The sequence below is a fragment of the Hibiscus syriacus genome, unplaced genomic scaffold (assembly GCF_006381635.1).
Source record: "Hibiscus syriacus cultivar Baekdansim isolate YM2019G1 unplaced genomic scaffold, ASM638163v2 tig00111402_pilon, whole genome shotgun sequence".
Taxonomy (NCBI): Eukaryota; Viridiplantae; Streptophyta; class Magnoliopsida; order Malvales; family Malvaceae; genus Hibiscus; species Hibiscus syriacus.
Genome location: NW_024063082.1, coordinates 8,423,685 through 8,564,356, shown reverse-complemented (window position 1 = coordinate 8,564,356; position 140,672 = coordinate 8,423,685). Strand labels below are relative to the sequence as shown.

At 34.0% G+C, this 140,672-nt stretch overlaps 13 protein-coding genes across 21 annotated transcripts; 4 read left to right on the top strand and 9 right to left on the bottom strand.

The window, feature by feature from the left end:
• The first annotated feature begins 22,532 nt into the window (after positions 1–22,532).
• On the top strand, positions 22,533–43,055 carry LOC120162424. Of its 3 annotated transcripts, XM_039172578.1 has the most exons (9): positions 22,533–22,681; positions 22,797–24,181; positions 25,043–25,161; positions 25,349–25,972; positions 26,055–26,361; positions 26,803–26,968; positions 27,036–27,138; positions 27,250–27,376; positions 43,031–43,055. In XM_039172578.1, the coding sequence occupies exons 2-8, from the start codon at positions 23,021–23,023 to the stop codon at positions 27,365–27,367; spliced, it is 2,598 nt and encodes an 865-aa protein (XP_039028509.1). In that variant the 5' UTR covers positions 22,533–22,681; positions 22,797–23,020; the 3' UTR covers positions 27,368–27,376; positions 43,031–43,055. The 3 variants fall into 3 exon arrangements, with proteins under 3 accessions (XP_039028509.1, XP_039028510.1, XP_039028508.1); XM_039172579.1 differs by lacking the exon at positions 43,031–43,055 and having other exon boundaries at positions 27,048–27,138; positions 27,250–27,540; XM_039172577.1 differs by lacking the exon at positions 43,031–43,055 and having other exon boundaries at positions 22,534–22,681; positions 27,250–27,540.
• Positions 27,576–28,447, bottom strand: LOC120162428 (non-symbiotic hemoglobin 2). Its single transcript, XM_039172584.1, has 4 exons — positions 28,267–28,447; positions 28,074–28,188; positions 27,871–27,987; positions 27,576–27,802 (listed from the first exon to the last, which is right to left on the bottom strand). Exons 1-4 carry the CDS (start codon positions 28,359–28,361, stop codon positions 27,659–27,661), a joined length of 471 nt encoding a protein of 156 aa, XP_039028515.1. The 5' UTR covers positions 28,362–28,447; the 3' UTR covers positions 27,576–27,658.
• On the bottom strand, positions 40,284–40,843 carry LOC120162429 (cyclin-dependent protein kinase inhibitor SMR1-like). The gene has a single exon (XM_039172585.1). It carries the CDS (start codon positions 40,769–40,771, stop codon positions 40,430–40,432), a length of 342 nt encoding a protein of 113 aa, XP_039028516.1. The 5' UTR covers positions 40,772–40,843; the 3' UTR covers positions 40,284–40,429.
• LOC120162426 (SEC12-like protein 1) lies at positions 40,986–69,342 on the bottom strand. 2 transcript variants are annotated; one of them, XM_039172582.1, is made up of 12 exons: positions 69,136–69,342; positions 67,394–67,494; positions 65,044–65,176; positions 64,863–64,954; positions 64,456–64,555; positions 64,298–64,370; positions 64,090–64,210; positions 63,397–63,516; positions 62,853–62,929; positions 62,483–62,675; positions 43,425–43,445; positions 40,986–40,999 (listed from the first exon to the last, which is right to left on the bottom strand). In XM_039172582.1, coding segments are annotated over exons 1-11 (1,182 nt in total). In that variant the 5' UTR covers positions 69,307–69,342; the 3' UTR covers positions 40,986–40,999; positions 43,425–43,444. The 2 variants fall into 2 exon arrangements, with proteins under 2 accessions (XP_039028513.1, XP_039028514.1); XM_039172583.1 differs by lacking the exons at positions 40,986–40,999; positions 43,425–43,445 and having other exon boundaries at positions 62,482–62,675.
• Positions 57,550–61,417, bottom strand: LOC120162425. Of its 2 annotated transcripts, none has more exons than XM_039172580.1 (5): positions 61,338–61,417; positions 60,623–60,799; positions 58,744–59,650; positions 57,969–58,117; positions 57,550–57,854 (listed from the first exon to the last, which is right to left on the bottom strand). In XM_039172580.1, exons 2-5 carry the CDS (start codon positions 60,754–60,756, stop codon positions 57,746–57,748), a joined length of 1,299 nt encoding a protein of 432 aa, XP_039028511.1. In that variant the 5' UTR covers positions 60,757–60,799; positions 61,338–61,417; the 3' UTR covers positions 57,550–57,745. The 2 variants fall into 2 exon arrangements, with proteins under 2 accessions (XP_039028511.1, XP_039028512.1); XM_039172581.1 differs by having other exon boundaries at positions 57,768–57,890.
• A 3,239-nt stretch (positions 69,343–72,581) lies between the features above and the next one.
• On the top strand, positions 72,582–77,584 carry LOC120161640 (3-phosphoinositide-dependent protein kinase 1-like). Its single transcript, XM_039171857.1, has 11 exons — positions 72,582–72,918; positions 74,244–74,424; positions 74,596–74,648; positions 75,011–75,112; positions 75,184–75,292; positions 75,362–75,440; positions 75,624–75,789; positions 76,290–76,424; positions 76,538–76,704; positions 76,918–77,140; positions 77,327–77,584. Exons 1-11 carry the CDS (start codon positions 72,733–72,735, stop codon positions 77,408–77,410), a joined length of 1,485 nt encoding a protein of 494 aa, XP_039027788.1. The 5' UTR covers positions 72,582–72,732; the 3' UTR covers positions 77,411–77,584.
• A 1,072-nt stretch (positions 77,585–78,656) lies between these two features.
• Positions 78,657–91,022, bottom strand: LOC120162550 (phosphatidylinositol-3-phosphatase myotubularin-1-like). The gene is made up of 19 exons (XM_039172692.1): positions 90,705–91,022; positions 90,547–90,615; positions 90,212–90,286; positions 89,388–89,459; positions 88,634–88,703; positions 87,673–87,722; positions 86,343–86,632; positions 86,099–86,172; positions 85,940–86,000; positions 84,029–84,094; positions 83,552–83,651; positions 83,341–83,454; positions 82,730–82,899; positions 82,077–82,161; positions 81,181–81,393; positions 80,879–80,938; positions 80,677–80,741; positions 79,706–79,985; positions 78,657–79,584 (listed from the first exon to the last, which is right to left on the bottom strand). The coding sequence occupies exons 1-19, from the start codon at positions 90,813–90,815 to the stop codon at positions 79,054–79,056; spliced, it is 2,556 nt and encodes an 851-aa protein (XP_039028623.1). The 5' UTR covers positions 90,816–91,022; the 3' UTR covers positions 78,657–79,053.
• A 2,866-nt stretch (positions 91,023–93,888) lies between these two features.
• Positions 93,889–96,501, bottom strand: LOC120162100. Its single transcript, XM_039172278.1, has 2 exons — positions 96,359–96,501; positions 93,889–95,832 (listed from the first exon to the last, which is right to left on the bottom strand). Exon 2 carries the CDS (start codon positions 95,811–95,813, stop codon positions 94,011–94,013), a length of 1,803 nt encoding a protein of 600 aa, XP_039028209.1. The 5' UTR covers positions 95,814–95,832; positions 96,359–96,501; the 3' UTR covers positions 93,889–94,010.
• A 3,410-nt stretch (positions 96,502–99,911) lies between these two features.
• LOC120161887 (chromatin structure-remodeling complex protein BSH-like) lies at positions 99,912–103,017 on the bottom strand. 3 transcript variants are annotated; one of them, XM_039172097.1, is made up of 10 exons: positions 102,776–103,017; positions 102,579–102,667; positions 102,164–102,258; positions 101,956–102,021; positions 101,806–101,853; positions 101,570–101,653; positions 101,423–101,461; positions 101,245–101,327; positions 101,099–101,161; positions 99,912–100,160 (listed from the first exon to the last, which is right to left on the bottom strand). In XM_039172097.1, exons 1-10 carry the CDS (start codon positions 102,823–102,825, stop codon positions 100,061–100,063), a joined length of 717 nt encoding a protein of 238 aa, XP_039028028.1. In that variant the 5' UTR covers positions 102,826–103,017; the 3' UTR covers positions 99,912–100,060. The 3 variants fall into 3 exon arrangements, with proteins under 3 accessions (XP_039028028.1, XP_039028027.1, XP_039028029.1); XM_039172096.1 differs by having other exon boundaries at positions 101,956–102,027; positions 102,776–103,016; XM_039172098.1 differs by lacking the exons at positions 101,806–101,853; positions 101,956–102,021 and having other exon boundaries at positions 102,776–103,015.
• A 2,454-nt stretch (positions 103,018–105,471) lies between these two features.
• LOC120161860 (40S ribosomal protein S15a-1-like) lies at positions 105,472–108,551 on the bottom strand. 2 transcript variants are annotated; one of them, XM_039172070.1, is made up of 4 exons: positions 108,546–108,551; positions 106,589–106,742; positions 106,208–106,368; positions 105,472–105,754 (listed from the first exon to the last, which is right to left on the bottom strand). In XM_039172070.1, exons 2-4 carry the CDS (start codon positions 106,719–106,721, stop codon positions 105,656–105,658), a joined length of 393 nt encoding a protein of 130 aa, XP_039028001.1. In that variant the 5' UTR covers positions 106,722–106,742; positions 108,546–108,551; the 3' UTR covers positions 105,472–105,655. The 2 variants fall into 2 exon arrangements, with proteins under 2 accessions (XP_039028001.1, XP_039028000.1); XM_039172069.1 differs by lacking the exon at positions 108,546–108,551 and adding an exon at positions 107,141–107,250 and having other exon boundaries at positions 106,589–106,748.
• Positions 108,552–109,551: 1,000 nt separating this feature from the next.
• LOC120162378 (neutral/alkaline invertase 3, chloroplastic-like) lies at positions 109,552–114,410 on the top strand. The gene is given in 10 exon segments (XM_039172535.1): positions 109,552–109,674; positions 110,257–111,058; positions 112,093–112,258; positions 112,350–112,478; positions 112,481–112,560; positions 112,938–113,431; positions 113,514–113,562; positions 113,953–114,061; positions 114,064–114,123; positions 114,126–114,410. Coding segments are annotated over 9 exon segments (1,950 nt in total). The 5' UTR covers positions 109,552–109,674; positions 110,257–110,347; the 3' UTR covers positions 114,278–114,410.
• Positions 114,411–117,717: 3,307 nt separating this feature from the next.
• Positions 117,718–127,951, bottom strand: LOC120161600 (transcriptional activator DEMETER-like). Its single transcript, XM_039171823.1, is given in 20 exon segments — positions 117,718–117,898; positions 118,301–118,339; positions 118,439–118,553; positions 118,783–118,848; positions 118,944–119,083; positions 119,334–119,391; positions 119,475–119,511; positions 119,850–120,284; positions 121,115–121,197; positions 121,300–121,336; positions 121,410–121,478; positions 121,561–121,652; positions 121,743–121,827; positions 121,992–122,071; positions 122,185–123,544; positions 123,631–123,721; positions 124,052–124,408; positions 124,501–125,025; positions 125,028–126,560; positions 126,956–127,951. Coding segments are annotated over 20 exon segments (5,862 nt in total). The 5' UTR covers positions 127,500–127,951; the 3' UTR covers positions 117,718–117,782.
• Positions 127,952–137,554: 9,603 nt separating this feature from the next.
• LOC120161963 (3-hydroxy-3-methylglutaryl-coenzyme A reductase 1-like) lies at positions 137,555–140,292 on the top strand. Of its 2 annotated transcripts, XM_039172163.1 has the most exons (4): positions 137,555–138,560; positions 138,965–139,146; positions 139,363–139,993; positions 140,035–140,292. In XM_039172163.1, exons 1-3 carry the CDS (start codon positions 137,641–137,643, stop codon positions 139,950–139,952), a joined length of 1,692 nt encoding a protein of 563 aa, XP_039028094.1. In that variant the 5' UTR covers positions 137,555–137,640; the 3' UTR covers positions 139,953–139,993; positions 140,035–140,292. The 2 variants fall into 2 exon arrangements, with proteins under 2 accessions (XP_039028094.1, XP_039028093.1); XM_039172162.1 differs by having other exon boundaries at positions 139,363–140,292.
• Positions 140,293–140,672: the final 380 nt, after the last annotated feature.

The following is a 140,672-nucleotide window of genomic DNA, read 5'->3' as shown; positions in this document are numbered from 1 at the left end:
ATACGTGATGAAGAGTTCTGGCCATCTAAAGGTGATAACACGGTTCCTACGTGACGGGGACGGCTGGTTATCTCTAGGATAATGGTTTCAAAGAAAACCAACTCAAAGATTGGATTTTGATAAAAATTGTCTCAAGGGAGACGGAATTCATTTCAAGAGAAACGATCTCAAAGATATTTGCTTTATTTCAAGTGAAATAAACTCAAAGATAAGTTTTTCCAAAGCAACTGTCTTGAAAGAGACAAAATTCGTTTCAAATGAAACAACCCAAAGACGGCGTTTAAAGGGAATTGTCTCCACCGAGACAAAATTTGTTTTTTAAGGGAAACGTTCTCAAAGATCGGTGTTTCATGAGAAATTGGCTCAAATGAGACAAAATTCATTTCAAGAGAAACGATCTCAAAGATGTTTATTTTGTTTCAAGGGAAACAGATTCAAAGTTGGTAAATTTTATTTCCAAAGAAATAAACTCAAAGATTTTTCTCAAAGACTGTCTCGAGAGACACAAAATTTTGTTTCCAAAGAAAGAGATTCAATGATTTTTCAAAAGAAATTGTTTTAAGGGATAAAACATTGTTTCCAGAGAAACAAACTCAAAGATGATCTTGTTTTAAGAGAAAATGTTTCAAGAGAAAATGTTTCAAGTGAAACGACTCAAAAATGGTTTTATTTCAATTGAAACAAACTCAAAGATTTTGTATTTCTAGAGAAACTGCCTCAAGGGAGTCAACCTTTGTTTTAATAAAAACAATCTCAAAGATGGGTAGTTTTAAAATAAATGGTCTAAACGATCTCAAAGGTTGGTATTTTCAAAAGAAGTTGTCTCGAGAAATTTTTTTCAAAGGAAACAAACTCAAAGATTTTCTTCTCAAAAGAAATTGTCTTTAAGAGATAAAATTTTGTTTCAAAAGAAATAGACTCAAAGATGGATTACATCTTAAGTAAGACCAAATTTGTTTCAAATGAAACAATCTCAAAAGTTAGTTTTTAATTAGAAACTGTCTCAAGAGAGACAACATTTGTTTTTAAAGAAATAGACTCAAAGATGATTTTGTTAAGAGAAACAAACTCAAAGATTTTCAAAATGAACATATTCAAAGATTTACTTCAAGAGAAACGGTCTCAAGAGATACAAAATTCAATTTAAGAGAAACAGATTCAAAGATTTTTGTTTCAAAAGAAATTATCTTAAGAGAGACAAAATTTTGTTTCAAAAGAAACAAACTCAAAGATTTTTTTTTTTTTTTTTTTTTTTTGATGAGGAAACTATCTTAAGAGAGAAAGAATTTTGTTTCCAAAGAAACAAACTCAAAGATTTTTTCACAAAATTGTCTCAAGAGATACAAAACTTTGTTTCAGACTCAAAGATTTTTCACGAAATTGTCTCAAGAGAGACAAAACTTTGTTTCAAAATAAATAGACTCAAAGTTTTTTTCAAAAGAAACGACTCAAAGATATTTATTCAAAAGGAACCAACTCCAAGATTTTTATTCAAAAGGAACAAACTCAAAGATTTTTTTAAGAGAAACTGTCTCAAGAGACAAAAATCGTTTTAAAAGATTCAAATATTGTCGATTTTGTTTATATGGAAATAATCTCAAGGGTGTTTTCAAAAGTGTTTATTTTGTTTCAAATGAAACAATTTCAGGATTTGTTGAAAGGGAAAACTGTCTCGTACGAGACAAATCAGCTTTGAAAATCTTAAGTGATATTAATTTTGCTTTAAGTACAACAACCTTGAAATTTGTATTATGAGAGAAAATAATGTCTCAAGCGAGACGAAATTTGCTTTAAGATATAGTCTCAAATGAGACAAAATTTGTTTTTAGAGAAATTGTCTCAAGCGAGACAAAGTTTGTTTTTGAGAAAACGATCTCAAGTGAGATCAACTTTGTTTAATGTGAAACAAATTCGAAATTTGGATCTCAAAGGGAAAAGGTCTCAAGCGAGACAAAATTTGTTTTTGAGAAAACGATCTCAAGTGAGATCAACTTTGTTTAATGTGAAACAAATTCGAAATTTGGATCTCAAAGGGAAAAGGTCTCAAGCGAGACAAAATTTGTTTTGAAAGAAACAACAATCTAAGGTGAGATTAATTTTGTTTTTAGTGAATCAAATTTAAAATTTGTATCTCACAGGAAAAATGTCTCAAGCGAGACGCAATTTGTTTTAGAATTCTCAAAATTTGTGGAAAAATATCTCAAGCGAGACACAATTTGTTTTAAAGAGAAAGTTGTCTCAAGCGAGAGAAAATATAATTTTTGTTTTTAAGAAAACTATCTCTAGCGAGACGCCACTTTATTTATTATATTTATATTTTAAAAGAAAATAATCTCAATAGCTCAAAGTTTGTCTATTGATTCCTGCATGTTGAGGAAACGTTTTCAGAAGATCTGATTGTTGACTTCAGGAAACCAAATATGTGGATTGCATTGTTCTTTCAAGTTGAAAACATCTGGTTATTTCCGAGCTCTTATTTCCTGAAAAGATCAGAATGATGCATTTTTGACTAACTATCTTGGATGTTTATGATAGATGTCAATATGAAATTTATTTGATTTTTTTTTTTGAATTTTTCCTCAAGTGAGGAGAAAAATGTCTTTAATACACATGATGATAAATGTTTGATACAAATTTTATGTATCATGTATGTATGTGTATGTATGTATGTATGTATGTGTATACTTTTCTCGATCTAGAAGGAGAATGATCGCGAGAGCAGTCTTCACTCTATCATTGATTCAACTTGTCTGTATTTCCACCAATGTGTACTCTTTCAAACCTTGACCTGAGACCATTTGTTTATTCCATCAAATTTTGCCTTAAAATTTAGCTTCTCTTGCCCCAGCTTCGATCTTGAGCTTCAGATAGATATTTTTTTGAATTCCAAGATACGCCTCCAGAGAGATTATCTTGTTTGGAGATGTTTTTCTTCTTCTTTTATTTTCAAAAGTCTGAAAATATCAATAGTTTTGAAAAATGTTTAATCAAAAGTTTTGAAGATATTGCCCCTTTTAAGGTTTCACAATTGACAAATCATAAAACAAGAGTTCATTGGATATCAAAGAATTAATTACTCTTTTAATCCTTCAATAAATTATAGCTATTTGACAAGTGTCAAGATCAATGCTATCTTTGAGAGATGGTTAAGTAAGGAAGGATAAAAAAGTCTCAAGTGGTTAATTTTGGTCAAAAGTATAGTGTTCTCATTTATTTGATGTTCTCTGATCTGATGGAGTAGCTTCTGTACTCAGTTATTGGAAGTGTTCTCTGACTCCCAACTCTCATGTTCTCATTCATGTTGTGTGATGCCTCATCAAGGGATTTGAGCAATCGTCTCCTATGTAATAATCTTCATATTCGAGCCGCCCTTTCAGGTTTTCAACTCGAATCCTCCTTTGGTTTCAAGACGTTACTCAGAATTTTACGTCTTTAACCCCCCTTTGTTATTTTTCTCTATCATGCATTAAAGATTTTAGAAAATCTTTATAAGTAAAATATTAATCCTGATAGGCGGGATGAAATATGAGGATAGTCTCTTCCGCTTAGAAATCCATGTATGATTAGAAGGGACTTGTAAGGCACGTAATGTAGGTCATGGTTCAGGGTTATGAAAGAAAGGGATAAAAGGCCCAAACATGTGTTTTAAGGGTATTTGAACCAAGGATCAATTAATTCTGATGCCTTCGATCTTGTTTTGCTCAATTTGAATCTACTCGTATGAGTCCTTTGTCTTTTCTTGATGTTCTATGATCTTCTGGTGAACTAATTCTGGATCAATCTCATAGTTTGAAACTTGATGTGCCATTTGAGTTGAGAGACACTTTGTATGTGCTCTTTGTCCACTTTCTCTTCTTTTTTCTTTGTTTTGTTTCTTTCTCTTTGCTTTTCTTTGATTTTTGCTTTGATTTTTCTCTTTGCTCTTTGTTTTTCTTTGGTTTGATCTTTGCACTCTGCGTCTGGTTCACCTTTCGGTATCTCATTTGGATCAATTTTCTTCACTCAGATTTCCTTCACATTGCCCCCCAGTGTGGAGGGTGATCCTTGGTTAGGGTTGAATCAAAAGAAAATATCATTCAGGCTCAAGGGGATACAAGGGATATACTTTCTCCTTTTGTGAAGGGATAAAGAAAGAAAGCCGTTCATCATCTCATAGACAGAAGTCCTTGCAGAAGAGGTATCCCCAGGGGGATAAATTTTCAGGATTAAATTTTTTAAACGAAAACAGTAATTAATGCATGATAGAATTATTTTGAATGAATTCCATTTTTATCTCTTCGCTTCTTGCTCTCAACATGTCTCAATTGCTCATGCTCGTCTTCAGAAAATTGATGCGAGATGCCCCACACTGTGTCTTCTTTGTAGGAAGGTTTATGTTCAAGTGAACATCTTGTACTCAATGTCTGTAGGTTTTATTGGTAGAAAATGTTGGTTTTACGTCTAAGAAGACGATGGTGACTTTATTGGCTCAAAGAAAGGTATGGGTATGACTTTTGTGTCTCAAAAAAATAAATACAGTGTTTCAAGGTGGAAAGAATATTTCAAGGTCTCAAAGAGAGGGAATGTTTCAAGGTCGAAAAGAATATTTCAAGGTCTCAAAGAGATAGAATGTCAAAAATTGGTTATTTGGTAGTGACCAGGAATTATTTCGGGTAAAAAATCGAGAGACTTTATTTTGGGTTTAGACGGGATAAGATAGGTCCAATCTTGGCATATGTCAAAAATCTATAATTCTTGAAGAATTAAAAGAATATGTAATTCATTCGATATTCAAAGAACTAAAGATTAAAAATTGTTCAATTATTTAACCTTAGAATGTATCATCATTTCAGTCATTAAAGATTAAAAATATTTAAGCAAATATTGAAGAAAGAACAAAAACGAGTTCAAACAAAACAATCTCTATGGATGCAAGTGGTTGATGCAATGACTTCTCTGGCTTAGTATTAGGATACCCCTGAATAAAGCATATTATGGATTTTGTGCTTTAGTGTCTTGCAGTTGTCAGTGGTATGCCCCGAGCTCCCAACATGATAGCTGCATATGGCGTTAATATCATGGCCTTCAGGATATGGGGTCTCTCTTGGTTTGGATTGAACTGGAGTCACAATGTTCCTCTCAACTAGCATTGGGAGCAATTCTTTATATGTCCTTGGGAGTGGATTGATGCGACAGAATGCCTTATGAGGTTTGGTCCCCAGATTAGCTAGATAAGATCCTTCAATGTTACTATCATCTCTTTCCCCATTGTCGGAATGACTAGTGCCTCCTATCTGGCTATTTTTATTGCTCTTTCGATCATTTCTCCACACATGACGATGTTAGAGAAACTCTTGTTGGCAGCTCCTATCATGTACTCGATATATGGAGACTTCAACGTATCAATGAATAGAGTGATGAACTCTCTTTCAGTCATTGGTGGATGTACCTGAGATGCGACATCTCTCCATCGTTGAGCATATTGTCGGAAGTTTTCACCATTCTTCATCTCCATATTCTGTAGTGTTGTTCGATCAGGGTCCATATCGATCATGTGCTTGTATTGGCTCAGAAAAGCACTAGCCAAATCCCTCCAGGAGCGGACTTGAGAACGACTCAGTTGGTGGTACCACCTTGAAGCGGGTCCAATCAAACTGTCTTGAAAGCAGTGGATCAACATCTGATCATTGTTAGTGTATCCAGTCATTCTTCAAATAAACATCGTGAGGTGGGCATTGGGGCAACTGGTTCCCCTGTACTTTTCAAACTCGGGCATCTTGAATTTGGGCGGGAGCACCAAGTCGGGAACTAGTACTAGTTCTGTTTCATCCATCCCGTTGTGAGAGGTTTGTCCTCTCATTCCCTGAAATGTCTCTCTGCACCACTGTTTCAAATTCTCTGGGATCTCGTTCTTGGCTCTTCTCGTCGCTTGGTGACTAGGAATCCTGTTGGACGAGATAAGTGGTTGTGAATTAGCCTGTGCCTTCACACATTCAAGATCCACAGTGGTCTTTTGCATCTGCTCCATTTTAACCTCCCACTCAACTTGCATCTTTTGCAAACTCTCGTTCAACTCTTTCTTTAATTCCTCAAATTTTGCATCCATTCTCAGTACTGTGTGAATGCAATTGCACAGTTAGAAGTGCTTCCTCAAAGTTTCCAGCAAGGTACGATTAATGCATGTAAACCTGCTTAAATGAATGTTGTGCAAAATGAAATGATGCAAATGCAAATGCCTAAATGTTGATCCCAACGATGAATATCTTAGAATAATTTTCACCAGTGATGAAAGCCTTCACATCACAAGACAATCCACTTTACAGACATGCATTCGCTTAGATGCTGAGTCTGAAATAGATCGCTGCTTCGTCTCGGATCTTCGTCTTTGAAAACGATGCCCCTCAAGCGTTTCTGTAATATGACTCCGTTAATGCCCCGACGACGCGGAAGTCAGTGCGTCAATCCTTGATGACTAGAGATGAAATGATTGTAAATGAAAATCTACTACTGGAGTATTCTTTGGCTCAATTGATCATCATTTCAGTCTCGGATGCTGCACTATCTTCGAGCGAGTCTTATTCTTGTATTCTGGACTTCTTTTAGCCCTCAATGCATGTCTGTATATGCGACTACTTGACTGAAAACTTTCATCTCTTCTTGTGAAAATTTTCTCATGGATATCCCCTTGCGGATCAACACTTTTGCATTATGATGATGCAATGCAATGCAATGCAAATGACAAAATGACACAAACAAAAGAGAAGAAATAAGTTAGTATACACAAACAAAAGAGAAACATAAGTTAGTACATGTAAAATAATTGATACAAATAAAAATGTAATTCAGAGATGGATATAACACCTACCCCGTCATGATATCTACCCAAACATGCTTTCAACTAAATAACAATCCTACCCGGACATGCTATCTACCCAAAATGATCTATTTTCAAGAAATTGGTCCTAACTGCATGGTATCTAGTTCGCATGCTTTATTTGGAAATATATATATATATATATATTCTACAAATTTAAAAGGTTAAGGTTTAGAATCGTTCCTCCTTCGTGTACACCTATTTTGGGTACCTACTGACGGACATAGGTTCGGTATAACTATACCTAGGGTGATCGTTCTATGATTCACTATATGCATGGTTTCAGCTCTAACAGGAAAAGGAACTCGAATTGTCCTTGATGTCGGTGCCCCCTTGGGCTGCCAAACCCCTCGATCCTCACCCATTACAGGTTTCAAGCGGAACGAGTTCAATTCGAGGGGATTCACTGTCTTATACCCATGCGAGGAATAAATTCCTACGAAGGTATAAGGTATGTATCCCATGGGTTATTTGCTAAAACTCATACGAAGAATAAATTCTTACGAGAGTAAAGCATTCACCCTGACTAATTTGGATCGAAGCTCGTGTCTAGAGCTTATGTTATGCAGATGCGAGTGATGTGTGTGAGGAGGAACATACCTACCTTCGACCCAAATGGAAAACAAAACAAGGAAAAAAATGATAAAATCTTGACAAAGCTGAAAGCCCAAAATAAAATGTTAGTATGACAAAAACGAAGCAATTAAAAATTTCAATAAACGGATCATAAGTTAACTATGTACTCAAACTTATAATTTCCACTAAGACGACAATGTGTAAGCGACCTACAGCTTGACTCTCTAAAAAAAGGTCCCCAGCGGAGTCGCCAAGCTGTCATAACCATTTTTTTTATAAACAATTAAATATTATTTTAAAAACGATTATGACTTTTATTTTGAAAAATTGGGTATTTTGGATTAATTTGGATAAAATTGAATAGAGTCGCCATCAACCTTTGGGTTAGGTAGGTCGAATACCTAAAAACGTCTTTTAAAACAATTTTAAGAAAAAATCATTTTTTAAGACAAGATTCGGTCTGCGTTACCAAAGATTCATTTAAGTGGATTCGGGAGTCGGTTACGTGCGGGGAAGGGTAAACACCCCACAACGCCCAAAACTGGTACTGTGTCGCTTACACATCGTTGTAAATGGTGGAAATTATAAATCAAATATAAAGTTAAAATATGATCTATTTATCGAACGTTGATTAATTTGCTTCGAATTAAATAATTAGAGAAAATTCTTTAACTCGAAAAGAAATCTCGAAATTAGCAATCCTCCATCGGGAAAGCTAACTCGACTATTTCTCATCCATAAAGAATATTTCCCTCTTGATAAAATGTGAATCGAATATAAATAAAATTGACGTTTGCATACAACAAAATAAATTGATTAACTAAAAATGTGAATTGAATACAAATGCAAATTGACATTTACATAAAATAAAATAAATTACTATTTAAAAAAACACACATTGTATCATTTGCACAAATTAATTAGTGAAATATACTCGACTTGTTGCAAGTTCTTATGTCGTTAAAATGCCGTATCGAATCGCACCACTTCGACCAAGTGATACTTTCCACGCTCATTCTAAGCATACGTGTTCTTAAAAGTATTTGGACAATATTTAAATAGAGAAAAATGGAAATAAATAGAAATAGAAATATGTGAAATAAATATTTACAACAAATAAAATTAAACATGTTTAATTACATATGGTACAAATAAATACATAACATGAAAAATGTACATACATAGGGGATTAAAAGAATGTTACAACCCAAAATATAATGGTCAAAAAGTAAGTATTTAATAATTACAATGACTAACATGGTAATAACAAATTAAAGGGCTAAAACAGAAAAATAGAAAATTAAAAGACTAAATGGCAAAAACAGAAACGTAGGGACTAAAATAGTAATTAAACCGAATGCAAACTAGTGACTAAAATGAACAGATTTACAAATCTTAGAGTCAAATTTGAACATCAGCCAAAACATACAACATATAAAATCAGTGACTAAAATGAAACTAATACAAACATTGTGGCCAAAGTAAATATGAGTATAATAATATAACATGGGTTAAAATGTAAACATGCAAACATGGCAAACCATAATGCAAATAAAATAAAATAACTAAGCTTTATAGACAAGTGACTAAACTGTGTAAATTGAAACTACAGTATCGGAAACATAAAATAGAGAAACTAAATTAATCAATGGCTACAATAAAACAGAACAAAATCAGTGGTCAATTTTAGAATAAACAGAAACTTAAAGATTCAAACAGTAATTACACCAAATACCAAACAGTGACTAAAATATAAGAAACATAAATATCATGGCCAAATTCTAACATTCACAAGAAATAAACAACACATAACCAGTGACTAAATTGAAATAATTATAAATGCTATGGCCAACGTTCAACATTAATAATAATAATAAACAAGCAAGTACCAGACCAAAATACCAATGTTGAAACATTAAGGCTCAAAATAAAATAAATATAATTTTATTTAATGACTAAATCGTGAGGTTACAAAGCAGAAAGGACTAAAAGTGTAGTTACCCCATGCTTGCAAAACACGGGTACCCAGAACCCCTAAAACGGCGTCGTTTTGAACAGTGCCAAAACGGCACCGTTCTGGCCCGCGTACTTAAACCCAAAACGAGGCTTCAACCCTCATCTCCCTCATTTGCCTCTCTATTCAGCCAAAACAGAGAAGGGAGAGATTAGAAATCTCTCAACCCCTCCTCGCCGGGGAGGGGAAACACGGCGGAGCTCGCGGTGGCGAGCGGCGGCGCACGGCGGCGCCGGTGACCGGAGGGAGTCAAAGTGACCCCCAAAATGATCATCTCCTCTCCCTATACTAGAAAAAACGCCTTACTCGACCTAAAACCAACCCTAAATCCCTAGATCTAGGTAGTTACCTTCGAAGGAAACAAAAAACACGGTGACCTTCAAGCTTCCACGGCCTCAAACCACGGTGAGACACCTCTCTCTATTTTTATTTCATTTTTGTTGTAGTTTCGAATAGGTTTTGATTTTTTTTTTTCAAACCGATTCTCTCCCTCCCCCTTTACCACCCGAATGACCCCCCTTTTTATCTTGCTTTGCATGTTCATTTTTGCTTTGTTTGGTGAGATGATGAGGTCTAGGAAAATAGGATTTGATTAGATTTGCTTGGATTTTTTTTTTATTTTTAATTGATTTCTCTGCTATCTCACTGTTGAGGATCACTGTGGATGACGGATGGACGGCCCTTCAATCGCTGTGGATGTAGGCGGCCGGCGTCAGAGGCTGTCGGGGGGTGAGGCTCGGCTGGGAAGCTGAGGAGTCGAGGTCGGCGGCTAGATAGGGGATTAGGGTTTGAAACCCTAATTTGTTTTAGGGTTTGAAACCCTAATCCGATTTAGGGTTTGAAACCCTAATCCGATTTAGGGTTTGAAACCCTAAACTGATGGGTTGTTGGGCTCCGGGATTGGGCCAATTGGGCTTCGGGTTGCTGGGCCTCTGTTGGGCTTCGGGTTGTTGGGCCTCTGTTGGGCCTTGGTTGGGCCTTGTTGTATTGGGCTTTGGCCTGCAAAAAATTGTAATATGTAATTAATAAACATAATAATAATAAATAATAATAATAATAATAACGATAAAAAAACCCGGACAAAAACGGGTGTCTACAACATTTTCCCGATATCTTCGTAACTTTCAACTAAATTGGGATTTAAACCTACACAAGATCCAAGAGAAAGTAAAAACATAAAACAAAGAGAGAAGATATGAGAAAAGAAGCAAAAAGGAGAGGGACTCGTCGTCTTTAATTCATCATAGGATATTGCGAAGAATATCATAGTTTGGGTACGGACCCATTGGAAGGTCAACGCCGACGAAGTGAGTTTTTTTGGATTTGACTTTTAAGTGGAGTTTTGTAGGCTTTAAGGTCTTTGTTGTAAAGATCAAACTGTGTATTAGAAAGAGGACGAGGAAAGAATTATATTGGAACTCGAAAAATTATTAGATGGACCCGGTTCATCACATTATTTGTGGTCCCAGCCAATGAAATTCACCCATTTTATTTTTTTTCTGAGAATCTTCACCTATTTACTATATATAAATAAGGAGTAGATAATTAGTTGAAAGTTATTTTTAGATGAATAGATCTTATTACCAGCGATCGCAGATGACGTAATAAGTCGTTTCCATATAATAATCTCTCATATTGGAACTGTTGGTAAGGACAGTGCCACAAGCGTTTTGGTTCATTTTTGGGTACTTTGACTTGCAAAAAGAAATAAGAGAGCAAGAGCTTTATTTTGGTGCTTAAAAAACAATAGGATGAGTTCGACACGAAGGTCGACTGTAGTGATCGATGGCCGAAAACTAGATCGAAAAAGAAAAAAAGGAGTGAAAGAGAAAAGAAAAAAATATATCTTATATGGATTTAAAATGATGTCATTTTGATATAAATTTATTTTTTCTAAAACAATGATATTTTGGTATCATTTGCCATGACATAACGTCGCTAATTCTCTACCGCTAATGGTAGACTGAACAAACCAAGAATAACTAGAAAGTTCAATGATAAGATTGAAAATTTTCAAAGTTTAGCGACCAAAATAAGTGTAACAACTAAGATGAGTGATGATTTGTGTAGTTTACCCTTCCATCTATTACTATCTAAAACAAATTAGATCACCGTTGAACTCCAGCAGTGGTTTAGCGGCTAAGATTCACTCCATGTCTCGAGTTGAGTATCCAATATAAAAATAAAAAAAACTTAATCACCACCCATCTCTATTCATGAATACGATTTACACAATTTATAGGTGAATTCTACCCACAATGCATGATACTGACTAATATAATAAAATGGAATGTACAAAATAGTCCCTAAATCATACATAATACAGATGCTAACTATAAAATTGAAGCTTTTCCAATACGAAATAAGACCAAGAAGGAAGGCAAGATTTATTTGTGTATTTGATTTTAACTTATCATAATAAAGGTAACAGTCAGTAGATAAAGCTTCGTCATCTTATCTAAAGCTAGGAATGACTATTAATTAGCTCCCCTTTAAAGCGGAGAGTCCTCGATTGTTATCTACTAGTGAGTGTGGATTTAAAAGAATAAACATGGACATGTAGCTCTATTTCATAGGACGGGCCTTGCACATAACATTTTTTAATCTAAATTTGACCTACCAGATCGATTGTGGCATTAAACAACCTAATGTTCTTATAAACCGTGTTATGTTGATTGTTTAATATATCAAATAATATTTTTAATTTATAAATAAATTTTGTTACTAAATTTAAAAATGATAAATAGGATGATTTTATAATCTTGTCAGATTAAATGATAAATTTTTAAATCCTAAATTTCATTTTTTTTAGGAGTGTTTAATATGATCAATCAGATCACTCACTCATATTGTTTAACATTGATCATTAAGAAACAATGGGTCAGAGGATAATCAGATTGTCCATTTGTGTATGTGGTAAGTGATTAAGATCAGTAGGTAGGGCCATGGAAATCTAAGCAAATCTATGTTGTGTTCCCTCTTTTAATCAATAATTAAAAATGCCAAATAGAGCAAGACCAAAAAGAAAATATACCCAACTCTTTCACTTCATATTAGTGGGGAGTAGTATCACATATGTATGATTTTCTATTATAGATAAATTTATAAAATTTTAAAAGACTAATATATATTATGAATAAGAAATATATAAATTATATTAAAATTTATGATTTTCAGAGGACGTCTATCCGTCAATCGGTCCATCCATAGTAGTGATAATGGATAAGTCTCACTTTTGGATAAATTCTAGGGATGGGCATGGGTCGGGTTTTTGGTTCACCCAACCCGACCCGAGAACAAGGGAACCTCCACCCAAGACCCGACCCGACCAAAACAAGATTTCACCCGACCCGAACATGACCCGATATATAACTTAAAAACCCGACCAGACCCGAAATAATAAAAAAAATATTTTTATTAAATAAAAACAGTGACTTAATTAGAAAAAATATATATAGAGAGGGGTATTATTATAATTATCCCTAAATATATAATGTAAAATTATATATTTTTCGAGTCGGGTCGGGTTTTTGCCACCCTAAACCCGACCCGAATAACACACTTAAAAAAATCGACTCGAACTCGATTTTAAAAAAAATCCGACCCGGTCAGATCGGGTCGGAACCCGTCTAGTTCGGGTCCCATGCCCATCTCTAGTAAATTCATTTTCCAAACAAAACAGTCTATGGGGCTGAGATAAACCATGAAGAAAATGCCATTGACAAGGAGACGGCCAGTCTTATTCATGTAGGTTGCAAATGAGGCAACATTAGAAAGTATTAGACATTTTTGTACGTTTCCATGCAATTCTTCTACTGATTCATATAATTGATGTTCAAAATAATTGAATTGCTCGATTCGATCGGATTGAACAAAATCCCTAAAATCCAATACCTTATACTCTTAAGATATAAAAAAAATTGAAAAAGGAAAATTCGGGAAGATATATAGATGTATTAATTTGCATCCAAAACAATGAAAGTTTGGGAAAGAAGAGTCTGCCAGCTAAAATTTGCATCGAAGGCCTGGGGAAATTTAGGGACTTGGGATTTGCTTCTTGTCGCAGCTTCAAAAGAGAAAACAAATAATTCTATTCAAAATCCATCCAAAAGCAAAGAGCTAACCCTAAATCAAATCATTTATATAACTCCATTTGCAAACAAACAAAAATAGGAGAATTAAATGCAAAAGAACATAAACCACTAACACTTTTTGTTAACGGCATATTCCTTTTACTCGACAGTGGAAACTCCCAACTGATATACGCCGAGACTCGAATCGAATATAATATTTGAGGGACGATTATATGAATGGATTGAATTATTTGATTTAATGTTCGATTATGGTTCTAATATAATCTTGTGCATGACTACCATGAGTGGAAGCGCATAATTTTATGTTTTATGTTTGGGGTGCGAGTTTAGGAATTTATATTATAAATATAGGAAACACGAGATTATAAAAAATTTAATTGGTGTTAAATTAGATCATCAATAAAAAAAATACAAAAACTATAAAAGAATTTAAAATTTATAAGAATATGATTGTACCCGACTCTCTCGGTCCATCTCTGATGACCACCAATAGCTTAGGGATTCTGATATTATTTTCAACACCTTTGAAACCCTAAAAAGAAGCCATATGAAAGAGACAATGGGATATGTTTCCTAGAGAAAAGGGCACAAATTTTGTGACATGTGTTATGGTAGTCCAGTGTGGGCTGACCCCATTGTAACACCAAAGGGTGCAATTCATCGTGGGGGGTAGAAATGACTTTCTGCATCTTTGGAATGGAGTTTTGCAGAAACCCTAGAGAATAAGATTAGAAGACAAGTTGCATGAAGGTGAACAATTTTTTTCTTGAGTGACACTTAACCTAACATTACTCAAAACTTTTTTTTTTATTTATCTCAATGTGATTGTCTGAATTCCATTGGACATATACAAATTATTGTCCTTCTATTAGGGTTACCTGCTATATCATTAATTATTATTTTAAGAGTACTAATAATACATGCACACATGAAATATTTTACGTGGAAAGACATTTTGTTAAAATTATATATATATGGAAAAGATCCACTTAAATAGTGTAAACATAAAAAAGTTTTTAGTTTGATTTAAGATCATTAGATGAGTGTAAATCGGTGATTGAGATTATCCATTTTTTCCGGTTAGTATCTCCTCATTTTCAACTTTTAATCTTAGTTATCAATTTGTACTCATACAATAAGCTTAAATCAGTATAAAACTAAAAAATATATAATGTATATTGGATAATATCTCATAAAATTAAAAAGGGATCATGTATAAATTTGCATTATTTCTCAAATAAAAATGCATGGTATTTAAAAAAACTGAAAAAAGTAGGGGGTCAAACATAAATATTCATTTTATTTTAGAGTGATATTAAGTAAAAGAAAGTTGAAAATTGGAAGGGTCAAAACATAAATATTCATTTCTTTTGAGGTGATCAAAATTAAATGATAAAAGAAAGGTAAAATTAATGGGTAAGAAGTCAAATTGACACTCCTGAGTCTACTTAACACCATTCTCTGAAAATCTAGTCTTAGTTAATTTAATTTAGCTGAGTCTACAAATCGAACATGTAAGTTAAAGAATCCAATATTTGAACTTAAATTTAAGTAAAATCCAAATTTAATATTATTGAGTTTGAATGAAATATCATACGGGCTGTTGAATCTAGAGTATTTTGATTTAGATCATATTATATGTAAACTTTATCTATATATATTATAATTTAATTATCAATATGATTGTATACTATAATAATTGTTTATTTGTAATATATTGTGATTATACTTATAATTTTTTAAATAATTTGAGATGATTACAAGATAATATTTGTTCATAATTTTCTTAATTAACTAACAATGAACATACACCCTGTAAATATAGCTATTTGGACCCAAAATTTTTAAAGGAAATAATATTTTCTTTTACGACTAAAACCACTTAACAAGTTTAATTATACTTATAATTTTAATTGTAAAAAGAAAAATATGAAGGCAAGTTGAAGAAGCCCTTCAACAAGTGGGTCCATTGTCAAAATTATTATGTTTTTGGCAAAAAAAATTATGGGTACTCATGAACTCTAGTATCAATCAAAGTTATCCTAAACTTTAAAGCACCTATCAATTTTGAAACTCTTTAATTAATGCTAAAAGCTCAGACAAATTATACTTAAAAGTAAAATTTTAATCCTTACTTAATGTTGCTAGTTCTTTTTTTTTTAATAAAGACCGTTTGGTAGTAGAAGAAAGAAGAGTTCAAATGCATATTACGTTTTTTTTTTAAATTGTATTTATTTGTTGTCATGTTGATCTTTCATGTTTTGGATCCTCATATTAAATTTGAATATGCGATATGCATTCGTGGATAGTATTTTCACGTCGCTTAAGTCTGATTTACAGTCGGTGATCTTTCAATAGTTTCATCCATTTTGTTATTCGTTTACCGATGTAGTCAAATCTGTCTGTATCTACCTTTTGTTCAAGTTTTGTTTGGTTACGTTTTTTAACCTTTACCTTGTATGATCCTTGTGTGATCTTAAGTGACTAGTTTTTGTGTTTAGGAAAATGTTCTTATTATATGTTTAATTTACGATTTTAATTGTAAACATTTATTATTATTTGAATATTTTTTTTTATTTTTAATAAAATTAGTGAGTTATATAAAAAATAAACTTAGAGAATGGAAATAGGGATGAGCATGAGACCCAAAACCGACGGGCTCTGACCCGACCCGATCTTTTAAAAATAATCGGGTTCGGGTCGAGTTTAGAGTAAAAAATACCTGACCCGAAAAAATATATAATTTTACCTTATATATTTAGGAATAATTACAATAATATTCATCTATATATTATTATTTTTAATTAATCATTGTTTTTATTAAATAAAAAATAATAGTTTTTATTATTTCGGGTCATGTTGAGTTCTTTAAGTTATATATCGGGTCGGGATCGGGTCGAGTGAACTCTTGTTTTTATCGGGTCGGGTCGAATCTCGGGTGGAGAATTCCTTATTCTTGGGTCGAGTCGGGTGGACCAAAAACCCGACCCATACCCATCCCTAAATGAAAACCATCAATCTAACAAATATATAGAAATAAGGAACGACATGGATGACAGGTAGCCGTATTCAATGTTTATTTATTTATTTATATTCTTATCCTGTAAATTTTTATTTATTTTGTTTTTAATAATTTTATCTTTATGACATATTTTCTTTTATTTTTGGAACATTTTTTATTTTCTTTTATCGATCATTTGATATTTTTTATTTTTTTTTCTCATGGTTGGATTTGATGTTGTCATGACTGATCAAGATGACACTTATTACTTATCATGTTGATCCTCCTTACTTTGGACATTCGGATTGGTTGGATATGGAGTTTGCATTCATAGTTTTTCCATGATGCTTGGCCATAATTTACATTTTTCGGTAGTCTTTCAATAGTTTGATATCATGTTGTGGTTCGTTTGTCGATCAGTCAGATTTGTTCATATTTATTTTTTTTCAAATTTTTATGAGGTTTTCACTTTTTTTTCCTTATATGGTCCTTCATAGTCTCAAGTGACAAGTTTTTTGTGTCAAATATTATAAAAAATATCATAATTATATATTTAATTTACTATTATGATTATAAATTTCTATTGTAATTTTGATATTCTCTCTTTTTAATAAAATTGACTATTTTTATTGTCAAAACATAAAATAAAAGACGACCTCAAAATGTGATTATTTTAGAAAAGTCATTGAATTTTAGTATAATCTAAATAAAAATTTCCTTTACCTAGATCAAATGTCATACGTTTACGAGTGTTATTCTCCTTGACAGATCTAAATGTTAGAATTGTTCAAATATAGTTTTTACAATTACAATTATGATTGTATTTTTTACTTCTTCATAGAGCTAGTTATAATTTTTTTTTTCAATATCACTCCATCAATGTTATTATTTAGAGCACTTAATCAGTGTTAAAAAGCATTGATTGGTATTTTGTCTTAATTAATTGATTAATATATTACTTAATCTTAAAATATCAATTATTACAAAATTTTCATACTTTATTGACTTGGAGAGGAAGCAAACTGTTATGTAATATTGTTGTCCAATTACTTTGTTCCATCATAAGTTTTCAAACTATTTTTTCCTATACAAAAAAGGACTTCTCTTTATGGGGATAAATATATGGAAATTTAATGAAAGTACGAAATTTAAATGTAAATGGAATATGTTTGATCAGAAATTGAGAGGTACAAAAATAAATTGCAGCAATAAGTAATTTTAATAGTTGAAGGGAATATTATTTTTTTTAAGAAGTTTTGGGGTTAAGCAGTTATGTCTGTAGGTGTAGGGCTATGAACGTGACGAGACAGATGCGAGCTACTCGAGATCAACTCGATAAATGCTCGATCAACACTAGAATTGAATATATTCGACTCAAAAAAAATATTAAAATTTTATATTTTAAATTAAATTATTAATAATATCAAAATTTATATATTGTTTTTTTTTAAAGAATACTATATAAGACTTTTGTTTATTTGAGCTTTATATGACTGGACGAGAGATAAACCGAAATAAGTAGACGTTGAATGGGGATGTCGGGAAAAGGGAGGGTTTGACGGTGGAGGGGGGAAGAGCAGTATTTTAGAGATATTAATTATTTAATTTTTTTAATTATTGTTATTTATTTATATAAAAAAAGGGTGATGCAACATATTTTGACTGATTATTTTTTTAGTGCAGTTAACAGTTTGGGGGTGTTTGGTTCAAGGATTGTGAGAATCCCACATTCCCATGTTTAGTTGGTCAGGAATTTCATTCCCGGTAATGTTTTATTACCAATAGTAGATTTTTTAGGGTATATTACCGGAAATGTCATTACCTCCCTTCCCTTAGGTATTGTAAAATTACCGGTGTTTTGGACTAAAATGCCCTTAAATTTTTATTTTTTTTTCAAAAATATCCTTCTTATGTCATTGAATAATAAAAATTCTACGAATGTTAAATTACAAATTTATCCTTAAATTATTTTAGATTTACAAAAAAAAATCTATAATTAAAATTTTATATGAAGTTCAGGGGTTAAAAAAAATTTACCCTTTCATTAAACTTTTTTTATATTTTTAATTTTGTAAAAAAATTATATAAATATTATGAATTTAATTTTTTAAAGAAAATATATAAATATTTTACAATTTGTAATATTATACAAATATATAATAAGGACAATTTGGTCAAATATATATTCCAATAATCTTTTATTCCTTTAACCAAACACGGTAATCTTACATTCCTGCTAAACCAACCAAACACAAAATACAACATTCCCCGTAATTTTATTCCTTGGTAATCTTTTATTCCCACTTGTAATCTTACATTCCGTGAACCAAACGCACCCTTTGAGTAAACGAGGTAATTATTTAAACTTTAGTGGGTAAAATGTTTCGAAAAAATTTTAAGGGGTAATTTGGTACAAATGATATACTTTAACGAGCAATGGTGCATTTAAGCCTTTTTTAAAACCCTGCCTAGCTTTTGGTTTAAGTTTCGCTTTAGTACCCAACAGTTAAAAAAATAATAGAACTAATAAGGTATCATTTTTATTTTTAAACGATGACGTGACATTACCGTATAGTAAGATGTCATCATCATCAATGAGTTGTTAACGGTAGGGTACCAACTTGAAACTTAAACTAAACATTATGTATAGTTTTGAAGAAAAATAAAGTTAGAGTGTCAAACTGAACAAAAGTAATAATTTAGATACTAAATATTTAGTTTACCCAGAAAAATAAAGGATCAAAGAGAAAAAAGTTTAAAAGATGAAAGAAATTCTGACAAATTTAAGGCCAAAAATGTCATTATACTTTTTTTTTCCAAATATTTACCTCTTTATGATTAATTAATTTTTAGTTGACCTACAAGGACAATATAATATATTGTAAATGAGAGATTTCAAAAACATTTTAAAGTAATACTCCAAAAAAAAAAATGTAATCGTTTAAGATTGATCTATTGCATTGGATAAAAGATAATAGGAGTTTATATTTTAGCAATAAAATTTAATTTAATATTTTAGTGAGAAGACGCCTTTTTATATTTTCAAAATTTGATAGAATTTATGTGAAAAAAATTACTTTATATATATATCTGTAATATCCTTTTTATTTTTTTAAATAAGAAATGTTATCATGAAAAAAAAATTACAAGCATAAAAATCCAAATATAAAATTAACAAATATATCAATCATCAAACTTTGGACAACACAATTTTTAATTATCCTATCTTAGAATGAATAAATTATAGGGGAAGTCGAGAGCCATCACACCTTCTAAGAAATTTAAATTCTTATTTACTTCAAGTATTATTTTTATATATTTTTGTTAATTATTAATTTCACACATAAAATTATGTAATTTCACGCCTTTAAATTTTTAATATTATTTCTCAAAAAGTTAAAATTATGTATTGTTCCTTATATCCTTACCTAAAATCTTGAAATGTTGTATCATATATTTTTTTTATTAGTCTAAGGTGTTATAAAGTAATATTTGTTTGAAATATTCTCAACTATTTGACAATGAACGTTCAAATACCTCGGTATATGTCGTGCTCGAATCCGACATCCTTGATACATTTGAAACAAAATTTGGGGTCATAAAATTTGATGGTATATTCTATCAACCAATTCAAACAGTAGCTATGCCATTGCCATCTTAATTTATAGGTCCATAAGCCAGGCTGTCTTTCTCAAACAATATTTAGAGACTATTGTATCTCCATATATTTACATTATAAATATATTATGTGCCCCTCTCTGAGCCATATTAACTTTCTCAAACAATAACAAAAAACTAATAATTAAAAGGGTAAAATATTAAACATAAGCATCAACGAAAAAGAGAGGGCAGCATACAAGAATTATGCAAAACGCAACTCACCTTCGTTTTTGGTATTTGATTTCACTTCAAAGATGTAACATAACTTTAAATCAGTCATGATTACAAGGTATTTAGTTGGGTAAATCATTAATTAATTGAATTCATTTGAACCCATGAATTAGGTTTCATAGTAACCATGATCATGACAATTCCACAGGAAAATGCAGGGTTTTTTTTTTTTCAATAAACTTTTCATTTTCAAGGATTAATTCATTATTTGGTCGAAGACTCCAAAATTCCATTAGAAAATGACATTTCCAAATCCTAACAAGAATTAAAGATATTGCTAATCCGATTAATGTATGCAAATTCTTAATTTAATCTAGATTATCAAATATTAAATAGCACATTTACTTATTTTGGATACTTTTTCTTTTTAAAAAAATAGAAAATAATCTAAAATACGGACATTTATCCAATTAGGGTATAAATTGCATGCAATAAGTGTGACAAATTATTTTTAAATGGTAAATTTTTAGTATATTACTAAATAAGTTTAAATAAAATTATAATAAATTATCTCAAAACTTAAGGGTGAAGTAGTCTTTAGCTTATTTTATTAGAGGAATAATCCATGATTATTTTATATTAAGGTTAGTGATCCTATAAAATACAAAGGTACCTTTCCTTTTATATTAAGGCTGGAGTTCAATTTCCGAACGTTTTATTTGCTACATATACACATGTTTAAAATTTATGGATATTATAATAAGCTAATTGTAGATATATATATATATTGACAAGAATTGTAGAGATTGAATTTGATTTATGTTGACATCTAAGTTGTGTATTATTCTTTACATATGTTTGACATGAAAACTGGTGGACCAATATACTTAGGGCATGTTGTTGATTATTTTTTATATTGTTTAATTTAAAATATATGATAAATTAGGTTAGTTATTATTAAATTATGTTAAAATAATTGAAGCTTTAAAAGTCATAAAACGATCGTTAAACTTCTTAATAATTTTTTAAATTTTATTAAATTATTTAAAAGTGTTATTAAAATATAAAATTGTTATAAAATGATCCTTGAATTTATCAAAAATTATCACTATTTTATAACGTGTAATGATCATTTTGTAATAATTTGGTAAATTTAATGATCATTTTGTAATTTCTAAAATATCAGAGATCAAGAAGATCATTCTAGCATAGTTTAGTGATCATTTGTGCATGTTATCTTAAAATTTAATTATCTAATATTACTGTTAAAAAGTGTTTTTAAATAGATAAAATGTATTACTTTTAAACATACAAAAAATTGTTGATATAAATAAAAACAATTAAATAATTTTATTTAAAGATATTTTATAAAAGTTAAATATCATAATTTTAATATCGATTAGAGGATAATAGTTTCCACAGACGTCATTGTTTCAGTCTAAGACTTTTTAAGAAGATTAATATTTTTTTACTATTGAGATCATTTAATAAGTTTAGACTAAGCGAACTTATAAGATTGTTTATTATAAATTATCCAAAAATACAGCTAAACCTCGGCCATTTATATTTGGGTTATTTATATAAATTATTAATTATTATGTTCAATTTTCTAGACATTTGTATTTATTATTTTTTTAGTATTCTTGAGTTATTATAAAATAATATTTTTTAATTTTTTAATTAATTAATAACACATTTACCAAACCTATAATCTTTAGAAAGAAAAATATTCATATTTATATCACTTCATGAGTTTTTATTATTTTAATGATTCATGCGAAAAAATAATGCATAAATTTAAAATATTTATTTTGTACGTATGACAATCAAAATCAAGTAATTTTTTTACAATTATCATTCTTGAAAATAATAATGATTTATTATTACTTTACGAAAAAAAAAATTGTAGAGTGGTGGTGTCATAAGCATGAAAAAGAAGAGTGAGTGAGTGAGGGTGAGTGGGTGACCGAGTCTTTTCCCGAAAATGTAATTTTCTAAAAAAGGCCAAAAATAAGTATTACGTGTCATTCATAGGTAAATCGGCGCGCCTCTTTTTCCCGTAAAAAAGTTAATAAAATTAAAAAAATTTCTCTTTCATGTAATGATGATTATAAATTTCTCACATCATTCGCTTTGTTTGATCTCCTTCTACTCTCTCTTCTTTCTTCTTATTTTTTTTTCTATCCAAACAAACAAGATTTCTGTTTTTTGCAGTTTCCTGTTTTTCAACTTTGAGTGAAACGATTTTCCCACATTTTTTTTAATGCGAAAGCAACACTGGGTTTCTTTCTTTTCACTGTAAAACATCACGGGTACGTCTCTCTTTCACCTGAAAATTTTCTTCACTTCCGAAATTTGTCTGTCAAATCCTTCTATTATTTTCCATTTGTTTATGATTTTTCTTTTGGTTTTTGGAATTGTTACCAGGTGAAGAAATGAATGGGAACACTATTCGTATCAAATATTAGGGCGTAGGACATACTTCTTTTGTGTGAAATTTGTTTTTTATCAGTTCTGTAAGCTAAATTAGTTTCTGGTTTTGTAATTTTAAGATATAATTATTATATATTTGTGATCTTGTTTGGGTACTAAGGCACTCCAGACAAATTTACATAATGGTGAAGAATTAGATGTAGAAAGGGATAGGAAAAATGACAGATTTTCAAGCTTTACAGCAAAAGCCAGACTCTTCAAATGATGCCACGGCTGTATTTGAAAGGGGTTTGGAGGAATTAATGAGGGGGCATTTAGATGATTGTATGTCATTTGCACCATGTAGTACTAATAGAAATCCTGATGATGAAGATGATGAGGGTGATCAGCTTTTTAGGAGGAGAAGAAGGTCAGATCTTGAAGGCGATGATTTAGCCGAATCATCCGCAGCTAGGAGGCGGCATTCCAGGATTTTGAGTAGGTGGGCTGCTAGGCAGGCTCAGGAAATGATAACCACGATTGAGAGGAGGAATAGGGAGTCTGAATTGATGGCTTTAGCTGGTTTACATACGGTATCAATGCTCGACTCTTCGTTCTTGCAAGAGTCGCAGTCACCTAATTCTAGGCGACAAGGAGGGACTGTCGAGAGGCCTAGCACGCAGGCTTCTTCGATTTTGCAAATGTGGAGGGAGTTGGAGGATGAGCATACGTTGAATAGGGCACGTGAGAGGGTGAGGGAAAGGTTGAGGCAGCAGACGAATGCTGATGGCGATATGACAATGTCTAGCACAACCTTGTTTGAGAGTCGTGGGATTGAGAATCATGGTAGTGTTATCGATGTCAGTGAGAGCGAGAACGAGTATGGAACATGGTTGAATGAGCAGGGTGTGTCGCTGAATGATGGTGGGGATAATGACGGGTCTAGTAGGGAGCAGTCTCCTGATCTTGGTGAAGTTGAGAGGGAAAGGGTGAGGCAGATCGTTCGTGGGTGGATGGAGAGTGGGATTAGTGATCATTCGTCATCCCGTGTTGGCAGTTCTAGAGCTGAATGGCTTGGTGAAACGGAGCGTGAGAGAGTTAGAATTGTCCGGGAGTGGGTGCAAATGACGAGTCAGCAGCGAGGAGTTCGTGGGGGACGAAGGGAAGATCATCAGACGGCTGCTACAATTGGTGCACAAGTCGATCAACCTCGTGAAGGTTCAGTTTCTGACCATGATGAAGGCCAACCAGAGCAGATTCCGAGGGACTTGCTGAGGTTGCGTGGACGACAAGCTGTTATTGACTTGCTTATGAGGATTGAGAGAGAGAGACAGAGGGAACTTCAGTCTCTATTAGAGCACCGTGCTGTTTCTGATTTTGCTCATCGAAACCGCATTCAGGTCTGTTGGCTCCATTTTCAGAACCTCAGTGAATTATGTTCAGCAATTCGTTGTATATGTTAGTTTTAACTTTGCTAATTTGCTGAAAATATCTGAAATATGCTGGAGTCTAAGTTGAGTTAAAGTAAACCGGCAGATTTTAGTGCTATTTGGTGTTGCACTAATTTTGTCACATGCTCATATGCATTCCCTTTATTAATTTATTTCATATATTTGATTGTAATATAAGGATTATAAATTGTTCTCTACGTGCAAGGATAGTAATTCCATCATTTTAGCAAGGTTTTGAATCCATCTAGTATTATAGTTTCATGTGGGATTAACCTGTTTCAGTGATAAGGTACTAAGGATGTTCTACAGTAAGTCAAGCCATTTTACTGGTGGAAAACAGGCCTATTTGATTGACTAAACACTTTGCTGGACGTTATTTATAGTTTTGTCAATGTTGGATGACCGTGACACTTAATGATGCTCTAGGCTGACTTAATATACATATGGATAACTTATTTATCCTCTTTCTGATTCTTCATAAATACGTTCTACGTCAGTTTCTACTATTCTTTCTTTCTTTGTCACTGCTCATTTGGAATTAAGATGCAGAAATATTCATGCTAGGTGGGAAATTGAAAGTTGATATATATATATATATATATATATATATATATATATATATATATATTATAGTAAAAAAAGTATTTTGATGTTGGAATCATCTTTTAATTGTGAAACCTTGACTATTTTGTAATCACATATCCGGATGTTAATATATATTTTGGTTTTGCTCAATTAAAATTCTTCTGTGATGACCTTTTTATTTGCATATGTGGCCATACTTAATTAGCAATACGTTTAACTCTGCAGTCACTACTTAGAGGTAGATTCTTAAGAAATGAAAGATCTGTTGAAGAGGAGAGACCACCTTCAATGGCAGCGAGTGAATTAATTCAATTAAGACAAAGACACACTGTATCTGGCTTGAGGTATGAAATGTTGTTATTCATGCTCAGATTAAGATTTCTTCTTTTTTTTAAAGAGTTTTACAATTATACAAAATATTTTGGTGATGGCTTGAACAATTCCTTGTAATGCTGCTTTCAGCTCTCTCAAGCATGAAGCTCTCATAGTTTCCATTGATTTGCTTAACAGCTAATTCTTTTTCTCGTTTAGGGAAGGGTTCCGCAACAGATTAGAAACCATTGTCCGTGGTCAAGCAAGCAGCAATTCAGAAACCACGTCTAGTAATGCCATTGATAATTCTATAATCGAATTTCCCCAATCAAACACATTTCAGGATGCTCAAAGTGATGAAAATGGGCATACACAATCCAGGAGTTCGGAAAGTGATGTCACACGGTCACAAACAGGAGATATGGTTAGCAACAACATGGCTGTTGAGAGCATAAGTTGGCAAGGAAATGCTAACCAAGGTGGCAATTGGCAGGAGCCAACAACCAATGGTGAGCAAGCAAGTTGGCCACAGCCAACATATGCTCAGTTCAATGAATGGAGAGAAGGCAATGCAGAAGAACTGGATACAAACTGGCAAGAAGGCTCAGTTAGTGAGTTTCGCCAAGAAAATTCTGGGAATGTAAATGGAGAAGAGAGTCATCTACAGGGAGGCCATAGGGTTTGGCATGAGGATGGCTCACAGGAAGCTGTTGATAATTGGTCAGAAGGGCCTTCTGATCCTCCGAGAGCACGTCGTGCAATCCCAGCTAGAAGGTTCAATAGATTTCATCCACCAGAAGATGATAATGTATATAGTATGGAACTTAGAGAGCTTCTGAGCAGGTATTTGACACAGGGTATTTTTTATGCTAAAAAGTAAAAATGTTATAACTTCTTTGATGGTTGATATAAATTTAATTTGTAGGAGAAGTGTCTCTAATCTTCTTCGAAGTGGATTCCGGGAAAGTCTAGACCAATTAATTCATTCTTATGTGGAAAGACATGGCCGTTCACCCATCGATTGGGATTTACATGGAAATTTGCCAACTCCAGCCTCACCAGAGCAAGATCAAGAGCAGCAGAGAGATGAAATAAATAGTGATCGGAATGATACGATTAACAGACCGTCACGGGTGTTACCTTCACCTCCAGTGCCACCACCACAACCACTATGGCATCAAGACTTACATCATCCCAGTTGGTCTCGGCACGGCATGCATAGATCAGAAATTGTGAGCCATCTTTCTTATTTTGTGCAACTGTATACTATCAAGTCATTTCCACTTTATTCTGTTATAGATGTTGCTATAGGTGTCAAGTTTCTCTTGGAATCAATATTTAACGTATTAGAGGTGGGCCGTAGGAATCATGATCATGAGTTTAATACCAAAGAATTATAGTTAAAATTATCCACGGAAACCATACTACCTGGAGAGAGAGTTTATTAGATAAGAAATTGAATTACGTACGAGGATTTTTTCTCCCTCCAGTGTGGGTATTAATTTTTGTAAACTATGCAGCTTGTTTCCCATTATTATAGTTCGTCAGTCTTGGCTTGTTTTGCTGAATATTATCAGGACATAGGCCCGTATATCTTACTCTCAATTTCGTAGATGGTACATTCTGTAACTGTGCGCTTTTAAGTTATTTATAAGGTTGCTTATTTTGAGCAGGAATGGGAGATGGTTAATGATCTTAGAGCCGATATGGCTAGGCTCCAGCAAGGCATGAGCCACATGCAGAGGATGCTGGAAGCCTGCATGGATATGCAGCTCGAGCTGCAGCGATCTGTCAGGCAGGAAGTATCTGCAGCGTTGAATAGATCAGCTGGTGAAAAAGGTCTGTAAATCCTCCCAACTTCTTTTCCCTCCTTAAAACCATTATTTCGGTCTGACTTTTATTACAGTTTCGACTGCAGAAACATCGGAGTATGGATCCCAATGGTGTCATGTAAGGAAAGGAACTTGCTGTGTTTGTTGCGATAGCCATATCGATTCACTTTTGTACAGGTTTTCACCTTCTGAACTTTCAAAATTTCTTTTTCGTGCTCACTATGAGCGTCTAACACCGGAATATGCGCAGCCCCTTCGGTACTGATCTATATACCATAATGGTTGCAGATGCGGACACATGTGCACATGTGCAAAATGCGCGAACGAGTTGGTTCGTGGAGGAGGAAAATGCCCATTGTGCAGAGCACCCATTGTGGAGGTAATCCGTGCGTACTCAATAGTGTAAAGAGATGAAGTAAAAGGTGTAAGAGTAAAGAGGTAAGAGTTAAGAGAAGCCAATGTGAGTTAAAAGGGCTCCATTCCAATTAAAAGAGTGTGAAGTTGTTGCCTTTATGATTTGTGAAACACTATGCTTTTGTATAATTGGAATAACACGTGGCATAATTATTCATTCATTAGTAAATAAAAATGACTTCAATTTTTCATATACGGTGTTTAATACAAATAAGTTTTATTCATGATGATATTGACATCAACATTTGATTTGATGGAAGTAAAAGGATAATTAACATTGAAATTAAGCAGCAATGTTGTTCATCTCAGCCTTGATGGCTGAAGCCAACTGATCATAAGCTTCACCCCATGCGCTCTTCATGTCTTCGCTCCATTTCCCTTCTCCTATTGCTTCTTTAACTGTCCTTAAAAGTGCTTCTTTCACCACCTGCGTAATAGATATTATTTCCCCATTACTTTACTAATTTAAATTACTTAATGGGATTAAAAAAATACCTCAAAATGGGGGTCTAAGACACCACTCTTGACATGAACGTTGCCCAGATTCTTCAAAGTTGTATCAGTGACCACCACCTCCCCTTTCTCCCTCAGTTGAATGGCTGACTCACATGTCTTCTCTTACATCAAACAAACATCACCATTATTTATGTTACATGCAATATTCAGATGAATTACAAGTGAAAAAATAATGGACTGACCATCTTGAAAACCTTGACAGCATGAGCTTTGAGCTTGGGATTATTCTGGGGAATCTCCTCAGACTCCCTCAGAAAACTGAACATATTCTTTGCAGCTGGTGCTATCTCCAATATCCTAAAAACCATCAAGTTAAAAAAAAGAGGAATATATATATATTCACATAAAGAAGAAGAAGACGACGAAGATTTCTACAGAGAAAAGAAAAGCAAGCTGAAACGAGGGATATCTTGCTTCAAAACCTCCCATGATTCCTTCACCAACGCTTCTTGCTTCTCTGTGAAACCCATCTCTCACAAACAAGAAATTCTCTCTGCACTTTCTATAAGATAAGCAGCGAGTGGTATGGTGGACCTCTCTCTCTCTCTATAGAGAGAGATTTTTGTTTTAAAACGGCAATCTTGTTTTTTCTTTAATTCGTGTAAGGAAAAAAATATTCAGAAAGAATAAAAAAAGTTGTAACTGTCATTTACTGATGTTATTAAAACATGAATTCAATACAGCTAAGCTCTATTTGTCTTTGTTTGAGTATCATTCATGATTTCGTTTCAACTTTCGAGATATGATTCAGAAATTTTAATTTCTTTCATTAAATTTAAATTTAATAATAAATTTCTAAAAAAAAATTGACCGGTAGTTTAATCAATTAAAATCCAAAATTTAAATATATAAATTAAACATATTATTTGAAAGATAATATATATAGAGAAAATCGCCTCAGTGACCAAAAATGCCTTATAATATACGATTTTAACCAACTTTTTTTGGATTTGCCAAAATGACCAACAAAATCGCAACGCGAAATAAAAATCGCAACGCGATCCCCAGAATCGCAAATCAGTTTCCAAAATCGCAACGCGATTCTTGAAAATCGCAATGCGATAGTACAAATTCGCATTGCGATTTTCCAGAATCGTAACGCGAATATGAAAAATCGCAACGCGAACACATAAATCGCAACGCGTAGTTGTAAATCGCAACGTGTATCCGTAAATCGCAACGCGTATCCGTAAATCGCAATGCGTATCCGTATATCGCAACGCGTATCCGTAAATCGCAACGACAATACGTAAAATCGCAACGCGTATCCGTAAATCGCAACGCGATTTTTAAAGCGCCATTATAATCGCTACGCGTATTTTATTTTCAAATTACAAAAACGAATATTAAGACAAAATCCCGTAATCGCAACTCATAACCTAAAACCTAAAATCACAACTCAGTCCCATCTCCATCTCTCACTCTCTACGGCGAAATCCGTCCCCATCTCCGAAGATTTCCGTCCCCATCTCCGGCGAAATCCCTCACAACCATTCACGGTCAGAAATCCCTCACAATATTCAGAAATGGAAAATCAACCTCCGAGGGTTAGTTTTTTAATTATTTTTATTTTGAAATTTTTGCATTATTGTAGGTTTTTCATATTGAAACTGATGATAAGTTTACTGGTCATTTCAATAATAGATTAACCATTTCACTTAGATTTCATTTCGCGTTACGATTCTCTCGTTGCGATTTTCATTTCGCGTTGCTATTCTCTCGTTGCGATTTTCAAGTTAGTATTTGTCTTTGTCTTTGTTCTGTCTTTTGGTTGAAGTAATGCAATCCATTCAAGTTTCAATTTGCAGAAGAGTCGCAACGAGATAAATGAAAATCGCAACGTGAAAATCACTATCTGCAACGAGAAAAATGAAAATCGCAACGGGAGAATCGCAACGCAAAATGAAAATCGCAACGAGAGAATCGCAACGCGAAACCAAAATCGCATTGCGATTTTCATTTCGCGTTGCGATTCTCTCGTTGCGATTTTCATTTCGCGTTGCGATTCTCTCGTTGCGATTTCATTTCTCTCATTGCGACAGTCATTCTCTCGTTGCGATTTTCATTTCAACCAAAAGACAAAACAGTGTTGCAAATTTTAGTTTCAAGAATAAACTACTACTTTTATGTTTATTGTTTTTGGTATATCTTCACAGTGTAGTTTTTGGTATATCTAACTTGGTATGTTTATTGTTTTGTAGAAATTTTTTCGGCTTCATTGACATTAAGGAATAAAGTTAGTCTAGCCACTACAATTGCTTCGAAGCTTTCACCTGCACAAAGACAATTGTTTGAGGAAAACCTGCTTCGGGCCATGGCTGAGAGTACAGCATCCGGGTGGAGATGCTAATTTGACCCATTTGTGGCTTCAGACCATGACATCAAATCTACCCGACAGTATACAACGTGGTGAGGAAGAGATATGGTTTCATTTTCCACCAGCGTATACTTGTTTTGGGCGGAAGGAGTTCTGCTTAATCACTGGTCTACGATTCGGACACGATGATGTAGGCGGTACACTCGTCATATCGCCCGCCCATCATGGTTATCCCGGGTTTTTCCGGATGAGTCAATGGAGAAGCCGAACCTACACGTCGACGACCTGAAGAAATTGTTTAATAAGAAAGCTGGTTTCACTCGGATGGATGACGTCGATGTTGTCCGAGTATGCCTTCTACTACTTGTGTATGCCGACTTTTTAGGCAGAGAGGCCAGACAACCTATTCCTCGGGAGCTAATAATATTGGTAGAGGACCTGAATGCATGGAATCTGTTTCCGTGGGGTTCGTATATATGGAAAGCTACCTGGACTAAGTTGTCTATGCCTTTGATGACCGCAAAAGTTTGCGTGGCGATGGGTCGAAATACACTTTTTCAGGCTTTGTTTGGGCCTTAAGGTAAGAATTTCTATATAATGTTTCTAAAATTATAATTAATTATTTAACAATTACTAATTTTGTTATTATATTGTTTGTAGATTTGGATATTCGAGGCTTTCCCCAGCATGCGTACATATGCAATAAAAACGTCAAATGATATTCCCAGGGCTATTTCCTGGAAGAGGAAAAATCTGTTGGATTGGAAGACTTAATACCATATGCGACAATAAATAATGTAAGTTAACACAAATACTTTCATATAATATAAACAAGTTATTAATAGTAGACGTTTAACTTTGTTTGAGTTTTTATATTGTTAGGAGGCCAACATTCCATTACAAAGACTGATACCCACGGAGGAAGAGCTTGCCACTGATTGGTGGCAACCTAGTCAGAGTTTTTTTGATGGCACGGATGATGAGCAGCATCCACTTCCTCCAATTCGAGAGCCATCACCTCACCCAGAGCCATCACCCGATCGACCCGACTATACACCTCTAGAACGAGAGCCATCACCTATCCCGTCACATCATCGAGCCTCTTCTCCACCATCACCTCATGATAGGCGACCGGTAAAGAGGCCACGACATTTATCTCCTTGTTCTCCACCTCCACGGGATGAGTTACGTGATGAGGTCAATGCCTTGCGTGAGGAGATCGGTACTCTACGCGATAACGATGGTGCATGGCGTGTGGAGGTGTCAACTTTACGTGGTGAGGTTACCGCTCTACGTGAGATGATAGTATCGTTGCAGAATGAGGTTCATACTCTACGCAACGAGGTAAGTTTAAGATTTTCCATATTTAACTTAATGATAAATTTACTCGTAATTTCACTTAGATTAGCCATTTCACTTAGATTGCTTAGTAAATTTATTCGGTTGCTGCCAATTATGCTAAACTGTGTATTCTTTAACACTGTGAAATAGTATTTGTCTTTGTTTTGTCTTTTGGTTGAAAGTAAATTTGTTCGGTTGCTGCCAATTCTGCTAAACTGTGTATTCTTTAACACTGTGAAATAGTATTTGTCTTTGTTTTGTCTTTTGGTTGAAAGTAAATTTGTTCGGTTGCTGCCAATTCTGCTAAACTAATACCCTGAAGTCAGTATTTGTCTTTGTTTTGTCTATTGGTTGAAGTAATGCAATCCATTCAAGTTTCAATTTGCAGAAGAAGAAATAGTTTACTTTCGCAACACGAAACTTAAAATTGCAACGAGAGAATCGCAACGCGAAATGAAAATCGCAACGACAGAATCGCAACGCGAAACCAAAATCGCATTGCGATTTTCATTTCGCATTGCGATTCTGTCGTTGCGATTTTCATTTCGCGTTGCGATTTTGGTTTCGCGTTGCGATTTTGGTTTCTCGTTGCGATTCTCATTTCGCGTTGCGATTTTAAGTTTTGTGTTGCGAAAGTAAACTATTTCTTCTTCTGCAAATTGAAACTTGAATGGATTGCATTACTTCAACCAATAGACAAAACAAAGACAAATACTAACTTCAGGGTATTAGTTTGAAACATATTTTTCTTTGTTATCTGATGCATTTTGTGAACTATGATAGAATAATGACTTGGGTGAATACAATGCAAGTTTGAAACATATTTGTCTTGTTTCACTGTTTAAATATCATGTCTGTTTATTTACTGATTTTGTATTTAATTATTTAGCGGCCCGATAGAGTGGATGCTTTACGTCGAGTTATGCTTGCACGACGGAGTTCACGCATCAGACAGCGTGCACGTGCTATTAAGTCTCCGTACACCCCAATAGTGCGAAGACACCGCAAGAAGAAGCCCGACTCGCCTATCATCCCTCAAGAGTCCACTCCTATCGTTGAAGAGGCCCCCCCTATCATTCCTCGAGAGTCCCCTCCCACCGTTCAAGAGGCCACTGTCATCATTGAAGAGGTCCCTCCCACCATTCAAGAGCCCGATTCACATGGCGTCATATGTAGGCTTCTTGAGAAACCCTCTGACGTGCCGGACATAATGGATGAGAGTTGGCTCTCGTATAAGTTACGGCCAGTACCATTCCGGTATCGGAAGTGGAGAGGAGACAACTACCAGACACAATTCTGGATAACACCCTTTGGGCTAAGACCGCAGTTGATTTTTATCTACATGAGCGGAGCCAGGGGTGTTTCACTGACATATGCAAGCTCACCGATGATATCTATTTGTTGCTTGATCGGTCTTGGTGGGGCGTATTATTAGGGGTCGAAGACAATGGCTATTTCGATGGGGGGGGTAAGTCTTATATTTTTCTTATATTTCAATTTGATTAATTTTTTTTTAAATTTATGTAAGTCACTAATATATGTCTTTTTTTGTAAAACAGCATATCGATGCGTGGGTGACATGTCTTCTAATAATAAGAAAACTTAAGAAAAATAAAAATATACGATATACAATTATGCCGACGTCTTTTAACGCCGTTCACTTGAAGAATGCACGAGATGAATCATTTGATTTGGGCAATGGACAAGCTAAACTTTATCCTGCATGGTGGGAGGTCGATAAGGTTAGTATTTATTTTAGATTGAGTTTAAAGGTTTTATGAAATAAGTGCGCAAATGAATGAATTATTACTTATGATTGCAGGTGTTTATCCCTGTTTTGGAACGTAAACATTGGATTCTCGTCGAGCTTCAGCTCCCATCCTTAAGACAATAGTGTATGACAGCATGATAAATTACATATCATTGGCTGATTTAAGAGATATTATTAAGGGATGGAGCTCTCATTTGGCTAAATCTTGGATGCGATCAATTATTGGACTCGTTCTGGAAACAAGAAGCCAAAGAAGCTCAATATTACAGTTATTAGAGACGAGACCGCGCCACAACAAACGGAAGGAGCCAGAGGAGATTGTGGTCCTCTCGTAAGCTTGGCGTTGGAGCGTTTGACGACGGGAAGCACCAAGTATCTACCTCCCACCGATAGAGATAGAGCTGCAGTAGGCTTGTGGTTTCGGCATTATATGGCTAAATCGATATATACGAGACGCTGCCTACCTACATCCGCGTTATAAAAATGTTCATAAACAATTGGTAAGTTTATAGACTTTTGGTTTGAAAATGTTTGGTTAAGTACCTAGAATTCAATAATTTGCTGTTTGTAGGTTTTAGATGTGTAGAAAGTGTTGTTTGAGCAAATGTTTGGTTTCTGCAGGTTAATCTCAGAAGTGAACTGCGTGAAAATGATGTATGGCTGCAAAAGTTGATTCAATAGTTTAATTGATTGTTTTTTGATTGTTTAATTGATTTGTAAAAGTTGATTCAATAGTAGATGATTGGAAATAAGAATTATTGCTTATTTTTTGATTGTTTAATTGATTTGTAAAAGATTATTTGTAAAAGTTGATTTGTGTAATTGATGCGAACATAATTCTTATTTGTGCTTGTTTAATTGATTGAAATGTAATGGTTGATTTTGTTGATTTCAATCTGCATTATGTTGAAGGCAAAAATGACTATCGCAATGCGAAATGAAAATCGCAACGAGAGAATCGCAATGCGAAATGAAAATCGCAATGCGGAAATGAAAATCGCAACGAGAGAATCGCAATGCGATTTTCATTTCGCATTGCGATTTTCATTTCGCATTGCGATTCTCTCGTTGCGATTTTCATTTCGCATTGCGATTTTCATTTCCGCATTGCGATTCTCTCGTTGCGATTTTCATTTCGCATTGCGATTTTCATTTCGCATTGCGATTTTCATTTCCGCATTGCGATTTTCATGTTGGGATTTTCATTTCGCATTGCGATTCTCTCGTTGCGATTGTAATTTCCGTGTTGCGATAGTCAAATGCATGCCTAATAAGTGATAACAACTGAATAACAAGAGTTGGTTAAGTCAAAATGGTTGGCCTGAGTCATTAATTCAACTGAAAATGTTAAAAGTTCACACATAAAATCCACATAATACAACGTTTGCATTTAAAAATCACCTAAGTTAACAGTCCCAAAAGGTGAAGCATGTGAGCTTTGGATTTTGATGAGGATCCATATTTTGGTAGAGGAAAAGATGATTTTGATGGAACTGGTGATCCACATGTCAACCTTGTATGACCACTTTCCTTGCACCGACTACATGTCGAGCTCTTCTTCTCTTCACCCTTAGACGGTATACGATCGTGACTTTTGGTCGGCCAGGTAGCCTTCTGTCCATGGCTGGTGGCAAAACTGTTTGTAAGTCATCTGGTATGTCCCACTCAGAAGGATGTGGAATAGGGTAGAAAATCTCGGCATAAGTCTGTCGATAAACTTCTGTAGTGTAGCAATCCATAGCGTATGCGCTTGAATCATCTTGGTTTAAATGAAGAGCAACTTTTATAACATGGCCACACGGATAACCAGATGTTTGCCATTTCATACAACTACACGTCTTTGCATTTAGATCGACTAGCCCATTTAAGTTATTATCCAGTACTTGAAACAAAGTGTTTGAACATGGTTCAACTCTCCATGACGTTGACTTCACAACACGTTTCGTTATCTTTTTTTCAGTCCATGGTGTAACACGATGTTCCAATGTTCCTGTAAATTTAAATAAACAATACTTAGTAAAATATATAAATATGATAAGTTACGAATTCAAAGAAATAATACCTGCATGGTTTCTTTTCTTGTAGTACCACTGTTGAATAGAGGCTCGAAAAAACTCCATTAACATAGTAATGGGTAATTTCCGGGAATGACGACTTAGAGCGTTGATTGATTCTGCACTATTAGACGTCATGAAACCATATCTTGCTCCAAGTTGATGTACTCTTGACCATCTTTCAAACCCGACATCTTCTAGTGTTTGAGCACACTGAGGCAAAACACGTCTTAAACAATTTATATGCTTATTGAAATCCACTTCCCGATAAGCTTTTACAGCCTTCCAGTATGTCCATTTGTGCTTTTTTATACCAGCAGACCTTGATTTTAGATTTCTATACAAATGAACACCACAAAGTCCATGAAAAGCATCTGGGAAACACCTTCTAACAGCGTTGTCAATTGAGTTTGCCCTATCGGATATGATTGTCAGATTGCTAATAGGACCTATGCAATCCCTAAGATGCCCCATAAACCATGTCCATGAATCAGAGGTTTCAGATTTGCCAACCCCGTAAGCTATTGGCAATATCCCATTGTTAGCATCCATGGCTACTGCTAATAAGTTTACTCCAAGGTATCGACCTTTCAAATGTGCTCCGTCAACTATAATAACTGGGCGCATGCAAGTAATAAACGAACGAATCTACAAAATAATATACACAAGAAATATAATCATTTAAATGTGAAATGCATGTAACTAACAAAAATGAGTCAACAAAATTATATTGATTTACTAACCGTAGCACCAATGGCGATAAACAGCAACTCAAAGTGTCCATCTCTATCTGTTTTGATATGAGTTACCGACTCAGGATTTTTCAGCTTTAAATTGTGACAATAAGCCGGCAATTGGGCAAACGATGCTTCTGGCGACCCCCTCAACAATTCCAAGGCATAACATTTGGCTCTCCAAGCTTGAGAATATGATATACTAATCTTGAACCGAGCATTCATGTCAGTCATAATTTCATGTCCCCGATATACCCTGCCATTCAAAAACATTAACTCAGCCAGAAAACCACCCAACACCTTTTTGTTTGCCTGTCTATGGTGAGGAAAAACTTGGGTTCTTGAACATGTATGTTTATCAATAAAAGTCCTAACTTGAAACATTTCGCAATCTTTTATTCTCTTTGTAATCATACGCCACGTACAGTTTTTGTCAATCATACACCTTGTTTCGAAACGATCTTTGCTTGATTTGTTAACTTTTAGTTGATAGCCATCTTCCACACATTTCGTATACAAAGCTATCTTCAAGTCTTCCTTTGTATCAAAACAATCATCTTTCTTGATACGAATAACTTTTGTGTAACAATCAACTGCTTTCTTTACCAACTCTTCTTCCGGTATCTGAAGTAATTCTGGCATATTCCAGTTATACGCCCGTGGCATTTTCTTTTCTTCGGGGACTTTTTCTTCTTCTTTTTCTTCTTCAGGATTATATGAATTACAGAATGGATGTTCAACATGTTCATTCACAGTCGTAACTTCATCCTCATTATCATCAACAATACATTCTTCGGCAACGGCTGTTTCGTCATCAAAATTCGGGTATTGACCAATATCAAAATCATTACACGCAGGGTCTGTTTCTTCTTCTGAAACATCATCAAAATCCGTGTATTGACCAATATCAAAGTCCGGATATTGACCAAGACCAAATTTCGAATACTGACTAGTACTCACAATTTTTCTGTTGGCTCATTATCGTCTAACTGGTCAATACGAAAACCGGAATTTGGTGCTGAAAGTTGATTGGGATTTGGATTAGAGAAAGGTTGTGGGTTTTGAGAAAAACTTAGTTGATTACTACCCGCTACTGACCCAACAATACTACTTCTAGGTTCAACAACATACAATGTAACATCATCTTGTGAAACACTAATGTAAGCAATGAATCGTTCAACATCTTCATTGTCGGTTAACAAATAAACTTTACCATTTCTCTGATAAGATAGCCTAAATCCACTTAGGGGCTCTAAATTCAATTTATTTGAAACACGTAGCATTAGAGTCTCATAAGTTAACTTTTGTAAAGACAATTTTAGTTGAAGATTCATGGGTAAAGGCATATATTGTAAAACACCATGAACATTATCCCATGACCCTCCAAAACACAAATCTATCCAAACATGATCAACATTAGATGATTTCATGGTTGTAAATTAATTTACTAAACAGACGAGCTGCGAAACTAAAACCTGTTGTCGGATTGGGAAGGATGTCGTTGGATATAGGAACGGATGTCGCCGGAGAGAGTGATAGATGGAGATGGAATGAGTTGCGATTTAGGGATTTAGTTTATGATTTGTTGTTGTTGCGTAGTTATATACCCAAAATTTCAGTGTTGTGATTTACAGATTCTCGTTGCGATTTACGGATTATCGTTGCGATTTACAGATCCTCGTTGCGATTTACGGATTATCGTTGCGATTTACGGATACGCGTTGCGATATACGGATACGCATTGCGATTTACGGATACGCGTTGCTATTTACGGATACACGTTGCGGTTTACGGATACGCGTTGCGATTTATGTGTTCGCGTTGCGATTTTCATATTCGCGTTGTGATTCTGGAAAATCGCAATGCGAATTTGTACTATCGCATTGCGATTTTCAAGAATCGCGTTGCGATTTTGGAAACTGATTTGCGATTCTGGGGATCGCGTTGCGATTTTTATTTCGCGTTGCGATTTTGTTGGTCATTTTGGCAAATCCAAAAAAAGTTGGTTAAAATCGTATATTATAAGGCATTTTTGGTCACTGAGGCGATTTTCTCATATATATATATATAAATTATCCAAAAAATCATATATAATTTTAATATTAATATTAAAATATGGACCTATAATATTGTCATGATAAACGATAAACGATAAACGTTGAAAGTTAATTAATTAACGGTTTTTATTTAATCGGGAGTCATAAATGAAATATTAGATGTTAAAATGCTTAAAAAAATAATAAGGACCAAAATAATTATTCAATTAAATAGTAGGGACTAATTTTAACATTAGGTATAAAAATCAATTTTAAATTTAGGGTTTCTTTTTCTTCTAGTTTTAGAAAAAAATTGTATTTTTTATTTAATTTCCATTTTCTCGTATATAACTTTCCTTTTCAGGATGAAAAACTAATTACAAAAAAAATTAAAATATGAATCTTAATAAATCAATCATAAATTTTGATGATTAAAAAGTTGATTATAATGGCATTGATGAATTCTTGTGATTAGTGGAATTAATTCGAGAAGTTGAACAAATTTTAGACAAAAATGTCCTTGACTTGAAAATCTTTGTTAAGGTCACTATTGGTCTAAGCTGAATCAAAACTAACATAAGGCCCAATTAGTTTAAGCCCAAAACGAAGACCACGTCCTCAAATCTTTTAGAACATCTTTAAAAATTAAAATATTAGACGTTATTTATTCAGACAATTATTTGTTTATGCACTGATCAACCGATTATAATTTTATACCAACCAAATAATATATATAATTAAAGATAAGAATGGACGCAAAATTTTATGTTATGAGAGACGAATTTCTAAAATTTTACGAGGGAACGGACTTATAAAATTCTAGGGGTTGAAAATATATTATCAATTAAAAATACCACCACCTGTCCTCCTTCATTCCATCCCTGATTAAAGGATTTATTATTATCCCTTAAAGTCTTAAATTCAAACATCGCATATGTAAGAGTACATGAATGCTCATTGTCAAATAGCTGAGATAATCTTTAAATAGATACATGTATTCACTCTAAATTTATCAAAAAGTATATTTTTAAATAATATAAACAGGGACAAGGGAGGGGCTGTAGTCCTCTAACCTCATCCATTTTTCTTAATTTTTAGGACAAATTACATGTTTACTCATTTTTATTTTATTTTGGTCACTCAATTATTATTTTTTATTTTAAAATCATATCTAATATTACATTTTGGTTTAATTTTGATCATCCATTGTTAAAGAATTAACGATGCTAACGTGTCACCATAAGATAATGCCACATCATTATTGAAAAAAAATAAAAGATGTTATGTCAGTAGTTTTGTTAATTTTTTAACTTTGAGTGACCAAAATGAAACCAAAATACAACATTACATATGATTTTGAGAAGAAAAATAATTAGATGACCCAAACAACGTTAGATATTATTTTGAAAAGAAAAATAATTAGATGACTAAAACTAAATAAAAATGATAGTTATATACTAAACATATAATTTACCCTTTTTTTAATTAAGTAAAGAGGTATTATTTTTTTAAGATCGTGTCAAAATTCAAACCTAGATGAGACAACATAAGTATCTTTAACCACTTAGTTAATTAAAAAGTTTATATAATAAATTTACAAAATAATCCCCAATTTTTTAAACAAAATATATTTTATCTCTCCCAATTAAAAAAACAAACACGAAATCAATGATTTCTTACCAAAAGAGACAAAACATCTGCATATGCCCAAAGCACGTTGCACCATTCCCACTTTCTATCACTTTCTCGAGAAAAAATCATCTCCGAAAACTTCAAATCTACTAAGTTATGACAGATCCCAAAGCCACCTAAATTACTTAAAAAGTTATCCATCCTTACAAATCAAGCCATTTTTGACCAAACAACTAACAAAATAATAATAAATTTATAAGGAAATGTGTATTTTATCCATCATCAACCATGATCTAAATTTTTAAAAACCTAGATTAACAAGTTCACATATTGCTCTCACAATATATATGATGAAGAAAATAAAATTATAATCCCTTAATTTCAAAAAAGAAAAGAAGTAAATACATTATATACCCATAAATTTATTTAAATTGGAAAGTAAATCAATATAAATGAAAAAGGTTTAACATGCATGTCGATCGGATCCATGAACCAAACAAAATATGTCTGATTATTACAGGACTTTATCTAAAAAAAATTGAATCCCAGTGGTAGGGAATTGCGTGTAATTTCAATTCAATGCACACAGAAAATAAATAAATAAATAAAATTACATGTAAAAACCCATAAATAAGCAAATATATATAATTATTTCATGTACGTGGGCACCTTCTTTTCGCGATGGGATCATGAAAACCAGCTTCGAAAAACGCATCGACTTCATCTCTGTTGACGATCTCGAAGAAGTCGAATTCCGACAGCTTCCGCTTACACGAAACATGTGTTTTCCTAGGTTTCCTTGGCGCTCCCGGACATGACAAAACTGCTGGGATCTTGTTTTCCTCTGAGGTCGGCGTGGAACACTCGCTGCTACTTTCGTCTTGATTCTTGATTTTTTTATGGATTTCGATTCCGCTTTGATTGGAAGATTGAATGTTCAGTTTGGGTAATTTTGATTTCGCCAAATCTTGGAGTGATCCAAGATCTGCGGACATTATTGTTTAAATTAAACAAAAGGAAAATGAACCAGAAAGAGAAGAAGAAGAAGAAGACGTGTAGTGGAAGGTAAGAGAAAGGGTGAGGAAGAAGGAGTGTAGGATCGTTTTGTATTATTCTCTAAAGAATTTACTCACTTTTTTTTTTTCGATGTCAAATGAATTTCGGTATGGAGAACTTCGTGTTTATTGTTGAAGCTGCCTTTGTTTTCTTACCCTTTTTTTTACCTCATCCTCTTTTAGCTTTTTGCTTGTGTAGCCATAACATAGATTTGGCTTAGTTTTAAAACTACGTAAAATTCCATAGCAGGTTGTGTAACACCCCCAACTCATACCCGACCCGGATATGAGTCAGAGATACTACATTGACTTTAAAACACAACTCTTAACTAATAATAGTAAAATATTTGAACTTATATTAAGAAAATACAATAATATACATATTGTAATATAAGTTTACCAAAATATTCAGAGCATACACAACTTAACCCTTTAATTACATGCCAACTGCCATTTACATAACAAAATGACCTACTGATTAAGTTGCTTCTGATCTGATGGTTGCAGGAGTAATACTGTCAAGCTGCTTCACCTGTCTCGTCTATTTCCTCGGATCCTACGTGTGAAACACTCACACGCTAAGTCATCGACTTAGTGAGGCAATAATAATAACAAGACAATGTAATGAAAATGTCATGATCATATGAAATGAGATGCAAACATGTACTTAATCAATGTAGTATACATCATTAATATCCATACCTGTAAGCGTATGACTGTAACATTCATGAATCTGTATTAATAAGTTTATTGGCTCATGATAGCATATTGAGAACCTAAGGTATCGGAGTAATGTGAGGTTGTGCACTATGCTGTCACCACAGCTCGTATAAATGCACCGAAGTGCCCCGTAGAATTGCACCGTAGTGCCATATAATGATGTCCATAAGGACCACATAGAATTCTTTAAGAATCATATACATATACTATGGATCAAGTATGTGTCTTTCAAGACTTCACACATGTTCCAAAGAATATACATATGTCCCAAAGAACCGCGTAGAATTGCACCGTAGTGCCCTATAATAATGTCCATAAGGACCACATAGAATTCTTTAAGAATCATATACATATACTATGGATCAAGTATGTGTCTTTCAAAACCTCACACATGTTCCAAAGAATATACATATGTCCCAAGGAACCGCGTAGACCCTCTACCCTTGGCATGCCAACTATACCTATAGTTCTCATCTACATAACATGGGCTTTTACATTTCACGTAGTCTATATCGCGTAGACATGTAATTTCTTACCTTTTCACATAGCTCATAACTTTTCCCACATATTCATGTCATATAATGCATTTTATATGAACTCATGTCATGTCTCATAATACAGAATATGCTCATGTACCAAGATATAAAATCTAGACTTATCACAAGTCTAGAATGGAGTATATTTCTATAATCATGCTATGCATATGCACTCACCTATACTTCTTTGCCTTTTCCTCGATCGATCCTATGGTAGATTGTTCCCGAACTCGTGTAGGCTCGGTATATACATAAACATAATTTTCAAGATGATTATCAGATGTCTATGTCTTGAAATTAATCTTTAATATCTTACCAATCTAAGGAATTAATAGCTTAATCTTTCTTTCTTTACTTTCTTTTTTTTTCTCATGGGGGAATCGGTTCCCCCCCTGGGGGTATCGATTCCCCTCTAGCATTCTGGAATTTCATATTCGTTGAGGGGTATCGGTTCCCCTTGAATGGGTATCGATTCCCCTAGCCCAAAAATCCTATTTTGAGCTCGGAAATCATCCCATTTCAGCTCAAACATACATATTTCACTCTTTACTACTCTTAGCTTTCATACACTTACTTTAACTAATTATTATCCATTAAATACCTCTAAAACTTAGAAATCTAATTCTCCATGTAGAATTTAAGAATCTAACCCAAATTCCAATATGTTATAATTTGAATTCTAACACCTCATACTTCTTAGTTAGCTTCTTGACAAGTCAAAAATCTTATTCAAACTTCAAAAACTCATTCATATCAAAATTTCATCTAAAAATTCATTTTCCAAATCTATATCTAAAACACTCATCTTGTTGTCTTAATGTCATATAAGCTTTCCTTTAGCTTATATAACATCCAAACTTCCATTTCCAATCTAAAAATCAAAGAAACTACCAAGGTTCAGATTTTTACCTTTACTTGCAAGCTTCACGTTGGGAGAAGGAAGAGAAGAAAATAAGGAAGAATGAAGAAGAAATGAGAGAATTCTGGAAACCTAATGCCTACGTGGTTCTAATATAATCCCCAAGTAATATTTAATTATTTCATTTACTCAATTACTCTTTTACCCTCTTAATTCCCTTCTTTATAATTCAATCCTACACCAAATAACTCAAATAGATCATTACACTCTTCCATCATTTTACTTAAATCACCAAATGTTGAAACTTTGCAATTTAATCACTAACCCGGCATGGAGGATGTTACAAATCTCTCCCCCTTAAGAAAATTCGTCCTCGAATTTTTTATTGCACGAACAAATGAGGGTATTGATGTCGCATATCTTCTTCACGCTCCCACGTTGCTTCTTCTACTTTGTGATTTCTCCACAACAATTTGACCAAAGGAATAGTCTTGTTCCTCAATTGCTTAACTTCATGTGCTAAAATTTGAATCGGTTCTTCCTCATAAGTCATATCCGGTTGTACCTCGATCTCTTCTGGATTTACAATATGGGAGGGATCCGATCGATATCTTCGAAGCATTGAAACGTGAAAGACATCATGTATCTTTTCCATCTCAGGTGGTAAAGTTAGCTGATATGCTACAGGTCCTACTTTCTTTACAATCTCATATGGTCCAATAAACCGAGGACTCAATTTTCCTTTTCGACCAAATCTCAACACCTTCTTCCATGGAGACACTTTTAAAAACACATTATCTCCAACTTGAAATTCAATTTCTTTCCTTTTAAGATCAGAATAGGACTTTTGCCGATCAGAGGCCACTTTGAGGTTATGCTGAATTTCTCGAACTTTCTGTTCTACATCTTGAATTAAATCCGGACCAAGAACACTTCGGTCTTTGAGTTCATACCAATTTAATGGAGTACGACATTTTCTTCCATATAATGCTTCATATGGGGCCATCTTTATACTAGACTGATAACTATTGTTGTAAGCAAACTCTGCCAGCGGTAAATACTTTTCCCATGATCCTTTAAATTCCATTACGCATGCTCTCAACATATCTTCCAATATCTGAATAGTTCTCTCTGATTGCCCATCAGTCTGAGGATGAAAAGCCGTACTAAAGTTTAAACGAGTTCCCAACGCTTCATGCAAAGATTTCCAGAATCTAGAAGTGAATTGAGGGTCTCGATCAGAGACTATGGAAACAGGTACTCCATGCAATCTAATAACTTCTCTAATATACAGCTCTGCATACTTTTCCATAGAGAAATCTGTTCCAACCGGAAGAAAATGCGCTGACTTAGTTAATAGATCAACAATTACCCAGATGGATTCTCTTTTGTTCGGGGTCAAGGGTAACCCCGAAACAAAATCCATCGTAACATTTTCCCACTTCCATTGAGGAATGAAAAGCGGTTGCAATAATCCTGATGGAACTTGATGCTCGGCTTTGACTTGTTGACATATCAAACACTTAGACACAAATTCTGTGATGCTTCGCTTCATCCCTGACCACCAAAATCGATCCTTCAAATCCATATACATCTTGGTTCCACCCGGGTGCATCGTCAATGGACTACAATGAGCCTCTGTCAATATTTCTTTCTTCAAATCTTCATTGTCGGGTATCACAATTCTTCCTTTGAAATACAAATTTCCATCTGACTTAACCTCAAAGTCTTTAATCTCTTTGTTCTTTACTTGTTCCATTCTTTTCAAACACATTTCATCTTTACTTTGCAATTCTCCTATTCGTTCCAACCATGCTGGTTTAAGGGTTAATTCTGCACAAAGACTACCGTCTCCCATTAAAGATAATCTTGCATCCATAGCTCGTAAAGCTGCAAATGTCTTTCTACTCAGAGCATCTGCTACCACATTAGCCTTTCCGGGATGATCGTCAATTATCACATCATAATCCTTTAAGAACTCTACCCATCTACGTTGCCTCAAATTCAATTCTTTTTGAGTCATCAGGTATTTCAGGCTCTTATGATCCATATATAAGTAACAACGCTCCCCATAAAGATAATGACGCTAAATCCTGAGAGCGAATACTACAGCAGCCATTTCTAAATCATGAGTGGGGTAATTCATTCATGTGGTTTTAACTGTCTCGATGCATACGCTACCACCTTTCATTCTTGCATTAATACACACCCCAACCCGTTATGGGATGCGTCACTGTATACTACAAAATTCTTGCCAGATTCCGGTTGAACCAATATCGGAGTTTCTGTCAGAATTCTCTTTAAAGCTTCGAAACTTTCTTGACATTCAGAAGTCCAAACAAATGGTACATTCTTTCTCATTAGCTTTGTTAGAGGCAGTACAATCATCGAAAAATTCTTAACGAATCTTCGATAGTAACCGGCAAGTCCCAGAAAACTCCGAACTTCAGACACATTCTTAGGAACTTCCCAATCCATTATAGCTTTAACCTTCTGAGGGTCTACTCTAATCCCAACTGCCGAGATCACATGCCCTAATAAAATTACTTCGTCTAACCAAAATTCACATTTAGACAATTTCGCATATAGATTTTTATCCCTGAGAATTTGCAAAACTAGCCTCAAATGTGTGCTGTGCTCTTCAATGGACTTCGAGTAAACCAGTATGTCATCAATAAAGACAACAACAAACTGGTCCAGATAGGGCTGAAAAATCCTGTTCATGAGATCCATGAAAGGGGCAGGTGCATTCGTTACTCCGAATGGCATTACGATGAATTCATAATGACCATATCTCGTTCTGAAAGCTGTCTTCGGAATATCTTTCTCCTGGATCTTCAATTGATGATAACCCGAACGTAGATCGATCTTCGAAAATACTGAAGCTCCTTTTAGTTGAACAAACAAGTCATCAATGCGCGGAAGGGGATACTTGTTCTTGATGGTCACCTTATTAAGCTGTCGATAATCAATACAGAGACGCATTGATCCATCCTTCATTTTAACAAATAACACCGGAGCTCCCCAAGGTGACACACTTGGTCGAATAAATCCCTTCTCTAACAACTCTTGTAATTGATTCTTTAACTCTTGCAATTCTTTTGAAGCCATTCTATAAGGTGCCATTGCAATTGGAGCGGTTCCTGGCATTACTTCAATTTGAAATTCTACCTCTCTATCCGGAGGTAATCCTGGCAACTCAGCTGGGAAAACTTCAGGGAATTCTTGAACAATTGGTATCTCCTCTAACCTTTTCCCTTGAGCTCTTGAATCAATCACATTTGCAAGAAAACCCTGACATCCTTGTAGCAATAATTTCTTGGCAGACATCACAGATATTACATTTGCTAAAGGATTACACATTTCACTGATCACATTAACTTCTATTCCTTCTGGACTCTTCAGGGTTACCTTTTTCAATCTACAGTCTACATTCCCATAATAATGAAACAACCAATCCATTCCCAGAATCACTTCAAACTCGTCAAAGGGTAATTCCATCAGATTAGCAGGGAATTCAATTCCCTGAACCTTTATGGGACACCCCTTACAGACTTTGTCCACCTGAGTACTATGCCCTAACGGATTAGTTACTATCATCACATTACTCGTAGCTTCTATAGGAATCCTCAACTCCTTTACTAACTTACTTGTAATATAAGAATAATTAGAACCCGGATCAATCAACACCAATACTAATTTATCATACAACTGAAATGTACCTGCTATAACATCAGGGTCATCCCGGTCTTCACTTGTCTTTAGGTTGTATACTCGAGCAGTGGATCGAACTTCAGGTTGAGCAGAGAATTCAGACGGGTTCCTTCCTCTACCTCTCCCTCGTCCTCTTTGTGAGAAAGAACCAGCTCTTCCAGATGGTGCCGGCTCACCAACAATCAATGGACAATCCCGGACAAAATGTCCGGCATCCCCGCATCGAAAACAAGTCCCAGCAGCCATACGACAAGCCCCATAATGATTTTTCTCACAGTGCTGACACTATCCCCCTTAACTCAGAGTAGATCTCCCAGCACCAGATTCCACTGACTGCGTCTGTCTAGGTCTTGCCTGACTTTCTCCCCTAGTAGACGATGCAACTGATTCTGATCTAGTTTGTGATCGAAATCCCGAGTCTCTTCCCCTTTTTGTTGGTACTGAGCTAGAAGAAGTAGTCGTCCTCTTTGATGTCTGAACTCTTGAGTCCCCAAATCTTTCATTCTGAGCCCTTTCAAGAGCTTTTGCACGATTGATCATCTCCTGGAACGAGGACAAGTTTAATACTATCAACATTTCTTTAAGTCTAGGGCGCAAGCCCTCCACAAACCACTCGCAAGCATCTTTTTCAGTAGGCACAAGCTCAGCTGCAAACCTGCTCAGCTTATTAAACTCACATTCGTACTCATACACAGAGCGGCTCATCTGCTTCAAATTCATAAACTCCTGCTTCATTTGGCGGATAAATTGATCTCCTATATACTTGTTTTTAAATTCTTCTAAAAACAAAGACCAAGTCAACTGGTCGGTTGACATCCTCATGGTGACGTTCGTCCACCATATCCTCGCCTGACCCCTCAATAAAGATACAACTCCATCTAATTTCTCCACTTCGGAACAGTGGAGACCATCTAACATGATTTTCAAATCATTCAACCAAAGATCCGCTGACACTGGACCTTCCTCAGCTTCTCCCTTAAATTCGGGAGCTCCTAAACTTCTCAACTCTTTTGCTACATTAATTCTTTGAGTTAGTGGAGCAGAAGGTTGAAGACGCGTCAGAATAGCGTCTAACGTTCTGAAGAACGTATCTTGATCTTGCACAAGCACTCCTTGAGATGCCTGTTCTTCACCTTGCCTGGCCAGGGCAGGTGAATTACTGCTTTCAGCATGCCTATCTTCTCCCGCTTCACTTCGGGAGCTATTATGTCCGGACATCTAATAAGAATAAACACATTGTTCTATTAGCAAAACAGCATACTCATACTATACCAGATCAGAAGTTCTCACTATTTGTTGGCATGTATTCCATTTAAAGACTCTATAGACTCTGGTTTATGCCTAGAATCGGCTAAACCATAGCTCTGATACCATTAAATGTAACACCCCCAACCCATACCCGACCCGGATATGAGTCAGAGATACTACATTGACTTTAAAACACAACTCTTAACTAATAATAGTAAAATATTTGAACTTATATTAAGAAAATACAATAATATAAATACTGTAATATAAGTTTACCAAAATATTCAGAGCATACACAACTTAACCCTTTAATTACATGCCAACTGCCATTTACATAACAAAATGACCTACTGATTAAGTTGCTTCTGATCTGATGGTTGCAGGAGTAATACTGTCAAGCTGCTTCACCTGTCTCGTCTATTTCCTCGGATCCTACGTGTGAAACACTCACACGCTAAGTCATCGACTTAGTAAGGCAATAATAATAACAAGGCAATGTAATGAAAATGTCATGATCATATGAAATGAGATGCAAACATGTACTTAATCAATGTAGTATACATCATTAATATCCATACCTGTAAGCGTATGACTGTAACATTCATGAATCTGTATTAATAAGTTTATTGGCCCATGATAGCATATTGAGAACCTAAGGTATCGGAGTAATGTGAGGTTGTGCACTATGCTGTCACCACAGCTCGTATAAATGCACCGAAGTGCCCCGTAGAATTGCACCGTAGTGCCATATAATGATGTCCATAAGGACCACATAGAATTCTTTAAGAATCATATACATATACTATGGATCAAGTATGTGTCTTTCAAGACTTCACACATGTTCCAAAGAATATACATATGTCCCAAAGAACCGCGTAGAATTGCACCGTAGTGCCCTATAATAATGTCCATAAGGACCACATAGAATTCTTTAAGAATCATATACATATACTATGGATTAAGTATGTGTCTTTCAAAACCTCACACATGTTCCAAAGAATATACATATGTCCCAAGGAACCGCGTAGACCCTCTACCCTTGGCATGCCAACTATACCTATAGTTCTCATCTACATAACATGGGCTTTTACATTTCACGTAGTCTATATCGCGTAGACATGTAATTTCTTACCTTTTCACATAGCTCATAACTTTTCCCACATATTCATGTCATATAATGCATTTTATATGAACTCATGTCATGTCTCATAATACAGAATATGCTCATGTACCAAGATATAAAATCTAGACTTATCACAAGTCTAGAATGGAGTATATTTCTATAATCATGCTATGCATATGCACTCACCTATACTTCTTTGCCTTTTCCTCGATCGATCCTACTGGTAGATTGTTCCCAAACTCGTGTAGGCTCGGTATCTACATAAACATAATTTTCAAGATGATTATCAGATGTCTATGTCTTGAAATTAATCTTTAATATCTTACCAATCTAAGGAATTAATAGCTTAATCTTTCTTTCTTTACTTTCTTTTTTTTTCTCATGGGGGAATCGGTTCCCCCCCTGGGGGTATCGATTCCCCTCTAGCATTCTGGAATTTCATATTCGTTGAGGGGGTATCGGTTCCCCTTGAATGGGTACCGATTCCCCTAGCCCAAAAATCCTATTTTGAGCTCGGAAATCATCCCATTTCAGCTCAAACATACATATTTCACTCTCTTTACTACTCTTAGCTTTCATACACTTACTTTAACTAATTATTATCCATTAAATACCTCTAAAACTTAGAAATCTAATTCTCCATGTAGAATTTAAGAATCTAACCCAAATTCCAATATGTTCTAATTTGAATTCTAACACCTCATACTTCTTAGTTAGCTTCTTGACAAGTCAAAAATCTTATTCAAACTTCATAAACTCATTCATATCAAAATTTCATCTAAAAATTCATTTTCCAAATCTATATCTAAAACACTCATCTTGTTGTCTTAATGTCATATAAGCTTTCCTTTAGCTTATATAACATCCAAACTTCCATTTCCAATCTAAAAATCAAAGAAACTACCAAGGTTCAGATTTTTACCTTTACTTGCAAGCTTCACGTTGGGAGAAGGAAGAGAAGAAAATAAGGAAGAAGGAAGAAGAAATGAGAGAATTCTGGAAACCTAATGCCCATGTGGTTCTAATATAATCCCCAAGTAATATTTAATTATTTCATTTACTCAATTACTCTTTTACCCTCTTAATTCCCCTTCTTTATAATTCAATCCTACACCAAATAACTCAAATAGATCATTACACTCTTCCATCATTTTACTTAAATCACCAAATGTTGAAACTTTGCAATTTAATCACTAACCCGGCATGGAGGATGTTACAGGTTGAGACCGGACGCAGTGGTGAAACGTGCGTCCACGAATATTTTTAATAGCAATATATATATATTATTAATAGATTTTTTAAAAGATAAAATTATCAGTAAAATAAATAATTAATATAAAAAAATAAATTTTATGATAGACAATTTACATCTTCTAATAACAGGACGGAAAGAATTTTTTAATGTTACAACTCACTCCCGCTTAGTGTAAAACTTTTAATTTTACATATTTCTAGAATAGTTGGATAAGTCCTTGCTTTTTACGATAATATCTTCTCATTTCCTATTATCAATTTTAATCATTTATTTTTTACACTTTATATGATATGAACTAATCTTGTCTTGTGTTAAAATATTAAATAAAATTTGAGACAAAATAAATTTAACTTTATATATATAAAACATTATTGGATTTTAATTATTTTAATAATTTAATGCAAATATAATTGCCTTTTCACTCCCACCCCTATTAATCTTATAAATTTATATTAATACTGAATTCCAAATTATGGAAAACCATAAGCTATGAAATAAATGATAGAAACAACATATTATAGATGTATATAAATTTTAATCCGTTACTGTTGAAGAGTAGTAGATTGGAGTTTAAATAGGGCAAGTATACTTTATTTTGGATATTTCTAATATTAATTTCTAAGGTTTAGATTGCATAATTAATTTAATCTTATAGCAATTCAAATTATTTAGAAATTTTGAACAAATTAATACTTCGATTCTATAGGTCAAGATCTTAAGGAATTATTTAAATTTAAACTTTTTTATATAACCAATCAATACATAATTTATTAGTCGACTAATCTGGATCAGATACTATAGAAACAAGGCTGATACAAATGATAAGACCCCACTTTCCTTTTTCTTTCGCTTTAGAGGATTCCTATTCTAATGAGGAACGTAAAACTTACGTCCAAGACAAAAGGTGGTAACTATTCTGTCTTCTGTACTTACACACTCTGTGTCATGAAGCGTGTAAAACACACTCTCCAATTTTCTTCATTTTTAGGGTAAACATTTAGTACTCGAATTATTATTTTTGTTCTGTTTTGCTCATCAAACTATCATTTAATATCTATAAAAACCTAAAATATGGTGTGCGTATGTGTGTGTATATATATATAAGCTTTTACCATAGGAATAAACAAAATTGTTTTAGGTATATATATAGTGTGCTTCTGCTTGCTTGAATTATTATAAAAGAAAATATATATGTAAATATTTGATTGAACTACCAATTTAATGATGCAGGTTGGGGTTGCATTTCTGCAAACTTGTAAAGTTGAAACGTAAACCCTAGAATAAAATGATAACATTATTGATGAATCCACCTTACTTCTTTAAAACTCTTAATCATCCATAAAAGAGAACATAGGAAACAAGTAGATATAAACACAAGCAAGAAGTAGTAATCATCATTTCCCCTTAATTTTCACCATTTTTCCACTCTCTCTCTTCTCTAGCTATCTGTTTAGCATAGGATACCATTTTAGAGCCAGGGATGCTCTTATCTAACCAGATCTCTTCCTTCACTATTTTAATGGGAAAATTAATTGGATTTGGTTGCACCAAATACCAACTCATATTCACCAAAGATAATGAATCTTTCCATGTGAACATCTGTCTCTTTCTTCTCTCTCTCATCTGCATGTTTTTCACCACCTAAATCCCTTTGCTTTTTCCATCGCTGTCTTTCTGAAAAGCTGAAATAAGCCCTTCATTAATCCAATCATAACCCGCTTTTAAAGCTGCTAAACAACTCCTTTTTAATAATAATTTATGTTTTTTTTTCGTTAGTTGTGAAATAATCTGTTTTACGTACCAAGAGTTCTGGGGAAAATATTATTATTTTTACGTGAAACCCTAATGATGTGAAAGTCAATGAGGTTGTTCATGAACTGATGAAACCAGACAACAGTTTTCCAGATCTTTCAGCTTTGTTCCTTGTGTCAAAGGTAGTTGTTTTATATAATTATAAGCTTTTTCTTTCTTCCACAATACAGTAGTATTGGCGTGAATATGGAATTTGTAAAATAGGCATGTATCCATCGTAAGGAATGTATCCACTTTCTGTAATAAATTTTTAAGAAATTAAAAAAAGCGATGAATATGGAATTTTATTGGCGTGATTATAATTTTTTTTAGTGAAATCAATATAATATCCATATATTATTTTTAAAAAAATAATTTTTATTTTTTATGATGTAATTTATCTTGCAATTTCTTTCTATATAAACACATCAAAATTGCTCAATTTAAATGTTTTTTTCTTCTGATTTTTTATTCAATTAACTGAAAATATATTTGTTATGAGTATAAAAAAGTTTGAACATAAAAATCTATAGTTAAAAACTTAATAATAATAATAATAATAAATAAATAGTATATTTTTCTTAATTTAAAAATCGGTAAATATATATGTGCCTCTTTCTAAAGGTTTAAAACTTCAAAAAGTTTAAATTTAAAATAGTATATAACTTTTGAATAAATTAATTAAAAATTAAATACGAGATCGTTAGATATGCGTACAAATCCTTCACCACTCTTTTTATGATTATTCGTTGAATAATTTTATATAAATTTATTTTATATAAATTTATTTTTTTCACCTAAATCATAAGTATGATAAAATCTTATATAAACTTAAAATATTTTTTTAAAAGTATTGTCTTTTAAAAAAAATATTTTTTAAAAAAAATAAAAAATTAATATCAATTACTTAAAAATCAAATATAAAATTGTATATAAATATTTGATCAAATATTTCAGTATGACCACCTTTTTATCTGTCCCCCATGCTGTTGCCAATCTGCTGGCTTCACAGAGATGCTGTACATGCGTGTGTAGTTATAAACTTATAACTAGATCTTGGCTTTTGCCATCTCTTTCATTCCAAAAAAAAAGCCAGAGCTAATGGAAAGGGGTTAAATGTAAAAACCAAGAATCTGTTGATAAGAACGGTCGGGGGATTCATGTACCGTTGCACCGCTGTAAAATTTATGGATTTTGGTTTAAATGTAATATTAGATTTGATAATTTTTAACAAAAAGTAACCACGTGATATAAGAAAATTCTTTAAAATATAAAATGATATAAACAAAAATAACACAAACACCTTACAGATAAAACGAATTTTATAAACACACTTTTGACATGTAAATTTCAAATAAAGTTATAATTTAAGGATAAAATTAAAATATTTTTTAAAAAATTGAGTGGGGGACTGAAAAAGAAAAATACAGTGGCGCTGCTCAGGTAATTAAAATTATGTTTTGGGGTTCTAACTTCGTGCCATGAACATTCACGGAACAGTTCAAACACAACTTTAAACGGTCATTAAAATGTTGGGAGATATCCCGTTCAGGTTATTAGGGTTTTGTTCCGGCAATCTCTTATATCCGCATCAAGATTTAACTACTGCAAAATGGGTTTTTAGCGGCATTTTTGTACAAACGCCGCTAAAGACTCGTACTTTAGAGTTTTTTAAGCACAAACACCGCTAAAGGCCCGTACATTAGTGACGTTTTCATATAAAAGCCGCTAATTACTATACTTTAGCGGCGTTTTTGTAAAAACGCCGCTAAAAACTCATACTCTAGCGGCGTTTTAAGCACATACGCCGCTAAAGACTCGTACTTTAGTGTCGTTTTAAGCACAAACGCCACTAAATGCTTATACTTTAGTAGCGTTTTAAGCACAAATGCCGCTAAATGCTTATACTTTAGTGGCGTTTTAAGCACAAACGCCGCTAAATACATGTACTTTAGTTGCGTTTGTATATAAATGCCGCTAAATATTTAGTCTTTATTATGCTTGTGCCTATCCAACTGTTCATATTTTATCCTCCTCCCTCAATGAAATTATCACATTCGCCATAAAAAAACTCCCCCTAAAACTCACACCTTATCATTTTCAAAACCTACCCATTTCTCTTTAGTCTTTACTCTTACCTGTTGTGCCTTTTGCCTATCTCTCTCTCTCGACAATGGCCGATGCCGCTACTTCTTCTCTCCGTGCCATTTTTATTTTGATTTTTTTAATTTTCAGATGTAAAACTGAAGACTCCATCGCAGGTGATGTTCTCAGTTTTGTCTTTCCTAAAAGGTATGATCGCTTTCTGTCTATTTGCAATGCAAATGTCGCTATGTTCGCTTCATTTTTTGTTTCTTTCTTAAATCTTGAATTTGATTACAGATAAGAGATACGAAAAAATGGTAGTTATTTCATCATTCTTCACCTTCATTCAATTTTCTTTTGATTTTTTATTCTCAATTCGGCTTTTCTGATCTGACTTCGCTCCTTTGTTCTTAGTTCCTTTCTGGGTATTTCAGGTTTTTCTTTGTTCACTTCTAGTTTCATCCTTCAGTTTTGATTTACTTCGCAATCTAGTTTTGTGTGTTGCTTTTGGGTAAGTTTGCTTTCAACCTAATGTGCTAGTCATTTTTCCTATTTGTGTGTGTGTTATTTGTTTTGGTTTAGCTGCTTGGTATATTGACTTCACTTCTGATGTACATAATTTCTGTTATGAACTATTTTAATTCGAATTCGGAACTGAACTTCTTTCCTGTTAGACACTCAGAGAAGGCATTCAGCATTGGTTGAGGTCCAACTGTGGAAACCCAGGGTAAGTAATTTATGCTATTAAGTTTACTTTTTTTTAATTATTTATTTTACTTTTATAGCCAAGATCTCTTATTACATATTCATGTCTAGGGATAAATCCCCACTTGATCAACTTTATTCACTGTGCAGCAAGGTGTGGCGATATAGAGAGTTGAGACAGGAAACTAGTATGCCTTCGCTAATAGTTCTTCTGGTTCTTAAAGAAATACATTTCACATTGTTGCAGTCTCATGAGCACAATTATTCTATGCCGTCTTTTACATGGTTTTTGATTTAATAGAATTTTACCCATTGGATAGCATTACAGACTAATCTTCCCTTAAAAGCCTTTGGTGATTATTTAGTGCATAATGCATAAATACATCTATTTATGCAGAGTTGTATACATATGCACAACAGAAGGGATACACAAACTACTATGCAGTACCTTATAAATAGAAAAGTAGTTTTTAGTTTATTTACTTTGAAGGATAATGTGATAGTTTCTATGGTGCAAGTTGATAACATTGATTTCATCTCTCTTTCCGATTCTATTGTCCACTCAAGATTATTGGAATAGGGAAAATATGTCTTATTTCCGATTGTTGTTGCTCACTTTATTTGCTGACTTAACTTACAGGAACCTCAGTCAAACTTGGAAATGAAGTACCTAGTGATCCCAGTGTGTAATTTTGGACATTATGAAGTTTCTTCATCTCTGTTTTCGCTTGAGTTCTATTAACTTAAATAATTTGTTGAAAGCATCCTATTACATGTTATTTCTTCCTTCGTTTTTCATTTTATGTACAATGCGTAAAAATCAAATTTTAGAGTGAGAATCTTATTCATTTTTGTCATTATATAGCTTATATCCACACACTTTTGGTTGCCGTCTTGCAGCTACTACAAATGTAGCAGAAGAAGCTGAAGAGACTAAAACGGCTGGTTTGACTAGCCAGCTTATTCCAAATCCATATGGGGTGAGTTCATATATGTTTTTTTAAAACATTAATGGAAGCTATGCATGTTATGTCAAGTCATTATTGGTATCTTTTTCCACCTTTAAATTATAAAAATGTTTTGATCAATAGATTTTGAAGTTACTGCACAGTAGCTGTTTGAAGCAGCTGTGAGGAAATTATATATGGAAATTAAAAAAAGAATGTAATTGATTTTTCTTCTTTTTGATCTACTCGTAATTTACAAATTTGGAATAAATATGTTAATATTTCATGTTTTGGGATTTCTTTAATAAATGAATGAAAGAACTTATACTTCTAGTTATATTTGAAAAGTTTGTTGTTTATAATCTCTAACTGCAGGTGGAATCTCTAATCAGAGATGTATGCGATACAACTGCCATTGCAGAGCTTGAACTGAAAGTAGATGGATTTGATTATTGTGCCATAAATATCTTGATTAATGTGAATGAATTTTCTACTTGAATTGTTTTGTTTTGAATCGAAGCAATTGCGGATGTTGAAATTTATTCTTACTCTTTTTGCTACCTCCGTTTTAGCTTGATGGATTTCGGCAATACATTGTGAGGGACTTAGCTAGAAAATTCTAAGGGAGGACGGTGATATGTCTTTCCCATCTTTTCAATATACATTTCAACTTGCGGTATTTTACGGTGTCCCATGGTCAGTTATTCTAACTTTCTTTGCTTAATACGACAGATTCCGTTGGATACGACGATGCTCTCATCGCACTTCTACATTCTTTTCCCGGGATAAAGAAGTTGCAGTAGAATATTCGATAATTTCGCTCGTTACCAACTGGTTTGTCGCAGATGTAAGCTTTGTGTCATTTAGTACTTGAAATGTGGAACTTGTAAACATCACTGGGGATCTACCATTGAACTTGAAGCATTTTCATTCATTGCAACCATTGAACGTACATTTTATGTTATTTTGATAACTATCGATACAATGTTGGTAACCATTAATTTATCGTTTGTAACTTATGCTACATTTTAGTTATTTTTAAATTATTTGATACATTTATTTGTAGAACTTATGCAACTACTCCTAATAGTGACATTTGCGGCGTTTTTAGATGAAAATGCCACTAATAATGGGTTGCGGCGTTTTTAATGACAAATGACATTAATACACAGTCAATAGCGGCGTTTGTAAAGAAAAACACCGCTAAATACATAGTCAATAGCGACGTTTGTAAAGACAAACGCCATTAAATACACAGTCAATAGCGGCGTTTGTCTTTACAAACGCCGCTATATATCTCTACCTATTGCGACATTTTTTTTAAAACGCCGATAACTATTGCGGCGCTAGTTATAGCGACACTACTTGCAACGTTTTTGCAAGCGCCGGAAAAATATTTAGCGGCACTTATAAACGCCGCTATAAGGTTAAAAAAATGCCGTTAAAAACCTATTTTGTTGTAGTATTTAATAATGAATGATCCCGGAATTTTAAGGTTTAAATTTTTAAATTTCTATATATTTTAGATTTTTTTGTATTTTTATTGTTAATCTGTTTTTATTTCTAAATAAAATTTTATAAGTTCATCCATAATTATAAATTCATTTCATAACATAGAATGTGTCCATCTCTAACAACGAGGCAGAAAAGTATGTGACACATTTTCCTTCGTCTGGGATTCAAGGGTCTGCATGAAATGCTTGTCATCTTACATCGTCGCATATGAACAAACATCAAAACTATCTGTAATTCATATAGCTAATTCTGTTCATGACAAAACAAGTTCATCCCATTCTAACATTCAACTCAAGTCGATCGACACAAGGGGCATTGCTCTCGCTAACTATAACCATACCACACCAGAAAAACAACCACAAATCCTTTATAGTTGTATATTCACTAATAAAGTTCGTATTTCTCTCCAAAAACTGTTACTCTGACCAGAATTTCATGAAGGCGGCGACAAAGGATTTGAAAATAGCCAAAAGGGGGTTAGTTTCGGATTCTGCAGCACCTTTTGATGTCCCTTCCCATGATTCACTGTCCATAGAAACCAATGTAATATCCTAAGGGACTCAATAACATTGAAACCGTATTGAGTAAAAGAATTATTCAACTTAAAAAGTAAAATGAGGGAAGGCTAAAAATACTGACAGATTAATTCTGTCTAATGTTTTATTGCTTCCTTTCTTCGAGTTGACATGCTGCACGTCCACTTTACCTTCAGCCGTAACAGCACCCTCCAACATTGACTCGCAAGTGCCACGAGTTTTCGGGTGGACGCCATTTGGAACATATATTGCCTGATGAAAAACAAAACCATCAGGTTCTCATTCAATCCAATACTACAATTATTTCTCATTAATCAGTTTGTTAAAGAAAAAATACAGCCCTATAGCCCATGGAAGTTGGAACATACCATCTAGTTTGGCTCACAGTATGTCACACTTAAAGTAGCTATGTTTGACACTTGTGTTGGAAACATGGACATAAGGATGTGACCTCCAAGGATTCTCCAAATACACAAATCTGACCATACCAATGTTGGACACATACATGTGTAGACATTCAGACCAGAGTCGAGTAACATAGTTCAAAGAAATTCCTCAAATAACAAGATTTGAGTACAGTGTCTCTTGAACATGTTAGTACATAATCCCTTTGAGCCCCTTTTTTTTAATGGTTTCATAGCAAGGCACAGCACTAATAGCACATAGATTCTGCACTATACTCACAGTAATGGTTCCCCGTTTATTCTACCTAAATTACAGTCAAACTTTATAAGCAAAGCTTATAACTACTGAATAATAGCAAAAGAAAACAAATATTTAGATGCTAATAGACAAAACTGGTTTATCATTCATATTAAGCTATCACTTTGCGTGATGTCTGAAATAGACATGCACAAAGGCGTTAGACAAAAACTCACCTCTCCAACAATTGCTTGGCTTTGTTCATTTGTTGCAGAAGTTAAAATATCATCATGGTAGACCTCTAATGCAGCACTGTTGTGAGTATCATCAATGGCAGTTCCCCCAGTAGAGCAATCCAAGATTTCTAATAACGGATCTGAAAAGTCTTTTACCACTTTCTTATCTGCTAAATCGGAGTTCTTTTCCAACAACACATCCTCGTTGTTTTCCACTTCATTCTCATCAGTCAAAACAGAAACCTTGGAGGAATTCATACCATACAACTTAAAACTACCATTTTCTTGATTCATGTTCACCTTCCCGTTTTCTGTTTGATCCAAGTTTTCATTTAATTTCCCAACATCACTAGACATTCCACCAATGGTGTCAGTTGGTTTGGCAACAGGTCGCAATGGAAATGTCTCTACTACTACATCTGCTGTTATTTGAGTGCCGTAGGTTGTGGATGCATCCATTTTCTTTTCACTTTTATCACTTTCCAGAGTTTCAAGTACTTGCACCTCTACCAGGGCCACTTTATCAGTTCCATTGGTTACATCTACAAGATTCCCATTAATAATTTGCTCGCTGTCAATTTTTTTATATTCAGATCCCATAGAAAGCTCATCAGTAACTGAAAAAACTGATTCATCTCTAGCATCCTCACAATGACAGGGAACAAAAGAACTTCCATTTGGTTGGATGGACAACAGAGTTGCAGGTGCAGTTGAAACGGAGCCCAGTGGATTTTGTTGCAAGAAAAGATCGGTGCTCTGCTCCCCATCAGTCAACTTTGCAGGACCCAACATTCTATTTTCCTGAATTATTTCTCGTACAATCTCCTGTACTGTGTAGAAAGACCCACCAACTTCCTTATGGGTAAGGTTAAGAGATGGAAAATTCCCACTGTTCGATTCTTGATATCTGCAACAAGTTCATCAATGGGTGAGTTTATGCATCGCAAATTTCCTATTGTTTAATTTCCCTTAACTGCATCAAGTTAACCAAATAAATGGTACAGAAATGTAGCAACTCACTTCAGATTTTGGCTACATATCCATAGAAAGTTGATATTTTTGTTTAAGTGGTGAACAATCTATAAGTTTAAAATCCCACATGAAAAAAATAAATGTGCAAATTATATTGAAAAGGGTACACCAAATTCAATCCAACATGGAAATTGAGCTATTCCACTCAATTCTACATAGGTTTAAAAATCAAATGTTGCATACTAAATGACTACAAATATGCTCCCACAAAGAATAACGGCAAAGGATCATTTCAATAAAGTTCATGAAACACCATGCTGATGTTGATTTAGAGATATCAACATTTCATACATTGCATTTGCACAAAAATCCTTGTATCGAACAAAGTATATTCAGTTTAAAAACAAGTCTAAATGTGTCTTCAAAGAAATATAATAAGTTTAGGTTTCAAAAAATGTTTTTTTTTTCATCAAAAACTTTTCTTCTAAAAGCTAATAAAAGCCTCATTCGATTGAATCAATTTTATTTTCAATACATATAAAGAACAAAAAAATGTACTCATATGTATGGACAATCATATATTACACCAATGTCTTTGTGCCTTATGACCCATCATTCACTCATTTAAAGTTAGCAGTTATCAGGGTCAATATCCCAAACAAATATTTTAAGTTAAGACTCATAGGTTAGGCAATCACAGGCATCCTGCAATTAATTTGCTAGATACTATAAGGATGATAAATTTAGAAGCTTGTATTGCTAAAATATCTGACCAAGTACAGGATAATTCTATTATAGAGAAGTGTATTAGAATGAAAAAGGATAACCGGTAAAGACTAAACTAAGAAGATATAATCAAATTCACCAGTAGTATCAAACAAAAAGAAGAGAAACCATGTGAAATTACTTCTTTATAAAAGACTCAACCATTGCCTTCCTTTCCTCCTTTGAACGACGAACCCGAGACTTCTTCCCTCCGGACTCATTGCACTTAGCTAGGGCAAAAGTTTGCCCAACCCACCCACCTTTTATAGCATGCATGATGATAAGAAGTTTACCGTTTACCAACTCACAGCATTAAGGCCTACACCATATAGAATCAAGATCAAGATTAGAGAAGTATAATCCACGAACACAATTCCTTTCGTAGTAAAGCTTAAATTACACGGGCACAATGCATAATACAACTTCTTTTAGAAGAACTACTTTCTTTCTTCCCTTTTCTAGAAGCATTAAGGCCGTCACTCACACCTTATTATTCACTATTTGCACTTCGTTTCCTGTAGCAGCGCTGTTTCTTAGTTGATTAAACGAAAAAAAAAATTTATCTCCGACAGTAATCCTAACCATAATCTAAACTAAAGAAAACCATATATTCCAACTCAGCAGAGCTACCAACTTCAGCAGAAGAACTTAAAAAACAAAAAGAACACACTAATTCAGTATCAATCAACAAAAGATAAGGCTAATACGCAGGCAAAAACAAGAAAAGTTCCACCAAGGAACTTAATGTAAAACAAGAAAACCTAACAAGATAACCAGATATGATGGATGGAAATGAATTTCAAAGGTAACCCAGAAAAGTAAAGTAAAAGAAAATGAAGCAGAGAGTGAGTGTTTACCTAAACAGATAGAGAGATTATGGGATATGGGAATTTCTTTTATGTTTTTAATGCTATTGGGGTTTAGAAAAAATGTTTTTAAAACCCTACGGGAAAGGTAAAAGGAAATGTGAATATATAATATAAGCAGTACGGAACAATTGTGTCCCATTTTGCTATACATTTGTCCAGGGGCGGGGCGGCTACCGGTTCTTCAATTTTTAAATTATTTTATGAATGAATACTTAAGTCCTTTTTTATGCACAAATTAAGACATCTCAAAAGATTTATTATTATTTTTTTGAGATTTTAAATTCAAACATTACATATTTAAAGATATGAAGTTGAATATTATTTTGAATATTAAGATAATATTTTAAATTAAATACAATATCTCAAGAGATAATAACACTCCTTTTAAACACTAAGATCACTCAATAAATTCTTTTGAATAATATTTTAAAGTTGAATATTATACATTCTTTTAATAATAACTTGAATTATTGTCGTCGAATAAAATTGCATCATATATCATAAAAAAAACTCACTTAAAGATAAAGAAATAAATACTATGGAGACCTAAACGAGTATATTATCTGTTCAATTACAAAATCCCTCATAGTTAAAGGGATTTTAAAACATTGATTCTATAAATTCATGAGATTTAATTATTCATTATATTTTTCTTATTCTTTAGAATTCATATATTATCCGTTGAATTACGAAATTCAAATTTCTTAATCATTGTGAATACGACACTTCTCACTACTATCTATAGAATATTATTTTTTTAGTAAAATTATATTTTTGTTGGATCGACACCCACCAAAAAGAATTATACTTCTATTCTATTCTGTTGGATTACAAAATGGTATTATTAACGTACTTAAATATACTCCACATACCGTCGAAACTAACATTTAAGTTGAAGATTAAACTAATGAAAAGATTTAATTAACACGATAATGATTATTTTGCGAAGACTAATCTAGCAATTGGGATCTTTTCAAACAAGTTAATTTTAATGGAACATTTGATTGAAAGAAGACAAATATAATGGAAACAAGTTATTTGGGACGCTCTTACATGAGCAGTTTAATATTCATACAGTTCACCTTATTTTGTGGTACTATTTTTTCAATTTCTTTGGATCAAATACAAGAGCTTACATATCAAGAGGGCCGAACACATTTGGATCATCTGACTGTGCATCCCCTAAAAACGAGTCTATATTTCGTCTTGTTTGCTGCTCTCTAGAGATCGGAAAGTTCCAAAACGAATCGGATTTCTCGAAGAATATGTAGAACACAACCGCTGATGCTAAAAATAGTCCTAAAAGCAGAAAATAGATCTGCCACTCTGCACACGGAAGAAGAAAAAAATATGATAATCATCCTCGAATTCGTTTATTTTGTTCACATTCATTCTGGGATTGTGCTACTTCGACTTTCCGTGTTTCTTTTTAAGTACCCTTGCATGATATTTGCACCCGAGTAGGGGTAACGTAGTTCGAGAGGGAAAGGAAGAGAGGAATACCTTTCCAGTCTGCAGGAACATTTAGTTTTGTCACCATCGCTCCCCACTGATTAGAAGTTGTAAGAACAACCCTGCAACTGCAACAAAGCAACGACAATGGGAAATCAAACCCGGCCCCGGGGAACCATCTCAGAAATCAAACCAGGATTTAAAATTAATCACTTTCAAGATAGATACACGTAACCATGTTAAGACAAAGTGAAAAGAGCATGAGCAGATACACTTTCAAATAAACTGTATCGACTTTGCATATCTAAACTACCCCCATTTTAAACCATTTCTTAGTCGTTACCATGGTAATAACAATAACGTCATCTTTGTTTAGTAAGATCCAATCAACAATAAAAGTTCAAGGGATCCATGATTATTTAAGTCATATGACAAGACTACAGCAACCTCAAAAGACCATTTGGATCACCCAAGTATCATAATATTTGCCACGGAAATAATCTGCCAAATCAGTACTTGTTTCACTTTCCTATCAAAAAAAAGTACTTGTTTCACTTTCCTATAAAAAAAAAGTACTTGTTTCACTTAAACTTACTTTCGACTAGGACAGAACTCTAGCGATGTAATGGGTGTGCCCAGGTGAAGCCTCTTACTCCAATGGCTGATCTCCATTTTCTTTACTTCAACCACACAAATGTCTCCATCTTTGCTTCCACTACGATTAAAACAGTTGAGAGTATTCATCAAAAGAACATACACATTGACGAGTATTATAAATGTAATTAATTCTACAAAACTTTCCCAAACATCATAAACCTGTGCTTGGAATGTGCATACATCCAGGCTTATGATACTCAGACACAGATGTCGGTGTCAGGTATGTTCTAAGTTTTCCCGTGTACCTGGAGGATCCTTAAAGGGGTACTCCATACCCATGTTGGACACAAGTACTTTAAGAACAATGAAAAACCTACTCGCTTCTCTTTATGAGAACCTTGACAAGTTAACATGGATGACCTGTTTATTGAGCATCGACACACATACACCGCACACTTTCAGCTATAAATATAACCATGGAAATAGAGCTCCTAAATACACAAAGCTGTTTCCAGCACAGAATTTCTTCAGTGACAAAAACACGACTTGGGAATAGATTTGAAAAGAAATTCTCTTAAGAATTTGACATTTTCAAACAGACAAATCAAATTAAACCAAACCAAAAGAAAAGATGTGCATTTGGTTAATCTCAAACATGACCCATATTCGAAAGGCAAATCTGAATGCTTACAGAGCAAGATATTTTCCATCCAGGCTAACAGACATTACAGAAGCAGGTTTTCCGAGTAATCTTTTATGCCCAATTTTATTCCAGGTGCTTATGTCATAAACTGCAGTAAGTGCTTTAATTCCTGTCATAAGAAAGCATTAAAGATTCATAAAAGTGTAATAATAATAACAGAGGGTAAATTGTTTATTAGAAACAGGAACATGCGTACCCCTTTGAACAGTGCAAAACAAAAATGGTTTTGTCCCATCCTTGGAAAACCGACATAATTCGATCTTTTCATCCTATGGATAAAACATACCAAAAAAAAAGTCAAAAAGACTAAAACTTGCGGCATTCAATGAAACTGCTTGGTTAAATAAATGGTACCGAGTTGCTAGTTAAAGTCATTAAAGGAACACCATCTTCTGTCTTCCATATTCTTGCGGAACCATCAGTGGACGTTGAAGCTAAGAACTCCGAATCTAGGCTAGAATATGACAAACAAATCAGATAAATACAAAAGTAAGGTTGGAAAAAAAATATACTATATAATTCATGTTTTTACCAAATACCGTAGATGCACATAAAGATATTCAGTCCATTTTTTTTAATGATTATTAGATTATTGACGAGCAAAGAAGTCTTATAACAGCCCATCTTGTCAATAACATTTCTAGATTGCAAACAATTTTTTGCATTTTTAAAAGGGAATAAGATATAACTTTGAATAAAAATAATAATAAAGGCAAAAAAGATTTTCTGCACGATTACATACAAATAGGCTAAATTCCTACCTAAAATCCATATCCCGAAAGGATTTATGAGCTCTTACTTCATCTACAAGGATGCGTAGGGTTGGCCATTCCAAGATTCTAAGATGTCCATCCTATTGTTCATAAGATAGAAGTTACCAACACGGACACAAAAAATAAAAAAACCAACAAAATCTTGATTAAATTCCAGAGAACTGCTTACCACCCCACCAGTGGCAAATCTAGAACCATCAACACTGAAAGCAAGGCATTTTTGAGGACCGGCATCTAGGAGAGGAGGTAACTCTTTGGTGGACAGCTTTAAATGTGTTCCTTGACCGTGCAACTCAAACAACCTGCATATATAAGAAATATCTCATTCTATAAGAACATTATGCCCGAGAATTATAGGATAGTGGCTAAGCTAAGTAATTGTTAACTGTAATGGTCATCAATATGAAATTTTAAAAACTTCTCCTTGCTTCTCAGGCCACAATGCCTAAATAAAGGGACGATAGCCACCACTAGAAGAGCAATTATTCAACTCCTCTTCTAAACAACTCACTCAAGTTAAAACAGAGAAAAAACCACAATTTTCCCAATCCAAACTGCTCCAAGCTAAAAAGGAAGGGTAAACTACACAAATGGTCACTAATGTTTGAGTAAGTTTTCGTTTTCCCACTGAACTTTCAAAAGTTACAAATTAGTCACTAACGTTATAACTTGTAACAAAATAGTCACTCACCGTTAACAGCCGTTAACGTGGGTGACGGAGTTGGGCCGTTAAATACTTACCTGGACCGTTGACTGCTTACCTGACCCGTTGACCGGTCACCCCACTACCATCACCATTCACCATCTACTAGCTTTCTATTCTCTCCTACCTCGCTCCACCATATCTTCCTACCCCTCCAACCTCCGCTTCTGTCCCCAGAACCTTATCACTCGGTACAAGGACTCAGATTCTTTCAACCACGTTATTAGAGAAGATATAAACAAGCTCACACGCCGAACTTGACTTGTTACCTCGATCCAAGGTCTTGTCGATTCGTTTTCTGTTCAAGAATTCACTTTGGGCCGGGACGGAGTATAGCCAGTGACCTCGACCTTCCAATGCTCCCTTCTATATTCAAAGACGAAAGGATCAATGTCTTGGGATTTGGTAAGCGACCCATCTTCGGTTGCTTCCTCCAGAGCTTCCATGAGCTTGTTTTCTTGCATTGTGGGAGCATTGAAGGCTTTATATCTGAGTCCTCCCTCAAACTAGAATCGTTTCTTCTTCTGGTTTTCTTTTCTGCTATTAAAGGTGCACAATGGGATATTGGTTTCCATAATGAAAAGTGCATGAATACCTACCTCTTTTGCACTGTGTCTATAAAAGTTCTCAACTAATAAAACCAAAGGAACAAACTTTCTAGTCATGTAATTCAAGGAAGCCTTGAATAAAAGTAGAACACGTTTCAAACTAAGGCAGTAATGCTGTTCAAAGATTCAAGCTTTGGCTTTTTGTAAATAGCAAATCACTTTATTTGTCCAAAACATTCAAGAATCAAAATAGTAGAAATGAATATTGCTGAACCAAGAGTCTGCTTTTATAAGATCAAAGATGAAATGGTCATATAGAAGGGAAAGGGAAAACAAAGTATCTATCTGATTAGAAATGGTTATGTACTATCTCGATCTTATACGACAATGGTAGTGATGACAATCTCGAGCAAGTCATAAAAGAGCTCAACGAAGAAGGAGATTACAACATCGAAAGAATTTTCCGGGTTTGGCCTAAAACCCAAGAAGTTGGATTCTCTCACACTGCAGTTTATTTCAAAGATTCATGCGCATGGATGATGTATGTCGATGTCGAATTCATATTCTCACCATCATGGCTTAAGAATTCATCTCGACCGTAGAAAACAATGCTTATATTTATGTTATCAACACCATCCAATCGATCAACCGGTTAAGTTTCTAACTTTTGATCAAGTACAACGATTTCGGGCCGTCAAATCAAAAGAACCACCCATAAAAGGGGGTAATACAAGGATACAAATGTAGATGACAAGCCGAGCAACACCCATCTTGGGAAACTCACCCAAGCTGTTAATTCCAGAGCCATGTGGCTCATGCTCTTCATGGAGCGTGTTTACATGTGTATCATCATCATCCTCGTCAAGCTCTTTATAATAAGAGTTGTTCGGTCAATAACCGGTCAAAGGGCCAAGTAAGCGTTTAACAGTCCAACTCAACTTTCCGTTTTATATGTTAAAGGCTGTTAACGCTTAGTGACTATTTTATTACAAGTTATAACATTAGTACTAATTTGTAACTTTTGAAGGTTCAGTGAGAAAAATAAAAACTTACTCAAACATTAGGGTCCATTTGTGTAGTTTACCACAAAAAGAAAAAAGAAAACCTTTTGAAAGCCATATCGTTACTATCCTCAAGATCGAAAAATTCCGAACTTCCTCGTGTCTCTCCATGGTCTTACTTCAACTACTAAAATAAAAGTAAAGAGATGCAAAACAGAAGTCCCCGAAACATACAACGAGAGAGAGAGAGAGAGAGAGAGAACTTACTTGCAGCCTCCATTAATGGTAGAGCAAACAAAACAATCTCCACTTGGGTGCACAGCAATGGCTATTGGATCATCATCACTTTCCTCGAGGTCATGCCTAGCCTAATATAACAAATATAAATATATAGAGATCAAGTCCAAAATAAATCATCTTTGTTGTAGTTATAAAAAATAATCTCTCCCTGCAGTATTCCCCTTTTCTTAAGTAAGCCTGTTTTATTATACTAAAATAATTTAGGTTCAATGGATAAAATTAAAGGGGCAAAAGTGCCTAGATAACGTTCGGGATCTCTCGGCGTCTTCAGGGTTGAATCAAATTTTTTTGATGTCTTGCTTATGATCTCCCGGCGTCTTGAGGCTGTTGTATTATTTAGGGGGATCTCCAGAGAAAAAAAAATTAGTCTTTTTATAAAAATATCACATTAATATAAATTAATTACTTATTAGGCACTGTTTAAGAATATTTTACCGATCTAACAAAATTTTAAGAATACCATTTTAAATAATATGAAAAGTTTTGATATTTTATAAATTTATTTAATTATAAAATATTTTAAAAATATTATTTTAAAATATAACATAAGACATACAAATCTTTTAGGATGGACTTATAAACTTCGATCTTACAACGTACGAGACTTATGATAAAAGACACTTTCTTTTTCATTAAATGTATAAAATACACTTCTCGATATATTATATGTAAATATATGTTAACTATTTTTTATTTAATTTTACTTTAAGTTGTATATAATTTTGAGATATTTTTTCTTTTTTCCTAGACACTCATAAAATAATAATACGTCAATAACGATTTAATGATTTATAAATATTAAATTAAATTGAAATTTAATATTAAGTTGTACAAAACTAAAAACTTATATATTTTTTCATACATTATACTAAAGTTTCGGTATATTTTTTACCGATACTTTTTGATATTAAAATATTATTGTAAAAAAAAGAGAATGAACTACAATAGAAACATCATTAAGTGGTGTGCCACTTATATTTTAGGTGAATTATATACTGAGTAAACTTATATAAAATTTTTATAAATTTTATAGAATAATATTCTTAAAATTTTGCTAGATTCGTAAAATTTTCTTAAACAACGCCTAATAAGTAATTAATTTATGTTAATGTGATATTTGTGTAAAAATATTAAATTTTTTTCTATGATAACTTAAAACGCCTTAGATCCCCTAAACAATTCAACACTCTCAAGACGTCGGAAGATCCCAAGTAATACGCCAAAAAAATCTAGTTCAATCCTGAAGACGTCGAGAGATCCCAAACCTACTGTATAAAACATTCCATTTGAGAAATTAATCAGATGAACACGTTTGTTTAAGAATTAAATCCTCCATGTAACGTTATCTGTATACTTTTGCCAAATTAAAGGTTAGGCACTTATTTTTTGTGCAATAAAAGTATAGTCTTGCTTAGGTAAAATAAAATTATACAACAATCAAGACATCCAAATAAATTTACTTCCAAAATGAACAAAAGAAGAAGAAGAAGAAACCGTGAAATTGTTTCTTTAGCTAATAAAAATCTATTTTTAAAAAACATTGTCCCCCACTTTAAAATGGAGGGAAGATTGCCACTATAAAAAGCCCTGAAACCCTACTTTACCTTGTACCTAAACCAAAAACGGAAACCCCAACTCATAAATTAAAAGAAGAAACTTTCTTTTTTGTGCAAACCCAGCGAATTTGTTAAAACGAAAAACGAGCTTACCAATGGAGATGAAGAGAGAGAATTGGCATTGGGATCAAAAGAGAAAATCTCAATAGCTGAAGAAGAAGAAGAATGGAAGGTCGTTGTCCGACCCAAGACGACCAAATTGAGGTTTTCGGGCCGCCGAATCCATGACCCGCACCTGACGGACCCACCCGCTTCTCCTTCCATTGGTGAAAAAGAGGAAAAGGCTAAGAATAAATTCAACAATGAGATATTTTCTTCTTCTTATTCTTCTTATTCTTCTTAATGTTTCTGGGTTTTAGAACGGGTGAAGAGGAATTACGAGAAAACTAGGAGTCTTATGAAAACAGAAAAACAATAAGGTACGACTACGAGTACGACAAGCGAGAGGTACTATGTAAACAAAGCGTGTCTGGTTTCTTTTGGAAAAAACAAAGCCAACTCCGGTTTTGGATATTCGCATTATCCAATATGATTCCGCGGAAACATATTTTAATCATGACATTTGTTAATAGTGCAAACTGTTTTAGAAGAGTCATTCTATAATAATGTTATAAATTTATTAATTATTAAAAATTAAAAATTAGAATAAACAAAAATATAATTTAACTTAAAATTAAATGAATAAAGACCTAAAAGAATAAAAACCAAAAACTTTAAGAGAATAATAACTCCTCATTTTTTAAAGTTAAAGATGGAAAAATTGGACTTAGTAACTAAGTTGTTTAGGGTTTTAGAATTACTCTCAATTGCAGTTTAAGATATATACTATTTGTATTTTGATTATCTTTAAAACTTGTTGACTTGGTGGTTAGTTGTAAGTTGGAACCTAAGGTGTTTAGGTTAAATCCATGAAATTGACAATCTAACTTTAATTCTTATCCAACAAAACGTCACATTAATTCATTTTGAACATCAAAATAGTCATATCAAATTGACGTCATTTTAATATAGTGTCTACGTCGAAAATCGTTAGTTACATTATTGAGTTGATAACGATTTAATGATATAATTGAACGAAAATCAAAATTTAATACTATAGTTGATAAAATTAAAAATTTAGTGGTATAAATGATGTAATGCCTAGAGTTTAGTGCTATCTAGTGTAAATTGCCCTAATTTTAATTTGGAAATCTTGATCCCCTTAACTTTATATGTTTAATTTTATCATCAATAGTTGATTTGATAAATATAAAAAAAGGTAATATAATCTGTTTAGTCCTTGATGTTTACATTTTTTTAATCAAATTGGCCCTTAAAAGATGTAAAAATATATGGTTGATAAATTTTATTATGCAATCAATGATTTTTATTTTATTTTATTTTATTGCTTTTTAAGAACAATGATCAAATTAACAAAGACATTATGCATGGAAATTAAAAAAAATAAGAATAACCTTGAAAATTTTAAATTATGATATATTATATATATTTTCTTTGTATTTTTTACTTAATCTAATTTCGTACCCCTTAATTTTTTTTATATAAATTCCTTGTACCCTAATATAAAATCTTATATCTATTCCTACTAAAAAAGTTATTATACATTTCTCTGCATGATCAACAATTAATAATAAAACTAAAAATAAATTTTAAAAATAATAGTCTTAAATTAAAAATAAATAACTCAATCTCATAAAAAATAAAAAATAAAATTTAAATAATGCAAAAACCCTAACATATTTAAAACTTTACAAAAAGGGAATATTTTGATTGGGTCCATGTGGAACGTCCCAATCAAAAGGCCGATGATAAAAGGGTTTGGAACCACGAGCGGAATGTGGGCTTATCCCACATATTTCGTAACCCATTGTGTTAGTCTCACTGCCCATTGCACTAAAGTATTATTTCACAATAGATTTTAATTTAAAATTTTCATTTTCTTCTTAAAAAATTCAAGTTTATTATCTATAAAATTTTTATTTTGCACACGATAAATCTATATAAAAAATATATTATTAATGCATCGAATATTAATATTTCATATTTATATTTTTTATATTGCATGTTTTATATTTTTCAATTCACTTTTCCATTGACCATTTTCTATTTATATTGCCAAAACTCTTTTCTAAAAGAGTAAAAAATGATGATATATCATTTATAGTTGTGGATTCAAAAAATTTTAAATTTTTTTTTAAAAAATTAATATATATTTTTAAATAAGATGAGTATACAACTTTTTTTCTCCTTCCCTTAATATAATGAATTATATTTAATAATTTATCTAAAATAATAAGTATATACTTGGCTCCTTAACCCGATTATTCGATAGTACATGAGATAAATATCATGCTACAGAGATACACGAGATATTAATCCCATATTATTATGAATATATATATATATATATTATTAAAACAACAATGATTATGTAACACAGAGAATAACCTCTTTATTTGCTAAAAAAAAGAATAACCTCTTTGATTTCAAATATCTAATACCTATCATCCATGGAGACGAAATACCTCGAAATTCTTTTTATACACTTATATATTACTTATTAAATTTCAATAAATTATATGTAAAACATTAACACATGAAAATGTTAGAATTAGATTAATTAATTTATATATATATTATTTTTAGAATTATTTATAAAATAACACTCTTTAATATTATTTTATTAAAATAATATTCTTTTAGTATTAATATTATTTAAGATTTGAGAGAATTATTACTTATAAAATAATATATCTTATATAAAAGTGTTCAAATATTAATTAATATCAATGTATTTTTATATAGTAAAATAATTTTGATATCATTCGTTTGTATAATTATGTTTAATTTTATTATTAAAATAATAATTTGGACCAGTTATAAACTATTAAATCTGTAGGGTAATTATATTAGTGATCAATGAAGCGTGAATAAATTTTTTTATCTGAGTATTGAAATGTAAAAGGAACAAAAATATTATGAATATTATTATTTTATGCTAAATAAATTATTTTTTATTGATATAAAGTTATTACAAGATAATATATATATTGAAAATTTTTTGACAAAAAAATTTAAACAATTTTACAGTTTCTAATATTCAAACCTGAGATTTCAAAAAATAAAAAAAATCTTTTTAACCAATAAAATAATTTAATTCATATTAATAAATCGATCATTTAGCAGTTAATCGTGGCTATCAAATACATAAAGTTCATGCGGCCAATTAAATTCGCTTAATTGACACCGATTGATCAAGTAAAACAAGTGGTGAGCGAGGTTTGAGCTTATACAAAGAGCTCAATTTTATTATTAATCTATGTGTTATTATATAAACTCTAATTCTAATTCTAATTCTAATTCTAATTCTAATTCTAATTCTAATTCTAATTCTCATTTTTTGATTTAACATTTAAATCTCTGAAATTTAGTTTGAATTAAAATTAAAATTTAAAATTCAGAAAAATAAAGAAAATATAGATCTAATATGGAAAGTAATGGCAGTAGTCACAGGAAAAGAATCAATTTCACTTTTCCCAGAAGAATATTTAAGGAAGATCCTTTTTAATATCTAACTAAATAAAAAAAGTTTTTTTTTTTCTTATATCCTCTTTGACTGGAAACAGAAATCGAAAAAGAAAAGATTAGTAGTCTGGTGTAATGGCAAAGTAGGGAATTTTTTTGGGAGAAATGCTGGCTATGGAGAAGGATTTCGATTCAAAGCTTAGGATTCAGGGAACCGATGATAACAGCAAAGACAATTCTTCCAACAATGTTCAGAGATCTAAAAGCTTTGCATTTAGAGCTCCTCAGGAGAATTTCAGCATCCAGGATTTTGAATTGGGTAAGATCTACGGCGTTGGTTCTTACTCAAAGGTCAGTGTGTTTTTTTTATTAACTTCATACTTTTTGCTACGAGTTTGATTCTAATCAAGGCACTGTATCAATAGATCACACACTATTGTTGGTTATACTTTCTATTTTTGGCACTTGGTTTTATAGTTTATTTTTAAGTTTGATTATTTTTATATATGCTTGATTTAGCTTTATGAATTCGATGGGCAATGATGATCTTTTATGAATTGTGTGTTTTGGGGATAAAATTAGCTGATCTCTGTGAATTTTTACTGGTGATATAAGCTGTTTGTTTGAATGAAAGGCGCTAGCTTGTAGAAGTTTAATGCAAAGAAAAGAACAAAAAATTATGTTGCATAAGCATAACAATGTTTTATTCTGTTTCTGTTTCCTATAAGATGAATACTATTTCTCCTTGAAGATGTGTTATATTTAGGCTTTGCTTTCTAAGAGAAGAATGGAAAAACCTTTTAGAGTCTGATGGGGAGAATCGTAAGTACCCGCTGATTGTTTACTTATTCTCTGCCCATTATCTGCCTGTTGCCATAAGTAACTAGCAAAGCGACTACAGTTCAACCTGCACATGAGTGCAGTGTGGGACTTGAACCTACTGCATTTCCTTTTACTGCTGGATCAAGTTCTTATTTCGTATAGATAACAACATTAACATCAGATACTTATTTGGTTCATTTTTTATGATGCTCATCTATTTTTTCCCTTCTCCTATTTTGTTTTCCATCATCCCAGAATGTACATCACTTAGTCACAAACCCTTTTTATTGTTATTTTGTTTTGAGTTTTGAAAATGTGAGGCTAAAATAACTTACTTTTTCCTGTTATTTGAGCACTTCAGTTGTGTACTAGACAATAAATGTGTGAATGGAGCAATTTCTTATATGCGTGGTAATGGCTAAGAGCTTAAATTAATGTAAATAACGGATAAGAGCAGAAGAGGCAGAAGCTGCCAGTATGGTTAGCAGTGAGAAGGGATGATTTGAAATGGGCATTTATTTTTGTTTCACTTTACTCCTTTAAAATAATTACATGGAATTTGTATGGTGGTGATGGCTGCTTGATATATTATTTCAGAATACATCTGTTCGTTTGCAATGCAGATAAAATAAACATCCTTAGAGTTAACAATTATACATGGTTGATTAATTAATATGAAGGCATGGGGGCTTATTTTTTTATTATCATTAGTTTTGGTTTTAGTAATCTTTTTGAATTTTTATGGCTAATGTTCATTGACTTATTTATTTAGTATATGTTCAGTTTCCATTTCTTATTTGAACTTCTTCTTCACGTTAGTATTATTCTGAATATCATATTACCGTTGTCATCAGGTTGTTAGGGCGAAGAAGAAGGATACAGGAATGGTGTATGCTTTGAAGATCATGGACAAAAAGTTCATCACGAAGGAAAATAAAACAGCTTATGTAAAGCTGGAACGTATAGTGCTTGATCAACTGGACCATCCCGGTGTTGTGCGGCTCTATTTTACATTTCAAGATACTTATTCACTGTGTACGTGTTCTTGGTTGTATCTTCCATTGGTATTATGATTTATGTGCATACTTGTTTAGTTAATTTTTCCGAAAGCTTTTCTTTCTCAGTTCTCTTCCATTAATTATGTATTGCCAGTTCATTCAATTAATTTTGTTGTTTGACATTTTTTTCTTTGATTATATTGTGAAGATATGGCACTTGAATCCTGTGAAGGTGGAGAACTTTTTGACCAAATAACAAGAGTAAGTTACTCTTGGCATGTGATCCTACATACTAATGATAAATTCATATATAAAAGAGGGTGTGTAATGTGAAAGCATTTTTCTGGAGCATATGATTGAGTTGGTTGAAATTGAATTAGTTGCTACGTAAATTACTATTCAATTCAGTGAATGTTATTTCAATTTCTATACTATTTCTCTGACAAAAACAATAAATAAATGTGTACTTACTCTATGATCAGTTTTATATATGATCATAATTCTACTCGGTCACCACTTTTGAAGCTTCTTAAAACTCATTGCAAAACGTTGCCAACTCTATCCCCTAGTTATAATATTGAATGTTTGAATATTGTCAATCATCTTATTATCTTTTTGTTCAGAAAGGTCGTTTATCAGAGGATGAAGCTCGCTTCTATGCTGCAGAAGTTGTAGATGCTCTTGAATACATACACAGCATGGGATTGATACATAGAGATATTAAGGTACTTTCACAATATGTATATTCTGTTACATCAACACTTGTAATATGCTAATGTTTGTTGTTACATGGCAGCCAGAGAACTTGCTTCTTACTACAGATGGGCATATTAAGATTGCTGACTTTGGCAGTATAAAACCTATGCAGGATAGCCAAATTACAGTCCTTCCTAATGCATCCTCAGGTAAAATCACAATTATATCACGTTGAAACCCTCACTCGCCGTGTTTAAGACTAATATGGTCCTCTCCAGATGGTAAGGCATGCACGTTTGTGGGGACAGCTGCATATGTTCCTCCTGAAGTCCTAAACTCTTCTCCAGCTACTTTCGGGTAAGAGACCTTGAATCTCTTAATGAGCTTGCCTAACAGTCTTGATTAAAATTGTCAAACTTGAAGAGGAATCTCAATCTTGCTACAACTAATTTTAGATTCTTTTAAATTGTTTTTCTTCCCCTTTTTTCTTGATTTTGTTCATGGGATAACTAGTTTGTTCTTTTGAACATATTCAAACAGAAATGACCTCTGGGCACTTGGCTGCACCTTGTACCAAATGCTTTCAGGGACTTCTCCTTTTAAAGATGCAAGTGAATGGCTAATATTTCAAAGAATCATAGCCAGAGATATAAGATTTCCAAATTATTTTTCTGAAGAAGCTCGAGACCTTATTGATCACTTATTGGTGAGCTCCATTTTTCTGCATTTCGGATTTGATATATACTATATATCCATAAACTTGTATGTTTAAGACTTTTTGAAGCTGTTATCTTTTTCTCTTATTAGATGTGTGTTGTACTTTTTTAAAGCTGTACATTTATGAAGTTCGGATAAAAGGACTCAGGAAATGCATTGGTTTCGATATGCATGTGGTTCTCTGCACCAACTGGGGATGGAAAATCAACTTTTGTTTTTGAAATTATGAGATAATTGCCCTTATTAACATTTTTCGATACCCACTTCCCAAAATAAACAATAAATGATTATGTTTTTGTTTATAGAACTTCTAATGAAATTTTATAATTGTTTTATTTATTTTAATGAATGGTAAAATTGGAGTCGTGCACATCCAATGTCATTACTTTTTCCCCTTTTTTTAGCTTCGGTTTATCCTATGTTGTGTGTGATGTTAACTTCTAGGCTAAAGGTTGTAGCCTCAGACTTGTAATGCAACCGTATGTGCAGGATCTAGATCCCAGTAAAAGACCGGGTGCCGGACCTGATGGTTATGCCACACTCAAGATGCATCCTTTCTTTAGGGGAGTTGATTGGAGTAGTTTAAGAGCACAGCCCCCTCCGAAGCTTGCTTTAGAGACAGGGGTATGATGACAACATCTGTTTTCAACCATTGTTTTTGATGGAATCCAAAATTTTCTTTTCATATTGTCTTTTCGGAGTTTAAAATTCTATTATCATTATGATAAAAATTTCAGGCTCAATCAAGTGAGGGTGACGATTATAATGATTCTTCATGGAATCCTACGCACATTGGAGATGGTCCAGCCCGAAAGAACGATGGAATCGTCAGTGCCTCATCATCGGCTGAATCATCTGGCCATATAACTAGACTGTCCTCAATTGATTCCTTTGACTCAAAATGGTATTTGTCAATGTCTTATTATTTTCTCAGCGCACGTTCTTTGATTTTGTTGAAAAGGAAACATTCTAAGGAAAAAGTTCAAACCTAAAGATTGAGCTACATATCGAAATGTGCTATTTTGTCAGTGCAACCATTAAATTAAATTCGTTTTCTATCCTTACCAAATGGAGCCTTAACATTTGTTGTTTCTTTCTCCTATGCTGATTTAAGCAGGCAACAATTTTTGGATCCGGGAGAATCTGTTCTTATGATCTCAATGGTGAAGAAACTACAGAAATTAACCAGCAAGAAAGTGCAGCTTATCCTCACCAACAAGCCAAAGTTGATCTATGCTGATCCTTCAAAACTGGTTGTGAAAGGAAACATTATTTGGTCCAATAATCCTAGTGAACTCAGCGTCCAGGTCACAAGTCCATCGCACTTCAAGATTTGCACGGTAAGTACATGAGCATGTCCTGATAGGATAGGAATGATTTCATCAAACTTATTAATGGAATGATCAATTGTACCTGGAATCTGGAATTTTCGTGCACCCTGGTGCTTTTTATTCCATTTTTCTCATATGTAGATAGTCACCTTGCTTCATTGTTCCACTCTCTGATCTATATTTGTGGTGCTTCAGCCAAAAAAGGTATTGTCATTTGATGATTCAAAACAAAGAGCGTGGCAGTGGAAAAAGGAAATCGAAGGGCTTCAAAACCGGTGAAGGGAGTTTTATTCACATGAAGCACCGTATTCGTTGGACTTTTTTCGATGTTATAGAGGAACTTGGGAACTATTAAACAATTTAACATCCCGAAGCTATTCATTCTTGGATTCAATCGTGTCTCGTGTTGCAGGCTGCCACTGGTTCATTGTAAGCTTTCATTCCTTTGTTGAGTAGAAGAGTTTTTTTTACATGTTTCAAGCACATACGATCTGAAATACAGTTTTAAGTGAAAAACAAAAAGGAAATTAAGGATGAAGGGGAAGAGGTTTTGTTCTCAATTATATTGGATGTTATCAGCCATTAATGAAAAATTCTTTTCGTGATACCGACTTTTGTTTCTGTACAAAGAAAGGTTTTGCTCATTTTGAGAGTCGATGCATATTATCTCGGCTTCTTTCCGATATTGACAAGGCAGCTGCCATTAGCCACCCTCTATCAACGGAAATGAGTATTTCCGATGGCATGTTGCTTAAAGCATGACAGTACTTCGCTTGTTCTTATACTTGATGGGTTAACAATACATGAAAAGAGAGTGAAATTCTTTTAAATTGACGAGAATATTCATTTTCACTCACAAAATTTTAAATTAGATTTAATTAAAAACCTTTAATTGGATTTTAATATCATAATTGGTTGATATTTACATTAAATATCTTTGCTTTGAAAGTACAAAGTTTTACATTTAAAATTAAGTTTGATTCAAGGAAGAAAAAAAATAGACTAATTGATTAACTTATTATATTATGTGTTCACAAGTAATCTAATGTCACGTTTTCGGAGAGTTGAGGACATTAATCTTATATCAAAAAGACAAAAAAGTCCTAAAATTTAAAAATGATATCACTGCACCTCATATCAGATATATATTTTTTTTCAACCATTATTGGAAAAAAGTATCTTATTCAAGAAAAAAAAAATACAAATTTGGTTCAACCATTATTGACTCGAACTTGAGATATCGATTGAACTAAATTCAAATATCCGAATAATTGATTAACTCAATCTCGAATGCAAATAATTGAGATTGAAATCAAGAACATTTTTCACCAGGTATGGTAAACAAGCCTAATAGTATGAGCTCAAGCAATTCCATCTTTTATCTCAACTGAGATTGAGCCTCTATAAAATAAAACTTGATCGAAGTTATGATCGAGTTTCAAGCCACAAATTATGAGTCGAGCTCGACTTGGCTCGATTACACCCCGACTTTTACTATTGAATTCTACTATGTCAGTAATCCGACAGTATCAATTATTCAATAATGAGGTCACGCTGCAGCAAGTGAATAGTCTAAACAATATGTACACAAACTAAATCTTCGTTCAAGAAAAGAATCAAGTAAATAGCAACTACTAAAAATACCTCCTTAAGAAAGTTACCAAGAACTGAACCGGCATCAGCGATTCAGCTGCATTGCCTCTCGAATCCACACTTTCTTGCTTCTGTCCTCCAATGGTATCTAAAACTAGATCGATAACAATCGAAACGGCTCTATGTTCTCTGTACAACGTATCACGAAACCCGTCCAAAAAGCTAGGGTCAGTATCTTTGTGCCACCATATCCAGATTTGCTTCTGGAAGAGAGCCAAGATTCGAACCAAATCCGATTATTAAGGCAAAAATGGATTACTTTGGCTCACCTACATATCCAAAATTTCATCAGGCTGAAAATAACGGTCGTAAATAGAAAGCCGGTCAAATGCATCGAAATTTGCCTTCAGTCCGACAAACTGGCTACCAAGCCGAGCACAGGCAGCATCCGGCCACTGGCAGCCCCTGCCTTGAGCACGCAAAGGGCACAAAGTTTCACAGACTCGACCAAGTGAACTGCTATGAACATCATCATCTGCCACAACTGAAATTGAAACCGATAAATCTGATTTGTCATCGCGTCCCGTCGTACCTTCAGGTTCTCTTCTAGGAAGACAGAGTATTTGCGAAGTTTCTGTTGGACTGCTTTCGCCATCAACGGTACAACCACGGCTATTTGTAAAATTAACCCTGCACCCCAATGACTCAACAGCTCGCTGTATAGCAGCACTTTCCTTGCTGGCTCTCTTTGCCAAGTTCACTGCTGAGCTGCTGACCTGTTTCTCGCTCTGTAGATCTGCATTCAATATTTCCATGGCCGCCAAGTATTCTTTAGCTTTCATCTCAGCCACTTCTTTCGCCTGTTAGCATCACAACACCCAATTAATTATACTTCGGAAAAATCTCAGCCTATCCTGGGCACCATGTATTTGTAGTTAAGCAGAGGGAAGGATTAGTGACCAAAACTGTAAGATTGAATACCTTTTGCAGTTCGGAAAACTTCATAGCCATGTTCCGGCATTCAGCCTCGAGTTCACTGGCTTGGGATTCAAAAGGACATGCCCAGCGAAGATGGAATTGGGGCCAAACCATTGGGGCTAAAGCAGCTGCTGGAGGTAAAAGTGGCCCATTGTGTTTCAGTGGATCATAGAAGAGGTTATAATGGGTGTGGGACCTTCCCTCCAAAGTACGCAGATAAGCCAAATAGGCCCACATGCATCCACAAGCTTCATCCACACCACATATTTGTCTCTCCTTCTCGCTGAAATTTTCAATTGAAAAAATTAACATAGAAATTAAAAAAAAATACAAAGAACCATAAGCTTATGCAGAAGATGGCAACGTCGATTCTGGAATAAATATGGCCATAGGGGTTAAACAAAAATATTCAACTATTTTCCTATATCAGTGCCAAAATTACGAAAAGAAGGCAGCACAAATTTAGATTAAGGATAGAGGCGTCAATGACCAGTTGTTCTAAACATCACGTGGAATTAACCCAATTTAATCTCAGAGGGTTGGTTGATAATATGATAGCTCCGTCTTAGGGTATACTTTTTTTTGATAAGAATGACAGGCCTCCTTAAAAACCTCCTTCTTGATCCAAGAAGGAGGAAAAGAGTGCCTTAGAAACTTTATTACTCCTCCGAAATTACATAAGATTTAACATAAACACCATACTGAAAAAACACAACAGACTAAGCTACTCAACAGAACCAAAAACCTAAACTCAAACGATAAAACGCACTGGAATAGATGGAAAGAAAATAAAATTTAAGATGAATTTCAGTTCCTGAAAACAAGTTGACAAAGGATTCCACATTATTTGGATTACATTTACATCTCTATATGCAGATCCAGGGAATCACTCAAATTTCATCACACGGCCAAAAACATAGAATAACCGCCACTAAAAAGAACTCATTTTCAAAATGGTGCATTTCTCAAATTACCTGTTACACAAGAAATTTCCGAAACGGCAAGAAAGCATATAATCCAAGAAATCCACCAGGAAAGTCTGAACCACCACAAAGTAAGAACGTTAACTATAGAGAAGACAGAATATAACAAAAGAAACATCCATGTCAACCTCATAAAAGAACTACAAAGTGAAAAGCAAGATATGCATGTCTTGTGTTAAAGAAAGATACATACTGAGGAGAACTCGAAAGCAAATGGATAAATCCTTAACAACTGCGAAACGCAATCAACCCACTGCAAAAGACCAGATGAGATTTCATCAGCAAAACACCTCTTTTTCAGCATCAGCCTTTCAATGATGATTCCACCCATTTCCCCCTCAGGGAGAACAAAGGGCATCTTTTAAACTAATGAATTTAAGTGTATATAAAAACCTCATGAGGATCATAATATAATTTTAGCAGTCCATTAAATTTAACAAAACTGCAAAGAAATGTTACTTTATTGATAGAAAAACCATATGTCAGCAAGTGTACCTGCAAGAATATGGGAGAATAATTGTTCTGAGCATGAGACGAATTGGATGCTTGAGGTGAGAATGACCCTGAAGATAGGCGTAAGGGTGACGTTGAAAAACTTCCTGTAGAAGCTTGTCTGGTTAATTCAAATGAAGATCCAGAGATGCTTGGCATTCCAACACGATCTGAAAATGGATGCCCAAAAGCTAGCCAATCTTTTTCGACAAGTGCCTGCATCAAGATAAAATAGTCCAGAACTGAAGAGGAAACTTGGTCTGTGGTTATACCAAGTTCATTGCACACTGAAAAACTAGCAGAATTTCGTGTGGATGTGACCAAGTGAAATAAAATACCAAAAGAACGTTTTTAGGGAGTAAGGGTACATGCTATTAGTATTATTGTTATGGTCCAAATTCATGTTAGGAAAGGCCCTTAATTTGGTTATTTAATTAAGGCTTAGGTTATGCTTTTATTTATTCCCATAGGTTTATTGGTTGTCTTTTTTTTTTCAATTGATTTATTTTCAATTTAAGAATAGCTTTCCTTTTATGTAATGAGTCAGGTCCTTATTTAAAAAGACGTATGAAATAATAAAACCTCAAGTCTGAATTTTATTAAAAACCCTAAAAAGATCTGGCTCTATTTTAAGAAGTTCTAAGGTTTCGGTCTCCCTTTGATGAGCTAAGATGTTTCAGTCTCCTCCGACAAGCTGAACCATTAATCCGACACTCGAGATCGCCAGATATGTAACAGTTATTGATCTTTAAAGTAATCGCAAACATGGGATGAAGTATTACACAGAAAAAGGTACAAGTAAAGCCTGGTGCATGATTTGCAGCTTGGGTTCAAGAAATAGAGAATGCAAAAACAAGGACAGTGAATAGTGGTTGACAAGATCTTTGTCCAAAAAATACCTGAAAACCAGTGAATGTGCGGTAATATGGATCAAGCATCAGGTTTGCAAGTGAAACCAGCTGACTTGTTCTATCCCATCCATCACTGCACAATAAAATAGCTAAGATAGAAGTAAGAAACACAAGAATAGAGGATTAAAAGAAGTAGAAACTATTTGTATTGTTAATATAAAAAAGAAGGTAAACAAGAAATGTAATGCCATTCACATAATTTACAGGTAGCCTCATCGTAAACGTTTTTGTCTGTGGACTGATAGTGGGAGAAGGTCAACAATTTTTCCCCTTTATTTATTTTCTAAGATAAATTGTGTCAGAGCTGCATATCATAATCAAATTTAGCCTTTGAGATTTCAACTGGGATTAGGATCACATAACTGTCTTTTTGCATGTTTAGTTTTTTTTTCTTTCCTCATTTCAACAATACATTAGGTTTCACTTCAGCCAACTCAGTACCAGTTAAACAAATTCACGTGAATAGCCTCAATCAAACATAATTTTTTTTTTATAAATGCAATCAAACATAATTGGAAAGTTAAAAGGGGAGAAGTCACAAGAAAGAGGATGGACTTGGTCTATCCTCAAATAAATTTTGAAAATGCAACAAAGAATTACTGTGATCAATAAAAGAAGCATGAAATTAAAAGTATTCTGACCTGCAATGTACAAGCACAGCTGCAGATTCTAAAGCAACACGTGCAGCAATCCAAGCAGAACCAGCCAAGACACTTTGAACATGTATTAACCAACCACTGTCACCGAGGGTTGATACTGAAGCAGACATACTGCTGAGATTTCCACCACCCCAAGTCCAACCACCATGTCTCTGTCAGTTAAAATTGTCATAAATTAGATAGTGACCACAATACTCTCAACATAGTAAGGAAGACTTATAGAACTTCAAATGAAATTCTTGTCAATATACATCCTTGATAGATACCAACTTCAGAGACCTAAAATAGGGAAATACCATACAATAAATCTCTGAATAGATCCTTTCCTAACAAGAGTATTCAGGTTTAGAATATACTTATATGATGAAGTTACCAGCTAGCTTCTTATCCACAAAAAATAATTTGCTAGTACATATAATTCCTCTAGCAAGAAGGTCTAAACATGTTAATGCTTTTACAAATTTTTGCTAACTTAATGCGCCAAATACATATCATCATGATTCTCTCTACATGCACTTCGAGTATGAAAAGGTTTTGCCTTTAACAATAGTAATCAATTAAGATCTTCATAGGACCATGACTGTAGGACTCACCAAGAATGATGACATTCCGTCTGATGATGCAGCACCATGAGTATCTAAATATTCTCTAAACCGAGCAAAACTTTCTCTCATTGCATGTATGTTGTCTATCCCAAAGAAAACTATCTGAAATGGAGAATAAAAGGAACTGAGGTAAGAAAAAACTATAGTTCCAAATTTCATGAGCCACAACGTAACTTCCAAGTTCAAACCCTAGACAGACCTCAGATTGAAAATAATTTGAAGATGACTCCGAGCCCCCTCCCATTGCTCCATTTGCCAATGCATTTTTCCTTGGTCTCGCATCAGCAATATATAGCTTCCTGAATTGGCAAAATGAATGATATGAAATAAAGGAAACCTGTGGTCCCCATATGAACATTACTTTCTTCCCATTGGACAACAACAAAGTATAAACATGTCATTAAAAGTTTTAAAATTGTGTAAATAATTAAGGCGTGTGCAAAACATAAAAATCAGATTCCTTCAAGGTGCTCCCTGGGAGCAAACTCCCATGTCATAATGAAAATGAGATCATCGTTTTAAATCTGGTGGAAAGTAAAATACATAACCACGTTCTAATTTGATAATTGTTATGCAACTCTCATTGGACAGATAAAAAATATCAAGTAGACATAATACTTATTAAAAGGAAAAAAAGGACCTATGAGATCATGTAGGAATGAACAAAAAGGAATACCTCCGTGAATCCTTTCCATCAACGAGTCGAGCACAAAGTGCAGCAACCAACTTTTCATCTGCATTGCTATAGCAGAATAACAAAAAAGAATAATCAGATGCACCATATTCTGAACCTTGAAAGAAAAACCAAATAACATGTTTGTCTTTTGGGCAAATGGGTTTGGAAGTTTGGTAGTGAGAAGGAGTCATGGTGGAGGGAGACGATCTGTGCAAAGTACAACGTTGATAAGAGGTCTATCGTTTTTATGCTAATTTGCCTACAAGTGCGTCTTGGATTTGGAATGGCATATTACAAAACTATTGGTTGAATGACACTTTTGGTATTTGTTTTCGAAATAACCTAGTGCTACAGGTTGGGAAAGGAGATTCTATTAGGTTTTGGCATGACGTATGGGCAAGTAACTATACCTTGAAGTCTCAATTCTCAAGGATATTTGCTTTGTCGGTTAATAAGGATGGAGTTGTGGCTGAGTTTGGGAGTGTTAGTAATGGGGAGTGGGTGTGGGTTGTTCAGCTTAGGAGAGATTTAATGGACAGGGAATTTGATCAATGGCAGCAAATGATGGTTTTGTTGAATAATTTCCGTCCTAGTGTGATGGGTGAAGATTGCTATGCCTGGAAAGGGAGCGGGGATGGCGTGTTTTCGGTGCAGTCCTGCTCTAGGATTTTTTCAAGACTATCCGAGCCGGATGTCTCCTGGGCAGAGATTGTGTGGAAGGGGTTAGTTCCACCTAAAGTGGAGGTTTTCCTTTGGCAAATTGTTCACCAGAAATTGGCTGTCAAATCAGTTTTATTGAGCAGAGGTGTCGTAGGTATCGAAAACCCTAATTGCGTGTTCTGTGGAGGGGAACCTGAATCCGTGAGTCACTTATTCTTTTCTTGTGGTCAGGTTTGGGAGATTTGGGTTAAATTCCTCCGGTTGTGGAATGTTTGTTCAGTGCTACCCAATAACCCTAAAGGTTTCTTGTTTTCATGGGTGGAATTAAGGCCTAACTCGGTTATTTGGCAATTTATTCCGGGAGCAGTTTTGTGGACTGTCTGGATTTGTAGAAATCAGATTGTGTTTCAGAATGGCAAGATGGATAATGCTAATCTTTTCTTTTTGGTGAGGTATAGGGTGGCTTCGTGGTTCTTGGCTAAATATAAGAGTATTTCTATTCTTTTTGATAGCCTTGTGGGTGATTTAACTTTAGCGGATGTGCATCGTTCACCTTCCAAGGTGCGGATGCAAAATTTGAAGTGGTGTCCTCCTCCTACGGGTTATTTTAAGGTGAATGTTGATGGGGCAGTTACTTTTGATTGGAGAAGAAGTGGAATAGGAGGAATCCTTAAGGATGTTGATAATATGAAGTTGGCTTCCTTTTCTAGAGCAACAGGTCCGTGCCCTCCGATTCAGGCAGAGATTTTTGCGATCAAAGCAGGGTTAGACTTATTTTTTGATTCAGCTTGGAGGGATAAGGGGTATCTAATATTGGAAAGTGATTCTTTTCTTGCGTTAAAATGGATCAACAACCCGGATCTGTGCCCGGTTCTCTATGTTGATTTGATCAAAGAAATTCAGAACACAGTGTTGCAGTTTAGTGTTACTCTTAGGCATATCAACAGATGTATTAATGGGGAAGCTGACTGTTTAGCTAAATCTGGAATAGGATAGTGATTTGAAGGTTTTTGTTGTGTGTGTTTCGGTTTGGTTGTAATTCCTATGTCTGGTAATAAACTAAGGGCACCCTTTTCCCCTTCCTTTGGTTATTGTGTTTTTCAACACAATAACTAAGAAGGGGTTTTTTAACGGGCCCAATTCCTATAAAAAAAACATGTTTGTCATAAATATCATTCTTATCCAGGATCATTTTCTTATGAATTATTTTCACTGTAGAGCTTTTTTGTTAATTTGAGAACTTAGGAATACCTCCTCGTATTCATAAGACCAACTAAAGGTTGAGAAGAACGTGCAAGAACTGCTCCAGTTCCTGTTATTAACAATTTCACATCACAACCACAAAATAAGTACGGACAGATCTTATTGAAAATGTGCGGATACGCACACAGAATCATACATGTCACATACCAGGGTGACACCAAGAAATTGCAGGTACCCTAGACCTTGCACGAAAATTTGAAGCTTGGATAATTCCTTCATCACTAGCATCAGTAACAAGGGATAAAAATTAGTTCCTTAGCTCTAGATAAAAAAAAATCAAAATAGCCTTATCAACGGTTGATGTAATTCAAAAGTGAAATGGGGGAAAGAACTCAATCTAATTAATTTTTCCTTCTTCTTCTTGCTATCTCAAAAGATCTCAGTATCTTACCTAATAGATTTTGGAACAAGCAATGCAAACGGATAACTTTGGCACAGTGCATAGTTGAAATTTACATCACTTATTCTCCACAAATCATTAGACAATGCAAAGGAACCATCTTCAACCATACTCATTGATGCATGATGGAAACGCTTTCCAAGAAGGCGAAAGTACTCATTCAGTAACCGCACCTTCGGGTTTGGGTTACTGAATTTGGATGGTCCACAAGTAAAAGCATAAAGATCCCAAATTCGTTCTGGTTTTGTACATCTCAACAATGCATCATATATTACACGTCTCTAAGCGGATAAAAAAATACAACCAAGTTAATTTCTTCAAATAAATGACTGAAGTCTTTGGATCATGCTGTCAAAAAATAGAATAGTTTTACTACTTTCTTTTCCAAATAAATGACAGTGTAAGATAACAAAACTGGAAGTTAACATCTCCTTTACGCTCGTACAAGCACTACAAGTATTTATTTTCCATGAAGTTAAAACAAAGTTTTCCATTTCATAGGAGGATAAAGGTCCAAATTATGACTAGAAACTTTCATGGACTCGTTATCCTCACTACTCGACTCTGCATAATTATTTCCTTCAAATATATGAACAAAACTTAATTGAGGGCACTGCATTATATCAACTCAGAAAGAAAATAACAGAAAAAAAAATAAAACAAGAATGAAACTTATAACTGGCTGAAATAAACCTATAAGCAAAGGGGGATATATATAGCATGATAAATTGCACCTAAAGCCTAACATAACCCTAGAGCTGCCCTCAGCTTAGCATAATAAATTGCACCTTTTTTCAGTCTTAACTTCAATGGAATCATAGACTACGTAGAATAAAATAGAGCTTGTAGAGGGATCCATGCATCTAGAATTGAGTCCGATGCTCAAGTGCAAAATTAAATAAATAAAAGGCATAATGCCAAAATTAGCCCCCCAACGTTTATCAAACCCATATTCTATTTTTTGGAGCATTTTGGCCCCTAACGTTTCATTTTAGGACAAAAATGCCTATAACATTTGACATAATAATCACTTTGTCCCTTATTCTTTTTTTCTGGGACATTTTAGCCCTCAACATTTCATTTTAGGTTAAAAAAGGTCCTATTTTGGAGCGTTAATCATGTTTAACTAATGTTTTTCATCTATAGAGGGAGCCTTTTGCCCCAAAGTGAAACGTTGCGGGGCCAAAAATGCTCCAAAAAAGAATAGGGGCCAAAATGACTGATAAACATTGGGGGATATTTTTGGCATTATGCCTAAATAAAACAAAACAAAATCAGTTAAAATACAAAGGAACTCAAATACTTGACAACAAAAACTTACCTGCTTTGTTCGAGGGCGAAAACAAAACACAATAATTCTCATATCTTTTCCTGCAAAACAAAGAGAAGTCATAAGGTCCACTACCATTACCATGTCAATTGAATCAGAAAGCAAAGCTTATGACCCTAAGCAAATAGAACCTTGCTAGCATAAGAAATAAAACTTTATATATGATATTGAATTACCCTGGTTGTTAATCTCTGGGTTACAAAGAATAAGTTTATAAGATTGTTAAGTTACATTCTAGACTTCCATTGTAAGGGAACACTAAAGGGATCGTCTGCAAGAATGTTAAGGGTTCTACTTCTACACTACCTATGTGGGAGTTTAGGTATGGACCAAATTCCAACAACTCCTCTAAAACATCTATTCTTCAAACCAAACTTGGGATTTGGAAGTAATTTTTACAGGTAATTATTTTTCACCCTACAAAATCTGTTCTAAAGTAATTCCGCATTGGCATATAATGACGATAAATTCTAACCTTACTCCCCTTCAGCAGACAAATGTAAAGCCTAACTGTTGTCTCTACTCTCTCTCTCTCTCTCTCTGCAGTCTCCCCCTCCCTCTCTCCCTCCCTCCTTCTCTCTCCAAGTCCCAATTCCTCGAGGCCCTATCATTTCTCATAGTACCATGTCCTTCCAAACTACAAAGTTTCAAACATATTTTAACAGGGGAAAAGGAATGATCTCTAATATGCATTTGGAACATTCTCTTCTCAACAACCTTGCAAATTATCTTTACTATTTTGAGCTTTTACTTTTATCTGCAAGCCTACCCACCTGAGACGTAAGTGAATGAAAATATTCAGTAGCTGCAAATTACATAAATACCACCACTTAGCCTTCTACCAACTCCACTTACCCCAAATTCCCAGTGACAAGCAAGCTCATCCAGAGGCAAAAATAATAAAAGTTTATCTTTTAAACAATTAAGGTATTAAAAGAGATTCATAGCATACCAATGATCTGGAGAAGTCGGCGTGATGAAGACTTGTTAGTATGGCGTGAATTAGACTGAATCTTGGCTACCTATACACATTCCAGCAAACAAAGAAAATAAAAGATATCCACTAGAAGAAATTTAGATGATAAATGATACTACTATCAACATTCAAAAGACAGAAAGAACCACACACACAGAAACATAACCTAAGTGCATATCAACCCTGTAACAAAGAGTAATATACATGAAGAATTAAGAGCTAAAAGACTTTCTACGCTATTGACCATTCTTTTACCTTTTTCTGTACGGATCTCTATTGGATGGCTAGGAATCTTATGGAAATAGGAAAGAGGCCTCTCAGTTTAAGGCATATCAAGTATCATGAGCCAATTGGTTAATTAAGCTCACACAACAGAATGCATTTAGCAACAGTCACTATTAGATCGCATAGGAACCAAATACAACATCCAGAGTACTCGAGAATGACTTCCAGCGTAATACGTTTGTAAGCCTTGTGAAATTCTGAAAAACACTCAACTGAACTTGCTGCTCAACTATCTCATAAGTGAATAAAAATTTCACCACTTTTTTACCTTCCAATACTAATACAAAATCTCACTTAAGAATCATTCCCACAAACTTCATTTATATTGCTCGTTACATGCTGGGATCCACATTAAGTATTGAGATTTGCAAAATATATTTAAATTGAATCTCTATACCTAATGCAAAGATCATATCTCAAAGCTTAACTACCAACAATAACTTACCATTTTGTTGAATTTCTCAATTGCTGCCAGTGGAATGGTACCTAGCGGAACAATATTTCTGGTCCCGTCACTCTTTGGAAAAGGGAGAAATGATCAATTGCATTGAAGTTGTAACAAGAATGAATAAATGCATGTACTACTAAAGCATACATAAAACAGAGATTTGTGAATAGGGATGTCATAGAAGTTTTGCAAAATGCAATAGAAATAATGAAACGCCAAGACATGCTAGTTCCTGTACATTTCTCTCATCATTATTAACTCATTTGAGCCATCATAATTCTTGTCCCTTCTAATAGAAATGATTTTTCCTTTCTTTGCCAATGCATTTTGTCTCTTCCATCTCTTATGTCATCTCTGTTAAAAAGTCTCCATCTTCTCAACATAAACACCCATCATGCAGAATAATTTCATATCAAGACGAGCATGCCATAGAGAAATAATAAAGCATATTAGATTGTGAGATTGGCTATTTTCATACTGATAGTAATGTAATCATACAGTAAGTGAAATAGTTTCCAAAGTTAAGGGTGAATTGGTGATATTGATCTAAAACAAACTAAAGCATAGTTCTAAGACATACATAAAATCCGAGTATCAAGTAACCGAGTAAGTTTATGCCTTAGAACTGATTTTCTACAATCCTATATAAAAATGTTATCAATTTCAATTTCAAAATATCAGAAAACGTTTCTACGCAGCTACCCTGTATGATTTTACCCACCCAGCATGCTAACATGATGATGGCATATGTTGGCCAAATAAAATAATGCAAGACGACAACAGTTTACCAGACACTAAAAGTTACAAGGCAAGCGACTCACAAGAAAGAGAAGACGAAAGTTTGTAACAAACAAGGTTCCAGCCTCATCAGTATTAACAAGGACAACACCATGACCCTGAAAAATAAGTAAAATAAAAAAATGCCATTACTTTTCTCCATGCTTTTCATAACATTAAAAAAAATGAAAATTAAGATTCTATAACTGCTTTCCTGCTTTAATATTGAATTAGCAATCATTGAATTTCTCGTTTCAGTCAAAACGATAATTCATGATCTAAATTCTATGTACAAAATGCCTACACCAATAATTCCAATGTCGCGCCCATTATTTAAGGAATTGAAAAGCAAAATGAGAAAAAAAAGCATGAAAATTACCTCCCCTTCAACCCGCTCAGCTTCAAGCAAAAACTCGAGATTGACATGCGAAACCGACCTCGTAACTGGCTGCAATTTAAGTTAATTATCTTTTAATTCAAAATAATAAAGCAATCACAAACAATGGAATTCGAACCATAAAATTAGAAGAAGAAAACCTCAATTTTGGTCCATTCAAGGGTGTCCCAGCTGCCAGCACCTTCCAACCTTTCGCAACCGACGGAAATGTCTCTGGCAGAGACCGACCGGGGCGGCCTCGATGCAGCCATGACCGTTGATTATTGAGTTCAATTTTCTTAAGCAAGAATTTCTTTTAATTTATTTTGAATTTTACATAGTTTTGAAAATTGTCAAAGGAATCTGATGTTTGGGGAGAGAAAGAAAAGGGAGGGAAAGGAAAGAGACGTGCGGCAAAGGGAGGGCTATGGTTTCGGCTTTTCGGCATCGCCACATGAACCAATTGGGGGTTCGTTGATGATCTCATTTCATCATTCAATTTTAATCCAACAAACCAAACGAAACCATTTATGTAGGACCAATTTCACACTCAAATCACCGAATATGATAGAATTAATCGTATTTTCTTTATTTTATAAAATAATTATACCATTTATAAATTTATTTTTTATTTTTCATTATTTATTTCTTATCTTTCTATTATTTTCATAGGTAAATTACATAAATAATCCCTTAATTATAAGACATTTTTTTGTTGCCCCACAATGAAAACTTACATAATGGTCCCTTAATTATAATGTTCATCTTACATATTGTCACTGGTCACCATCAATCGTTGACATCGACAAATTTTAGACAAAAATTACTTCACTATCTTTTGACATTTTAAATACAAATATGTTCGCTTCATCAAAAAATATCACAAACTCTACAAATATAGTAAAATACTTCAATTTTTTAAAAAATAAATTATAATAATAAGTTAATCATTATATTTAAAAAAATAAGAATAACAAAATTTTAAATCTATATCATAATAAATTCATATTATAATAATAATAACTTTTTAGAAGCCACTAATTTTGTTAAAAATAAAAAGTGTCCAAATTACAATTAAAGTTTACAATCATAACTGTAAACTAAACATATAATAAGAATATTTTCCTAAACATAAGAAAATTAATCACTTAAGATCACACCAATATCATACAAGAAAAATGTTAAAAAATCTAACCAAATAAACTTAAATAAAAGATAAATACGAATAGATCTGACTGCATCGGCAAACAAACCATAAAAATGAATAAAACTATTGAAAAATCACCGACATATTGTAAATCAAAATCGAACGATGTGAAAATGCTATCCACGAACGAAATAAGCACCATATTGATCAATCGTGACGATGTCAAATCCAACCCTGCAAAAGAATAAACGAAAACAACAATCAAACAACCGAAAACGTGCCTTAGAGGTAGAGAAAATTGTGTCATAAAAACAGAATAATACATACCAAAAAGACAGAATTGTTAAGAATAAAAAAGGAAAAAATCAAAATTACATTGCAATAAATTAAAAGAAAAATAATAAATATTGACCGTCGATAATCAATAACAAGACAGATGCAACTAGTAATCAATACTACCATTTGAATTAAATTTCAGTTTTCATCGTTATCTTAATCTGTCACATTGAGTCTTACAATTTTTTTTCGTGGGGTGTAATATGAAGAGATTAACATTTATCATAGATAATATTAAGAAATGATATATATATATATATATATAAGAATAAATTAGCCTTCAAAACATTTCAACCCTTGCAAATATTTTTTTTTGAAAGGAGATGTATTATTGATTGAATGAGTCGGGGAAACTCACATTAGCAACGATCGGAGCCTCGTTGAAAAATATTTATGACTTATTGGTGTATGTTTATAATATATTTTAAATTTTAGATCAATATATTTTCATAATTCAGAAAATATTTATAAAGGACGTGATAACAACAAAATTGAAGACGTTACACTATACCTATATTTAGTGAAAAATCAAATTATATGACATTATATTTGGTAAATAATGAAAAAGAAATACAATACCCATAAAAATTAGTTACTTCTTTAAAATCGTAACTAATAATACAGAATTTACCAAAAACCTAACTATACCAATATGAAATAAATACAATGCCCATAAAAATATATGCTACCAATCTAGAAATTTCTTATAATTACATCCCACAAAATACAATTTATTCATTAAACAAATTAGATGTAATGCTGTCAAAATTATATGAAACGAGTTTGCATGTTAGTCGAGATTGTCCGTTTGCTGTTTCAGCGATATCAGTTTGCTAATTCTGTTACTTTATCGGATTTTGAAACAAGACGGACAAATGATTGTATAAGGGGCAAATTTATAAAATTTTAATGAATAAAAATAAATTATCAATAACAAATATAAAAAAAACATGAATTATATAAAAATTTATAATTTCTAGGGGCGAGCAATCACCGCCTTCAGCACCCTCGGTCTATCGCTGTTTTGGAAGTAGGTTTTCTCGGTTGTTACAGGAAACGAGCAACATATTGAAGGGTAGACCAAAGGATGGAGGAGCTAATTACCATTATGAGGGGTTATTATGCAGAATTAGGGCTCCTTGTTGCGCCAGTTAAGCACCCGAACCCAATGTTGTTCGTCTTATTGAAACCGCCAACCTCATCGGAGGTGAAAATAAACATCGATGCAGGGTTTTCCCATGCAAATAAAAAGGCAAGTTCAGTAGTAGTCATACGAGACAGTACGAGTGAAAATTACTATTAGGGAGCTACTGGAGGAATTCTTACCGGATTGAGTCCGTTTTTGCAACGGAGGCCCTGGCCGTGGTCCTTGGAAAGGGAATCCTCTAAGCAACACAGAGACAAAATATCATGCTTAAATGTGAACAACTCTTCACGGAACAAAACAATGATACCATGGGGAGATCATTCAACCAAAAGCAAAGTTTCATAGCTGTGAGATGTAAAGCCTGCGTTTAAAAAGGGTGATATTCGGGACAAGCAACCTGGTTATATCTGCTGGAAAACTCAGATATTCTCATATCCGATAAAAGAACACTCAACCAAGTGACACTTATAGCATAAATTGGTGGATAAACATAACATAAATTGGTGGATAAACAGCGTATTGTAAATATACAATTAATTTCAAAGGGTAACGATATTGCTAATCAATATACACATTTCGCCGATAGTTGCTTAACTATAAAAAGGGTATTACGAGGAATCTTCGAAACTAGATCACCTGCAAAGCTCAAATTATAATTGATCCGATAAAGAATGATTTTGGCTTGTATTCACGGGTAGGTTGGATAATTTTTTCATCTTTGATCATGCAGGTAATTGAGCAGAGATGACTTGCTGGCTGGAAACAGACTCTAGCCTGAATTCAACCCGATACCATTGATACGTGGAGATATCATACTGCAACAGAGGTTAAAGAACTTCACTTCTCGAGATCCAAACATTCATCAGCTATTCTACTGCCTGCACATTCTTGCAGTGCCTTAGCATTAAGTTCTCTCCCATGTCTCCAAACATAATTAAGACCAACAAGAATCTCAGTGATTGCTGCTTCCATCTTTTCTCGATTTGCAAAGTAGAGAGTCTGCACCAGAAGCATATTAGATCGGGAAACAAAGTTCTGCTGCTCAAAACTCCGCTCAGATTGCCATCTAATCATGTTATGAGCTAGTGGAGCCAACCACTCTAATATGGAAGACATTGCTTCAGTCCATTCTCCAGCAAGCTCCGTATCATAAACTGATGAAGCTAAGCTCTTTGCATACGGTTTTAGCCTCACCCTCAGTGCCGCTCTAACACTAGCTGGTAACATGTTGTACAGATCTTCTCGTGCATCATGACCAATCAAGTGAGGAGATGCTGCTAACTTCTCAATTACAATGATAACATTTGCATAGTGCAATGCTAAAGCAGAAGCACCGAGAGTTCCAGGCGGAGCATCCAACAACCGGCATTGAGATCTGAACACCGATGAACTACTCTGAGCAACATTTCTTTCAGTAAGGTTAAGGTTTCCATCTTTGGTTCCATTCAGAATTCCCGAATGAATGCCATTTGAACTTACATAACAATTTCTAATGGTACCACTGTCAACAGCTACCATGCATCCTTTAAAAGGTCCCACTTGAGTCAATCTATTGTTTTTCAAATGCGATTTCCTTCCGTTAACAGCAGCTGAGCGGCTGTTAGTCTGCCAAATATGGCTTATTTTATTCATTCCAAAAAGTTGTCCAGACCTTCTTGCAGGCCTCCCGAGCGGACCTGAATGGAAGTTGAAATTTCCATTCTTTCCAGAAATAGAGCCTGATTTTGTGGTTGAGACACCAAGAGGGCCCGAATGGAAATAATTTGTTTTATTTGGTGTTGGTATTGGGCCTGATTTAGCGCTAAAAATCCCTAAAGGGCCTGAAGAAAATCTAGGAAGGCCAGTGTTTTCGGTTGGATGAACCAAAGAATGCATTACGGCAGAAACTGATTGGCTGCGATGCATAAAATCCGAACTCATCACCCTTGAATCTCCAACATCTGCACTGTGTTCAACTCCGAAGACATGTTTGATCCTGCCGAATATTGTGAATATTGATCTTGCTAAAAGGCAAATCGTATGATCATAAGTCTTATTCCAAAGAGAGTTCGCCCGTAGGCTCTTCACTTCGTGCTGTTTCCACATAACCTTCCTTTGAAATTCAAGCAAATTCTCTGGTGCTGAATCACCGCTTTTCATCCTTCTTAGTGTTTGCTCAAGATCCGCAAGCAGTTCCATCTCTTGATACAAAGTTGCATTCACCGAAATGAAACGTTCCATCTTCTTAACCTTCTTGTCCATCTTCTTTGACGAAAATATCCAACCGTAAGGGTCGACACCCATCTGGACCAATTCGGTGAAGACAAGTTCAAAACTCTTCAACCCCGGTTCACTACATTTCTTTGCAAGCCTAGATACAGACTTCGATACATGAGTAATATTATCAACCATTTCTGCACATATCAGACGTCCGATGTATTCCTCATCTTCGGACACTAACTTTTTAATCCCGACAGAATTTGTTATTTCCTCTCTCAACCTAACAACCTGTTTATCACTCAAACACTGCCAGAGATGCACAAGCTTAGACATCAAACTCGCAACTTCAAATGCTAATACTCCGATTTCGACTTTCTCGGAGATTCCCTCATGCCTCCGCGGAATTTTCCAAATACTACGAAACCAAGACTCTGCCACCATCTTTTAGTCCCAAAAGTATCTAACATAAAAACACAATTGAAGAACAGAATTAGCAAAAACAAGCCCAGAAATTCAACATTTTCATAGATTTTTTTCTTTAAATTTTCAAACCAACAAAAGCTAAAACAACCAGATTAGAAACTAATCAAACTAAATCATCAACATGAAAATTGAAAGATCACATTATTTTTTATGGTTTAATAGCTAGATAGAACCCTAAAAAGCAACAAATTTGGATCTGAACAGCTGAATTGAACAATGCTATTACTATCTACAGAGAAAATTCAGTTAGAATATAAAAGGTAAGAAGCTCAAAAAGTGGATTATATTGATCAATGAACTAACAAAAAATGAAATAAGATTCAAGATCAACCAAGCTAAACAAAGAAATAAAAAAATTTATAAAAATCCAAACACTAAAAGAGCATCACAGAATACCCACAGATTCAAACCATCAAAGCAAAGAATTCCAAAACCCAGAAAGAGAATCCAACAAAAAGCCAAAAATTTCAAGTACAAAAATGTTGCAAAAAAGAAACACATACCGATCACATGAAGAGGAAAAGACAACACTCGATTTCAGAAGCTGTCAAATTGGGGAAAAATAAAGAAAAAAAGGGAAATTATGAAGATATGATACGCTGTTGCTAGGAAGGCGCAGTGAAGGATACAGAAGCCCAATGCCTTTACTTCAATTGGCTTTTCGATTAATAAATGTAGTTGGAAACAAATATAAAAAACAAAACCGAGTGAACATTAAAGCTTATAATTTTCCTTTTCTTGATACCCCTCTACTTTTTCATATTTTTTCTAAAGGTCCCAACATTTACACTTTTTCTGACTTTTTCGCCTACTTATTGTGGAATTTTCGTTAGGATTCAAACTACTTTACACACTTGCTAATTATGACTTCTCTTTTTTGCTTTTTGTTTAGTTAGTATTTTCACTTTTATTCTTTTTCAAAAGTTTATGAGGATAAATAAGTAGGAGTATTATTCATTCTGTTCTTAATTAATAATACAAACTACCTTAAAAAAATAAAGGTTTTTCCCAGAATTTGCACTTATTTTTTTCTGTTTTTTATTGGCGGTTGTTATATATTTTATATCACTGCGACAGGTGATAGTGATATTAGTTGTCATCGTTGGTATTTATTATTTTTTTTATTTTATTATATCATATTTTTACTTTATTCATTGTTTTTAATTTTTAATAGTTATATCTTTATGACATGTTTTCGATTGTTTAATCGTTATCTTTGTTTATTTTTTTTCTAGGGTTGGATTTAACATCGTAATGACTTACCATGATGACGCTTATTTGTTATTATGTTGATCTTTCCTGCTTTGGACTCTCATATTGTATTTAAATACATGATTTGCATTCGTGGATTGTTTTCTCACATCACTCATCTTCGATTTACGGTTTGCCGATGGTCTTTCAATAGTTTTTTTTCTTTTATGATTTGTTTACTAATGCGATTAGATCTATTCATATCTACTTTTTGTTCAAGTTTATTTAATTATATTTTTTTAATCTTTTCTCATATGATTATTGTGTGATCTTAAATGACTAGTTTTATTGCGTTAATGATTATATAAAAATATTCTTATTATATGTTTAGTTTAGCGCTATAATTGTAAACTTTAATAATAGTTTAGATATTTTATAATTTTAATAAAATCAGCTGTTTTATCAATATAAAATAATAAAAAATTTCACTATATTAATATTTATGTAACTTGATGAATATTAAATGTATAACCGAGTCTATTTCTGTTGTTTAAAATATTTTGTATTTGATGCATTACTTTTACCTAATTTAGGAATTCGTACCATTTTTTCTTACCACCTTAATGGAAAAATTAATTGAAAGTTTTAGAATAAAAAATTACACACACACACGTGTGTAACTGATCAAGATCTATCTGCACAGTATAAAACAATTTTAATTTTATATAGATTTAAAATCATTGGATGAATAAAAATAAACAATTGAGGTTAACTTCTTACTTTTTTGGGCTAAATATTCTCATTTCTATTTTCACTAGATTCGTAAATTTGTGTAAAATTAAAAATTTTACATTATGTAATTAGATCTTATCATACACAAAGAGAAAAGATGTCAAAGCCTAGGATAGTCGTCCATCTATCTGCTTGCTCTTCGCAGACAGGGATCATTCTCATGCAGCAGCAACTCTAACGAATCAGGTGGGCGAGTGAAAGTTCGAAAACCAAACGGAAGATTCGACGCTAAATTAGTCATACCATCCGCTACCGTACATTGTCATATTTTTGTTACGTTAATCGTGTTGTTATTATAGGTACGAAGATATCATCCTCTAAACAAAGATGATCTGCAGGTAGGGTCACTGGTAATGGAAAAATTACAACAATACATTTGTAAGATTAAAAGATCACATATAATAGGAGAATCTAACTATTATTGCCAAATCCAACGTTTAAAACCACATAAAAGTTTTAAAGAAAGACGAGACTACAGCTAAAAGCTAATTATAACCTACGAAACCACTAAACTCTAGAAACTATGATACTCGGACACGTGCATACATCCGATACGAATATTTATATGATTAGATTCTTTTTATATATTTAGAGGATCTTTAGAGATCGTATTTTCAAATACAAGTGTCAGACATGAATACTTTACAAAAAAAAAAACCCAAACATCATATCTTAAAAATAACTAAGCTGTGATCGTCTACACAACTACCAAAATCAACTGTTCTTAGAAATGTTTTTGTTAACAAACGGCAGATTGCCAAATATAATCGATTCTTGAAATCTTCTAACCAACATACTGTTGAAAAGAAATGAAGGAAATAGAAATGCATTATATAGATATAGGTGAATATTTGATGCACTGATGTATACTTCTATGTAACATCAGTAAACTAGATGATGACCTTGGTTTTAAAAACCGTAAAGCGTCCTAAAGCGCCTAGGGTCCTAGATGCAGAAGCGCTAAGCGAAAGTGATCGCTTTATGCACACGAAGCACCAGAAAGGCCAAAATTCACAAAAAAAATACAAAAAATTTATAAATTATCTTATAAATACTTAAATATCAAAGTGTCGATGCATATATTCAAAACTTATAAGTACTTAAACACCAAAATATAATTCTCAATTTACTTATAAGTTATAAACACTTGAATACTTATATACCATTAACCATACGACTATACAAGCATATTAATCTCAAAAGATTGTCTACACCAAAAGTAGTCTAAAGTGAGATGAACAAAAGTATTTTTCTAAACCCTCAATTCCTTATAACTAAAAATCCTCTAAATCGTCATTGTCATCAACTCGAACAACACCATCTCCTTCATTTTTTTTTATAGAAATAGGAGGTCTCATTAAAAACCTCCCTCATAGTTGCCTCTTGAGAAGAGGCAACTAGCGGAAGGAGGAAAAGAGTACCTCAATATATTAATAAACCAGAATTACATACAACTATAATTTACATCATCACCCGAAATAAAATACCAAACATAACCACTAACACTAAGGACATTCAACCTATCCCCTCCTTAGCTAACTTGTCTGCCTCCCAATTACAAGCCCTAGGGATCAGCCTAACCATAATATCCCTACCAGAAATTACCTCCCCAATTTCCCGAACCAAAGAACTGAAGAACGAAGGGGCCTCAGAAGGCCTGAAAATCCAATCAACTACACCATCTCCTTCATCACTAGACACTCTAATATCTTCTTCCATCTCATCTTCATCAACTAAGCATCTACGAGATAGTCTACTAGAGATAGGTTTATGAGCAGTAGATTTTCATTTATCATTTCGTGATGGTCTGGCTATTTCATTCGCATTTTTACCCTAGCCCGCCTAAATTAAAAGCCGATCTAAGCCTGATAATCTAATAGCCTGCTAAACCCTAAACAAGCCCAAAAATCATATCTACTAAAGCCCAGAATCGTATCTTCTAAACTCGCAATTAAGCGCCGATTACTACCGCTTAATGAATTCGTAGCGCTTTTGCTATGCTGAAGCGCCAGGGGCCTCGCTCGAGTCGCTTAGCGCTTTAATCGCGCTTAAGCGACTCTTTTTTAAACACAGATGATGACACATCATAAAAATAAATTAAAATGAGTTTTGTTCTAAAATTTTATCATGATATGTCAATATGTAATTCACTTCTGGCACATAAAATTATAATCTAACAGTGCATCAAATTTTAATCCTTTATACACGCTACATCTATTCACTCACAGACCACTCCTCTCTTCTTTGGCTTCAAGAGCATCCACGTCTTCATTCGATAGAAGGTCAAGAATGGGTTTATAATTATCCCACTCCTTTCTTTTCCTGAAACGGCAGAAACAAAAGGCAAACCATAAGCATCTTTCTTTAGAAGTTCTCTGAAGTGATTGAGCAAGCAGAGAGATCAAACATGAGTGTACTTATAACATAAAGAGCATCTATCAAACAAATATAGAAAATAAAAATGCAACAAAAGGTTACATCAATGCTTTCAAATTGATAAAAGATTTCAATGGTTATGTTGAGACTTCAACCAATCTGCCGACGACATAACTCAATTGCTTTACATCCCTAGGAAATATGGTATAATGGAGAGTTTGACGGTTGCAATAAGGTAGGCTTTATCTTTTAGGTCTTTTAATGGAACCATTAAAGGTAATGCAATCCATAAGCACGAGTGGAAGACAAGAGTTCGACAAAAGGTGATGTTAATGTTACACTTAAATTTAAAAAGCTCATTACCTTATTTGAAGAAACACAATTCAAAAGTGCTTAGGAATTCAGGTATTAGATGCTCAAATACAAAGTATCATTTCACTTAAGACATGGAGCTGTCATGCAAATCATAAACTACCATGACAGAAGAAACTAAGGTTTGGGTTTGGCAGCCTAAATTTGAATGTGGATTAAGCTTTATTAATTTATATTCTTTCGATTTTAAATTTATGAATTCTTTAATCTGGATTCAAGTTCAATATTTCAACTAATCTTAAATTTGTGATGTTTTCTAAATTCTAATATGGGAACATGTAAGAGAGTCCTGTTTGTGCTGACTTCTAAAAATACATAGCACAAGAAGTATTTTGAAACACTAGTGCACCTTTTAAATTTGACACAAATCCAAATAAAACCATTCACAAACAATGAATTTGGATCTTGAAATCCAAACCTCACCCTTAAATACAGTTTCCAAATGGACCATAACAATTTTTCAAGGCTCAAAATAAAAAATTGTCTGCACGAGATTGATCTAGAGGGCATACCGAACAACACTTGATCTGAAACTGAATAACTTCATCAGGTCCAATGCAGCACCACTAGCTTTACTGCGAGAGGGGAAAAACAGAGAGTAATGTCATCGACATGCACACAACATGATTACTACATTGAAAGGAAACAACACAAAAACCTGATAGGGAAATGTTCAGCTGCTCGGCGACCCTTTTTGTTTAATCTGTTCTCTCTTGCTGAAGTTACATTTTGAATTGCAATCTAAAATGCATACCATTAAAACGATATAAGAACAGCCAGACCATACAATTCATAACATCAATGACTAAGATAAGGTAGAAACACTTGATACCTACCTCATAAAGTTGCTCCCTGATTGCTAAGGAAATTGCAGGCTGCAAAGAATAAAGATACCAAGTACATAAGATATGTTTGGCAGAAAAATAGAATGAAACAGGGTAGATGAATATTTTATGAGTATCCTTCGAAAATGAATTGTTTACCCCAACTTCAGGGTCTTCAATGCCTAAATCTTTGCAGAGAGTTCTAGCAAATTCTTCGGGGTCACTATCAAAGTTGTTCAAGTCCTACAACAAATTAAGATAATAGATTCAAAAATCTCATTGAGAAATAATTGCAAAGCTCATAAAAGATAAATGATGAGCAAGCATGAGAAAACACAACAACATGGATATGAATCTGATAATGATATGATACAGAATCATTTTTCAATTCTCACCCATAAAAACTGATCCCGAATAATGGTATGATTGACTCGAAGATCAAGCTGATGAAGTCCATTTGATGGATAAGTAGGTGTTAGAAAGTCATTAAAGGAAAAAGGAAGTATTTATACAAATCTTCTTGGTAGTTTATTTATGAAAGAAACCTTAATTGGAACGATCTTGTCACCGACATACATGTCCTGACCTTCATATGATCGAAAGGTAGCAAGCTGTGACTAACAAATAGCACGCAAAGTGAAGAATAGAATAAGGTCAAGTAAAACAACAAATCGGATTTAAAGTGCAACTTCTTTTTATTTTATTTTATTTTTTTGAAGATTGAAAAGAGAGGAAGAAAACGGTTATAGTTACCTGAATGGACTGAACGATTTGCGGAAGGAAACCAGGGGAAAGCTTCAAGTCTTTTACAGTCCTTTTTGCAAACATCACCACCTCTGAATCTGGATCTTTTAGATACAAGCATGCACACACGAGAATTCATTCGATTAGCAAATTCAACTAAGGTGGCGTTCAAGAACTCAGATTTCAAATGATAAATTTGAATTAAAAAAGAGTATAATCGCGTAATAGAACACATGAAAATGTAATCAATATTTATGAAATTGAAATTTATGCCCCCATATTTTAACTGATTCATACATAATGTATGCATTTTCCCACAGTTAATATAACAAACGAAATCTAAATCCAAATTTCCAAACACAGCATAAGAAGTTCCTAGAAATTTCTTGCATTCATGAGAAACGATATAAGGTTTGATGCATACCATAAGGGTTCCAAGTGAAAGCGTCTTTATACCGCTGCCCATCGACTTCGATGTCCAACCTAATGGGTATCAAATTCTCGGCTGTCGGCCTTCAATTTTTGGTTCAAAATTAGCAAATCAAGCTTTTAATCCTGATAAACAAAGACTCAAAACCTAAAACCCTAGAAACAAAGAAGAGTTAGGAGCAGGGAGCATACATCCTGAACTTCAGAGGGGCTTTCCATGAGGCTGAAGCCAGCGATTTCATATTGATTCACGTAAGACAAACTTTCCCTCCTTAATTTTCGACCTCCATAAACAAATTACGTTAAAGAATTCGAGTCTCTAAAGCCTAGGCTAGTCCAGTGTTGCAAGCCAAATTCGTAATGGAAACGGAGAAGGAACAAACTAAGAAGAAGGATAGAAAATGTAGATTACAAATTCGAAAAGTGAGAAAATAGAGAAGAAACAGAGAAATATTCAATTGATATTTTAACAGAAATTACAAGCATACCACTAATTAATTTACTTAAAACACAACATGCGGCGTTTGATTGGATGAAATCCCTTGGAATTGGTGAGAATTGAAATTCAATTTCACCACTTTCTCATGTTTGGTTCAAGTTTTTCAAGGGAATTGAAATCCATGATAGAATTCAATTCCATCAAATGAGGGAAAGTGAATTCCATCAAAAAAAATAGATGGAATTCAATTATCTTATTGGAGGGAATTGAAATTTGATCATACTACCCTCATCAATTTTTTGGTAATTTATTCATATATATTGAATAAAAATATTTTTTTATTATTTCGGGTCGGGTCGAGTTTCTAATTCATATATTCGGGTCGGATCGGGTGAAACTTTATTTTGGTCGGGTCGGGTTTTTTTAAGTGTGCTATTTAGGTCGGATTCGGGTTTAGGGTGAAAAAAACCGGACCGACCCGAAAATATATATAATTTTACCTTATATATTTAGAAATAATTATAATAATACCCCTCTATATATATTTTTTTCAATTAAGTCATTGTTTTTATTAAATAAAAATAATTTTTTATTATTTCTGGTTGGGTCGGGTCGGATTTCTAATTCATATATTCGGGTTGGGTCGGGTGAAACTTTATTTTGTTCGGGTTGGATCGGGTTTTTTAAGTGTGATATTCGGGTCGGGTTCGGGTTTAGGGTGAAAAAAATCGGACCGACCCGAAAAAATATATAATTTTACTTTATATATTTAAGAATAATTACAATAATACCCCTATATATATAATTTTTTTCAATTAAGTCAATATTTTTATTGAATAAAAATATTTTTATTATTATTTTGAGTCATGTCGGGTCGGGTTTCTAATTCATATATTGAATAAAAGTAGTTTTTTGTATATTTTTTGGTAACTAATTAACATACTCCGATTGAAATGTATCGAAATATTGCTCTATCTTTTAGTAACTTATTAACATATTTTGATTGCGATGATTTTAACTTATAATGTTTATTAACATGATTTTTATAATTTATTGAAATGAATAATCAATCAATAAAATAAAAATTTAATATTTTTTAATTTTTTTATAATATATTACTACATGTAAGTTGTAAAATAAACTAAAATAAAGTAAAAAAACAAGAAGGACAATTCTGTCATTTTACATTATTGAAATCAAATTCATTTGACATGTCTGCGAACCAAACAAAATATGTAATTGGATTCCAATTCCATTTCCTGTCAACCAAACAGAATATGGAATTGAATTCCAATTCCTACAAATTCTAATTCTTTTACAGATTCTAATTCCCTCATAAACATTCTAGCGAACCAAAAGCCACCTCACTGTCTTTCCAATATGTCCGGTAACAGCCAGATCCAGAAGAACCCTAATGTTCGTCGTCAGCCTCTTTTGGGCTCGTCCAATTCAAATCTGAACCATACGGTCATGGATCTCAAACATGGCCCAAACACAATCACAGTAAAAAAATTGAAATAAAGTCCCCTATTGTTTGAGATTAAAGGTACGTTTGTTTATTTCTCAAAAATAAAATAAAATAAAGGTACGTTTGTTTCGTTAATTTCATTTTACAAAAGAATATTTTTATATTTTTCTAATGTTTGGATGAAGAAACAAAATTAGTCAAAAGTAACTAATTTTGTTTAATTAATGGATAAAATCATTATTTTTCATAAAATAATTTACAGATTGAAATTCGATAAGTCATTTATATTATGCTTCACTCCTCATGTTTCAAAGATTTTGACACCTAAAATTAATATCTGACCAAAGATCATCACTGATACATACTTCTTTTTCATTGGTGACAATAACTCATGTATTTATATCATGTATTCATCTTTCGTAAAAATAATTATTAGAATTTCTTAATCTTTTTCCCTAATTCATATCGGTAAAAATTAAAAAGTCAATGAAGAGAGAGAGAGAGAGAGAGAGAGAGAGAGATCTCCAAATGTTTATTGCAACTTTTGAATGTTTTAAAGAAGTGAAACAAAATTCAACCATTTTTCGTTCAATCTATAATTTTTAAAAAATAGTGTAAAAACATTTATTTTTCTTATTCATTTTTTGAGTAAAAAATGAGAGAAGTTAGTAATTTTTCTTATTTTATAATACATTAATTTATACCTATATAAATAAATATATGTTTTAACAAAGTCTAGTGAGATCCCTCATTTACTTTTAATACGCTCATTAGGAACGTTTGAAGAAAAAGAACTTACCTGAGTATAAATAAGCTAATATTTGTATCATAAATAATATTATTAAATTATTATAATCTTTTAAAAATAATATTATTAAGTTTTTAGTTACTATAATCAAGTCAATTCTGTCTGCATGTTATAAGACCGATTATATGTGCACATATCACAAAGAAAGCTGTACCATCCAAAGAGAAGTTGAATGAAATTACCAAATATAAAACTCTTTCAACTATTACCAAAGGAAATCCGGAAACGAACAATTCATAATCGCAAATAACATAAACGAAACATTAAAATATAACTGAAAAACTACAAAAATAATACCAACATCTCGATAAGAGTTCAATCCCAACTGAAAATGAGATTTCTCAGATACTAGGTCTCTTAATAGAAGAAGCCAAGTACTTTTCCACCTACATTCTTTCTTCTGGCTTCTTCGTGGTCCATTATTCCAGCAGATGTGGTAAGAACAATATAGCCAAACTGCAACAATGAAAGCATAAAAATCTCAAATATAACCAAGCTTCTTTTTAAAATTTTAATCGGTAACCAAAAATCTCAAGCCAAACACAAAACTCGAGCTTGACCAAAAATAATAAAGTTCGAAGTATAACATGTAATTCCAACTCATCAGTAAATGAGCTCAATTTAGCAAGCTCATACAATTCGATTTTTATATTGGACCAAGCTCGTGCTTTAAAAGTGAGTGTTAAATTTCCAATCAAGCTTTTATCTTCTTAAGTTCAAGTTCAGGTCAACTTGATCACAAATTACAACCATAGATGCCACTTATAACCTATATAAGAAATAATAATATTCATAAAACAAAGTACATTTATTGAACTCAGATAATACTTACCAACAGTTCTTATAAAAACATTTCCATCAAAAACTAAACAAAAAAAGTTTAAAAGGTCATGAAGTTTATTAGCTGACCTGTCTGGAAGGAAGTAACCGAGCAGTCCAACCCTCGATCTCCTTCACTCCGATATCAAAACGAGGACTGATGACCCCACACTTGTTCAGCCTTCCATTCAGTTCAACCACAATTTTACCGGCTCTATGATCATCTACATACTCAAACTCTCCAATGTAACCTGCAATGCACATCAAAAACTCATGTATCTACATTATGCATCTTTCATATCACTATAAGTCAGATTAAAGCCTATGTTGCTCTAAATATTTGAAAAAAGTTGCAAAAATTGAACTTATCCATGTATGATATTTACTTGAATTTGACACACCTAAATCCTAGTAATCGTAGAGTCAAACTAGAGTGAAGGCTAAGAGGCAGAGATTATAAGAGAAACAAACCATGCTTCTGCATCACCAAAAGGAACTTGATGATAACTTTAGAGGACGGCCTGATCATCACTTGCCGTTTTCCCCTCTTCTCCGCATTGTACATGCTCTTGAGTGCATCATTCAGAACGCTCACCCTCACCATTTTTCCAAATACAAGCTGCTCCTGCTTCTGATTTTTTTACAATAAATAAGTAATAATCATTGCATCCATTTCTAAACCATATTCAAATCAAAATATGTTTTCTCCCAACAGATTACATGACCGTAAGCAATTCAAAATCAAAACAAGGAAACCGTTTCAACCAAACCCAGATTTTTCTTTTTCTAGGCTAAAATAAAGGAAAATGGTCAAGGGAACTCATTTAGGAACATAAAAAACAATGGGTAACGGATCCTATACTTTCTATAAGCCCACAACAAATCATTAGAGTTTTCTTCTTCTTTTTTTTATCTTTTTTGAGAATGGAATACAAGATCAAATAACAATAACAAACATTCAATTAGAACGAAAGTAAAAGTCTCATGATCTACAAGCTGAAGAAAAAAAAGTGTATAGCCTACCTGTAAGCAAAAAGAAAATGGCAGCCGCGTCAAGGTTGCTTCAAGAGAGGAAGGGTCTGTTAGGGCTTTTGGCTTTTAAAGGGGCGGTTGCCGGTTGCAATGAGAGTAATGAATTCGAGGGTTAAGGGTTTTCTGCGGGGAAGTATTACGTTGCGGTACCTTAATATAAAACCGATAACGTATTTTTTTAACAGTATATTAAGACTATCGCACGCGAGTATTTTTTTTTTCTGCGAGCCCGCTAGAATCATACGATTTAGAAAAGCGTCGATCATTCAAGTCATTCAACTATTTTATTTCTTTTTTTTCCAAATAATTTTTTTTCAAGTTAAAATCTTTATATTTGTACGATTCAAACAACTTTAGAAGTAAATGATTTATTATTATTTATTGAGATTCTTGGTTTAAACATCATAAATGTTGGAGGTATAAGACTTCAATATCAAATGTTAAGAATATTCTTTAAATAAATATTACATTGTATTTACCATATATTAATAAAAAAATCTTTAAATTATTTTTTGTCTTTTGAATAATAAAAGTAAAATTTATTTAAATTCTTATTTTCTTTTATGGAAGGTGGTCAATAAATTCTTATATTATATTTTATTAAACAAACCGGTCAAATACTTTTTATTAAATAAAATAAATAATAGTAATGGGAAATGGTCCCATTAACACTACTGTCAACAAAATAGAGCTTTGAGATTTTGAAAAATAAAACAAGGCCACTAAGAAGTTTAAATCAAATTGAATAAATTGGAGAAGCTCTGATCTTTTTTCTTTTCGGATAAGGGGGGAGGCAAAAGCCTTATCTAGTGATTAACAAATTTAACATAGGGGCGTTATTCTGTATAGTATTGGTTGATTTGTTGTTTGATTGATGTTGTGCTGATTGTTCCCATAAATTCTTGCTGCGTTTCAGATAAATAAGTTTACAATTATCTAAAAAAATTAACACAGGGGGAGCAGATATTTTTCTTGTAGTCAGCGGCAAGATCTCGTTCGAAGGATAGTCGTGTAGGAGAACGACGAGTGAAGCTTAGTCATTCCTGTGAAGGAAATCCATGAGAGATATGTGTACCATCTGCTTCGGCTACGGCGCGAGGAAATAGCTCGACGTGTAGAGAAAGCCCATAGTCGGTGTTGGAATCGTTGAGGATCTCAATCGTTTTGCATTATCGGATTGAAGCTGTAAGAGCTCAATTCATTGCGTCCAAGTGAGTAGGAGTCCGGTGAAGATTCCGCACAATTCAGCCTGGAAAAGTGAAGTAACACCTAAGTTCCTGTGGAAGTCGGTGAGCCAAGAGCCATCGTAGGCTCGAATCAGAATCACGCTTCCGATAGAGCCAAAACCGGACTGCAAGTCTACTGAAACATCAGTGTTGAGGTAGCAACAAATGACAGGGAGTGGATTCCATCAAAACAAATTCAACAAGTATGGTAGATCTAGAATTCATCTGCCATTCGTCGCACAAGTGAGATAGAAACATATTCAACATGAATAGTACTTGGATGCAAGCATACAACAATGTCCACGTTATAATGGCAGTTTGGTTTAGTTTGCTTAGTGAATGCTCCAACATCCCCATCTAACGCAAGCCATGAAGTCTCCACGTTGAGGCCATTCAATGTCCAATCCACTCCATACATTCATCGCAAAAACATTATCGCAAGCCACATGGATAATCGTTAAAAAAAATATACACATAAATGACTAAGACATTTTTATTATTACCATAAGATATAGAAGGTTAAATACTACAACAACCTTGTTAAAATTGATGTCCCTTGTTCCCATATGTAATGGGGTAAGGGGAGGTAAGAGGCTGCCTCCAATACTAGGTTGAGAACAATTTTTGTAGGAGACCTCCAAATTATAAAATACCCTCCATGAGACTCGATCCCACGACCTCAAGGTTAAGAACCTTGTGCTCTATCAACTGAGGTTTAATTAGTGAAAATTTGAGGTTGAGAAAAAAAATACAAGGATGAAGGTTAAACATTTAGAAAATCAGATATATTTAAATAATATATGAAGAAATTGTTAATTATTATAAATGTCTTTGGTAAAAGTTATAATATCTACATGAGACTTCTTATAATTTTTTTTATTTTTAAATTAAAAATCGTAATATGTTAGGAATATCTATAATAACTGACTTGAAAAATGTATAGTTCAAATATTTCTAATTCTTTAAATACTCAGTCTTTAAAAATCGTAGTTTTTTTTTAAAAAATCAAAATTTAACATATAAATAATTAAGACATATTTTTATTATTACCACTGTTGTTGTTATATGATAAGAAGGAAATAGAGACGTGGAAGATTGCCCATGTCAAATATCCATCTCCTTTACATTTGAAAATGATTGTATGGTTCCATTATTTTTACCCAACAAAATGATCGCGTGATTACTTTTGGTACACACAAATTGTTTGAAAGGGACATTTCCCAATCTTTTTTTTTCATAACTAAACTGTCTCGTTTTCTCTCCGATTTTTCATCTCGTTCATGAATCAGACCCACTAAGGTTAGCTATTTTTTCCCTGTGTAATTCTATACAATTCGATATGGGTTTGCTGTTTGCATGCTGGGGTTTGTATTATTTTAGGAATATTTTAAAATGCTTCGAAAAATATAAATTTATTGGCTTGTTCTCTTTCATCTGGATATTGATAATTTCATTTAAACTTTGTTCATTGGCTTTTGTGTAAGTTAAACTATATATATGATTTCATTTATATTTGATCAATTAATTAATGTGTTTTCCCTGCATTTGTCTATTTGGAACGTTTTGAAATGTTTTGAAGAATCTAAATTTACTGTACTTTTCTCCCCTCATTTGCATCGATGATTTTATTTGAGTTTGGCTCCTGGCCTGTTGTAGAGTAGTTTGACTGCATAAAATTATTTTCTTTTTGCTTTAATTTCCTTTCTACCAGTTAGTTGATGTATTATTACCATGATTCTTTTATATATAATCTTTTGTGGTCCTAAACATGTAATGTTCATGCGTATGTTTTTTTTCCCTCCTCTTGCTGTTTTTTCGTGAATGCTATTTTATATAGTATATATTGATTGTATCCTTTGATATTTTTGTTTTTGATTTAAGGTTTCAGCATCTTGATTTGAAGTGAAGCTTCTGGATTTGTTTGATTAGAAGGATCTTACTTTTATTACAGTGCCTTTATTTGATTAGCATCATGTTGGTGGGAATTTCGGAGACAGTTCGACACGTTTTATCTGGGGCTGTACCTCAGTTTTTAAGTAGTGATCTGTTTTCTAGCAATTCGGATTTAGTATTTTACTCTAGACTCCACATTAAGTCTGCGGAGAAAAAAGGCCCAAGGTACTTGCAGTCCTTGAAGTGTTCAAGTAAGTCGCGATGTCAAATGGGAAGCTATAGGTGTAAGCGACTGGGTGGTGGTTTGTGTAGGGATACTGCAATTGACAGATTGAAGCTTCTTAGTTGCAAATGCCAGCAGGCTGAAAGTGTGGGTGGAGCAGATACAGATGAAGGAAATGCAGCTTGGTTTGTGGATAATGCAAAGAAACTTAATCTTAATGGTTCAATAAGCTTGCAAAACAATCTGGAGTTTGTGGATGTTGAGCAATTGAAGAGAGAAAATGAAGTCTCGATGTCAAATGATAAAGCTGGAACAGGCACAAGCACCTTTGCGGCAGCTAGTGTAGATTCTATTGAGGAAGAAGCGTGGGAGTTACTGCGTGCTTCCATGGTTTATTATTGTGGAAGTCCTGTAGGAACTATTGCTGCCAATGATCCCACATGTTCCAATGTGTTGAATTACGACCAAGTCTTTATTCGTGATTTCATACCTTCTGGTATTGCTTTTCTGTTAAAAGGAGAGTATGAAATTGTTCGGAACTTCATACTTCACACACTTCAGTTACAGGTAATTTCATATCCAATAGTATGATTATTGTATTGACAATTTCTGATGGTAATTTTACTTTTTGGTGGATCTTTCAATGTATTTGTAAATTATTTATTCTCCTCTGATTCCTTTACAAGGACAACTTTGTGCTTTGCGTGTTTACTTAGGATCAAAGAAAAAATTGTCCTAGCAGGTTAGGGTTGGTCTGCCAACACCATTATATGGTGACTGTTTTTTCTTTAAGTTGGTTCTATTTAAGTTTGATGATTATTTTTCATTATTAAATCTCATGATGATTCATTCATCTGTGTTTCACTTTTCTTTCTTATTGCGTAATTGTTACGGTATATATCTATAAGTGGTTCACATATTCCTAAAGCTTTGTTTGTTACCTTGCTAGTTACACCCATAGTAGAAAGCAGGTACTTCTCTAATCAGCACTACTTGGTGAAATAGATGTGCCAAGTGACTCGTTTTCCTATAGATAAAGAAATATCTGGTGACATAAGCTCTTCGATGTTACTTCTACCGTTGAGTTTATTTACCTCTTATCTTCCTATATTTGGTTAGTATTCAATAAAAATGGAGGGTATAGAAATAGCTAAAGTGAGTATAAATATGGATTTAAACATGTCTATATCTATGATCATGTAATCTTTTAATTGATAGCTTAATCAATATCATTAAAGGATTCGGCTCTAATGATCTTGCTCCGGTTATGGTCTTAGAATATTATGGCAAAATTTATTTCATGTAGCAAAATGATCTCTTCTTTTAAGTGGCCGTGGATGAGAACAATTAAAAATTTCATTCCACATGTGCAAACTTCTTGTGTTGGAACCACCGTGACAACTCTATATATGCAATAATATCAAATTGAGATGCGGGCTAGGTTTCATCTTCATCCGTGTCCATACAGTTCTCGATATGCATCCGGATCTATATACATTTGAAAAATTTGTGTAAAGTTGTTTGAATTTGAGTCCTACTATGATATAAACTCCTTGGTTTTACCTTATTTTTTTAATATATTGTATACTTGCTCGTAGTAGAGTTGGGAAAAAACAATGGACTGTCATAGCCCTGGTCAGGGATTGATGCCTGCAAGTTTTAAAGTGCGCACAGTTCCTCTTGATGGTGATGATTCAGCAACGGAGGAGGTATTGGATCCCGATTTTGGAGAGGCAGCTATTGGCCGTGTAGCACCTGTTGATTCTGGTAAAATATTAATAAGTCCAGAAAGAGTTTCTATTTTCTATTTCATTCATTGAAATACTTTGCTTCAATGAACAACCTCTTTCAATTGCAGGATTGTGGTGGATTATATTATTACGAGCATATGGCAAATGTTCGGGAGACCTTTCAGTTCAGGAAAGAGTTGATGTCCAAACCGGAATCAAGATGATTCTGCGGCTATGCCTTGCTGATGGTTTTGATATGTTCCTACATTGTTGGTTACTGATGGTTCTTGTATGATAGATCGCCGCATGGGAATTCATGGACACCCTCTAGAAATTCAGGTAAATGAAAAATAACCTCTAGAGCAATTTTGTAAGGCTCCATCTTGTATGTTTCCTACATTGTTGTTCCTTTTGGCACGTGATTTTTTTCTTTATAAAAGTTCCTATAGGATAAAATAGAAAACACTATTGTTGGAGAGTTACATTTCTGTTATTTCAAGAAAAAGTGCTTCAAAATTTGTTCCGAGAATTGTCATAAATACCTTGCTTCCCTTTGATTTATGCCGCAAGTTGGTTGAGTTTACGGATATAATGTTTACTTTGATGTGCATGGATTGGTGACATTTAAAATAACAAATTACATGCTTTGTATGCATGAGGAATTTAAATCAGTGTGAAAATGAACCTGATATTCAGATGATTTTGCATTTCCGTAGGCACTTTTCTATTCAGCATTGTTGTGTGCACGTGAAATGCTTACTCCGGAGGATGGATCGGCTGATCTTCTCCGAGCATTGAATAACCGTCTGGTTGCTCTGTCATTTCATATCCGAGAATATTACTGGATTGATATGAGAAAACTTAATGAAATTTACCGTTACAAGACTGAAGAGTATTCATATGACGCCGTTAATAAGTTCAATATTTATCCGGATCAAATCTCTCCTTGGTTGGTGGAATGGATGCCTAATAAAGGAGGCTACCTGATTGGGAACTTACAACCAGCTCATATGGATTTTCGATTCTTTTCTCTTGGAAATTTGTGGGCTGTTGTAAGTGGCCTTGCAACAACCACTCAGTCACATGCTATACTGGATCTCATTGAAGCCAAATGGATGGATTTGGTGGCAGAAATGCCATTTAAGATCTGTTACCCAGCTCTTGAAGGTCAGGAGTGGCAGATAATTACAGGCAGTGATCCGAAGAACACGTACCATATCTCCCTTAAATATAATAATGTTCTTATTTTTTTGTTGGCATCAGCATTTGAATTGCATATTTGTTTAATGCAGGCCTTGGTCTTACCACAATGGTGGTTCCTGGCCAACTCTACTCTGGCAGGTTAGTAATATTGGCATTCATTTAATTTCTCTAAATTTCCTTGTTAATATCCGGATCTTAGGTTTGCATTCGACGTCTCTAAATTTTGAGGGGTCTTCAGGCTTCCCTATGTAGTTGTAAATGACCATCCAAGTTATAGATGTGCATATATATAGAGGAAAATTGTTGATGCTGTCGATATTTGGTCGGTTGTGGCTTGTAATTTGTAGATACCAGTCTGGCTGACTTTTAGCCGTAGGTATTGTTGTATTATTGATTATGTTTAGCATATTTATAGCTAATATTAAAATATAATATATCGAATGTTTTGCAAATCAAAAGCAATTTGCTTTTGGGTGTATGCTTTTCAACCAATTGATGAAACTCTGATACTCGAATCCCATCATACAGCTCGCAGTTGCATGCGTGAAGATGAATAGACCCGAAATTGCTGCAAAAGCTGTTTCAGTTGCTGAGAAACGCTTATCCAGGGACAAATGGCCTGAGTACTATGATACTAAAAAGCAAGGTTCATCGGAAAACAATCGAGACTGTTCCAAACCTGGTCTATTGCAGGATTTCTCGTGGCAAACTTCTACTGGCGGACCCGAGTGCAGCTAAAATTTTGACAACCGAAGAGGATTCCGAGCTTGTCAATGCCTTCTCCTGCATGATCACCGGTAAACCGAGAAGGAAACGTAGCCCAAATAGTTCGAAAAAGACATACATAGTGTGAGGTAACCGAGTTGTATGCATAATTGATTTATGGTTACATTTTTTTGTCTCTAATGGCCATAATTTGGAATTGGCTGTTAAAGCTAAATAGGTGGTGCAACCACCAGATTCATGTACCCGAATACTTGGGTAAAGATCGTTTCTCTGACTTGGGGTATAATAGGTAGTACTTGAAACATATTTTATTCTTCTACGGACAATTGGAACGGTTCATTTGTTAAGCTGTCGTATATGTACGTGTGTGTGTATATATATATATACATACATACTGAATCTCTGTCAAAGACTTGATTGTAAATCATGAGAACGTTACACATATGGAGTTGTTCTTCATGATCATGACACTGATGTTTTTGGATGTTGGACATTGACGAGTTAGACTTGAATCCGGTAAGATGTTTGGTTCTGTGTAGTATATTAACACGGCGAGATGTTGGCCCGGTATAGAATCAGTTCGACCGGTGAGAACTTGGACTAAATATTAAAATTTTAGGGAAGGATTTAATTAAAAAATATTAAAAATTTAAAATAATTATTTTTTTAATTAATTCAATTTTATCTAATTTGATTCGATTTGGCATCCTATTCACGGCTCCAACACAGCCCTCGCATGACTTTGCGACATTCTCGAAGCAACCAAAATGAATATAAAGTTCATAACTTCATGAAAGAACAAACTTGAGAACATGCGTTAAATTTTCCGTATATTTAAAGGTTCTTTAAAGACCATATCTTTAAAGAACAATAAGGCTTATGATTGTTTCTGCATACTAATCTTCATGATTAATATGAACTATAGTTCAATTTATTGGACATGATTTATAGTTAAAATCCAATTATATTTAAATTTTATTATCTTATTTTAAATTTAATTATAAATAGATAAAAATTAGTTTAAAATAAAATATTTTTATAAAAAACCAATTGAGCCAAATTCAAATATGGGCATAGAAAAATCAGTAACGGGCCACGGGTAGGTGACGTGGGCCTGATGAAGATGGTTGTATAAGGCGTTGTTGCAATTCACGCGTCACTGCAGCAAAGACGGTTTTACGGTCAAACAGGCAGAGGAGGGAAGAACAAATGGCGGCAAAAGAAAACCATCCGAAAAATATAGAAGAAATTTCAAAACCTAAAAAAGGCAAAAAAAGTTAAATAATGGTAATTATTATTGTTATTATCTGGAATCTGCACCTCCATTGGTCCACCTATTATTTCCTTTTCAGTGTAACCGTTTTTATGATATCAATGAAGGTATTCTTTAATTTTTATTTAGCCTTTTTTTCTCCTGGTGTATGTTTCAAAGTTGTTTTCGATCAAATATTGTTGTTTTTGCCCTAAATAATCTGTTCATCCTTGTTGAAATGTTGGAGGAAATTAAAATAGTCTACGGTTCATTTTGTTCCTATGATCTCTTAAACCGAGTTTAATGGTAAAATTGCTGTTTGATTTCTGAGATATTGGGAGCAAAGATAGAAGAAAGCGAACTGAAGAGTAAAAATTCCTTTTTAATTCCCCCCCCCCCCAATGTTCTAATATCTTTCAAATGTATTCATTTCGCCTTAAGATTAATCCATGTTTTGATGCTCAGAAAATGCACAAGAAAAAATGAAACGAAATTACTTCTGATTTTAATATCTAAGATAGCTTTTGCTTTTAGAATGTTGTATGATACTAGGATATATTGTAATCAGTTGAATCCTGCTTTGGCTGTTGATATTCTCTATGTGTTTGTCAATTGTTTGTTAAACAAATGGTTGAATTGATATTTATGTTGAATCTTTCATTTACGACTTTAACTTATTTAAGTTTGTAATAAATATATGTTTCTTGTGCGATTATTGGACGATTGCTTTGATGGATAAGAATTTATGCACACATGCATGCGAGACGTGTCGTATCAACTTTCCGTTATTGCCGATCATTGATGATGCATTCAATGATCGCGTGTATATATAAGGCTTTGCTGAAGTCTGGTGGAGGGATTTGCAATCATTGTAGGAGTTATACTTGGTGGTTACATGTTGCTTTTGATTTTTATTAGCTGCCAGGAAATCTTTTTGTTAATTGAAAAAGTCTTATGAATTCAAGAGTAGATTTATTATGTTTTATTACTTGAAAATAAGTTCGCATGCACTAGTCAAGTGAATCGAAGTTTATACCCTGTTTTTCGTTTGATGCTTGTATAAAGGGTTAGGATAACTATTGAGCTACAATGCTTTAACTGCAGTTTGAATTAGGCTAAGCAACATATGATGATGTAGAAATTGACTAAGCTTCATCATGTGTGCATATATATAATATTGCTTTTATTTTGTTGTTTTCTAGTGTACTTCTTATATTTGCATGCAAGCTTGCTTGAGTTTCTTATCTATTTTTTACCGTGTCTAATTTGATCTTTGACCATCATTTCAATTTTGAATGCAGAGAAAGTGTTTGAAGACAATGTTGTATATGGCATTCAAGCTCAATGAGGTAATGAACTACTTACAAGTTCTCAACTCTTTTAAGCAAGCTTTTGCCAATTATTTTTTAATCTTGAACTTCAAGTTCTTGAAAATTTTCCTTGTGTCGAATGTCAATGGGGGAAAAAAGCTAGAAAACTGGGAACTTTTCAACCTTTCTGGCAAACTTTAATTCTTAAAACTTGCAAGTATACATATGATTGTCAGAGCCATCAGTATCGTGTTTGGTTATCATTTTAGTTTTATAAGCATCCATGTGATTGTTGATGGAGTTTGTTTATTGTCTTCTGAATACAGCAATAAAGTAGCAGATACTGTATTCAGGATACAACAATGAAGCAATTAAGTGATAAGAAAGCTTTTTATGCCTTTGGTCACCAGTTTGTGACATTTATTATACTTTACCATATTATAAGCTCTAGGTATATCATGGCTTGTTGAAATACTAACCATTTGAAGGGTTAATTCTTGTTTTCTATTTTAGTATTGATATGTAATGCTTATGTATTGGCATGAAAACAACATGAAAAACAAGATGAACATGATATGAATACATGGTTGATTGATTGTCAAAATTTATATAACACAAAGTCCAACATGTCAAATACTTTAAAAGCATTTAACACCTTAAATACAATTATGACATGAAAAATAATATGACACTACACGTGGCATAGACACACAAGTTGCCATGTCTTAACGGTATTATGAGTTGGAGCATGAGTAGGAAGAACTATTTCTGGCTATTTATTGAAAAATAGCTCTGTAGAGCATGAATTAATATAACAATCACAGTTTTGATAAATTGACAGACTACATTGATTCCATTTACCATGGGGTTCAAAATTTCACTAATAAAAGTTCTTTTTGCTGTGCTAACATGGATGGATGCATCTTATGTTAGACAAAGAACAGTTGTGTACAACAATTTGTTAGTAAAATTTTTTATTCTCTGCTTACTGGTTGGCTATTGTAGTTACCATTATGGATTGGCACTAGCTTGTATCTCTCGGTAACAATCATCTCTGTATCATGGCTGGTTCATTTCTTGTTTTCAGTCTTCATCTTGGGCAGCTTGCTTGCAGGAAAGTGCAACCTGGCCATAAGCGGCCGGGGTGCTCGTGTTTTTTGGTCAAATCCCCTTACACAAACAAACCCTGCAAATAATTTGAGTCAGTTAAAGGATCATGGGTGAAAGCATGATAAATCTTCAATACATGCATAATCATCATCCATCCTAGTTCTTAAAAGTGTGAAATGTTGTTCAACTGAATCTCCTTGCATATTAATTGCAATGCTTCTGGAAGGACCTTGAACTAGGGATGTTTTACAATAGCTGTATTCTTCAATGCATAACTTTTTTTGGTGTTCAAAATGTTAAAAGAAGAAGAAAAAAAAAATACAAAAACTGGTTTTCTAGATGGAAATATTTTGGTTAGTGTATGATCTTATTTGTAATAAATAAACAAAATTTGCCCAATTTTTATATGTGTGTCTGATGAGAAACTGATGTTTGTTGCATGCAGATATGGTAAACAACGAAAAGTAATATTTCATACCTTTCCAAAAGCAGTACTGAATTCCCTCAGTTGACAGTCCTAGTAGACAAAGATTAGTTCTATAAGTAACCTTTTTCCTTTATTACTGATCCACGACAACAATTTTAATGTTCAAAATCTTGGTGGGTAGTTTCTTACCTTTGAATATTGATGACACAGATGTTCCAAAGTATACAGTTCGTCTCGGTAAATTCCAGATCCATCCCCTTGGAACGTCGATTGGGTTGAGACTTGATTCATGATCCGCAAAGACCTGTGTGGTAATAACAGATTAATCTTATAAGCATCTGATTATTAAATAAACTATATGTTCTAGGGATGTAGGAATCAATAAAAAGTTGGATCTTGAATACTGAAAGATATTCTATATCTTGTCTAGGATATAGTTCTATGTTCTGGTTTCCTGGATCCAACTTTACCCCTTTATTCTGACTTCCGAGTCTTCTAAGAATTAGAATTGGCAATAGCTTAAACAAGATTACCTCATTAACTTGAAAATACGTCCCATTGAGGGGAAAGCTTCCTCTCATTGCAGTTCTACAAGGTATCTGTACAAATTGTGATGCCAATATTAGTTAGGAATCGTGGAGGTATTTGTGTATTTTGCTTCCATAACATTTATATTCGTTTAAATCTTGCTCACCAAGATGGTTCCTCGGACTGTCTCGGCATTAGCTTCTCTTACACTATTGCAAGAAAAGCAGGTCTTCTCACTGCACAATCTTCCTCGTTCCTGGGTTCCACAACTTTGTTCTAGTGGTTGAAATGAGTGTGCAGTTTCTCCTATTAAATGCATTTTTATAGAAGCACAACTAATTATTTTGTAGTTCAAACAATATCTCTTTCACTAACACTTTTCGATGTGTAGTTTTAACTCTAATTATGATGACATCTTTTAAACTCAATGGCTATCTATGGTGTGATCTTAACATTGTATATTATTTACAGAAGTATTTTATAAATGGCATGAGCTGCTTTGTGCCTATCTCTCAGCCTGCTTTATATGGCTTGACATTCTGAGTTTTGTCCTTACCCGGTGTCCATATAGCTAGAAGATAGGGGCTAGGATCATCAGGTTCCCTCTTTTCCATCTATGATATTGTAAAGAAGGAACTTAGAATAGTATGTTATGCATTGAAGTCTCAAAATTTCAATGAACTTACGAATAACTTACTTGTGTCAAGAGAGGATGCGTATCTGGAAGCTCATATCTGTACCATTGCAGCTATTTATCAGAATGTGATGTATTTTCTTGCACATGGTAGCTACTATAAATTACTGATTAATTGGAATCAAAACTCTGTGGTCTAAATGTTTCCCCCTCTATACCCTCAAGTCTATTTTTTAAAGCAATTTCCAAGTATAACCGTATTCCAATTTTTAGAGCAGAAAGTTAGGTTGTCTCAGCACATTTTATCTAGAGTGTATTCTACTGGTACATTGGTTGGGTTAATTTAGCCTTTCTGACCATTATATTAACAGGTTTATCCATGATCATAGGTTGGTATTTGTACTTTGGTTACATGATAATGGGTAAATATCCACTTACACATAGTGCTCTGTTCGTAGCCTGCTCACATTCTTCAGTTTTGGAGTAGAGATAGAAGCAGCTTCAGGATTCAAAGCTACTAAAGCCTTTGACAAGTCTCCTTCTTGGAGTTCCATATTCTTCTGCATGTAATGCTGTAGGTTTGCTGTGAAATCTTCCATGTTCAGTTTTATTGTGGGAATTTCATCAGGATCCTCATAGAATGCATCTTCAATATCACTCTGTGTTACTTCTGTGTGCTCTGGTTCTGGTGTTGCCGGCTCTTCAATGATAGGTTCACTGTTGCCACCATTAGGCCCTAGTTTAAGCAAGTTATGCACAGGTATAGGTAATGGAATTTGATTCACAGCTACAATAGGATTTCGCTCAGGCATCATTGGAGCACTGGAACTTGTTATACTTTTCTCTTCAGGCCCTGGTAGTGCGAGCCTTGCACTGCATGAAAGAAAGTTGACACAAGCGTGAGACATAGTGTTCAAGCTTTTTGAGGCCAAGGTAGGTGACTTTAAGAGTATATGAATTTTTTTTTCACTTTTTTCATTCATTCCTCCTAAGTTGTCTACTTTTGGTCTGAAGGTGAATGTGTTGCTTTTTACAAAGATTTGAAGCTATATACACTTATTTTTTTTATGACTATTCCTTGAAAGCTTGTTGGCACCTCACTTTGTGTTTGTTTTTTGGAGACATGGGTTCCCTGCCTGGTTTGTGTCTCAATTTTAAACATTGGGGAAAGAAGCATTACACTATTGGGAATCTCATAGGTTTGAACTATCTTCGATCCCCTTTATGTTTAAGAAAATTAATATTTTCCACATCAAATGGATGCCTATGACACAATTCATGGCCATGTTAATTATCTATGTGATTTTAGATCTCAGTAGATGTCTGTTGAAATGACTTTGTGAAGACATGGATGCTCTAAGACCTATATTGCTTTAAGTAACAAAGATAAATGTTGGATGCCAATAGAAGTTGAAGCTATTTGCTTGGGCATGTTTTCAGGTTGATGAGTTTTTCATATATATATATATATATATATATATATATATATATATATTACATAGGCTCATGCAGACAACAAAAGTAAAACATCAGTAAATGATTATTAATCAGTAACTGAGCAAAGAAAACTTTAAAGACTTAGATTCTGTTATTGATGCTTGTGTCTGGAAATTCAGAAGCATGCTGATGAGCGGTGCCTATTTCTAGTTGACTGAGTTATCATGACATTATAAAGACAAGTTGGAAATAGGTTGGACACTAACCTTGCAAATGAACTTGCAAAGTGCCTGCACTCCCCTCTCATTGGACATGCATTGCAATTTGGTTTACTCTTTGTGCAGAAAACCTACAAAACATGTTAGTGCATGAACATCCTGATGCTCAAAGGCCTTCAAAATATGATTCTAATTTCTGAAGCATTGATGTAAAATTTAACCTAATGAAATACCTTTCCAAATGTAATCATTTGATAATGTAGTTCATACCTGTACCAATAGTGCATAAATCAGTAAAACTTTTGTGAATAGACATTTATCTAAAGATGGGTTATGAGGTTACAATGTTGTCTGATCAAGTTTGCATAATCTTGGCCACAGATATTTTTGAATTGACTCCAGTAGTGGATACCTAAGAGGAACGTGTTAGCATCTGTGAGCAATGAGGCAATGAGAAAACAATGAGGTTGGCTACTTAAATATCTAATACTCACAATTCTAGGAGATGCAGCTGTAGTGACTCGGGCAGCGGTTGTAGAGGAACCCATCCTAGCCGAACTGTTATTCGTCCAACATTTGTGTCAACCTTCAGAAAATGTAAATGTTGGAAATTGGATGGGCGGTTTTGATAATCTCGTCAAACTAGAATTGTAAGTAAATTTTAGTCGAGTCTTACTGGAAAAGCAAGATGGTGAAGGGTTAAAAGCCGAACACACTCCACACTTTTCAGCCCCAATCCCCATATACTTAAAAGATAATCCCTGCAGCATAAGCAATTTTAAGATGCCATGAACATTAACATCAAAGATGCAGGAGATCAGTGGTTATTCACTCTGGATTAGTTGATGCCATGAAGATTTTTGTTATTTATAAAGATGATATCTATTATGTTAAAGAATTAGCAGTGAATTTTGAGATGGCTTACTTTGCTTTACCATGGGGAACATCTCTTAGCCACTCCAGATCAATTCTTTCATGCTCTCTAACCAGTCGGTCCAAGAAGTCCTGCAATTTTTTTCAAATGCTTCTGAATATGCAGTAAAGGTTTCACAATAAGTACTACTGGAGCTGCTCCTATCTAAGATCAGTTCCTTAGAAATTGAATTCATTTTACATGCCTTGATTCGTTCTGCCAACATGTTGTTCATCCCTCTTTCTTTGATGGTGTTAGAAATCTCATCAACACTAGCATTTCTCATTGCTTCGTAATCCATGGAATCCATAGTATCTTTGCTTCTTTCTTTTTCTAAACCGTTGGCCCGTACCTGTTTCCTTAACTGGTCCCAGTCAGTTGCATTATTTTTCTCTTCCCGAGCCTTTCTTTTCTTGGGCTTTAAGATGTTGTTTTCTCCATGCTGATTTTCAGAAGAATGCATTAGTTCCTTTGCATTGGATTGAACCTCTCTGCTTTCTATAGCCTTGCCCTTAGCCAAATCAGTCATTCTTTCAATATCAGGCCTTTCTGTGAGTTTGAGGGCCTCTGCAGCAGACAGTGAGGTACTTTTCGGCATCTTAGTGAATACATTAGTGGTTGGAGGCATTGTGACTGATGCACTTTCTTGGAAGGTTTTCTTCCTCTTTTCTTGATGATTGTTGCAAAGCTGATTACTTCTAGTATGAGTTTCTTGTTGGTGCACTGTGTACTCACCTGACAAGGTATTGAAGACTGTTGTGGCCATATTTTGATTTATTGGCTGTCCATTGTGTTGGACTGTGATTTTACCTCCACTATGATATGGTTGTTTTGGCTTGTTGAACCCAGTACCAGTTGAAGCCCAGGAAGACATGCACTCTTCACTGAAAGGTTCAAGGCCCTCTTCTTCCCATGGTTCAGACTCCAAAGTTATGTGTAGTGGATGGCTACTCACTCCAAATGCTTTTTCTAGTTGACTACTAAAATAGCTATCTTGATTGATTGAGGAAGACCATTTGAGATTTTCTGTTCTTTCCAATCTTGATGTCTGCCCCTCTTCTGTAACTTCTGATTGTTTATATTTTAATCCTTCATGAAACAGTGAGCTGCCATTTGCAAAATAGTAAAATTCCTCAAATGAGGCACTGTTTTCTATCTGGTCAAGAGTTGAACCATGAATGTTGAGTAACTTGCTCATAGTAGGATCTTGTATTTCTGAGTAAGTTCTGAATCCTCTGTTTGCTTGAATAACCGAGGAATCAAAAGAACCTTGTGATGATAGCACTTCTTCCTCCAAGCTCATACTATACGTTCCAGTGAAGCTTTTTCTCTCTACACCTAAATACTCACTGTTCCTCAGGTAATCTGTTGACCTGTAGGGAGTCATGGAGCTTTGGCTGTCAAGTTGATGACTGAATGGCATTTCATGCCATTTGATGGTTTCACCTGGATTCAATTCACAGACTTCTGGTTCCTCGATTAGTATTTTTACCCCATCTGCATTGCAGTCTGTCTTGCTTGATGACTTCAAAGGAAACTTTGCTGCTAGAGACATGAAGGCAGAACTGCATGGTAGCAAGGTGGGGAAAAATTATTTGTACTTTCAGTTTTCATATTTATTTGTACTTTCAGTATGATCACACTAACTTACCTTGAAAGGTGGTCTGAAACATTTTGGGTTAGGAAGACTCCTATTATAGAATCCACCACAGATCCCTTCCATTTTGAGAAGCGCCTATCTCCTGCAAGGTTTCATGACACTTTGGTCAGCATACATGCCGCAATCTACAAGACTCAAGTAAACGGTTGAATATTCAGGTAATTTTTATTGATACAATTTGTTGTATATGGGCTAGGTTGGCAATTTATATTTTCCCCCTCATGCTGTTATATCTTGCTTATGTGGGCATACCAGTGTTTCTTATGCTTCAATTATAAAAAAAAACATTCTTAATTGTTTTTATTCTGTAATTATATGATCAGAAGGTCCAGGGTGACATGTTAATCTAGAAAGCAGATGCAGAAGTCTTTGTACTACAGAATATTGGGACCAAACATGTAACAGGCTGTACCTTGTACAAGATGCATCCGTGCTATAAATGAATCAACTCTTCCTCGAAAAACTCTCCTTTCTTCTTCCCACCATTTTTCCTTCTTCTCTGTGTCCTCAATGTCTTCTCCCTCTTTCCCCATCAACAAATTCCATACCCTATTTGTCTCTGGATCAAGGACCACTCTAGGTCGTACTTTGCTTTTCTTGATCAAGTCAAACCCCTCATATGGGACAACTGTTCCGGCTCCATTGTATATAACAAGTGCATTCTGCACTCCTGCCTTGGGCTTGTTGTTCCTTTCTTCAAGAGTGAGACCCTTGAATTTATTTATTATCTCCTCAACTGGAATGAGAGATGTCTGTTTTGTTGATGGCCCTGCATATTTCACCAAGAACAGTTGATTTAGTGATGGTGAGTAGAATATTTTACCAAGAACAGTTGATGAAAGGGTAAAGATTTGTTAGTACCTCTTGCTTTTGTGGATTTCTGTTGGCACTCATACACTTCTTCCTTTTCTTGCAGCTTCTTTCCAGTTCTGGATGGAACTATTCTAGATAGACCAATCTCTCTTTTCTTCTTTACTGAAACATTGGTATTGGATCTTTTGCCCACCAATCCAAATTGAGGTGTAGGGACTTTTTCAGGTGTAGTTGGTAGAAGAAGATTCCGGTTCTTGATTGTGGCTAAGTTTTGGACCAGAGCTAACACATTTGTGTTTCCTACTTTTTCCATGCCTGAATGCAGTTGGGAAAAAGTATTTTGCTTTGAAGAAGTTATGCCTCTAGCTGTATAGTTAACATACCCATCTCTTGTGAGTTCACTGAACGCACCACTTTTTCTGCTGTCTATGTTATCACTTTGAAAATGGGGGTTAGGTGTTCCACAATCTCTCAGTGATGTAAATTGTACTTCATTAACACCATCTGTGCCTTTTGATTGAAGTAGTCCTGCAGCATGTGACATTGGGCACTGCATTCCACAAATATAGCATGGGTTTCATCCTCAACTATATTTCCTTTTGAAGCCCATAGAAAAGGTGCCCCATTACTGCTTCCATTTGTATAACCTTCATCCTTTTCAAATATGCCTTGGGATAGCAACGAACTCATTGAACCTGCTCTGCTAAATTGTCCCTGCTCAATGGCATGATAGTGATCTCTCTTGGATCCCCGACCTTCATTAGAGTTGGACAAAACTGCCGCTACTGATTGAGGGCATCTCTCGAGCATGAGTTCCTTGGTCCCATCAATATTTTCCCAGTTGCTTGTCCTTTGTAAAACAAATTGAATGGCTTGCTGTGTGGAAATGTACTCATTTCTGTAGCCTTTTTGGCTCAAATCAGCATTGTACATGTTTACGTTTCTTGTCATGGCATTTATATTTTCCATCATCTCCTTTGCTTGAAGTTGGGAGGACGTAGCAGCTGTTATTCCTGGCAGGGACATGTAATCATTTGGCATCATTTTTTTCAAGAAAACGGGGTGACTACATTCACCTTGTAATTGCTGGTTTTCCACAGCCAATCCTCTCTGTTGAGTAGTCTGTGTAGTGAGTTTTGTTCTAAACCCACTGTATCCCACATTAGGAAATCCCAGGGCTGGAGATTCAAAGGACTTATTTCCCTCTAGCATCGCTCGGTGATTAAATATATCAGCCGGACTTCCATTTCCAGTGTTTTCAAAGTCAAAATTTAATACTCTTCTGCAGGATCTTTGAGCAGGCACGAGATTAGGATCAATCTCCTTCATACGATCTTCTTGTTGAGTTGCTTGAGCACTAGGATCAGAACCTCTTGTACAATCTCCTTGCAAAGTCGTTAATTCTTTCAGGTTGCTCTTGTGCATGTGCTTCCCTGTTGCAGTTGTCCCAGCATCACGAGCAGATTTGTTTGCTGGATCTATCGTTTCATTGGCTGATTCTTTCAGGCTTCTCTTCCATAAATGCTTCCTCTTCTCTGGAGTTCCAACAGTTGAGCCAGACTCCTTTGTTGAATCTGCATGTTCAGTTGCTGATTCCGCGAGGCCTTTTTTGCGTACATACTTCCTCTTCCCACTTGGGTTATCCTTGGAGTTAGTATTAGCTTTAGCGGCAGACTTCGGCATACTTTTGGGTTTGCCTTCCACAATTACCTTGGGTCTGTGTTTTCTTCGTTTAGGTGGTTTTTGCTGAGGCGTCTTATTCAGATCTATGCCTAGGTCACTTCCCCTTTCAGAGTCCTTTTCCTCCATCAGAGTGGAAATGGCAGCAGATGAGGAATCAACAACGTTCTGTAGAAGCTCACAGTTCTTTTGAGAAACTCCATTTTCATTGCCTGCAATTAAATTTTCCTGCTTTTCCTTCTCACAATTTGAACATTCATCTGATGCAGAAGTTGGTGCTGAGGAGATCTGCTTGTTCTCCATCCTCTCAGTTTGATTTAGTGCTGCTAACATGGATTGAAATGAGGTGTTGAAACGAGAGGCTGCGCCGACTTCTGTCCTTGGTGAATTTAAATTGCACTCTGGCATTGAAGGTATCGGAAATTCATCTGTAAGAAAGTTGCTTTAATAAACAGACTCATTAATGACGAGAATCACACAATTTGGTTGAACCAATGTTGTGACGTGTTTTCCGTTTTCCAGGGCATTGTAACGTACTTCACTAATTCATGACGTCGCTCAACTCTAGTAACTTTATAAATAATGAGAATCTGCAATAATGAGAAATTTCTAATTTCTTAACGAAGTTCTGAGAAGTTACCCGATGCATGATAATCGTTAACTATATCTGTTACATACAAACTACTATAGTTGAAGTATAGTAAAATCAATTACCATTGCATTTACATTTCTTTGTCAATATATTTGTTTCTGGAAAATAAGGACATTCAAATGAAATCTTAGTTGCACAATTTTCATTCTTTAAACAGATTTAGCAACTTACATTGTGGCATCTCGAGGAAGCTGTTGATATTTCTTATGAAGTCTGAACTCGAGGATTGATGTGAGCTATAATGTCTCCAGTTATCTTCTCGAGAATGCAAATTTGGGATTGGCACCGTGTTCCCGCTGCCTATGCTTGCAGTTTGGTTTGCAGAGGCGAAACCGGTAGCGGTATTTCCAGTTGCCAGAAGATCTCCCCAGGTACGATTGTTCCATTCTGTGCTTCCAGTTTGAAGAACCTGACTATAAGAACCTGCAATGTTATTGATCATTCTGCTATTCTTTGCCAAATTTAGACTGCCAAAATGTTGATCCTGGTTGAAATTGTGAGAAACTCCATTGTAGTTTAGGATATCTTGAACATACTCCGTAGGAAATCCAGCAAATTCCTGCCAATTTTCTTTTCTAAACTGGCTCCCATGCCCATTTACCTGGATTGGATTCGATCTCGGGGGGATCGGCTTTTGTGGGGTTACTGGTATCCAAGAACCCATAAACTTTAATTCTTTTCCCTGTGGAATTGAAAATTCTTCACCAAAATTCATCTCGGATTCTAATGCAAAATCCAGCAACCAGCTCTTTCTGCCAGTTCTTCCTATTCTTACAAAAAAAGAAAAACCTTGCTTAGAACAAGTACCAATTCCTGAAAATTTCCCAGGAAAATTCCAATATTCTCAGGGAAAAAATCCTACTCTATTGCTTCAACTTATCCCTCTCAAATCACAAATATCTCCCACCTAACATCCTCGACATAAGAAAAACCCAGAAAACCCTGAAGAAGAAAAAAAAAACAATTCTCAGGTAGAAAATCAGTGTAGCAAATCAACATCTGAGATATAAATGATTTAGAAAGCCATTTCTGAAGTAGTTTTCAACAACTAATAAAAGGCAACTATACCATTTCTGTCATGGAAAATAAGGAAAGCATGAATAAAAAAAATAGAAACCAGATAAAGCAAAAAAGTCATATAATTTAATTCATGTAAACACAACAGTTGTATTATTTACAGAATTAAATGAAGATTTGTTAACAAATAGATACTGCAAATATCTCCAAAGAATCGTGATGATGCTGTTAAGAAAAATAACAGCTGAATCGAGTTTACACCAATGTACATGAACCAAGTAAGAACAATAAATCATTGTAAAAAAATATTACTAAATATTTTATATATATTTTTATGTTTAGCTTATCTCACCGATTTGTTGTTCTGGGTCAGCTTTGTTTTCAGAGCATAGTCAATGCTGGAAAAATCAGTAGTTTCTATGTTATGTTAGGAGAGAAGAGAAGAGAGAGAGAAAATATAAATAAATGAAAGAAAACATAATTTATAATACATGAAAATAAACTACTACTTTGGGCACTTTCTTTTGGTGCTTTAGAAAGTGGGCACTCCCTTTTGGTGTTTTAGAAAATTATCTTTCAGTTAAACTAATTTCATTCTTTAGAATTAATTAATTTGTATTTAAATTTAGGCATAATATTAAAATTAGCCCTCAATCAAAATGATCATTTTGACCTCTATTATTTTCTTGGAGTATTTTGGCCTCCAACATTTTTATTTTGGGACAAAAATGTTACTCTATAGCGGAAACTATTAGTAAACACACTATAACACTCTAAAACAAGAGTTTTTTTTGCTCTAAAAATGAAATGTTGAGGGTTAAAGAATAAGGTTTAAAGTGACTATTATGTCAAATGTTAAGGATCTTTTTGTTTTAAAATGAATTATTTAGGATCAAAATGCCCTAAAATAATAATAGGGGTCAAAATGACTATTTTGGTAAATGTTAGGGTAATTTTAATATTATATCTTAAATTTATTAAATTTTAAAAATAAACAATTAGTTAATTTGTAATTGCATTTAAATTTAGTTTAAAATTAGATTAAAATTTTATTGGATAATAAAAGGCAAATCTAGTTCCAGTGTAGAATTCGTTGAATTTGATGTTTTCATGTGAGTTATATTTGTTAATAAATTGGTTAGGAGCGTTGGTAGTAATAAAAATAATATACAAATTAAAATTTAAAACAGGATGAAGGTTGTTTTAGTTATTATATTTATATAGATGAAGTTATGTTTCGTCCAGCGGGTTACTGACTTTCCATTCTTTTATTATTAAAAAAGTCTATAGATAATTTTAAATTAAAGTTTTTTATTTTAATTTATTTTAATTTTACTCCCTTGAATTAAAATTTTGACTTCGTCCTTTTATATATATATATATATATATATTACTATATTACTTGCCAATAAGACTAGTATTTTAAGAGTAACACGTGGTGGTTTTTGTCTACATGACCTAAACACGTGACATATCTCGAGTTAAACCGGCCGTTCTAATTTTTCCATGTACGGAGCTGCTACAAACAAAAGGGAAGGGGCGCCCAGAATATATTAATTTATAATAAAAAAACAATTTAAATGATTGCATGAAGTTACGTAATATATTTTTCTTTACGTTGCATGCATGTAGGAATGAAGTTAGAAAATTTAAATTATGATATCATAATTAACTATAAAAATAAAAATAAAATTAAGAATTTTAAATATGATGATAGAATTTAAAAATTAATATAATATATTTTAACGTGATCTTAACTTTTTAAAATAATATTAATTTTATTATTCATATTTTTTATGTAATATATAATTAGAAAGTTTTGGATGTCGAGATTCTCGTCTTTAAGGTAGTTTCGCCACTAAATGAATTTATAGGCCATCAGATAAAATTTATTCGTGGATGTAAAATATAAGTTTTTTTTAATTATTTATAATATTCAATAATTAATTTCATAAATTTTAATATTTAGATTAAAAGGTTATATATCTTATATTATCACTTTATAAATAAATTTAAAATGCATCTGTATTACGTAATATATATATAAATTAAAAAATTATCATTAAGTTTAATTTTTATAATTAACAAAATATAATTATATGAATATTTTTACCATTGAAAAACTTATTTGAATAAAAATTGTAGCTATTATTAGAAAAATTATAAAAATTTTGGAATCCCGAAATGAAGCGAGGCTTAACTCTAGCGTGTGTATTATATATTATGATTATAAATCTGTTCTCTAGAATATATAATTTATAAATTTTAATATATTTTAGGACTTTTCAATTTTTGTGCTAAATTATATATAATCAAATGATGGTAAAATATTAAAAATATTAAAATATTTTTTAAAATAATTATTTAAAATACACTAAAAATACCCAATATTCAATGTTGGGTTAATTGTCGACTCCAATATGAAATTAAACCATGATGAATTGAAACTTATAAATCCATAAATCTCATTAAATTAATTGGTTTAGTGCAAAATTAATTGGTTTAGTGAAATGATGCACTATATCCCTTAATTAAAGTTAGAAGTTTAAATTTTGACATTCACAGATGGAGTAAATTAGTTTGGAAGGGTTACTCTTATCTCTGTAGTTTTCGATTCAGATTAATTAATTAATAAATCGGATATCAACAGTTATACAAACAAAAAATATACAATTTAAAAATATATATTGTTATTCAATTATAAAAACTTCCCATTTTTTTAATCGGTATCTAATTAAAAAAAGTATTAATAGTTACTTTTATTTTATATTCACATTTCATTAGAAATTTATATTCAATGCACTATTGGGATATAATTATTTCATCAATGAATCAACCAAATGATACTACATAATTATTTAGTGAATATTGACATTTAATTTGTATATATTTTTCAGAACATGCCTTTTTTTTTTTTACTTATTATTGAGGTAATGTTATTCGGTTCAGTTTCAATAGACAAATCTATGCACTGATACTGTTTGTATTTTTAGAGTTTAAGTTGCCATTTTGCTATTAGAGAAAACTAAAAGGGCAAATAAAGTTAAAAGGAAGGCTGATGTATTAAAGGGCAAATAGTACATATTTTGATATATGAATTTACTTTCAAGGTATAATTTGGTGTTTATACTTTTTGTTGGTTCAGTTAGGTACTTGAACTTGACTTTAAGGTTCAATTGGTTATTTAAACCTTTTTTGTCCAATTAGTAACTAAATAAGGCATTTACTTACTAATATGAACCATAAACTCAGATTTAGTTACTAATTTGAACCTAAAAATCAAGTTCAACTTAGTCTTAAATGCCTTATTTGACTTTAAAATACAAATGGTGATTTTTAGGTTCAAATTAGTAACTAAATCTGAGTTTATGGTTCATATTAGTTCAAATAAGGCATTTAATATAAGTATCAATTTAGATCAAAAAAATGATTTTTTAGGTATCGATTTGAAACCAATAAATCAAGTTCATGTACTTAATTGGATCGAAAAGTTTACGTATCAAATTGTACTTTAAAGTCAAATACAAATTCTTAATTGGATAAAATAAGTTTACATATCAAATTGTTCCTTAAGGCTAAGTTTAGGTATTAAATATATATTTTACCATATATTAAATAAGTCATACTTTATCTAAATAAGTTCATAATACTTTCTTTACCTCCAAATAAACTTTTATTTTTTAGATTGAGTTCCTACATTAAGTTTTATTTAAAAATTTTAGTATCTTTCCTAATTTATGTTTGATTTTACTCCAGATTATTAATCTCAGAACTATAAAAAAGTAAAACAATTTCTATATTTCTATTTCGTATCAATTTGATCCTTAATCTTTAAAAATAAATAAAAAATTTATTGTAAATTGAACATTACAAATTTTCAGTTATATATGTTTACTGTTGTTAATTGTCAAAATAATAAAAATTGTAAACATAAAAGACTAAAAATATTATCGTGTTTTTATAATTATTAGATAATAGTTGAAGAAAGACAAATTTTAAATAAAAATTTTACACAAATTTAAATTAACAATAATATAATATGAAAAATTAAAATTAAAATAATATAGGAATTTTTTTATGTTTAATTCTTTTTAAATAAATTTTAAATTTAATCTCATGTAGAGGGAAGAGGAACGATGACTCTAGGAAAATGAAGGGAAATACTCTAGTGGATCTAGAACGTATGACTTAAGAAAAGATGAGAGAATAAAGACGAACAACTTAACCAACCAAGCAAGTGTGCTTGCTCTTGTCATGTTTAAACTTAAATGAATATTAATGGTTAATGTGAGCAGTGACGAAACCACAACTTGGTAAGGGTGGGTACGTGTCTACTTTGAAATCTAAATTTTCTTCAATTAATTACTTATTTTACTGATGGTAACCGTTCAAAAATTTTATTTGTGTCCATCATATTAAAAAAAATTAATATTATTAACATATATGTGCCTAATTTTAATAATATTTTTGGATTCGCCATGTTCTCTATTCACATATTTCCCAGTCACGTATTCATTATAGTTTTAGGGTAATTTAGTGTTTTATGTACATCAATAAAAAATAGTATCTCTGCCATCATTAGATTTTTGATAGCTCTAAACGCCATTTTATCTTATTTAAGTCAACCTATAGATAGTTATTGTCATCATAGGTACGACATCCATCTAAACTGAAAGATGGTATCTTTTTCACTTTTCCATTTTCACATTTTCTTACCAAAAAAATATATTGTCTCCCAAGTTATCTTTCTCCTACTTTCTTCCCCCAAAAAAAAATTTCGGCCAACGGCTAGCTTTCTCCTCCGTTACAATGTCCTGGAAAACTGAAAACACCTCACAACAAGATTGGTTGAATCCGTCATTCTCTTCATTAATGAGTCTGTTTACAACTTTCTTACTGATGAATTTCTGATACCTTCAATGGCAGCAGAGTGCGATTTAAACTCACCAAGGACAGAAGTCGGAGCAGCCTCTGGTTTCACCACCTCATATCAATCCATGCTAGCAGCACTAAATCAAACTGAGAAGATGGAGAGCAAGCAGATCTATTCAGCACCAACTTCTGCATCAGATGAATGTTCAAATTGTAATTGCATGCAATGAAAATGGAGTTTCTCAAAAGAATTGTGAGCTCTTACAGAACGTTGTTTATTCATCATCTGCTGTCATTTCCACTCGGATGGAGGAAAAGGACTCTGAAAGACATAGATCTAAATAAGACGCCTCAGCAAAACCACCTAAACGAAGAAGAAACACACCACAAGTACTCTGAAGTCGGCCGCTGCAGCTAACATTAACTCTGAGGACATTCCAACTGGGAAGAGGAAGTATTTACGCAAAAAAGGCCTTATGGAATCAGCAACTGAACATGCAGATTCAACAAAGGAATCTGGCTCAACTGCTGGAACTCTAGAGAAGAGAAAGCATGTATGGAAGAGAAGCCTGAAAGAATCGATGGATACAGCAAACAAATCTGCTCCTGGTGCTGGGACAACTGCAACGGGGAAGCACATGCACGAGAGCAACCAGAAAGAATCAACGACTTTGCAAGGAGACTGTACAAGAGGCTCTGATCCTAGTGCTCAAGCAACTCAACAAGTAGATCGTATGAAGGAGTCTGATCCCCGTCCTGTGCCTTATCTAAGATCCTGCAGAAGAGTATTGAATTTTGACTTTGAAGACACTGGAAATGGAAGTCCAGTTGATATATTTAATCACCAAGCGACGGTAGAGGGAAGTAAGTCCTTTGAATCTCCAACCCTGGGATTTCCCGATGTGGGATACAGTAGATTTAGAACAAAACTCACTACACAGACTACTCAACGGGGTGGATTGGCTGTGGAAAACCAGCAACTACAAGGTGAATGTAGTCACCCCGTTTTCTTGAAGAAAATGAAGCCAATTGATTACGTGTCCCTGCCAGGTATAACAGCTGCTATGGCCTCCCAACTTCAAGCAAAGGAGAGGATGGAAAATATAAATGCCACGACAAGGAACGTAAACATGTACAATGCTGATTTGAGCCAAAAAAATCTACAGAAATGAGTACACTTCCAGACAGCAAGCCTTTCAATTTGTTTCGCAAAGGAGAAGCAACTGGCAAAATATTGATGGGACCAAGGAACTCATGTTCGAGATACGGCCTCAATGAGTAGCAGCAATTTTTTCCTACTCTAACGAAGGTAGGGGATCCAAGGGAGACAACTATCATGCCATTGAGCAGGGATAATTTAGCAGAGAAGGTTCAGTGAGTTCATTGCTATCCCAAGGCATATTTGAAGAGGAAGAAGGTTATACGAATGGAAGCAGCAATGGGGAACCTTTTCTATGGGTTTAGAAAAGAAAGATGGTTGAGGATGAAACCTGTGCATATATTTGTGGAATTCAGTGCCCAATGTTACATGCTTCAGGACTATTTCAAACAAAAGACACAGACGGTGTTAATGAAGGACAATTTACATCACGCCGAACAGCTAACCCCCATTTTCAAAGTGATAACATAGACAACAGAAAAAGTGGTGTGTTCAGAGTAATATCATAAGAGACGGGTACTTTACAGCAAGAGGTGTAACTTCTTCGAAGCAAAACACGTTTTCCCAACTGCATTCAGGCATGGAAAAAGTAGGAAACACAAATGTGTCTGCTCTGGTCCAAAACTTAGCCACAATCAAGAATCGAAATCTTCTTCTACCAACTACCCTTGAGAAGGTCCCTACACCTCAAATTGGATTGTTCGGAAAAAGATCTCATACCAATGTTTCAATAAAGAAGAAAGGAGAGCCTGGTCTATCTTTTTTTTTATTATAAAAATGGGAGACCTAGTTAAAAACCCCTTCATACCCATCAAGCTATGAAGATAGTTTAACGGACAATGGAAGGAGGAAAAGAGTACCTCGAAATTTTATTCCTTAAATACCAAGTACATCAAGAGTTCATTTCAGTCATACACAACCAAAATACAACCTAAAAAATAACCAACAATATGTTGACATCTCATCAAAAACCATATCCCTAACTTAGCAAGACTTGCCTCACCTTACAAAACAACCCAGATATCCTATACACAGAAAAACAGTAGGCTGAACTACAAACAGTTACGAATCAAGGCATGTCAAATGAATTCAATTTCTAAGGAAATTATCTTAGCTAGGAGAAGCTCCAGTAGTACTTATTGTAAAACCTTTGCTGCACATTCAGAAGTACTTGAAAAAATTTGCAGGACTTCTTGGACGACTGGTTAGAGACCATGAAAGAAATTTTATGGAATGGCTAAGAGATGTTCCCCCTGGTAAAGTAAAGTAAGCCATCTCAAAGTTAACCATTAATTCTTTAACATTATAGTTATCATCTTATAAATAACAAAAATCTTCATGGCATCAACTAATCCAGAGTGAATAACCACTGATCTCCTGCATCTTTGATGTTAATGTTCATGGCATCTTAAAATTGCTTATGCTGCAGGGTTTATCTTTTAAGCATATGGGATTGGGGCTGAGAAGTGTGGAGTGTGTTCGACTTTTAACCCTTCACCATATTGCTTTTCCAGTAATACTTGAAAAAAATTTACTTACAATTCTAGTTTGACAAGATTATCAGAACCACTCTTCCAATTTCTAACATTTACATTTTCTGAAGGTTGACACAAATGTTGGACGAATAGCAGTTCGGCTAGGGAACCCATGTTTAAAATTGGCAATGGTGTAGATGCTTCTTTCCCCTGTGTTTAAAATTGGCACACACACCAGGCAGGGAACCCATGTCTCCACACAAGTAGGGCCTAATGGTGGCAACAGTGAACCTGTCATTAAAGAGCCGGCAACACCAGAACCAGAGCACACAGAAGTAACGCAGAGTGATACTGAAGATGCATTCTATGAGGATCCTGATGAAATTCCCACAATAAAACTGAACATGTAAGAGTTCACAGCTAACCTACAGATTTACATGCAGGAGAATATGGAACTCCAAGAAGGAGACTTGTCAAAGGCTTTAGTAGCTTTGAATCGTGAAGCTGCTTTTATCTCTACTCCAAAACTGGAGAATGAGATCGGGCTACGGACAGCGCACTATGATCTTCCTAACCCAAAATTTTCAGACCACCTTTCAAGGTAAGTTTGTGTGTTCATACTGGAAGCACAAATAAACATGAAAACGGAAAGTATAAGTAATTTCCCCCACTTTCCTACCGTGCAGCTCTGCCTTTATATCTCTAGCAGCAAAGTTTCCTTTGATGTCGTCAAACAAGACAGACTGCAATGCAGATGGGGAAAAATACTAATCGAAGAACCAGAAGTCTTTGAATTGAATCCAGGTGAAACCATCAAATGGCATGATTGCCATTCAGTCATCAACTTAACAGCCAAAGCTCCATGATGAGGAACAGCGAGTATTTAGGTGTAGAGAGAACAAGCTTCACTGAAACATATAGTCAAAGCTTGGAGGAAGAAGTACTATCATCGCAAGGTTCTTTTGATTCCTCAGTTGTTCAAGCGAACAGATGATTCAGAACCTACTCAGAAACAAAAGATCCTCCTATGAGATGCAAGTTACTCAACATTCATGGTTCAACTCTTGACATGATAAAAACAGTGCCTCATTTGAGGAATATTACTATTTTGCTAATGGAGCTCACTGTCTCATGAGGGATTAAAATATCTCCGCATGCAAGAGTCTCTATGCTCTTAGTGAGCCTATGCTTCCGAGAATGTCTTCCAGAGATTTTCGGACAAAGACATAAAGTTAACTTTTATACTAAATAAGGGCTATTATCTTCCGCTTCATGGAGATGCTATTACTCCTTTTATTGGCGCCTGGATGCATCCTTTTATTGTTTGAATTTCTTCAAATATGTTGAATTGACTTCTCTATGATCCAGAGAGTTGAGATTCATCCGCTTAAGCGGGAGCGTTGAAATGTTTTTTTCCAACGCAGACATGATTCCGTCTGGTTCTAATTGTCGTGTTAAGATGCCTCTGCACCCACCGCAGTACGTTGTCACAGATTAACTAACATCCTTTACCTGGTCGAAAAAAGCATCGAGATACTTTACACTCTTCTCAAACTACATGATAGTCCAAGTAATGATTGAGATATTAACATATAGTGATACGTTAGTATTACCATTAATTTAAAATCTATCTTTTGATATAATTTAAAAAGACTGTTAAGTAACCGCAACAAAATCATATGAAATACAACAATAATAATAAAACTTTATTCCCATATGCAATGAGGTAAGGGGAAGGTAGGGTAGTAGGCTGTCCCCACGTCAGATTGAGAGTAGCTTCCGTGGAAGACTTCCGACATTCAGCAAATTAAAAATAAAGATAAAATACAATGCATGTATAAATAAATAAATAAATAAATAAATAAATACATAGTTGGACACTCTTCATATGCAGTCTTCGTATGCGCGTTTGTAATGAGAAGTGATCCCTGAAAATAAATCTCTGCGTAAAAATATCTGCATATAGTCAGAAACGTAAGACCCGGCTAAATTTAAAAAGAGAAAACATGAAGAGTAGGATACACAGAAGTCAACGATAGCAAATTACGAGAAAAGAATTAAGTCAAAAGGGTTAAAACTTAAATTGAGGTTCCACTATCTAACTCTAATCCTTCATAAATTTCAATGACAAAAAATATATAAAAAGTAAAGATCATACGAATAATTTGGTAAAATACGTAATTTATTAAAAAAAAACTTTAAAATCGTGAATACATATCACGCCTAGTGGTCCATTTACTCCGCAATTATTGCTTCGACTTTTTCGGCAATTTGCTCTCGTCCTCCATTATCGCACCTACTACCAATACTATACTTCCCCGGAGTTTTTTTAAATGGATGATCGCCGGAGACCTTCAAAGGCACACCGACCAGATCGGTCGGATCCGTCACTGGCACCGGAGTCAACTGTCTCCGCCAAGGCATCGGATGCACTCCCGCTCCCTCTTTACGTCACCAACGCTATTTTCTTCACACTTTTCTTCTCGGTGGCGTACTATCTTCTTCTCCGGTGGCAGGACAAGATTCGTAACTCCGTTCCCCTTCACATCGTCACTTTCTGTGAACTGGCTGCTATTCTCTCTCTCGTCGCCTCCTTTATATACCTCCTTGGTTTCTTTGGTATCGACTTTGTCCAGTCATTCATTGTACGCGCATCCAATGAAGCTTGGGACCTTGCCGACGAAGAAAGCGATGTTGTTGACGATCATCGTCACCGGCTGCTGATTTGCTCTCCCTCTGTCTTCGACCATCTGATTCCGACTTTCTCCTCCGCGGAAGACGAAGAAATCGTGGATTTAGTTATCAAAGGAACAATCCCTTCATACGCTCTCGAAGAGAAACTTGGAGACTGCAAAAGAGCGGTTCACATTCGAAGGGAGGCGTTGCAGAGAATCACTGGAAGGTCATTGCAAGACTTACCTTTAGATGGCTTCGATTACAACTCTATTTTGAAGCAGTGCTGCGAAATGCCGGTGGGATACGTGCAGGTTCCAGTGGGGATTGCAGGGCCATTACTGCTCGATGGTTTTGAGTACACTGTTCCAATAGCTACCACTGAGGGCTGCTTGGTTGCAAGCACTAACCGAGGATTTAAGGGTATATATGCCTCTGGTGGAGCCGTCAGCACCATTTTGAAGGATGGTATGACGAGAGCTCCGGTTGTCAGGTTCGCCTCTGCTGCTAGAGCTTGCCATCTCAAGTTTTTCCTCGAGGATCCTTCAAATTTTCAGACATTGGCCAACGAATTCAACCAGTAACATAAACAAAACTTAAATCTTATGATTTCTTCTTATTTTTTTATGATCGGTAAATTTCCTTCATTGTTTTCGTTGCTTAGGAATTTCGATTTATGAATTTATTTTCTTGCAACCTCATCATATGCGACTCTGTGTATATGTTTGCGATATGTTCATTTCAATTTAGCTATGAATCATTATGAAAGTAACTTGTTTAGATGATCAGACATTCGATCTGTAAATGTTTATGCAGTGCAGGTAAGGTTAATTCTAGCCCCATTTTAGCTGATCTGCTTTTATATTTCATATTAAGCATGTAGAAAAGCCTTCTCCTGCAACGGAAAAGGTCGGTGGGGATCAGAGATGTTTTAGTTTCGTATGCGTCCGTTGAAGAAGTGATATGTGTTCTGTTGGTTGCCAGGTCAAGTAACTTTGCAAGACTTCAGGGTGTCCAATGTTGTGTTGCTGGCAAAAATCTCTACATGAGATTTAGCTGCTTCACCGGAGATGCTATGGGGATGAACATGGTTTCCAAGGGGGTTGAAAACGTCCTTAAATACCTTAAAAGCGATTATCCGGACATGGATGTTATCGGTATCTCCGGTAAGTTAATTTCTTATATGTTTCCATCTCCCAGTTCCATTAATTGTTAGCGAATCTTGCTATCTCATGTCTAGAAAAAAAAATTGACTACTTTTTTGCAGTTCTAAACAATTCTTCTATGCGTCTCATATTAGGGAACTATTAATTTGACATCCAGTAATTATCATGGTGCTAAACTCTGGTTGCCTTGATTGTTTCATTATGTTTATTTGCTAGGAAACTTTTGTTCGGACAAGAAACCTGCTGCTGTCAACTGGATTGAAGGGCGAGGCAAATCGGTGGTATGTGAAGCAATTATTAAAGAAGAGGTACTGAAGAAGGTTTTCCGGACCGATGTTGCTATGCTTGTAGAGCTCAACATGCTAAAAAACCTTGCCGGTTCTGCTGTTGCCGGTGCTCTCGGTGGATTTAATGCTCATGCAAGCAACATTGTCTCCGCTATCTTCATAGCAACCGGACAGGATCCGGCTCAAAATGTCGAAAGCTCTCATTGCATTACCATGATGGAAGCCGTTAATGATGGGAAAGACCTTCACATATCTGTGACTATGCCTTCCATTGAGGTGGGAACCGTAGGGGGTGGCACTCAACTTGCATCACAGTCTGCATGTCTGAATTTGCTTGGGGTGAAGGGTGCAAGTAAAGAATTGCCAGGCTCGAACTCGAGGCTCTTGGCAACAATTGTGGCCGCCTCGGTTCTGGCCGGGGAACTTTCTTTGATGGCTGCAATTGCCAGTGGTCAGCTTGTCAAGAGTCACATGAAATATAATCGATCCAGCAAAGACGTATCCAAAGTTGCATCATAAGATCAAAGGTCGCGTCGAGCTTAAAGAACTCTAACAGGCCACCAAGTTTATGTTGCAGTGCTAGGAAGAGGGTGGATAGAAGTATGACATTCATGTGCATTTTTCCGGGATAAGAACATCTACCGAATCATCGATCTTTTACCGATCCGGAAGTGTTCCCCACTGAAAACGTCCACTCTTCTTCTATCCGTGTGGATCTTAATTGCCCATTCTGTGTATAACCGATCTGGAACTAAGATGTATGGCTTTGGAACATTTGGTTTTTGCGTGTGTATGTATTGTGGAAAGGATTAAGAACTCGCTAAAGAATTCAATTGACTACGCAATGATTTATTGCGGTCAATGTGAGGTAATTTATTTCAATAAACGTAGTTCTCATTTGTTGTTAATATGTAAAAAATTGGAATATGAATTACATAATATATAATGAATGTGTAAAAAAATTATGGAAAATATCGGGAAAAAATAACATAAAACAAAATTATTGATAAGTGTTGGTGGACTTAAGTCATATTAAGATATTTAAAAAGTTAGGTAAGAATAGGGATAATTATGGGTCAAGTGGAAGTTTTAGTTCATCTGCATTCAACTTGAGTATAATATCTCTCCACCCATTACTTGACTCGAGTTTAAGAAAATTTCATCCGATCTGAAATTTGATTCAAATTTTAAGGTAAAAACTCACATCAGATTATATATAGTTTTAAAAGTTTTCCTTTG

Coding starts and splice junctions, on each gene's coding strand:
- LOC120162424 (XM_039172578.1), top strand. CDS start 23,021: ATGACAGATTTTCAAGCTTTACAGCAAAAGCCAGACTCTTCAAATGAT. Junction 24,182..25,042: donor CTCATCGAAACCGCATTCAG/GTCTGTTGGCTC, acceptor TTAACTCTGCAG/TCACTACTTAGAGGTAGATT. Junction 26,969..27,035: donor TAGATCAGCTGGTGAAAAAG/GTCTGTAAATCC, acceptor CTTTTATTACAG/TTTCGACTGCAGAAACATCG.
- LOC120162428 (XM_039172584.1), bottom strand. CDS start 28,361: ATGGGTTTCACAGAGAAGCAAGAAGCGTTGGTGAAGGAATCATGGGAG. Junction 28,189..28,266: donor AGCTTGCTTTTCTTTTCTCT/GTAGAAATCTTC, acceptor GATGGTTTTTAG/GATATTGGAGATAGCACCAG. Junction 27,803..27,870: donor TCTTAGACCCCCATTTTGAG/GTATTTTTTTAA, acceptor TCTATTACGCAG/GTGGTGAAAGAAGCACTTTT.
- LOC120162429 (XM_039172585.1), bottom strand. CDS start 40,771: ATGTCCGCAGATCTTGGATCACTCCAAGATTTGGCGAAATCAAAATTA.
- LOC120162425 (XM_039172580.1), bottom strand. CDS start 60,756: ATGCATGCTATAAAAGGTGGGTGGGTTGGGCAAACTTTTGCCCTAGCT. Junction 59,651..60,622: donor GTTGAGTCTTTTATAAAGAA/GTAATTTCACAT, acceptor AACTTGTTGCAG/ATATCAAGAATCGAACAGTG. Junction 57,855..57,968: donor ACATTAGACAGAATTAATCT/GTCAGTATTTTT, acceptor TTCTATGGACAG/TGAATCATGGGAAGGGACAT.
- LOC120162426 (XM_039172582.1), bottom strand. CDS start 69,306: ATGGAAGGAGAAGCGGGTGGGTCCGTCAGGTGCGGGTCATGGATTCGG. Junction 67,495..69,135: donor CTCTCTCTTCATCTCCATTG/GTAAGCTCGTTT, acceptor TTGTTATATTAG/GCTAGGCATGACCTCGAGGA. Junction 64,371..64,455: donor TGACTTTAACTAGCAACTCG/GTACCATTTATT, acceptor TTTTATCCATAG/GATGAAAAGATCGAATTATG.
- LOC120161640 (XM_039171857.1), top strand. CDS start 72,733: ATGCTGGCTATGGAGAAGGATTTCGATTCAAAGCTTAGGATTCAGGGA. Junction 72,919..74,243: donor GCGTTGGTTCTTACTCAAAG/GTCAGTGTGTTT, acceptor CGTTGTCATCAG/GTTGTTAGGGCGAAGAAGAA. Junction 75,441..75,623: donor TCTTCTCCAGCTACTTTCGG/GTAAGAGACCTT, acceptor ATATTCAAACAG/AAATGACCTCTGGGCACTTG.
- LOC120162550 (XM_039172692.1), bottom strand. CDS start 90,815: ATGGCTGCATCGAGGCCGCCCCGGTCGGTCTCTGCCAGAGACATTTCC. Junction 86,633..87,672: donor TTCGCCCTCGAACAAAGCAG/GTAAGTTTTTGT, acceptor TTATCCGCTTAG/AGACGTGTAATATATGATGC. Junction 82,900..83,340: donor ACGGAATGTCATCATTCTTG/GTGAGTCCTACA, acceptor TTTAACTGACAG/AGACATGGTGGTTGGACTTG.
- LOC120162100 (XM_039172278.1), bottom strand. CDS start 95,813: ATGGTGGCAGAGTCTTGGTTTCGTAGTATTTGGAAAATTCCGCGGAGG.
- LOC120161887 (XM_039172096.1), bottom strand. CDS start 102,825: ATGAAATCGCTGGCTTCAGCCTCATGGAAAGCCCCTCTGAAGTTCAGG. Junction 101,854..101,955: donor ACAAGATCGTTCCAATTAAG/GTTTCTTTCATA, acceptor GGACTTCATCAG/CTTGATCTTCGAGTCAATCA. Junction 101,328..101,422: donor TCAGGGAGCAACTTTATGAG/GTAGGTATCAAG, acceptor TATGCATTTTAG/ATTGCAATTCAAAATGTAAC.
- LOC120161860 (XM_039172070.1), bottom strand. CDS start 106,721: ATGGTGAGGGTGAGCGTTCTGAATGATGCACTCAAGAGCATGTACAAT. Junction 106,369..106,588: donor TTTGGTGATGCAGAAGCATG/GTTTGTTTCTCT, acceptor TGTGCATTGCAG/GTTACATTGGAGAGTTTGAG. Junction 105,755..106,207: donor GGTTACTTCCTTCCAGACAG/GTCAGCTAATAA, acceptor TCATTGTTGCAG/TTTGGCTATATTGTTCTTAC.
- LOC120161963 (XM_039172163.1), top strand. CDS start 137,641: ATGGATGATCGCCGGAGACCTTCAAAGGCACACCGACCAGATCGGTCG. Junction 138,561..138,964: donor TTGGCCAACGAATTCAACCA/GTAACATAAACA, acceptor GTTGGTTGCCAG/GTCAAGTAACTTTGCAAGAC. Junction 139,147..139,362: donor GGATGTTATCGGTATCTCCG/GTAAGTTAATTT, acceptor TTTATTTGCTAG/GAAACTTTTGTTCGGACAAG.